Source organism: Coregonus clupeaformis, chromosome 3 (assembly GCF_020615455.1).
Source record: "Coregonus clupeaformis isolate EN_2021a chromosome 3, ASM2061545v1, whole genome shotgun sequence".
NCBI classification, from domain to species: Eukaryota; Metazoa; Chordata; class Actinopteri; order Salmoniformes; family Salmonidae; genus Coregonus; species Coregonus clupeaformis.
Genome location: NC_059194.1, coordinates 3,230,774 through 3,374,952, shown reverse-complemented (window position 1 = coordinate 3,374,952; position 144,179 = coordinate 3,230,774). Strand labels below are relative to the sequence as shown.

Below are 144,179 nucleotides of genomic sequence, written 5' to 3'. Positions count from 1 at the left end.
GCCAGATGTATACAAAATGGTGTTGTCCGCATAGAGGTGGATCCGAGCTTCACCAGCAGCAAGAGCAACATCATTGATATACAAAGAGAATAGAGTTGGCCCGAGAATTGAACCCTGTGGCACCCCCATAGAGACTGCCAGAGGTCCAGACAACAGGCCCTCCGATTTGACACATTGAACTCTATCTGAGAAGTAGTTGGTGAACCAGGTGAGGCAGTCATTAGAGAAACCAAGGCTATTTAGTCTGCCAATAAGAATGCGGTGGTTGACAGAGTCGAAAGCCTTGGCCAGGTCGATGAAGACGGCTGCGCAGTACTGTCTTTTATCGATCGCAGTTATAATATCGTTTAGGACCTTGAGCGTGGCTGAGGTGCACCCATGACCAGCTCGGAAACCGGATTGGATAGCGGAGAAGGTACGGTGGGATTCGAAATGGTCGGTGTTCTGTTTGTTAACTTGGCTTCCAAAAACTTTTGAAAGGCAGGGCAGGATGGATATAGGTCTGTAACAGTTTGGATCTAGAGTGTCACCCCCTTTGAAGAGGGGGATGACTGCGGCAGCTTTCCAATCTCTGGGGATCTCAGACATTACGAAAGAGAGGTTGAACAGGCTAGTAATAGGGGTTGCGACAATTTCGGCGGCTAATTTTAGAAAGAAAGGGTCCAGATTGCCTAGCCCAGCAGATTTGTAGGGGTCCAGATTTAACAGCTCTTTCAGAACATCAGCTGTCTGAATTTGTGTGAAGTAGAAGCGGGGGGCATGGGCAAGTTGCAGCGGAGGGTGCAGAGCTGGTGGCCGGGGTAGTGGTAGCCAGGTGGAAAGCATGGCCAGCCGTAGCAAAATGCTTGTTGAAATTCTCGATTATTGTAGATTTATCGGTGGTGACAGTGTTTCCTAGCCTCAGTGCAGTGGGCATTTGGGAGGAGGTGCTCTTATTTTCCATGGACTTTACAGTGTCCCAAAACTTTTTGGAGTTAGTGCTACAGGATGCAAATTTCTGTTTGAAAAAGCTAGCCTTTGCTTTCCTAACTGATTGTGTATATTGGTTCCTGACTTCCCTGAAAAGTTGCATATCGCGGGGGCTGTTCGATGCTAATACAGTACGCCACAGGATGTTTTTGTACTGGTCAAGGGCAGTCAAGTCTGAGGAGAACCAGGGGCTATATCTGTTCTTAGTTCTGAATTTTTTCAATGGGGCATGCTTATTTAAGATTGAGAGGAAAGCACTTTTAAAGAACAACCAGGCATCCTCTACTGACGGAATGAGGTCAATATCCATCCAGGATACCCGGGCCAGGTCAATTAGAAAGGCCTGCTCGCTAAAGTGTTTTAGGGAGCGTTTGACAGTGATGAGGGGTGGTCGTTTGACCGCAGACCCATTACGGACGCAGGCAATAAGGCAGTGATTGCTGAGATCCTGGTTGAAGACAGCGGAGGTGTATTTAGAGGGTACATTTGTCAGGATGAAATCTATGAGGGTGCCCATGTTTACAGATTTAGGGTTGTACCTGGTAGGTTCGTTGATAATTTGTGTGAGATTGAGGGCATCTAGTTTAGATTGTAGGTTGGCCGGAGTGTTAAGCATATCCCAGTTCAGGTCACCAAGCAGTACGAACTCTGAGGATAGATGGGGGGCAATAAGTTCACATATGGTGTCCAGGGCACAGCTCGGGGCTGAGGGGGGTCTGTAGCAAGCGGCAACAGTGAGAGACTTATTTCTGGAAAGGTGGATTTTTAGAAGTAGAAGCTCAAACTGTTTGGGCACAGACCTGGATAGTACGATAGAGCTCTGTAGGCTATCTCTACAGTAGATTGCAACCCCACCCCCTTTGGCAGTTCTATCGAGACGGAAAATGTTGTAGTTGGGGAAGGACATTTCTGAATTTCTGGTGGCCTTCCTAAGCCAGGATTCAGACACTGCTAGGACATCAGGGTTGGCGGAGTGTGCTAACGCAGTGAATAACTCAAACTTAGGGAGGAGGCTTCGGATGTTAATGTGCAAGAAACCAATGCTTTTACGGTTGACTTTGTTTTGGTTTGTTTGTTTGTCAATTGGGGTGTGCAGGGTGAATACGTGGTCTGTCGTATGGTAATTTGGTAAAAAGCCAATTTGACATTTGCTCAGTACATTGTTTTCACTGAGGAAATGAACTAGTCTGCTGTTAATGATTATACAGAGGATTTTCCCAAGGTTGCTGTTGACGCATATCCCACGGTAGTTATTGGGGTCAGATTTGTCTCCACTTTTGTGGAATGGGGTGATCAGTCCTTGGTTCCAAATATTGGGGAAGATGCCAGAGCTAAGGATGATGTTAAAGAGTTTAAGTATAGCCAATTGGTATTTGTGGTCTGTATATTTTATCATTTAATTGAGGATACCATCAACACCACAGGACTTTTTGGGTTGGAGGGTTTGTATTTTGTCCTGTAGTTCATTCAATGTAATTGGAGAATCCAGTGGGTTCTGGTAGTCTTTAATAGTTGATTCTAAGATTTGCATTTGATCATGTATGTTTTTTGCTGTTTGTTCTTTGTTATAGGGTCAAAAAGATTGGAGAAGTGGTTTACCCATACATCTCCATTTTGGATAGATAGCTCTTCGTGTTGTTGTTTGTTTAGTGTTTTCCAATTTTCCCAGAAGTGGTTAGAGTCTATGGATTCTTCAATTACATTGAGCTGATTTCTGACATGCTGTTCCTTCTTTTTCCGTAGTGTATTTCTGTATTGTTTTAGTGATTCACCATAGTGAAGGCGTAGGCTCAGGTTTTCTGGGTCTCTATGTTTTTGGTTGGATAGGTTTCTTAATTTCAAGTTTTTGCATTCTTCATCAAACCATTTGTCACTGTTGTTACTTTTCAGTTAGAGATTTTTAGATTTGATCGGGAAGCTGAGAGGTCAAATATACTGTTTAGGTTTTCTACTGCCAAGTTTACACCTTCACTATTACAGTGGAACGTTTTGTCCAGGAAGTTGTCGAAAAGGGATTGAATTTGTTGTTGCCTAATTGTTTTTTGGTAGGTTTTGACACTACTTTCCTTCTATCTATAGCATTTCTTAATATTATTCAGTTCCTTTGGCTTTGATGCCTCATGATTGAGTATTGCTCTGTGGGCTGACTGTGAACGCTCTGAGAGACTCTGGGTTGAGGTCAGTGATAAAGTAGTCTACAGTACTACTGCCAAGAGATGAGCTATAGGTGTACCTACCATAGGAGTCCCCTCGAAGCCTATCATTGACTATATACATACCCAGTGTGCGACAGAGCTGCAGGAGTTGTGACCCGTTTTTGTTGGTTATGTTGTCGTAGTTGTGCCTAGGGGGGCATATTGGGGAGGGAATGCTGTCACCTCCAGGTAGATTGTCCCCCTGTGTGCTGAGGGTGTCAGGTTCTTGTCCAGTTTTGGCATTTAGGTTGCCACACACTAGTACATGTCCCTGGGTCTGGAAATGATTGATTTCCCCCTCCAGGATGGAGAAGCTGTCTTCATTAAAGTATGGAGATTCTAGTGGGGGGATATAGGTAGCACACAGGAGGACATTCTTCTCTGTTGAGATAATTTCCTTTTGAATTTCTAGCCAAATATAAAATGTTCCTGTTTTGATTAATTGAATAGAGTGAGTTAGGTCTCTCTCTCTCTATATATATATATACACTTGAAGTCGGAAGTTTACATACACCTTAGCCAAATACATTTAATTCCTGACATTTAATCCTATAAAAAATTCCCTGTCTTAGGTTAATTAGGATCACCACTTTATTTTAAGAATGTGAAACGTCAGAATAATAGTAGAGAGAATTATTTATTTCAGCTTTTATTTCTTTCATCACATTCCCAGTGGGTCAGAAGTTTACATACACTCAATTAGTATTTGGTAGCATTGCCTTTAAATTGTTTAACTTCGGTCAAACGTTTCAGGTAGCCTTCCACAAGCTTCCCACAATAAGTTGGGTGAATTTTGGCCCATTCCTCCTGACAGAGCTGGTGTAACTGAGTCAGGTTTGTAGGCCTCCTTGCTCGCACATGCTTTTTCAGTTCTGCCCACAAATGTTCTATAGGATTGAGGTCAGGGCTTTGTGATGGCCACTCCAATCCCTTGACTTGGTTGTCCTTAAGCCATTTTGCCACAACTTTGGAATTATGCTTGGGGTCATTGTCCATTTGGAAGACCCATTTGCTTAACTTCCTGACTGATGTCTTGAGATGATCTTCAATATATCCTCATAATTTTCCTTCCTCATGATGCCATCTATTTTGTGAAGTGCACCAGTCCCTCCTGCAGCAAAGCACCCCCAGAGCATGATGCTGCCACCCCCATGCTTCACGGTTGGGATGGTGTTCTTCGGCTTTGCAGTTGCAAACCGTAGTCTGGCTTTTTTATGGCGGTTTTGGAGCAGTGGCTTCTTCCTTGCTGAGTGGCCTTTCAGGTTATGTCGATATAGGACTCGTTTTACTGTGGATATAGATACTTTTGTACCTGTTTCCTCCAGCATCTTCACAAGGTCCTTTGCTGTTGTTCTGGGATTGATTTGCACTTTTCGCACCAAAGTACGTTTATCTCTAGGAGACAGAACGTTTCTCCTTCCTGAGTGGTATGACGGCTGCGTGGTCCCATGGTGTTTATACTTGCATACTATTGTTTGTACAGATGAATAAGGTACCTTCAGGCGTTTGGAAATTGCTCCCAAGGATGAACCAGAATTGTGGAGGTCTACAACTTTTTTTCTGAGGTGTTGGCTGATTTCTTTAGATTTTCCCATGATGTCAAGCAAAGAGGCACTGAGTTTGAAGGAAGGCCTTGAAATACATCCACAGGTACACCTCCAATTGACTCAAATTATGTCAGTTAGCCTATCAGAAGCTTCTAAATCCATGACATCATTTTCTGGAATTTTCCAAGCTGTTTAAAGGCACAGTCAACTTAGTGTATGTAAACTTCTGACCCACTGGAATTGTGATACAGTGAAATATAAGTGAAATAAACTGTCTGTAAACAATTGTTGGAAAAATTACTTGTGTCATGCACAAAGTAGATGTCCTAACCGATTTGCCAAAACTATAGTTTGTTAACAAGAAATTTGTGGAGTGGTTGAAAAACATATTTTAATGACTCCAACCTAAGTGTATGTAAACTTCCGACTTCAACTGCATATTTCTTTCTCTCTCTCTCTCTCTCTCTCTCTCTCTCTCTCTCTCTCTCTCTCTCTCTCTCTCTCTCTCTCTCTCTCTCTCTCTCTCTCTCTCTCTCTCTCTCTCTCTCTCTCTCTCTCTCTCTCTCTCTCTCTCTCTCTCTCTCTCTCTCTCTCTCTCTCTCTCTCTCTCTCTCTCTCTCTCTCTCTCTCTCTCTCTCTCTCTCTCTCTCTCTCTCTCTCTCTCTCTCTCTCTCTCTCTCTCTCTCTCTCTCTCTCTCTCTCGGACTTGAACCCGATCGAACATCTCTGGAGAGACCTGAAAATAAATGTGCAGCAACGCTCCCCATCTAACCTGACAGAGCTTGAGAGGATCTGCAGAGAAGAATGGGAGAAACTCATTGTTATATTTCAGTTTTTTATTTTTTCTAAATTTGCCAAAATTTCTAAAAACCAGTTTTTGCTTTATCATTATGGGGTGTTGTGTGTAGATTGAGGATGGAAAAAAACAATGTAATACATTTTAGAATAAGGCTGTAACGTCAAGGGGTCTGAATACTTTCCGAAGGCACTGTAGATGATGGATGGACGGGCAGACTGGATGGCATGGACGGATGGCTGGACTGGACGAATGGATGGATGGACGACATGGATGGATGAATGAATAGATGGATGGATGGATGGATGGATGGACCGGACGGACGATGGATGGATGGAGCATATTTTATTGGTCATGATAGCTTAGCTAGTTTACATTTCTTTTCACACAACAGATGCTTCATATCTGAACTGAATTATGGGTAATTAAAAACACTGTGTTGTTGTGGAAGCTATGTAGCATGTGCTAGCGTGTAGCGTGATCTCCCTTTTGAATGTGCAGGATGTGACCATATGCACCAATACACCCCCAGGACAAAAAACACTACTCAATCTAAAGAGCCACAAGTTATTATGCAACGTCTTTCCCCATAACACAGTGTTACCATGGAAACAAAATACTTCCTGTGTTTTGCAGTATCCCCATCCTTGGGCCAGTTCACCATTACAGAATGACAGCAGATGAAACAACCACAGTCACATTACTCAAATTCACCATCATCTGAATATATTCATTTAATTCACCAAACTCAGGATCTATAGATCCATGGACTGTGTAGACTGTTGGCAAAGTATGCACTCTTTCTATAGATGACTAGTCTGTAGCTAAATAAATGTAATGTACAGTTGGAGTAGAAGAGGAGAGATGATGGAGGATTAATATGAAATATGTGCTGGGTGCATAGATATTAGTTGACATGAGGTGCTAAGCCCTGCCAATGCTGACACATTAGAGCTGCTAATGGCTCCGATGGTGGAAACACAGAGAGGTGTCACAATGAGCAGAAGAGAGAGGGAGGGAGGGAGGGAGGGAGGGAGGGAGGGAGAGAGAGAGAGAGAGAGAAAGAGCCGAGAGAAACAGAAACAGAGAAACAGAGAGAAACAGAGAAAAACAGAGAAAAACAGAGAAAAACAAAGAAACACAGAGAACCACAGAGAAACAGCGAGAAACAGAAACAGAGAATCAGAGAAACAGAGAGAAACAGAGAAACAGAAAAACTGGGAGAAACAGAGAGAAACAGGGATAAACAGAAAGAGAGAAACAGTGAGAAACAGAGAAACAGAGAGAAACAGGGAGAAACAGATAAACTGAAAGAAACTGAGAGAGACAGGGAGAAACAGAGAAACAAAGAGAAACAGAAACAGAGAAATAGAGAGAAACAGAAACAGAGATGAACAGAAACAGAGAGAAACAGGGAGAAACAGATAAACTGAGAGAAACAGGGAAACATGGAGAAACAAAGAGAAACAGATAAACTGAGAGAAACAGAGAGACAGAGAAAAACAGAAACTGAGAAACAGAGAAACAGAGAGAAACAAAGAGAAACAGAGAGAAAAAGAGAGAAACAGAGAGAGGTAAATGACTTTCAGCATTCTAACATCTGGTGTTAACTGACCGCAAAGACATATATATATATATTTTTTATCAGTCTCTCTTTCTTTCAAAACCCCTGACCTTGCATGTCATTATCCCCTGTGCGGTATGAGGCCAATATGCTCTGTGACAGCTCAGAAACCTCCACCCTGCCACTAGAGATGTGAGTCTGTGTGAGGAAACAGCAGAGATGTGAGTCTGTGTCCGTGCCAAGTCTACAGCAACACAATAAGGTGCACATCTGGCCCTGCGCCTGCCTCCATATAAATAACTCAACATACAATGTGACAAGGAAGCCCCGAGCCAGAGCTACTGTACTGTACTGTAGAGGAGGTGGATCAGACTACAGAACTACTGTACTGTAAAGGAGGTAGATCAGACTACAGAGCTACTGTACTGTAGAGCAGAGGAGGTAGATCAGACTACAGAGCTACTGTACTGTAGAGGAGGTAGATCAGACTACAGAACTACTGTACTGTAGAGGGGGTAGATCAGACTACAGAGCTACTGTACTGTAGAGGAGGTAGATCAGACTACAGAACTACTGTACTGTACTGTAGAGGAGGTAGATCAGACTACAGAGCTACTGTACTGTAGAGGAGGTAGATCAGACTACAGAACTACTGTAATGTATTGTAGAGGAGGTAGATCAGACTACAGAGCTACTGTACTGTAGAGGAGGTAGATCAGACTACATAACTACTGTACTGTAGAGGGGTAGATCAGACTACAGAGCTACTGTACTGTAGAGGAGGTAGATCAGACTACAGAACTACTGTACTGTATTGTAGAGGAGGTAGATCAGACTACAGAGCTACTGTACTGTAGAGGAGGTAGATCAGACTACATAACTACTGTACTGTATTGTAGAGGAGGTAGATCAGACTACAGAGCTACTGTACTGTAGAGGAGGTAGATCAGACTACAGAACTACTGTACTGTATTGTAGAGGAGGTAGATCAGATTACAGAGCTACTGTACTGTAGAGGAGGTAGATCAGACTACAGAGCTACTGTACTGTAGAGGAGGTAGATCAGACTACAGAGCTACTGTACTGTAGAGCAGAGGAGGTAGATCAGTCTACAGAGCTACTGACTCCACTCAGACTCCTGAGTGGCGCAGTGGTCTAAGGCACTGCATCGCAGTGCTAACTGTGCCACTAGAGATCCTGGTTCGAATCCAGGCTCTTTCGCAGCCGGCCGCGACCGGGAGACTCATGGGCGGCGCACAATTGGCCCAGCGTCGTCCAGGGTAGGGAGGGAATGGCCGGCAGGGATGTAGCTCAGTTGATAGAGCATGGCGTTTGCAACGCCAGGGTTGTGGGTTCAATTCCCACGGGGGCCAGTATAAAAAATAAAATAAAAAAATGTATTCACTAACTGTAAGTCGCTCTGGATAAGAGCGTCTGCTAAATGACTAAAATGTAAAATGTAAATGTACTGTAGAGGAGGTAGATCAGACTACAGAACTACTGTACTGTAGAGCAGAGGAGGTAGATCAGACTACAGAACTACTGTACTGTACTGTAGAGGAGGTAGATCAGACTACAGAACTACTGTACTGTAGAGGAGGTAGATCAGACTACAGAGCTACTGTACTGTAGAGGAGGTAGATTAGACTACAGAACTACTGTACTGTAGAGGGGGTAGATCAGACTACAGAACTACTGTACTGTACTGTAGAGGAGGTAGATCAGACTACAGAGCTACTGTACTGTAGATGAGGTAGATCAGACTACAGAACTACTGTACTGTACTGTAGAGGAGGTAGATCAGACTACAGGGCTACTGTACTGTAGAGGAGGTAGATCAGACTACAGAACTACTGTACTGTACTGTAGAGAAGGTAGATCAGACTACAGAACTACTGTACTGTACTGTAGAGGAGGTAGATCAGACTACAGAGCTACTGTACTGTAGAGGAGGTAGATTAGACTACAGAACTACTGTACTGTATTGTAGAGGAGGTAGATCAGACTACAGAGCTACTGTACTGTATTGTAGAGGAGGTAGATCAGACTACAGAGCTACTGTACTGTAGAGGAGGTAGATCAGACTACAGAACTACTGTACTGTATTGTAGAGGAGGTAGATCAGACTACAGAGCTACTGTACTGTAGAGGAGGTAGATCAGACTACAGAACTACTGTACTGTATTGTAGAGGAGGTAGATCAGACTACAGAGCTACTGTACTGTAGAGGGGGTAGATCAGACTACAGAACTACTGTACTGTATTGTAGAGGAGGTAGATCAGACTACAGAGCTACTGTACTGTAGAGGAGGTAGATCAGACTACAGAACTACTGTACTGTATTGTAGAGGAGGTAGATCAGACTACAGAGCTACTGTACTGTAGAGGAGGTAGATCAGACTACAGAGCTACTGTACTGTAGAGGGGGTAGATCAGACTACAGAACTACTGTACTGTATTGTAGAGGAGGTAGATTAGACTACAGAGCTACTGTACTGTACTGTACTGTAGATGAGGTAGATCAGACTACAGAACTACTGTACTGTACTGTATTGTAGAGGAGGTAGATTAGACTACAGAGCTACTGTACTGTAGAGGAGGTAGATCAGACTACATAACTACTGTACTGTAGAGGAGGTAGATCAGACTACAGAGCTACTGTACTGTAGAGGAGGTAGATCAGACTACAGAACTACTGTACTGTAGAGGAGGTAGATCAGACTACAGAGCTACTGTACTGTATTGTATTGTAGAGGAGGTAGATTAGACTACAGAACTACTGTACTATAGAGGAGGTAGATCAGACTACAGAACTACTGTACCGTACTGTAGAGGAGGTAGATCAGACTACAGAACTACTGTACTGTACTGTAGAGGAGGTAGATCAGACTACAGAACTACTGTACTGTACTGTAGAGGAGGTAGATTAGACTACAGAGTTACTGTACTGTAGAGGAGGTATATCAGACTACAGAGCTACTGTAGTGTAGAGGAGGTATATCAGACTACAGAACTACTGTACTGTAGAGGAGGTAGATTAGACTACAGAGTTACTGTACTGTAGAGGAGGTATATCAGACTACAGAGCTACTGTAGTGTAGAGGAGGTATATCAGACTACATAACTACTGTACTGTAGAGGAGGTAGATCAGACTACAGAGCTACTGTACTGTAGAGGAGGTAGATCAGACTACAGAGCTACTGTACTGTAGAGCAGAGGAGGTAGATCAGACTACAGAGCTACTGTACTGTAGAGGAGGTAGATCAGACTACAGAACTACTGTACTGTAGAGGGGGTAGATCAGACTACAGAGCTACTGTACTGTAGAGGAGGTAGATCAGACTACAGAACTACTGTACTGTACTGTAGAGGAGGTAGATCAGACTACAGAGCTACTGTACTGTAGAGGAGGTAGATCAGACTACAGAACTACTGTAATGTATTGTAGAGGAGGTAGATCAGACTACAGAGCTACTGTACTGTAGAGGAGGTAGATCAGACTACATAACTACTGTACTGTAGAGGGGGTAGATCAGACTACAGAGCTACTGTACTGTAGAGGAGGTAGATCAGACTACAGAACTACTGTACTGTATTGTAGAGGAGGTAGATCAGACTACAGAGCTACTGTACTGTAGAGGAGGTAGATCAGACTACATAACTACTGTACTGTATTGTAGAGGAGGTAGATCAGACTACAGAGCTACTGTACTGTAGAGGAGGTAGATCAGACTACAGAACTACTGTACTGTATTGTAGAGGAGGTAGATCAGATTACAGAGCTACTGTACTGAAGAGGAGGTAGATCAGACTACAGAGCTACTGTACTGTAGAGGAGGTAGATCAGACTACAGAGCTACTGTACTGTAGAGCAGAGGAGGTAGATCAGTCTACAGAGCTACTGACTCCACTCAGACTCCTGAGTGGCGCAGTGGTCTAAGGCACTGCATCGCAGTGCTAACTGTGCCACTAGAGATCCTGGTTCGAATCCAGGCTCTTTCGCAGCCGGCCGCGACCGGGAGACTCATGGGCGGCGCACAATTGGCCCAGCGTCGTCCAGGGTAGGGGAGGGAATGGCCGGCAGGGATGTAGCTCAGTTGATAGAGCATGGCGTTTGCAACGCCAGGGTTGTGGGTTCAATTCCCACGGGGGGCCAGTATAAAAAATAAAATAAAAAAATGTATTCACTAACTGTAAGTCGCTCTGGATAAGAGCGTCTGCTAAATGACTAAAATGTAAAATGTAAATGTACTGTAGAGGAGGTAGATCAGACTACAGAACTACTGTACTGTAGAGCAGAGGAGGTAGATCAGACTACAGAACTACTGTACTGTACTGTAGAGGAGGTAGATCAGACTACAGAACTACTGTACTGTAGAGGAGGTAGATCAGACTACAGAGCTACTGTACTGTAGAGGAGGTAGATTAGACTACAGAACTACTGTACTGTAGAGGGGGTAGATCAGACTACAGAACTACTGTACTGTACTGTAGAGGAGGTAGATCAGACTACAGAGCTACTGTACTGTAGATGAGGTAGATCAGACTACAGAACTACTGTACTGTACTGTAGAGGAGGTAGATCAGACTACAGGGCTACTGTACTGTAGAGGAGGTAGATCAGACTACAGAACTACTGTACTGTACTGTAGAGAAGGTAGATCAGACTACAGAACTACTGTACTGTACTGTAGAGGAGGTAGATCAGACTACAGAGCTACTGTACTGTAGAGGAGGTAGATTAGACTACAGAACTACTGTACTGTATTGTAGAGGAGGTAGATCAGACTACAGAGCTACTGTACTGTAGAGGAGGTAGATCAGACTACATAACTACTGTACTGTATTGTAGAGGAGGTAGATCAGACTACAGAGCTACTGTACTGTAGAGGAGGTAGATCAGACTACAGAGCTACTGTACTGTAGAGGGGGTAGATCAGACTACAGAACTACTGTACTGTATTGTAGAGGAGGTAGATCAGACTACAGAGCTACTGTACTGTAGAGGAGGTAGATCAGACTACAGAACTACTGTACTGTACTGTAGAGAAGGTAGATCAGACTACAGAACTACTGTACTGTACTGTAGAGGAGGTAGATCAGACTACAGAGCTACTGTACTGTAGAGGAGGTAGATTAGACTACAGAACTACTGTACTGTATTGTAGAGGAGGTAGATCAGACTACAGAGCTACTGTACTGTAGAGGAGGTAGATCAGACTACATAACTACTGTACTGTATTGTAGAGGAGGTAGATCAGACTACAGAGCTACTGTACTGTAGAGGAGGTAGATCAGACTACAGAGCTACTGTACTGTAGAGGAGGTAGATCAGACTACAGAGCTACTGTACTGTAGAGGGGTAGATCAGACTACAGAACTACTGTACTGTATTGTAGAGGAGGTAGATCAGACTACAGAGCTACTGTACTGTAGAGGAGGTAGATCAGACTACAGAACTACTGTACTGTATTGTAGAGGAGGTAGATCAGACTACAGAGCTACTGTACTGTAGAGGGGGTAGATCAGACTACAGAACTACTGTACTGTATTGTAGAGGAGGTAGATCAGACTACAGAGCTACTGTACTGTAGAGGAGGTAGATCAGACTACAGAACTACTGTACTGTATTGTAGAGGAGGTAGATCAGACTACAGAGCTACTGTACTGTAGAGGAGGTAGATCAGACTACAGAGCTACTGTACTGTAGAGGGGGTAGATCAGACTACAGAACTACTGTACTGTATTGTAGAGGAGGTAGATTAGACTACAGAGCTACTGTACTGTACTGTACTGTAGATGAGGTAGATCAGACTACAGAACTACTGTACTGTACTGTATTGTAGAGGAGGTAGATTAGACTACAGAGCTACTGTACTGTAGAGGAGGTAGATCAGACTACATAACTACTGTACTGTAGAGGAGGTAGATCAGACTACAGAGCTACTGTACTGTAGAGGAGGTAGATCAGACTACAGAACTACTGTACTGTAGAGGAGGTAGATCAGACTACAGAGCTACTGTACTGTATTGTATTGTAGAGGAGGTAGATTAGACTACAGAACTACTGTACTATAGAGGAGGTAGATCAGACTACAGAACTACTGTACCGTACTGTAGAGGAGGTAGATCAGACTACAGAACTACTGTACTGTACTGTAGAGGAGGTAGATCAGACTACAGAACTACTGTACTGTACTGTAGAGGAGGTAGATTAGACTACAGAGTTACTGTACTGTAGAGGAGGTATATCAGACTACAGAGCTACTGTAGTGTAGAGGAGGTATATCAGACTACAGAACTACTGTACTGTAGAGGAGGTAGATTAGACTACAGAGTTACTGTACTGTAGAGGAGGTATATCAGACTACAGAGCTACTGTAGTGTAGAGGAGGTATATCAGACTACATAACTACTGTACTGTAGAGGAGGTAGATCAGACTACAGAGCTACTGTACTGTAGAGGAGGTAGATCAGACTACAGAGCTACTGTACTGTAGAGCAGAGGAGGTAGATCAGACTACAGAGCTACTGTACTGTAGAGGAGGTAGATCAGACTACAGAACTACTGTACTGTAGAGGGGGTAGATCAGACTACAGAGCTACTGTACTGTAGAGGAGGTAGATCAGACTACAGAACTACTGTACTGTACTGTAGAGGAGGTAGATCAGACTACAGAGCTACTGTACTGTAGAGGAGGTAGATCAGACTACAGAACTACTGTAATGTATTGTAGAGGAGGCAGATCAGACTACAGAGCTACTGTACTGTAGAGGAGGTAGATCAGACTACATAACTACTGTACTGTAGAGGGGGTAGATCAGACTACAGAGCTACTGTACTGTAGAGGAGGTAGATCAGACTACAGAACTACTGTACTGTATTGTAGAGGAGGTAGATCAGACTACAGAGCTACTGTACTGTAGAGGAGGTAGATCAGACTACATAACTACTGTACTGTATTGTAGAGGAGGTAGATCAGACTACAGAGCTACTGTACTGTAGAGGAGGTAGATCAGACTACAGAACTACTGTACTGTATTGTAGAGGAGGTAGATCAGATTACAGAGCTACTGTACTGTAGAGGAGGTAGATCAGACTACAGAGCTACTGTACTGTAGAGGAGGTAGATCAGACTACAGAGCTACTGTACTGTAGAGCAGAGGAGGTAGATCAGTCTACAGAGCTACTGACTCCACTCAGACTCCTGAGTGGCGCAGTGGTCTAAGGCACTGCATCGCAGTGCTAACTGTGCCACTAGAGATCCTGGTTCGAATCCAGGCTCTTTTCGCAGCCGGCGCGACCGGGAGACTCATGGGCGGCGCACAGTGGCCCAGCGTCGTCCAGGGTAGGGGAGGAATGGCCGGCAGGGATGTAGCTCAGTTGATAGAGCATGGCGTTTGCAACGCCAGGGTTGTGGGTTCAATTCCACGGGGGGCCAGTATAAAAATAAAATAAAAAAATGTATTCACTAACTGTAAGTCGCTCTGGATAAGAGCGTCTGCTAAATGACTAAAATGTAAAATGTAAATGTACTGTAGAGGAGGTAGATCAGACTACAGAACTACTGTACTGTAGAGCAGAGGAGGTAGATCAGACTACAGAACTACTGTACTGTACTGTAGAGGAGGTAGATCAGACTACAGAACTACTGTACTGTAGAGGAGGTAGATCAGACTACAGAGCTACTGTACTGTAGAGGAGGTAGATTAGACTACAGAACTACTGTACTGTAGAGGGGTAGATCAGACTACAGAACTACTGTACTGTACTGTAGAGGAGGTAGATCAGACTACAGAGCTACTGTACTGTAGATGAGGTAGATCAGACTACAGAACTACTGTACTGTACTGTAGAGGAGGTAGATCAGACTACAGGGCTACTGTACTGTAGAGGAGGTAGATCAGACTACAGAACTACTGTACTGTACTGTAGAGAAGGTAGATCAGACTACAGAACTACTGTACTGTACTGTAGAGGAGGTAGATCAGACTACAGAGCTACTGTACTGTAGAGGAGGTAGATTAGACTACAGAACTACTGTACTGTATTGTAGAGGAGGTAGATCAGACTACAGAGCTACTGTACTGTAGAGGAGGTAGATCAGACTACATAACTACTGTACTGTATTGTAGAGGAGGTAGATCAGACTACAGAGCTACTGTACTGTAGAGGAGGTAGATCAGACTACAGAGCTACTGTACTGTAGAGGAGGTAGATCAGACTACAGAGCTACTGTACTGTAGAGGGGGTAGATCAGACTACAGAACTACTGTACTGTATTGTAGAGGAGGTAGATCAGACTACAGAGCTACTGTACTGTAGAGGAGGTAGATCAGACTACAGAACTACTGTACTGTATTGTAGAGGAGGTAGATCAGACTACAGAGCTACTGTACTGTAGAGGAGGTAGATCAGACTACAGAGCTACTGTACTGTAGAGGGGGTAGATCAGACTACAGAACTACTGTACTGTATTGTAGAGGAGGTAGATCAGACTACAGAGCTACTGTACTGTAGAGGAGGTAGATCAGACTACAGAACTACTGTACTGTATTGTAGAGGAGGTAGATCAGACTACAGAGCTACTGTACTGTAGAGGAGGTAGATCAGACTACAGAGCTACTGTACTGTAGAGGGGGTAGATCAGACTACAGAACTACTGTACTGTATTGTAGAGGAGGTAGATTAGACTACAGAGCTACTGTACTGTACTGTACTGTAGATGAGGTAGATCAGACTACAGAACTACTGTACTGTACTGTACTGTAGATGAGGTAGATCAGACTACAGAACTACTGTACTGTACTGTATTGTAGAGGAGGTAGATTAGACTACAGAGCTACTGTACTGTAGAGGAGGTAGATCAGACTACATAACTACTGTACTGTAGAGGAGGTAGATCAGACTACAGAGCTACTGTACTGTATCGGAGGTAGATCAGACTACAGAACTACTGTACTGTAGAGGAGGTAGATCAGACTACAGAGCTACTGTACTGTATTGTATTGTAGAGGAGGTAGATTAGACTACAGAGCTACTGTACTGTAGAGGAGGTAGATCAGACTACAGAACTACTGTACTGTACTGTAGAGGAGGTAGATCAGACTACAGAACTACTGTACTGTACTGTAGAGGAGGTAGATTAGACTACAGAGTTACTGTACTGTAGAGGAGGTATATCAGACTACAGAGCTACTGTAGTGTAGAGGAGGTATATCAGACTACAGAACTACTGTACTGTAGAGGAGGTAGATTAGACTACAGAGTTACTGTACTGTAGAGGAGGTATATCAGACTACAGAGCTACTGTAGTGTAGAGGAGGTATATCAGACTACATAACTACTGTACTGTAGAGGAGGTAGATCAGACTACAGAGCTACTGTACTGTAGAGGAGGTAGATCAGACTACAGAGCTACTGTACTGTAGAGGAGGTAGATCAGACTACAGAGCTACTGTACTGTAGAGCAGAGGAGGTAGATCAGACTACAGAACTACTGTACTGTACTGTAGAGGAGGTAGATTAGACTACAGAGCTACTGTACTGTAGAGGAGGTAGATCAGACTACAGAGCTACTGTACTGTAGAGCAGAGGAGGTAGATCAGTCTACAGAACTACTGTACTGTACTGTAGAGGAGGTAGATCAGACTACAGAACTACTGTACTGTACTGTACTGTAGAGGAGGTAGATCAGACTACAGAGCTACTGTACTGTAGAGCAGAGGAGGTAGATCAGACTACAGAGCTACTGTACTGTAGAGGAGGTAGATCAGACTACAGAGCTACTGTACTGTAGAGCAGAGGAGGTAGATCAGACTACAGAACTACTGTACTGTACTGTAGAGGAGGTAGATTAGACTATAGAGCTACTGTACTGTAGAGGAGGTAGATCAGACTACAGAGCTACTGTACTGTAGAGCAGAGGAGGTAGATCAGTCTACAGAACTACTGTACTGTACTGTAGAGGAGGTAGATCAGACTACAGAACTACTGTACTGTACTGTACTGTAGAGGAGGTAGATCAGACTACAGAGCTACTGTACTGTAGAGCAGAGGAGGTAGATCAGACTACAGAGCTACTGTACTGTATTGTAGAGGAGGTAGATCAGACTACAGAGCTACTGTACTGTAGAGGAGGTAGATCAGACTACAGAGCTACTGTACTGTAGAGCAGAGGAGGTAGATCAGACTACAGAGCTTCTGTACTGTATTGTAGAGGAGGTAAATCAGACTACAGAACTACTGTACTGTAGAGGGGGTAGATCAGTCTACAGAACTACTGTACTGTACTGTAGAGGAGGTAGATCAGACTACAGAACTACTGTACTGTAGAGGAGGTAGATCAGACTACAGAGCTACTGTACTGTAGAGGAGGTAGATCAGACTACAGAGCTACTGTACTGTAGAGGAGGTAGATCAGACTACAGAACTACTGTACTGTACTGTAGAGGAGGTAGATCAGACTACAGAACTACTGTACTGTAGAGGAGATAGATCAGACTACAGAACTACTGTACTGTACTGTACTGTAGAGGAGGTAGATCAGACTACAGAGCTACTGTACTGTAGAGCAGAGGAGGTAGATCAGACTACAGAGCTACTGTACTGTAGAGGAGGTAGATCAGACTACAGAGCTACTGTACTGTAGAGCAGAGGAGGTAGATCAGACTACAGAACTACTGTACTGTACTGTAGAGGAGGTAGATTAGACTATAGAGCTACTGTACTGTAGAGGAGGTAGATCAGACTACAGAGCTACTGTACTGTAGAGCAGAGGAGGTAGATCAGTCTACAGAACTACTGTACTGTACTGTAGAGGAGGTAGATCAGACTACAGAACTACTGTACTGTACTGTACTGTAGAGGAGGTAGATCAGACTACAGAGCTACTGTACTGTAGAGCAGAGGAGGTAGATCAGACTACAGAGCTACTGTACTGTATTGTAGAGGAGGTAGATCAGACTACAGAGCTACTGTACTGTAGAGGAGGTAGATCAGACTACAGAGCTACTGTACTGTAGAGCAGAGGAGGTAGATCAGACTACAGAGCTTCTGTACTGTATTGTAGAGGAGGTAAATCAGACTACAGAACTACTGTACTGTAGAGGGGGTAGATCAGTCTACAGAACTACTGTACTGTACTGTAGAGGAGGTAGATCAGACTACAGAACTACTGTACTGTAGAGGAGGTAGATCAGACTACAGAGCTACTGTACTGTAGAGGAGGTAGATCAGACTACAGAGCTACTGTACTGTAGAGGAGGTAGATCAGACTACAGAACTACTGTACTGTACTGTAGAGGAGGTAGATCAGACTACAGAACTACTGTAGTGTAGAGGAGGTAGATCAGACTACAGAACTACTGTACTGTACTGTACTGTAGAGGAGGTAGATCAGACTACAGAGCTACTGTACTGTAGAGCAGAGGAGGTAGATCAGACTACAGAGCTACTGTACTGTAGAGGAGGTAGATCAGACTACAGAGCTACTGTACTGTAGAGCAGAGGAGGTAGATCAGACTACAGAACTACTGTACTGTACTGTAGAGGAGGTAGATTAGACTACAGAGCTACTGTACTGTAGAGGAGGTAGATCAGACTACAGAGCTACTGTACTGTAGAGCAGAGGAGGTAGATCAGTCTACAGAACTACTGTACTGTACTGTAGAGGAGGTAGAGTTTAGACTACAGAACTACTGTACTGTACTGTACTGTAGAGGAGGTAGATCAGACTACAGAGCTACTGTACTGTAGAGCAGAGGAGGTAGATCAGTCTACAGAACTACTGTACTGTACTGTAGAGGAGGTAGATCAGACTACAGAACTACTGTACTGTACTGTACTGTAGAGGAGGTAGATCAGACTACAGAGCTACTGTACTGTAGAGCAGAGGAGGTAGATCAGACTACAGAGCTTCTGTACTGTATTGTAGAGGAGGTAAATCAGACTACAGAACTACTGTATTGTAGAGGGGGTAGATCAGACTACAGAACTACTGTACTGTACTGTAGAGGAGGTAGATCAGACTACAGAACTACTGTACTGTAGAGGAGGTAGATCAGACTACAGAGCTACTGTACTGTATAGGAGGTAGATGACTACAGAGCTACTGGACTGTAGAGGAGGTAGATCAGACTACAGAACTACTGTACTGTACTGTAGAGGAGGTAGATCAGACTACAGAACTACTGTACTGTAGAGGAGGTAGATCAGACTACAGAGCTACTGTAGAGCAGAGGAGGTAGATCAGACTTCACACATTACTCAAATAGACACACACACATAGGAACGCACACACACACACACACACACAAACACACACACACACACTGCGGGCTGAAGCAGCTTTCTGGTAGTTAGCCACCACAAAGCTTCTCTTTATTAGCTGTTTTCAACTTGTTTCTCTGTTTACTGCCATCAAAGAGAGAGCGAGAGAGAGAGAGAGGGAGAGAGAGAGAGAGAGAGAGAGAGAGAGAGAGAGAGAGAGAGAGAGAGAGAGAGAGAGAGAGAGAGAGAGAGAGAGATGGAGGAAGTGAGGGAGGAGGCAAATAACTTGTTTGTTTGCTAATGCATTTACAACTGGTCTGGTCTTAAAAGATGAAATAAAATAGAAAATACAAGAAGAAAGGAGAGAAGAGAGAGAGAAGGAGAGAAGAGAGAGAGAGAAGGAGAGAAGAGAGAGAGAGAAGGAGAGAAGGAGAGAAGAGAGAGAGAGGAGGGAAGAGAGAGAGAAGGAGAGAAGAGAGAGAGTGAAGGAGAGAAGAGAGAGAAGGAGAGAAGAGAGAGAGGAGAGAGAGAGAGAGAGAGAGAGAGAGAGAGAGAGAGAAGGAGAGAAGAGAGAGAGAGAGAGAGAAGGAGAGAAGAGAGAGGAGAGAAGAGAGAAGAGAGAGAGAGAGCGAAGGAGAGAAAAAAGAGACAGAAAATATGCGTCCAATTAGATCACATTAGCCTTAGGGCTTGAAGCTTCACTAACCTTACATGCCCTCCTCAGTTGTTGTCCACTGAGGCTATTCCTGATTACTGGTGTACGTGTCTGTTCACTGAGGTGTGTTCACTGAGGTGTGTGTGTGTGTGTGTGTGTGTGTGTGTGTGTGTGTGTGTGTGTGTGTGTGTGTGTGTGTGTGTGTGTGTGTGTGTGTGTGTGTGTGTGTGTGTGTGCATGCATGCACATGTAATTGCAACTGTGCTTCTTTCCTTGTGTGTGTGCTGGGCATGCATGTGTAGAGTGTGTGGGCAGGTCTGCAGTAGGCTTCTCTGCTGCAGTAATATAAACCTAGAACCAGACGTTGACTGAGCCACCTCATTGACATGCTTCACCAAGCAGCCATACCTCTCTGGTCTATGGCCTGGCTGGCTTCAAATGGACCACAACAAATCCATAAACACCTTCCTAATATTGATTTGGACCATTCTTGATACACACAAAAAACTGTTGAGCATGAAAAACCCAGCAGCGTTGCAGTTCTTGACACAAACCGGTGCGCCTGGCATCTACTACCATACACCGTTCCAAGGCATTCACCCTCTGAATGACACACGTACACAATCCACGTCTCAATTGTCTCAAGGCTTCAGAATCCTTCTTTAACCTCTATCCTCCCCTTCATCTACACAGAAGAGGATTTAACAAGTGACATCAATAAGGGATCATAGCTTTCACCTGGATTCATCTGGTCAGTCTATGTCATGGAAAGAGCAGCTGTCCTTAATGTTTTGTATATTCAGTGTAATATTACCCTGGACAGAGATAGAGAGTAGATATAATATTACCCTGGACAGAGATAGAGAGTAGATATAATATTACCCTGGACGGAGATAGAGAGTAGATATAATATTACCCTGGACGGAGATAGAGAGTAGATATAATATTACCCTGGACAGAGATAGAGGGTAGATATAATATTACCCTGGACAGAGATAGAGAGTAGATATAATATTACCCTGGACGGAGATAGAGAGTAGATATAATATTACCCTGGACAGAGATAGAGAGTAGATATAATATTACCCTGGACAGAGATAGAGAGTAGATATAATATTACCCTGGACGGGGATAGAGAGTAGATATAATATTACCCTGGACGGGGATAGAGGGTAGATATAATATTACCCTGGACAGAGATAGAGGGTAGATATAATATTACCCTGGACAGAGATAGAGAGTAGATACAATATTACCCTGGACAAAGATAGAGAGTAGATATAATATTACCCTGGACGGAGATAGAGAGTAGATATAATATTACCCTGGACGGAGATAGAGAGTAGATATAATATTACCCTGGAAGGGGATAGAGAGTAGATATAATATTACCCTGGACGGAGATAGAGAGTAGATATAATATTACCCTGGAAGGGGATAGAGAGTAGATATAATATTACCCTGGACGGGGATAGAGGGTAGATATAATATTACCCTGGACAGAGATAGAGAGTAGATATAATATTACCCTGGACAGAGATAGAGGGTAGATATAATATTACCCTGGACGGGGATAGAGGGTAGATATAATATTAACCTGGACAGAGATAGAGGGTAGATATAATATTACCCTGGACAGAGATAGAGAGTAGATATAATATTACCCTGGACAGAGATAGAGAGTAGATATAATATTACCCTGGACGGAGATAGAGAGTAGATATAATATTACCCTGGAAGGGGATAGAGAGTAGATATAATATTACCCTGGAAGGGGATAGAGAGTAGATATAATATTACCCTGGAAGGGGATAGAGAGTAGATATAATATTACCCTGGACGGAGATAGAGAGTAGATATAATATTACCCTGGAAGGGGATAGAGAGTAGATATAATATTACCCTGGACGGAGATAGAGAGTAGATATAATATTACCCTGGAAGGGGATAGAGAGTAGATATAATATTACCCTGGACGGGGATAGAGAGTAGATATAATATTACTCTGGAAGGGGATAGAGAGTAGATATTATATTACCCTGGACAGAGATAGAGGGTAGATATAATATTACCCTGGACGGAGATAGAGGGTAGATATAATATTACCCTGGACGGAGATAGAGAGTAGATATAATTTTACCCTGGAAGGGGATAGAGAGTAGATATAATATTACCCTGGACGGATATAGAGGGTAGATATAATATTACCCTGGACAGAGATAGAGGGTAGATATAATATTACCCTGGACGGGGATAGAGAGTAGATATAATATTACCCTGGACGGTGATAGAGAGTAGATATAATATTACCCTGGACAGAGATAGAGGGTAGATATAATATTACCCTGGACGGGGATAGAGAGTAGATATAATATTACCCTGGACGGAGATAGAGAGTAGATATAATATTACCCTGGAAGGGGATAGAGAGTAGATATAATATTACCCTGGACGGGGATAGAGAGTAGATATAATATTACTCTGGAAGGGGATAGAGAGTAGATATAATATTACCCTGGACAGAGATAGAGGGTAGATATAATATTACCCTGGACGGAGATAGAGGGTAGATATAATATTACCCTGGACGGAGATAGAGAGTAGATATAATATTACCCTGGACGGATATAGAGGGTAGATATAATATTACCCTGGACAGAGATAGAGGGTAGATATAATATTACCCTGGACGGGGATAGAGAGTAGATATAATATTACCCTGGACGGTGATAGAGAGTAGATATAATATTACCCTGGACAGAGATAGAGGGTAGATATAATATTACCCTGGACGGGGATAGAGAGTAGATATAATATTACTCTGGAAGGGGATAGAGAGTAGATATAATATTACCCTGGACAGAGATAGAGGGTAGATATAATATTACCCTGGACGGAGATAGAGGGTAGATATAATATTACCCTGGACGGAGATAGAGAGTAGATTAAATATTACCCTGGACAGAGATAGAGGGTAGATATAATATTACCCTGGACAGAGATAGAGGGTAGATATAATATTACCCTGGAAGGGGATAGAGGGTAGATATAATATTACCCTAGACGGAGATAGAGAGTAGATATAATATTACCCTGGACGGAGATAGAGAGTAGATATAATATTACCCTGGACGGGGATAGAGGGTAGATATAATATTACTCTGGAAGGGGATAGAGAGTATATATAATATTACCCTGGACATAGATAGAGGGTAGATATAATATTACCCTGGACGGAGATAGAGGGTAGATATAATATTACCCTGGACGGAGATAGAGAGTAGATATAATATTACCCTGGAAGGGGATAGAGAGTAGATATAATATTACCCTGGACGGAGATAGAGAGTAGATTAAATATTACCCTGGACAGAGATAGAGGGTAGATATAATATTACCCTGGACAGAGATAGAGGGTAGATATAATATTACCCTGGAAGGGGATAGAGGGTAGATATAATATTACCCTGGACGGAGATAGAGAGTAGATATAATATTACCCTGGACGGAGATAGAGAGTAGATATAATATTACCCTGGACGGAGATAGAGAGTAGATATAATATTACCCTGGACGGAGATAGAGAGTAGATATAATATTACCCTGGACGGAGATAGAGAGTAGATATAATATTACCCTGGACGGAGATAGAGAGTAGATATAATATTACCCTGGACGGAGATAGAGAGTAGATATAATATTACCCTGGAAGGGGATAGAGAGTCGATATAATATTACCCTGGACGGAGATAGAGAGTAGATATAATATTACCCTGGAAGGGGATAGAGAGTAGATATAATATTACCCTGGACGGAGATAGAAGGTAGATATAATATTACCATGGAAGGGGATAGAGAGTAGATATAATATTACCCTGGACGGGGATAGAGAGTAGATATAATATTACCCTGGAAGGAGATAGAGAGTAGATATAATATTACCCTGGACGGGGATAGAGGGTAGATATAATATTACTCTGGAAGGGGATAGAGAGTAGATATAATATTACCCTGGACAGAGATAGAGGGTAGATATAATATTACCCTGGACGGAGATAGAGGGTAGATATAATATTACCCTGGACGGAGATAGAGAGTAGATATAATATTACCCTGGAAGGGGATAGAGAGTAGATATAATATTACCCTGGACGGAGATAGAGGGTAGATATAATATTACCCTGGACGGAGATAGAGGGTAGATATAATATTACCCTGGATGGGGATAGAGAGTAGATATAATATTACCCTGGACGGTGATAGAGAGTAGATATAATATTACCCTGGAAGGGGATAGAGAGTAGATATAATATTACCCTGGACAGAGATAGAGGGTAGATATAATATTACCCTGGACGGAGATAGAGGGTAGATATAATATTACCCTGGACGGAGATAGAGAGTAGATATAATATTACCCCTGGAAGGGGATAGAGAGTAGATATAATATTACCCTGGACGGAGATAGAGGGTAGATATAATATTACCCTGGACGGAGATAGAGGGTAGATATAATATTACCCTGGATGGGGATAGAGAGTAGATATAATATTACCCTGGAAGGGGATAGAGAGTAGATATAATATTACCCTGGACGGAGATAGAGGGTAGATATAATATTACCCTGGACGGAGATAGAGGGTAGATATAATATTACCCTGGATGGGGATAGAGAGTAGATATAATATTACCCTGGACGGTGATAGAGAGTAGATATAATATTACCCTGGACAGAGATAGAGGGTAGATATAATATTACCCTGGACGGGGATAGAGAGTAGATATAATATTACTCTGGAAGGGGATAGAGAGTAGATATAATATTACCCTGGACAGAGATAGAGGGTAGATATAATATTACCCTGGACGCAGATAGAGGGTAGATATAATATTACCCTGGACGAAGATAGAGAGTAGATTAAATATCACCCTGGACAGAGATAGAGGGTAGATATAATATTACCCTGGACAGAGATAGAGGTAGATATAATATTACCCTGAAAGGGATAGAGGGTAGATATAATATTACCCCTGGACGGAGATAGAGAGTAGATATAATATTACCCTGGACGGAGATAGAGAGTAGATATAATATTACCCTGGACGGAGATAGAGAGTAGATATAATATTACCCTGGACGGAGATAGAGAGTAGATATAATATTACCCTGGACGGAGATAGAGAGTAGATATAATATTACCCTGGACGGAGATAGAGAGTAGATATAATATTACCCTGGACGGAGATAGAGAGTAGATATAATATTACCCTGGAAGGGGATAGAGAGTAGATATAATATTACCCTGGACGGGGATAGAGAGTAGATATAATATTACCCTGGACAGAGATAGAGAGTAGATATAATATTACCCTGGACAGAGATAGAGAGTGGATATAATATTACCCTGGACGGAGATAGAGAGTAGATATAATATTACCCTGGACGGGGATAGAGAGTAGATATAATATTACCCTGGACAGAGATAGAGAGTAGATATAATATTACCCTGGAAGGGGATAGAGAGTAGATATAATATTACCCTGGACAGAGATAGAGAGTAGATATAATATTTCCCTGGACGGGGATAGAGGGTAGATATAATATTACCCTGGACGGGGATAGAGGGTAGATATAATATTACCCTGGACAGAGATAGAGGGTAGATATAATATTACCCTGGACAGAGATAGAGGGTAGATATAATATTACCCTGGACAGAGATAGAGGGTAGATATAATATTACCCTGGAAGGGGTTAGAGGGTAGATATAATATTACCCTGGACGGAGATAGAGAGTAGATATAATATTACCCTGGACGGAGATAGAGAGTAGATATAATATTACCCTGGACGGAGATAGAGAGTAGATATAATATTACCCTGGACGGAGATAGAGAGTAGATATAATATTACCCTGGACGGAGATAGAGAGTAGATATAATATTACCCTGGACGGAGATAGAGAGTAGATATAATATTACCCTGGACGGAGATAGAGAGTAGATATAATATTACCCTGGAAGGGGATAGAGAGTAGATATAATATTACCCTGGACAGAGATAGAGAGTAGATATAATATTACCCTGGACGGGGATAGAGAGTAGATATAATATTACCCTGGACAGAGATAGAGAGTAGATATAATATTACCCTGGAAGGGGATAGAGAGTAGATATAATATTACCCTGGACAGAGATAGAGAGTAGATATAATATTACCCTGGACGGGGATAGAGGGTAGATATAATATTACCCTGGACGGGGATAGAGGGTAGATATAATATTACCCTGGACAGAGATAGAGAGTAGATATAATATTACCCTGGACAGAGATAGAGGGTAGATATAATATTACCCTGGACAGAGATAGAGGGTAGATATAATATTACCCTGGAAGGGGATAGAGAGTATATATCATATTACCCTGGACAGAGATAGAGGGTAGATATAATATTACCCTGGACGGAGATAGAGGGTAGATATAATATTACCCTGGACGGGGATAGAGGGTAGATATATAATATTACCCTGGACAGAGATAGAGAGTAGATATAATATTACCCTGGACAGAGATAGAGGGTAGATATAATATTACCCTGGACGGGGATAGAGAGTAGATATAATGTTACTGTCTTCATGAATAAACATCTACCCTATCAGAGTGGTCTTACAGAAGAACGCACAAACACGTACGTACAAACATATACACATCGTTGAATAAACATATGGCCTTGCAGTGCAGGGGACAGGGTTCCATTTGGGTTGCATCCATTATAATGTCAACATGGCTCAGTCCTCTATTGAGGTGTAATAAATAGCTACATCTCTACATTTACGGGAGAATATGAGATTACACTGCTATATGTAGAAACATATTTTAACTTTCAAATAAACTGTATGTTAGTGTAATTCAGTGTAATCATGAGAGCATGTATCAATATTTGCCTTTTGTAATGGAATATTTGTGTGCGTGTGTTGACTGGGATGGAAAGTTACAGTGCTATGAAAAAGTATTTGCCCCCTTTCTAATTTTCTCTACTTTTGCATATTTGTGATACTGAATGTTATCAGATCTTCAACCAAAACCTAATATTAGATAAAGGGAACATAAGTGAACAAATAACACAACAATTACATATTTATTTCATAAACAAAGTTATGCAACACCCAATTCCCCTGTGTGAAAAAGTAATTGCCCCCTTACACTCAATAACTGGTTGTGCCATATGTCCCATATGGCACCTTATTCACTATTTAGTGAACAAATTTTGATCAGAGCCCTATGGGCACTACATAGGGAATAGGGCGCCATTTGTTACGCAAACAGTGAGCTCTCTCTCTCTCTTTCTCCCTCCCTCTGTATTTCCCTTCTCTCTCTCTCTCTCTCTCTCTCTCTCTCTCTCTCTATCTCTCTCTCTTTCAATGCCTCTCTCTCCCTCTCTATCTCTCCCTCCCTCTGTATTTCCCTGCCTCTTTCTCTTTCTCTCCCTCCCTCTGTATTTCCCTGCCTCTCTCTGTATTTCTCTGCATCTCTCTCTCCCCCCTCTCTCTCTCTCTCTCTATCTCCCTCTCTTTCCTTCCATATCTCTGTATTTCTCTGCCTCTCTCTCTTTCTCTCCCTCCCTTTGTATTTCCCTGCCTCTCTCTCTCTCTCTCTCCCTCTGTATTTCCCTGCTTCTCTCTCTCTCTCTCTCCCTCTCTCTGTATTTCCCTGCATCTCTCCCTCCCTCTGTATTTCCCTGCATCTCTCCCTCCCTCTGTATTTCCCTGCCTCTCTCTCTCTCTCTCTCTCTCTCTCTCTCTCGCTCCCTCTGTATTTCCCTGCCTCTCTCTCTCTCTCTCTCTCTCTCTCTCTCTCTCTCTCTCTCTCTCTCTCTCTCTCTCGCTGTTTCCTGCACCAACTATGGCCGCAGAGGACACACTGCTGGTCGGTGCTGGAAAGGGTCCTCAGGGAGTCGAGGCAGCAGGCAGGGCACTGGTGGACCACCCCAGGTGAGTAGGCACCCGACTCACCCAGAGCTCCCTGTTGCGCACATGTGGGTTCATGTAGAATTTCCTGAGTTTTCCCCGCATTCCCAGGCGCTCGTAGATTCAGGCGCAGCTGGGAATTTTATGGACCGTCTATTTGCTCATAAATTAGGGATCCCTATTGTGCCTGTTGATGTGCCCTTCCCTGTACATGCCTTAGATGGTCGCCCTTTAGGGTCAGGCCTGATTAGGGAGGTCACAGCTCCACTCTGGATGAAAACACAGGAGGGTCATGAGGAGTGAATTAGTCTCTTCCTGATCGATTCTCCTGCGTTTCCAGTGGTGTTGGGGCTTCCCTGGTTAGCCTCTCATGACCCCAATATTTCATGGCAACAGAGGGCTCTCAAGGGATGGTCTCTCTCTCTCTCTCTCTCTCTCTCCCTCCCTCTGTATTTCCCTGCCTCTCTCTCTCTCTCTCTCTCTCTCTCTCTCTCTCTCTCTCTTCTCTCTCTCTCTCTCTCTCTCTCTCTCTCTCTCTCTCCTCCCTCCCTCTGTATTTCCCTGCCTCTCTCTCTCTCTCTCTCTCTCTCTCTCTCTCTCTCTCTCTCTCTCTCTCTCTCTCTCTCTCTCTCTCTCTCTCTCTCTCTCTCTCTCTCTCTCTCTCTCTCTCTCTCTCTCTCTCTCTCTCTCTCTCTCTCTCTCTCTCTCTCTCTCTCTCTCTCTCTCTCCCTCCCTCCCTCCCCTCCCTCCCTCCCTCTGTATTTCCCTGCCTCTCTCTCTCTCCCTCTCTCTCTCTTTATTTCTGTGTATTCCTCTATCCTTCTCTCGTTCCTTCTCTCTCTTCAACTCCTAACAGTGGAAACCATGGCTTATCTGGCTGGGGAAATGAGGAGGGTGCCACTGGGTATGTCCCATATGGCACCCTATTCACTATTTAGTGCACTAATTTTGATCAGAGCCTTATGGGCACTACATAGGGAATAGGGCGCCATTTGTTACACAAACAGTGAGAGATTGAAGCTGACTGCTGAAGGCATGTTGTCCTGAAGATGCATTGGGCCTTATCTCTCTCTGGCTCAGGGACTTTCAAGGCTAAGCTACAGCATAAGGCCTGCTGTGTCCCTGGCTCTCTCTACTCTGCTCTCCACTCCACACATAAAGCACCAGTCATAGCGTTGCCTGGAGGTAGACCAATCTAGTAAGAACACTCTAGATTCTAGAACACTCCAGAGCACTCTATAACTACATTCCAGTAGATTCCGGGACACTTTCCAATACTCCCTCTCTCGCATGTTGTGTACTGGAGGACATGTTGTGTACTGGAGGACATGTTGTGTACTGGAGGACATGTGAAGACCCAGAAGGTGAGAAATACATTAACATCAAGAGGAGGTAGATGACACAGTGCCGCAAAATAATCAGAAACCATCTGTTTATAATAGCAATGTCAGAGATACATTTCAATGTGCTGTGAATGCTTGCTTAGTGTAACTATCTTGCAGTACAAATAAATATGGTGTATTCTCAACAGCATATTAAAAAAGGCAGACAAGAACCATTCATGATAAAATGTCTTTATTGTAAACACGTCCCTGGTACGATCAGAAATAGTACTCTGGTGACAGTTTACACCTGCTCACTGTATGGCTCACAACCAAACACGCTAAACTTTTCACAACAGCTTTAGATGATCATCCTGGATAGCTTCAGTGTATCTAAGTGACCCTCTTACATCAACAGTGTTGAATGTTGAGCCTCTTAGTTAACCAGAGAGGTATAGACCTGTAGCATGGACGCTACCTACTGGAATTCCCTCAATGTGCTTCTAGACCTCCCAGCTAATGGCTTGCTGTCACGAATTCAGCCGAGGCTGCTCCTCGTCCTTGCTCGGGCAGGCTTCGGCGTTCGTCGTCACCGGAGTACTAGCTGCCACCGATCTATGTTTCTGTGTTCTACTTGTTTTGTCTTTATTGCACACACCTGGTTCCAATGTACGTTAATTTGTTTCCCTATTTTACCCTCTGGTTCTCTCATGGTGTTGTGCGTGATTGTTCATTGTCTTGTTGTCATTTGCTTTGTGAGTCGGTATTTTCTTCCCTGCTTGGAGGATATGTTTATTTACTTGTGATAAGTAAAGTACGTCGTTGACCAAGTTCTGTGTCCTGCGCCTGACTCCGTCCTACCGCTACATACTGACGCTTGACAGAATCACGCACCCGTTATGGAGTCAGCAAGTACATCCAGTCCTCCAGGATCGGTGGAGGAACGCATCCAGCAGCACTCGACCATGCTACAGACTCTTGGCACAGCCATGGATCGAGTGGTCCAGACTATGGAGCGATGGGAGAAGGGGGGGTTTCTACACCTCCTTCCACTACTATTCACTCCACACCGCTGTCCACCCCTTCACCACCTGGATCCAGTGGGATTCGGCTCTCGCTCCCGAGGGCATATGACGGAACAGCGGCCGGGTGCCAGGGGTTTCTGCTCCAGGTGGAGCTCTACCTGTCAACCATCCACCTGGCTCCCTCGGGATACGAGAGCGTGTCCGCCCTCATCTCCTGTCTGTCGGGGAAAGCGCTCGAGTGGGCCAACGCTGAGTGGGGAAGTATAGATGCGGCATCGGTGCGCTATGAGGATTTCACCCGCCGTTTCCGGGCAGTATTTGATCATCCACCGGAGGGGAGAGCGGCGGGGGAACGGTTGTTCCACCTCAGACAGGGGAAGAAGAGCGCACAGGACTTCAGGACCTTGGCAGCCAGCGCGGGATGGAATGAGAGGGCCCTGATCGACCATTACCGATGCAGCCTACGGCAGGACGTTCGTCGGGAGCTGGCCTGCAGGGACACCACCCTTAACCTGGACCAACTGGTGGGTTTATCGATAAAACTGGATAACCTGTTGGCCACCCGCGGACGTCCGGATCAGGGTCCATCCAGTCCATTCCCCAGCACTTCCGACCCTACACCGATGGAGCTCGGAGGTGCTGATCTAAGGGTGACCGGATGGGGGGCTGTTTCCTGCACCAACTATGGCCGCAGAGGACACACTGCTGGTCGGTGCTGGAAAGGGTCCTCAGGGAGTCGAGGCAGCAGGCAGGGCACTGGTGGACCACCCCAGGTGAGTAGGCACCCGACTCACCCAGAGCTCCCTGTTGCGCACATGTGGGTTCATGTAGAATTTCCTGAGTTTTCCCCGCATTCCCAGGCGCTCGTAGATTCAGGCGCAGCTGGGAATTTTATGGACCGTCTATTTGCTCATAAATTAGGGATCCCTATTGTGCCTGTTGATGTGCCCTTCCCTGTACATGCCTTAGATGGTCGCCCTTTAGGGTCAGGCCTGATTAGGGAGGTCACAGCTCCACTCTGGATGAAAACACAGGAGGGTCATGAGGAGTGAATTAGTCTCTTCCTGATCGATTCTCCTGCGTTTCCAGTGGTGTTGGGGCTTCCCTGGTTAGCCTCTCATGACCCCAATATTTCATGGCAACAGAGGGCTCTCAAGGGATGGTCTCGTCAGTGCTCGGGGAGGTGTGTAGGTGTTTCCGTAGGTGCAACTACGGTGGAGAGTCCAAACCAGGTCTCCACTATGCACATTCCTCCCGAATATGCTGATTTGGCTCTCGCCTTCTGTAAAAGGAAGGCGACTCAATTACCAGCCCATCGACAGGGGGATTGTGCGATAAATCTCCGGGAGGGTGCTGCACTTCCTCGGAGTCACATGTATCCTCTGTCACAGGAAGAGACGGCGGCTATGGAAACATATGTCTCCGAATCGCCGGGACAGGGATACATTCGGCCTTCCACTTCCCCTGCCTCCTCGAGTTTCTTTTTTGTGAAGAAGAAGGATGGAGGTTTACGCCCGTGCATTGACTATCGAGGTCTCAATCAGATAATGGTGAAGTACAGTTATCCACTACCTCTCATTGCTAGTATGACGGAGTCATTGCACGGGGCGCACTTCTTCACCAAATTGGATCTCAGGAGCACGTACAACCTGGTGCGTATCCGGGAAGGGGATGAGTGGAAGACGGCATTCAGTACCACCTCTGGGCACTATGAGTACCTCGTCATGCCGTACGGGTTGATGAATGCTCCCTCAGTCTTCCAATCCTTTGTCGATTAGATTTTCAGGGACCTGCACGGACAGGGTGTAGTGGTGTATATAGATGATATTCTCATATACTCCGCTACACGAGCCGAGTATGTGTCCCTGGTGCGCAAGGTGCTTGGTCGACTGTTGGAACATGACCTGTACGTCAAGGCTGAGAAATGTCTGTTCTTTCAACAGTCCGTCTCCTTCTTAGGCTACCGCATGTCCGCGTCAGGGGTGGAGATGGAAAATGACCACATTTCAGCCGTGCGTAATTGGCCGACTCCAACCACGGTTAAGGAAGTGCAGCGATTCTTAGGGTTTGCCAACTACTACCGGAGGTTTATCCGGGGCTTTGGTCAGATAGCGGCTCCCATTACCTCCTTGCTGAAGGGGGGACCGGTGCGCCTGCAGTGGTCAGCTGAGGCAGACAGGGCTTTTGGTCACCTGAAGGCTCTGTTCACCTCGGCTCCCGTACTGGCTCATCCTGATCCCTCCTTGGCATTCATAGTCAAGGTGGACGCGTCCGAGGCTGGGATAGGAGCTGTACTGTCTCAGCGCTCGGGTACGCCACCAAAGCTCCGCCTGTGCTTTCTTTTCGAAGAGGCTCAGTCCGGTGGAGCGTAACAATGATGTGGGGGACCGGGAGCTGTTAGCTGTTGTTAAGGCTCTGAAGGCGTGGAGACATTGGCTTCATTTGGACTGACCACCGCAATCTGGAGTACATCCAGGCAGCAAGGAGACTGAACCCTCGCCAGGCAAGGTGGGCCATGTTTTTCACATGTTTTGTTTTCACCCTCTCGTACAGACCAGGTTCCCAGAATGCTAAGGCAGACCCTCTGTCCCGGCTGTATGACACAGAGGAGCGGTCCAGTGAGCCCACTCCCATACTTCCGGCTTCTTGTCTGGTGGCACCGGTGGTATGGGAGGTTGACGCGGACATCGAGTGGGCGTTACGCACAGAGCCCACTCCCCCCCAGTGTCCAGTGGGTCGTGTGTACGTTCCGTCTGATGTTCGCGATCGATTTATCTATTGGGCTCATACGTCACCTTCTTCTGGTCATCCTGGCATCGGTCAGACAGTGCGCTGTCTTAGTGGGAAGTACTGGTGGCCTACTTTAGCAAAGGATGTGAGGGTATATGTTTCCTCCTGCTCAGTGTGCGCCCAGTGCAAGGCACCTAGACACCTGCCCAGAGGGAAATTACAACCCCTACCCGTTCCACAATGGCCGTGTTCACATCTATCGGTGGATTTTGTTACGGACCTCCCCCCGTCACAAGGGAATACTAAGATCTTAGTCGTTGTGGATCGGTTTTCTAAGTCAGCCGTCTCAGTCTCCCGAGTGGCGCAGTGGTCTAAGGCACTGCATCGCAGTGCTAGCTGTGCCACTAGAGATCCTGGTTCGAATCCAGGCTCTGTCGTAGCCGGCCGCGACCGGGAGACCCATGGGGCGGCGCACAATTGGCCCAGCGTCGTCCAGGGTAGGGGAGGGAATGGCCGGCAGGGGATGTAGCTCAGTTGGTAGAGCATGGCGTTTGCAACGCCAGGGTTGTGGGTTCGATAAAATAATGTATGTGCTAACTGTAAGTCGCTCTGGATAAGAGCGTCTGCTAAATGACTAAAAATGTAAATGTAAAAATTCCTTTGCCCGGTCTCCCTACGGCCCTACAGACTGCGGAGGCCCTGTTTACTCACGTCTTCCGGCAATAGAGGGGTACCTGAGGATATAGTGTCTGATCGGGTCCCCAGTTCACATCAAGGGTCTGGAGGGCGTTCATGGACCATCTGGGGGTCGATCAGCCTGACCTCAGGGTTTCACCCCGAGAGTAACGGGCAGGTGGAGAGAGTAAACCAGGATGTGGGTAGGTTTCTGAGGTCCTATTGCCAGGACCGGCCGGGGGATTGGTCGGTGTACATCCCCTGGGCAGAGATGGCCCAAAACTCCCTCCGCCACTCCTCCACTAACCTGTCTCCATTTCAGTGTGTACTAGTTATCAGCCGGTCCTGGCACCATGGCATCAGAGCCAGATCGAGGCACCTGCGGTGGGATGAATGGTTTCGGCGCTCGGAGGAAACCTGGAACGCTGCCCATGTATGCCTGCAACGGGCTATCAGGCGACAGAAGGCGAGTGCCGACCGCCACCGCAGTGAGGCCCCGGTGAATGGGGTACCCTCGACCCGAAACCTGCCCCTTTGCCTGCCTTGCCGGAAGCTGGGTCGGCGGTTTGTGGGGCCATTTAAAGTCCTGAGGAGATTGAACGAGATTTGTTATAGGTTACAGCTCCCTCCTGATTACCGTATTAACCCCTCGTTCCATGTGTCTCTCCTCAGGCCGGTGGTAGCTGGTCCGCTCCAGGAGTCTGAGGTGTGGGAGGTCCCTCCGCCCCCACTGGACATCGAGGGGGCACCGGCGTCCGTTCCAACCTGGATTCGAGGCGTCGGGCGGGGGGCCTGCAGTATCTCGTGGAGTGGGAGGTGTACGGTCAGGAGGAACGGTGCTGGGTTCCTTGGAGGGACATCCTCAATCCCTCCCTGTTGGGGGATTTCCACCGTCGTCATCCGACTCGCCCTGCTCCGCGTCCTCCTCCGCGGCTGGAGCCGCGCGTCAAGGGGGGGGTGCTGTTACTAATTCAGTCGAGGCTGCTCCTCCTGCTTGCTCGGGCAGGCTTCAGTGTTCGTCATCACCGGAGTACTAGCTGCCACCGATCTATGTTTCTGTGTTCTACTTGTTTTGTCTTTATTGCACACACCTGGTTCCAATGTACGTTAATTTGTTTCCCTATTTTACCCTCTGGTTCCCTCATGGTGTTGTGCGTGATTGTTCATTGTCTTGTTGTCATTTGCTTTGTGAGTTGGTATATTCTTCCTTGCGTGGAGGATATGTTTATTTACTTGTGATAAGTAAAGTACGTTGATGACCAAGTTCTGTGTCCTGCGCCTGACTCCTACCGCTACACACTGACGCTTGACACTTGCTATGGCGTTTTACACTATGATGTCGATGCGCACAGTCACTCACCGATGTGACAAAACGTCCATTAATTAATTAATTAATTATTAACAAAACCCCACACTCATGCCACCGCCTCAATAACTTCAGACTCAGTTTGGATTGGTTGGAAAAACATTCCAGGCACTGTGACAACACACTCTGGAGGATTCCACCGCCATCATGCATTCCGAAACAACGACCCAAAAATAGACGGATCTAGAAGAGGAAGAGGCGGCACACAAAGATTTTAACGTGTGTGTTGGTGTGTGTGTGGGTGTGTGTGTGTGTTTGTGCCAGATGGAGTACATTTTGAGAGCCTCCGACATCTAAGTAATTTCAAACATTTATGACTTGACTCACTCACTTTACAAAAGGTCATGATGCATTGACTTGATTCCTACTTAATAGACTCACGTCACTTTAAATAACAAGGTCATGATGCATTGACTTGATTCATACTTAATTGTGAAAAAAACGTCTACATCTTTTTTCTCATCACAGACGAGTCAACACCATCCAACTAGCTCTCACAGTCTCAGTGCAGAATTAGACGTTCATCCACGTTCTCCAAACGAAGTGTTCTTGTTTCTCCTGCTGCTCTGTATCCTTCCATTTCTCCAAACGTCAACTTTCGAAGTTAAGGTTTAAGTTTAGGCGCTCATTCCGAATATAATAATATATAATATGCCATTTAGCAGACGTTTTTATTCAAAGCGACTTACAGTCATGTGTGCATACATTTTTACGTATGGGTGGTCCCGGGGATCGAACCCACTACCCTGGCATTACAAGCGCCATGCTCTACCAATTGAGCTACAGAGGACCACAGTTTAGTTAAGGTAAGGGTTAAGGTTTGGGTTAGGGTTAAAACCAGGAATAATAAAACAGTGTCCACTACTGGGATCAAACACCTAACCTTCTGATCCAGAGTTAAGGGATTACCCAGGCCTACTTGATGGTAATAGAGCTCACTGTTTCCCCTAGTGGCCGGTTTTGAAGGCATTTTCCGATGTCCTCAGGACAAGGATAGACGTCCAATTTCAACGTCAATCTTGAACGACCTGGCTGCACCATCACCCTATCTCACCACGGAGGAGACACAAATGGTACATTTGCATCAGAGAGAGCAATGAGAGAGAAAAAACACCTTTGCCTAAAAACTGAGACTACATTTACTACCTTTCTCTGATTCTATGGCAAAGATCAGAGACTTAGTTTTCTCTGTTTTGATGGCAAAGATCAGATACTTAGTTTTCTCTGTTTTGATGGCAAAGATCAGAGACTTAGTTTTTCACTGTTTTGATGGAAACCAGTGTTCCCTGTTTGGCTAAAAACAGAGACTACATTGAATACTTTTCTCTGATTCTATGGCAAAGATCAGAGACTTAGTTTTCTCTGTTTCAATGGCAAAGATCAAAGACTTCGTTTTCTCTGTTTTGATGGCAAAGATCAGACTTAGTTTTTTCTGTTTCAATGGCAAAGATCAGAGACTTAGTTTTCTCTGTTTCAATGGCAAAGATCAGACTTAGTTCTCTGTTTTGATGGAACCCAGTGTTCCCTGTTTGGCTAAAAACAGAGACTACATTGACTACTTTTCTCTGATCCTATGGCAAAGATCAGAGACTTTGTTTTCTCTGTTTCAATGACAAAGATCAAATACTTAGTTTTCTCTGTTTCAATGGCAAAGATCAGACTTAGTTTTCTCTGTTTTGATGGAAACCAGTGTTCCCTGTTTGTGGTCTACCTGACCTGGCTGTCACTCAACAACAACTATGTTTATTAATGTCTTGTGTCTGACTGATACTAGGTTGCTACAGTATACTCAGGTCTAATTAATGGATTAGAGGCAGAGACACACAGAGGTTCTGTAATCTGCTTTGACAGAGCCACTTACCTACCGTTGCTATTCCAGATCCGCTCTGTCACTGACTCTGGCATGCCTTTCACTACGAGAGAGTGAGTGAGAACGATAGATAGAGAGAGAGAGAGAGGGTAGAGAGAGAGGCCAGCCTTTCATTACAAGAGTGAGAGTGAGAACGATACATAGAGAGAGAGAGGGTAGAGAGAGAGGCCAGCCTTTCATTACGAGAGAGAGAGTGAGAACGATAGATAGAGAGAGGGGGGGAGAGGAAGGCCTGCCTTTCACTACGAGAGAGTGAGAACGATAGATGGAGAGAGAGAGGGTGGAGAGAGGCCAGCCTTTCACTACGAGAGAGTGAGAACGATAGATGGAGAGAGAGAGGGTGGAGAGAGGCCTGCCTTTCACTACGAGAGAGTGAGAACGATAGATGGAGAGAGAGAGGGTGGAGAGAGGCCAGCCTTTCACTACGAGAGAGTGAGTGACAACGATAGATAGAGAGAGAGGGTAGAGAGAGAGAGGCCAGCCTTTCATTATGAGAGAGAGTGAGAACGATACATAGAGAGAGAGAGGGTAGAGAGAGAGGCCAGCCTTTCACTACGAGAGAGAGAGTGAAAACGATAGATAGAGAGAGGGTAGAGAGGGAGGCCAGCCTTTCACTACGAGAGAGAGAGAGTGAAAACGATAGAGAGAGAGAGAGGGTAGAGAGAGAGAGGCCAGCCTTTCATTACGAGAGAGAGAGTGAAAATGATAGATAGAGAGAGAGGGTAAAGAGTGAGTCCAGCCTTTCATTATGAGAGAGAGAGTGAAAACGATAGATAGAGAGAGAGGGTAGAGAGAGAGGCCAGCCTTTCACTACGAGATCCCAGTGAGAACCCACTGAAGAAAAAGAGAGAGATTGAGGTGGAGAGAGAGACACAGAGACACAGAGACACAGAGAGAGACTGAGAGAGGTGGAAAGCCTAGGAAGTATACAGTTACATTTATTGGCTTGTGGTGTCTTCAGTAAAAACATTTGAAAGGGTTTACTTGTGAAATATTTGTATGTTCTTTTAACACTTTTAGGTTACAATAATAATATCAATGAGAGCGTACACAACTCTCCTGAAGCATGTCACCCTACTTTACCAGGTTAGTTAATAAATAATTCATAATGAACGTACAATGCAACTGTAGTAGAAGATAAATAACACATTTGAATTGACAGATTACATGTTCCTTTTCCCTGCTGTATAACAAAAGGCATCAACTGACACACACCCAAAACTGTTTTGTAGAGGCGCTGACTAACGGAGAGTAAACTAGAAAAAGAAAGAAAGTCTCACACTAATTATGTTCCCAAACATTTAATAGGTATAGCAACCAATGTCTTTCGGAACGCGGTGCCTTCTTCAGGGTGTACTGTATACCTTACTGTATGACAAAGATGTTTTCTCCCTTGCTGTTTGGTCTATGTTTGACTTGTGACATCGACACTGAAGCTGACATTGACATTGACGACTCAGTGGTCCTGTCAACACTGTGCTATCATACTCAAAGTATGTGCTATCATACTCTAGCGATATCTATATATATATATATATGGTCTAAGGCACTGCATCGCAGTGCTAACTGTGCCACTAGAGATCCTGGTTCGAATCCAGGCTCTGTCGCAGCCGGCCGCGACCGGGAGACTCATGGGCGGCGCACAATTGGCCCAGCGTCGTCCAGGGTAGGGGAGGGAATGGCCGGCAGGGATGTAGCTCAGTTGATAGAGCTGTGGGGTTGTGGGATGCAATGCCAGGGTTGTGGGTTCGATTCCCACGGGGGGCCAGTATAAAAAAATTAAAAAATATGTATTCACTAACTGTAAGTCGCTCTGGATAAGAGCGTCTGCTAAATGACTAAAATGTAATGTAAAATGATATCCAAGAAAACATTTATCATCCGTCAGGCTTTCAGAATGTCTTCTTCTCACCTTCACTCAAATTAAAATCACTCTGTCTACCGAACCGTCAAGAAAGTTTCTTGAACAAGAGTTTCACTTTATTAGGGAGAATATTCTGTACTTTACTAGTCATATTACTAGTTGATCCCATTGATTATTACTGGAACAAGATAATTTGTGTTCCTTGGTATTTGGAGATGATTCCAAGCTTTATTTTACCTACTGAGGTACTGTATGTTCAAATTGTGATGCTGTTGTTGATATGCAGACTTGCCCTGAGGGTTTCCCTGAAAATGACCCCTACCACTTAGCCCCTCTTAAACCCTCTTAACCTTTAACCCTTCTTAACCCCTCTTAACCTTTAACCCCTCTGAACATGTAACCCCTCTTAACCTTTAACCCGTCTTAACCCCTCTTAACCTTTAACCCCTCTGAACATGTAACCCCTCTTAACCTTTAACCCCTCTGAACATGTAACCCCTCTTAACCTTTTAACCATTAACACACTTTCTCCTGTTACTCTGGTTACAGTTGCTGTGGTTATAATTACTGTTCAGTCCAACTACAGTCAACTCCTGATATACAACTGTTGTGTCTGTAATGACAACGTCGCATAATCAGTGATTTTGCACTTATAAAGAGGTGTACTTATCAGGAATCGACTGTACTACAACATTCCCTCAAAAATATCCACAATATCCATGTCCTATCCAAAGTCCTGTCCTGTACTGTTGTTTAGCTGCTACAGTTTTGAGGGAATGTCGTTCTTTGGTTGGCTATGGCGTAATCCTTTCTCCTTCTCATGGGTATACACATTACAGTCAATGAGAGCCATCATCAAATATGAAAGAGCTTAAAACTGTAATACTGAACTGAATAGAAGAGCTTGGGATAGATGGCTGAATAAAAACACATTCCAATGAGAAAAAGGTTTGTCCTTCATAAATGTAAACCACAGTTTCAGAAGAGGGCTGAGAGCCAAAAGCTGTGGGCATTCACTAACTATCTTATCCCTGTAAAATGTTCTTGTTTGAAGAAAGTAAAAACAGAGAGGCGGTATAAAAACCAAGATGAAAGGAGGAAGAAGAGGAGGAGGAAGAGGAGGACGAGGAGGAGTATTCTCTATGTAGTGCACTACTTTTGACCATGGCCTGCATAGGGCTTTGGTCAAAAGTAGTGCACTACATAGAGGATAGGGTGCCATTTCAGACAAACCCTCACACTTTATCAGGCATTCTGTACTAAAACCCCTCTGTTTTTTCTCCTCTAATACACAACTTGATATTTTTGTATTTTCTCGTCCTTTTTTCCTTGTTTGTTAGTTTTGACTCTCGGACAAGACTAGTGTTGTTTTTCCGGCATTAGGAATCCTCTCTAGAATGCAAAGAACTGGGTTGCCCTGAAGAAGACGTACATAAACAGCATGAGAGGATGTTGTTGGTCCATATAGGCTCTCTTTTCCCTTATAAGGAGTTCAATGTGCTTTTTGCTTTTTGTGTTAGCTAGTTGTCTTTACAAGCAGAGACCTAAAAGCTGATACATTATTATCTTTCCAAGAAATTGGGAGAAAAATATGATAATTCATTTGAATAGTAAAACTGAACGGCCCCTTTTCCAACAGTCTGGTCTCACAGACATATCACAATGGAAATAAGAAGGGGTGAAGGAGGAATGAACGGCCCCTTTCCCAAAAGTCTGCTCTCACGGACATATCACAATGGAAATAAGAAGGGGTGAAGGAGGAATGGAAATGAAAGACTTTCATTTTGTGTAACACTTTGCTCTTGCTTGTGCCGGGCTGGCCACGCTCTCTCATTCCTCTAGGCTTCTTAGATGTCCAATTATTTGGCCATTTTACGTTCAGAGGAGTAGGAGGGAGAAGAGAAGAGTCTGATCTGCTGGAGTAAGATTCAGAACAAAATAGTACCGACCAGGGGCTACTTCAATCTAAGCCCTTTTTCCAACAGGCACCTACAGCCTGCTCTCTGAGTTCTACAATTAGTTAAATACAGACCAGGCAGGGCCTGAACTGGACTAAATAAGCTATTTTACACAGCATTGTGCTTCACCAAGGCAGATACTATATACAGGAGGAGGGGACAGTACATGGAGGGTGGAGGGGGAGGCAGTCTCTGTAGGATGGTTGGGGGGGGGGCTGTGGTTGGGTCTCTGGGGCTTGGAGCGGGGGCTTGAGGGGGCGATGGTCGGGTTATAGCTGGATCAGGAGAGGACAGCAGAGGCGGTAAGGAGAGAAGCTGATGGGTCAGAACGAAATATGGAGAGGGGGGCGGCTGGTTGGAAGCAGGAGGGCTTGAGGCAGGGGGCCGGGGTTGACGGGGCCTGGGGACCATGGGGCTGGGGGCCAGGGGGGCTTGAGGCAGGGGGCTCATGGGACTGGGGGCCAGGGGGGCTTGAGGCAGGAATCCAAGTGCTGGAGGCTGGGAGAGTGGGGGGGCACATGGAGGTTGGAGGTTGGGGGCCAAGGGCTGGAGGCTAGGGAGCACTAGGGGGTTCAAAGAGCCAGAGGGGCAGGGGCTGGAGGCTGGGGTCCAGGAGACAAGGGGACCCAGGGCTGGATCCAGGGAGGCAAGGGGACCCAGGGCTGGATCCAGGTGGGCAAGGGTAGAGGAGGCTGGAGGCTGGGGAGCACTAGGGGGCCCGGGGACCAGGTGCTGATGATGGTCTCACTCACGGTAGAACACGTATTCAGTGTAGCTGGTCCAGATCTTGTCGTCCGTCAGCTCGTGAGCGAAGGCGCAGGTCCCCGTGGAGTTACAGGCCACCATGTGAAACCCGGCGTCCGCCAGCTTGTCAAAGGCCTGCTCCAGGAAGGTGAATTTTAGGTAGTAGCGTGACGTGTAGCGCTCCGGGGGTCGGTCCGGGTCCCGGCTCTCGTTCAGCGTCTCCCCAAACACCTCTTTAGCCAGCAACGTCTTGCCACAGACCATAATGCGAGCAACACGTCTGAACTTGGCATCGGTCTGGCTGTCGCGCCCCAAAGTATAGGAGCCGCGATAACCGATGGTGATGAATCCTGAGCGTTTACCGTCTCCGCTGGGGATCAGACTGGCGCAGGCGGCAGTGCCCAGCGAGGCCAGGTTGCGCCCGGTGTCGATGCCCGGCGAGGAGTCCTCCGGGTCGCTCTGACACCCCTCGTCGCCCATTGAGTTCTGCTTGCTGAGTTTGGGCGCCAGGATCTTTACAAGCTCAGGGAGGTTGAAGAACTCAGCCTCCCGCTGCAGGCGACCCCGCTCTGGGAAGTGGTCTGGGAGCACCAGCTGCTGGTCTCTCATATAGTCCAGAATATACCGGAACAGGAAACCATCACGGTCCACAAAGAAACGGCCCTTGGTGTCCCTCGCCAGCCCTTTGGTGGTTTTCCTGCTAAACATCTCCCACAGGAGAGAGTCTGGTACGCTGATGAGGGTTGAGTAGCGGGTGATGTACACCTGGCCACCCACGTTCAGCTCTACTATCTCAGGGAAGATGACTTCCTCCCCTATGGGAATGCCGGGGGTGTTATCTGGCAGAGCCATGGCTGTTGTCCTTCTGTCGTTTTGTCACACAGAGAACTCTGCTCACACTGCAACCCTACTCCTACTGTCACCTTGCTAGTGAGTAGTGAGGTGGGGAGATGTTTCCACTTTACAGCCTACAACTGTACACAGCAGCTCAGAATAGGGTTACTTGCGTTCATATGAATTACATTTGAATTTTTAAAAAAATATTGAGGTTTCTGTTGTCAAAATTAACAAAAGGGTATTTCTGAAACCCTATACAGGTGATCAGCGTAGGGTCTATCCCAACAGGCCTTTATCTGTTAAACGGGGCTTAACTACAGCAGCGCAAAGCAATCAACTAAACTGCAGTTATATCATCCCAGGCCGTTAATTGCGAAATAGAGAGCACGAAGACATCTATTCTAACTAAAGGGATAGTTTCTGGTAGCTAAAACATAGCACATAACTTGCGCAGACAGTGGGTAATAAACATTGTGTCCATGTCCTTTACACGTAAACCAATGGAATATCCTGAATATTGCAGCCGAGGATTGAAACAAAATAGCCTACCAAAATCTATTTCGGGTAAAAATCCGTTCACTTATGCATTTCTCAATGACCCGCTCTATAGATGGAGAACAGTCCGGAATGGATAATAGCTCACAGCCGTCCGTGATGGTTTCCTCTTATTTATCTCGATTATCTTGACGCAAAAACACACAAGGTGGAACTTCAGTACAATCCATAGTTGGAGGTGTCGGTTGGTGTGCCGATCAGGAATAGCCAATAAAGGAAGCAGATTTCCCAGACGAAATGCGAGCTAGAGCCGTGAACAAAAACACCTCTACTCGTGCCATCGCCGATGGGACGATTCCACGACGCTGTCTGTCTTCGTTCGGTCGGTAGGTTTTCTCCTCCCGTAGTAATAGCCACTCTCTTATGCCATCCCGGTGAGCTCTGCTGCTACAAAAAGTACCGTAAATAATCAGCCCCGTTAAACCCCACCTACCTGCCCGAGTGTTTATATTATGCAAAACTAACAGTTTCACTTACAGCTATAAACACAGAGGCAGGGCTTTGATTGGTTAGATTATTCACCAAAGGGAATTATGGAGATGTTTCATAATTTGGTGTCATGTCATTGCTGTCATGAGCCATATAGCAAAGCAATTGAGATGTCAATTTGATTTGCAATGTCAATTTCAATTCATGCGTCCTTGTTTTGAACATTAACTGTGAATATAGTAAACAGGGGTGTAAATGACCAAATATAATTATAATTAACATTTTAACGGTCCTTATAATAAAACTCAGGTCCCTATAATAAAACAGATAACAACAGCGACACCTAGCGGAGAGAACTTCAACTACAATAATGGCAAATACCCAAGATTAAACACAAAACACTTAGCACTCATTAAAAACGTTACATATAATTTCAATTCCAAATAAAAAAAGAATAATTTCTAAATTGCATTGTAATCAACATCACTTTATTGGTCAGTTGCACACAAAGTCCAACCGGCGCAGGGGGCTGCCACATTGGGTGCCCGGGGAGCAGTTGTTGTGGGGGGTTAAGTGCCTTGCTCAAGGGCACAACGGCAGGCAATGGCATCTAGGATTTGATACCAGCAACCCTCTGGTTGCCAGCTCACTTCCCGCCAGACTTTTCCCGTCAGACCCAGGATTAGAACAGGCAACCCTCCTATTGTTGGCTCGCCTCTCTAACCACTGGGCTACCTGCCACCCTAGCGGTTAGAGCAACACAAACTTTGAGCCACATCCAGATGCCTTGTGTATAAGATATTTGATTTGCAATGCATATTGCACCTTAGAATAAACTGCTGGTCAATAAGATGTTGTCTGGTTGATGATTAATGCACTCTGTTAGAGCAGGGAGTATTCCAATCACTTCTACAGAGGTTCCTCCTGACACACCAGTGTTCCAGCTCCTACAGGAGTCCTCCTGACACACCAGTGTTCCAGCTCCTACAGAGGTCCCTCCTGACACACCAGTGTTCCAGCTCCTACAGAGGTCCCTCCTGACACACCAGTGTTCCAGCTCCTACAGAGGTCCCTCCTGACACACCAGTGTTCCAGCTCCTACAGAGGTCCCTCCTGACACACCAGTGTTCCAGCTCCTACAGAGGTCCCTCCTGACACACCAGTGTTCCAGCTCCTACAGAGGTCCCTCCTGACACACCAGTGTTCCAGCTCCTACAGAGGTCCCCTCCTGACACACCAGTGTTCCAGCTCCTACAGAGGTCCCTCCTGACACACCAGTGTTCCAGCTCCTACAGAGGTCCCTCCTGACACACCAGTGTTCCAGCTCCTACAGAGGTCCCTCCTGACACACCAGTGTTCCAACTCCTACAGAGGTCCCTCCTGACACACCAGTGTTCCAGCTCCTACAGAGGTCCCTCCTGACACACCAGTGTTCCAGCTCCTACAGGAGTCCGGATAAAGCAAAGCAGTGCAATAAAAACAACAACAACACAGAGTTACATATGGAATAAACAAAACGTACAGTCAACAACACAATAGTAAATCTATATACAGTGGGGGGAAAAAAGTATTTAGTCAGCCACCAATTGTGCAAGTTCTCCCACTTAAAAAGCTGAGAGAGGCCTGTAATTTTCATCATAGGTACACGTCAACTATGACAGACAAATTGAGAATTTTTTTTCCTGAAAATCACATTGTAGGATTTTTTATGAATTTATTTGCAAATTATGGTGGAAAATAAGTATTTGGTCACCTATAAACAAGCAAGATTTCTGGCTCTCACAGACCTGTAACTTCTTCTTTAAGAGGCTCCTCTGTCCTCCACTCGTTACCTGTATTAATGGCATCTGTTAGAACTTGTTATCAGTATAAAAGACACCTGTCCACAACCTCAAACAGTCACACTCCAAACTCCACTATGGCCAAGACCAAAGAGCTGTCAAAGGACACCAGAAACAAAATTGTAGACCTGCACCAGGCTGGGAAGACTGAATCTGCAATAGGTAAGCAGCTTGGTTTGAAGAAATCAACTGTGGGAGCAATTATTAGGAAATGGAAGACATACAAGACCACTGATAATCTCCCTCGATCTGGGGCTCCACGCAAGATCTCACCCCGTGGGGTCAAAATGATCACAAGAACAGTGAGCAAAAATCCCAGAACCACACGGGGGGACCTAGTGAATGACCTGCAGAGAGCTGGGACCAAAGTAACAAAGCCTACCATCAGTAACACACTACGCCGCCAGGGACTCAAATCCTGCAGTGCAAGACGTGTCCCCTTGCTTTTGCCAGTAAATGTCCAGGCCCGTCTGAAGTTTGCTAGAGTGCATTTGGATGATCCAGAAGAGGATTGGGAGAATGTCATATGGTCAGATGAAACCAAAATATAACTTTTTGGTAAAAACTCAACTCGTCGTGTTTGGAGGACAAAGAATGCTGAGTTGCATCCAAAGAACACCATACCTACTGTGAAGCATGGGGGTGGAAACATCATGCTTTGGGGCTGTTTTTCTGCAAAGGGACCAGGACGACTGATCCGTGTAAAGGAAAGAATGAATGGGGCCATGTATTGTGAGATTTTGAGTGAAAACCTCCTTCCATCAGCAAGGGCATTGAAGATGAAACGTGGCTGGGTCTTTCAGCATGACAATGATCCCAAACACACCGCCCGGGCAACGAAGGAGTGGCTTCGTAAGAAGCATTTCAAGGTCCTGGAGTGGCCTAGCCAGTCTCCTGATCTCAACCCCATAGAAAATCTTTGGAGGGAGATGAAAGTCCTTGTTGCCCAGCGACAGCCCCAAAACATCACTGCTCTAGAGGAGATCTGCATTGAGGAATGGGCCAAAATACCAGCAACAGTGTGTGAAAACCTTGTGAAGACTTACAGAAAACGTTTGACCTGTGTCATTTCCAACAAAGGGTATATAACAAAGTATTGAGAAACTTTTGTTATTGACCAAATACTTATTTTCCACCATAATTTGCATATAAATTCATTAAAATCCTACAATGTGATTTCCTAGATGTTTTTTTCTCATTTTGTCTGTCATAGTTGACGTGTACCTATGATGAAAATTACAGGCCTCTCTCATCTTTTTAAGTGGGAGAACTTACACAATTGGTGGCTGACTAAATACTTTTTTTCCCCACTGTACAGTGTGTGCAAATGTAGTAAGTTATGGAGGTAAGGCAATAAATAGGCCATAGTGCAAAGTAATTACAATTTAGTATTAACACTGGAGTGATAGATGTGCAGAAGATGATGTGCAAATAGAGATATTGGGGTGCAAATCAGCAAAATAAATAACAATATGGGGATGAGGTAGTTGGGTGGGCTAATTTCAGAATGGCTGTGTACAGGTGCAGTGATCGGTAAGCTGCTCTGACAACTGACGCTTAAAGTTAGTGAGGGAGATAAGAGTCTCCAGCTTCAGAGATCTTTGCAGTTCGTTCCAGTCATTGGCAGCAGAGAACTGGAAGGAATGGCGGCCAAAGGAGGTGTTGGCTTTGGGGATGACCAGTGAGATATACCTGCTGGAGCGCAGACTACGGGTGGGTGTTGCTATGGTGACCAGTGAGCTAAGATAAGATGGGGATTTGCCTAGCAGTGATTTATAGATGACCTGGAGCCAGTGGGTTTGGCGACGAATATGTAGTGAGGGCCAGCCAACAAGAGCGTACAGGTCACAATGGTGGGTAGTATATGGGGCTTTGGTGACAAAACGGATGGCACTGTGATAGACTGCATCCAATTAGTGATAGACTGCATCCAATTAGCTGAGTAGAGTGTTGGAAGCTATTTTGTAAATTACATCACCTAAGTCAAGGATCGGTAGGATAGTCAGTTTTACGAGGGCATGTTTAGCAGCATGAGTGAAGGAGACTTTGTTGCGAAATAGGAAGCCAATTCTAGATTTCACTTTGGATTGGACATGCTTACTGTGAGTCTGGAAGGAGAGTTTACAGTCTAACCAGACACTTAGGTATTTGAAGTTGTCCACATATTCTAAGTCAGACCCGCCGAGAGTAGTGATTCTGGTCGGGTGGGCGGGTGCCAGCAGCGTTCGATTGAAGAGCATGCATTTAGTTTTACTAGCGTTTAAGAGCAGTTGGAGGCTACGGAAGGAGTGTTGTATGGCATTGAAGTTCGTTTGGAGGTTTGTTAACACAGTATCCAATGAAGGGCCAGATGTATACAAAATGGTGTCGTCTGCGTAGAGGTGGATCTGAGAGTCACCAGCAGCAAGAGCAACATCATTGATATACACAGAGAATAGAGACGGCCCGAGAATTGAACCCTGTGGCACCCCCATAGAGACTGCCATAGGTCCAGACAACAGGCCCTCCAATTTGACACATTGAACTATCTGAGAAGTAGTTGGTGAACCAGGCGAGGCAGTCATTTGAGAAACCAAGGCTATTTAGTCTGCCAATAAGAATGCGGTGATTGACAGAGTCAAAAGCCTTGGCCAGGTCGATGAAGACGGCTGCACAGTACTGTCTTTTATCGAACGCGATTATTATATCATTTAGGACCTTGAGCGTGGCTGAGGTGGACCCATGACCAGCTCAGAAACAAGATTGCATAGCGGAGAAGGTACGGTGGGATTCGAAATGGTCGGTGATCTGTTTGATAACTTGGCTTTCAAATACTTTCAAAAGGCAGGGCAGGATGGATATAGGTCTGTAACAGTTTGGATCTAGAGTGTCACCCCCTTTGAAGAGGGGGATGACTGCGGCAGCTTTCCAATCTCTGGGGATCTCAGACGATACGAAAGAGAGGTTGAACAGGCTAGTAATAGGGGTTGCGACAATTTCGGCGGCTAATTTTAGAAAGAAAGGGTCCAGATTGTCTAGCCCAGCTGATTAACTGCTTTCCTAACTGATTGTGTATATTTGTTCCTGACTTCCCTGAAAAGTTGCATATCGCGGGGGCTGTTCGATGCTAATGCAGTACGCCACAGGATGTTTTTGTGCTGGTCAAGGGCAGTCAAGTCTTTGGTGAACCAGGGGCTATATCTGTTCTTAGTTCTGAATTTTTTTAATGAGGCATGCTTATTTAAGATGGAGAGGAAAGCACTTTTGAAGAACATCCAGGCATCCTCTACTGACGGAATGAGGTCAATATCCATCCAGGATACCCGGGCCAGGTCAATTAGAAAGGCCTGCTCGCTGAAGTGTTTTAGGGAGCATTTGACAATGATGAGGGGTGGTCGTTTGACCGCAGATCCATTACGGACGCAGGCAATGAGAGAGTGATCACTGAGATCCTGGTTGAAGACAGCGGAGGTGTATTTAGAGGGTAAATTAGTCAGGATGATATCTATGAGGGTGCCCATGTTTACGGATTTAGGGTTGTACCTGGTAGGTTCCTTGATCATTTGTGTGAGATTGAGGGCATCTAGTTTAGATTGTAGGACGGCCAGGGTGTTAAGCATATCCCAGTTTAGGTCACCAAGCAGTACGAATTCTGAGGATAGATGGAGGGCAATCAATTCACATATGGTGTTTAGGGCACAACTGGGGGCATTGGCTCTCTCTCTCTCTCTCTCTCTCTCTCTCTCTCTCTCTCTCTCTCTCTCTCTCTCTCTCTCTCTCTCTCTCTCTCTCTCTCTCTCTCTCTCTCTCTCTCTCTCTCTCTCTCTCTCTCTCTCTCTCTCTCTCTCTCTCTCTCTCTCTCTCTCTCTCTCTCTCTCTCTCTCTCTCTCTCTCTTCTCTCTCTCTCTCTCTCTCTCTCTCTCTCTCTCTCTCTCTCTCCTCTCTCTCTCTCTCTCTCTCTCTCTCTCTCTCTCTCTCTCTCTCTCTCTCTCTCTCTCTCTCTCTCTCTCTCTCTCTCTCTCTCTCTCTCTCTCTCTCTCTCACACACACACACACACAGTCCCTGTCTGACTCATTGGTTCTCTCACCAATCTGTTCCCTGATTTCCCTGAGGACCTCTCTCATTGGTTCCAATACGGTCCCTGTCCCTCAACACCTAGATCTGCCCATTGTTAAAGTGTGTGCGTGTCAGTGGGTATAGTCTAATGTAGCCTGCTATCTATATATAGTCTAATGTAGCCTGCTATCTATATACAGTTGAAGTCGGAAGTTTACATACACTTAGGTTCGAGTCATTAAAACTGTTTTTCAACCACTCCACAAATCTCATTTTCAGCTTAATATTGCAGATAGATTGTAACTTCCATCAATGTCATTGTCTGCATCACTTCCAATCCCCCATGTTTTTTTATATATATACTCCCCTTTATTACTTTTCAACCCCGCCATCGTTTCCCTACTTGGGGTAAATTAGTGAACAACAATGCCCAGGCCTCTACTTCCAGCCTATACTTACTATCTACACCTTATGGACACAGTCAATTTTACAATAATTCTATTTTATTTGTTTTTGCTCCTGAACTTCTTCTACTCTCAATCTCTCCGATCATTTTCATGATGTCCATCCGGTTTGCTTCTATATGCCATATCTTTCTAACTGTGCTCTTTCCCAAAAGCTCCCAACATGCAACCTATATACTTATTATGGACACAATATGCTTACATTATTAGTTATCTTGATATTATTTGTTGTTATTTGTTATTAGTCCCATCCTTCAACTCCATTCAATACCTCCCATCTATCTCTTAACACCACCATTTAGGATTTCTATTTGCCATATATATTTCAACCGTACTGTGATGTTTTACAAAAGTTCTGAATCTTTCTATTCTCATTGCTTCTACAGATTGTGAATTAAAAATAAACATTTTTGCTAAAAGTATTATTATATTATTGATCGATTGACTATGACTTTTCAGATCACCCAGTAATGCTATCTGCAAGGTTCACAAATGTCTTGTTAACAAACGATAGTTTTGGCAAGTCGGTTAGGACATCTACTTTGTGCATGACACAAGTAATTTTTCCAACAATTGTTTACAGACAGATTATTTCACTTATAATTCACTGTATCACAATTCCAGTGGGTCAGAAGTTTACATACACTAAGTTGACTGTGCCTTTAAACAGCTTGGAAAATTCCAGAAAATGATGTCATGGCTTTAGAAGCTTCTGATAAGCTAATTGACATCATTTGAGTCAATTGGAGGTGTACCCGTGGATGTATTTCAAGGCCTACCTTCAAACTCAGTGCCTCTTTGCTTGACATCATGGGAAAATCAAAAGAAATCAGCCAAGACCTCAGAAAAAAATTTGTAGACCTCCACAAGTCTGGTTCATCCTTGGGAGTAATGAAGGTACCACGTTCATCTGTACAAACAATAGTATGCAAGTATAAACACCATGGGACGATGCAGCCGTCATACCGCTCAGGAAGGAGACGCGTTCTGTCTTATAGTATGCAAGTATAAACACCATGGGACGATGCAGCCGTCATACCGCTCAGGAAGGAGACGCGTTCACGTACTTTGGTGCGAAAAGTGCAAATCAATCCCAGAACAACAGCAAAGCCTGCCCTGCCGGAAGCTGAGTCCCCGGTTTGTGGGGCCCTTCAAGGTCCTCCGGAAGGTCAACGAGGTAACATACCGTTTACAACCCCCCACCAACTACAAGATCTCACCCTCTGTTCATGTTTCCCTCCTCAGGCCGGTGGTTCCTGGTCCCCTGGTTGATGCCGTCCCCCGCGACACCCCTCCACCTCCCCTGGACATCGATGGGATCCCTGCCTATGCAGTCAGGTCCCTACTGGACTCCCACCGTCATGGGGGTTGGCTTCAGTACCTGGTGGACAGGGAGGGGTATGGTCCAGAGGAGCGGTGTTGGGTCCCGGCAGCCGACATTCTGGACCCCAACATCATCCGGGATTTCCATCTCCACCATCCGGACCAGCCCGCTCCTCACCTTTTGCACCTGCTTCCTGACTCCCGGCATATACGTGACAGAGAGTGGTACTCAGTAATGTGTTGTATTGGATTTGCCCCAAACATAACACTTTGTATTGAGGACAAAAAGTAAATGTTTTGCAGTATTACTTTAGTGCCTTGTTGCAAACAGGATGCATGTTTTGGAATAGTTTTATTCTGTACAAGCTTCCTACTTTTCAATGAGTTTAGTATTGTGGAGTAACTACAATGTTGATCCATTCTGTTTTCTCCTATAACAGCTATTAAACTCTGTAAGTGTTTTAAAGTCACCATCGGCCTCATGGTGAAATCCCTGAGCGGTTTCATTCTTCTCCGGCAACTGAGTTAGGAAGGACGCCTGTATCTTTGTAGTGACTGGGTGTATTGATACACCATCAAAGTGTAACTAATGACTTCACCATGCTCAAAGGGATATTCAATGACTGCTTCGTATATTTTAACCAATCTACTAATAGGTGCCCTTCTTTGCGAGGCATTGGAAAACCTCCCTGGTCTTTGTAGTTGAACACTGCTCGACTGACGGACTTTACAGATAATTGTATGTGTGGGCTACAGAGATGAAGTGGTCATTCAAAAATCATGTTAAACACTATTATTGCACACAGAGTGAGTCCATGCAACTTATTATGTGACTTGTTAAGAACTTCTTTACTCCTGAATTTATTTAGGCTTGCCATGACAAAGGGGTTGAACGCTTATTGACTCAAGACATTTCAGCTTTTCATTTTTTATTAATTAGTACAAATTAATAATTCCACTTTGTAGTGTGTGTGTGTGTGTGTGTGTGTGTAGGCCGGTGACCAAAAAATCTAAATTTAATACATTTTAAATTCAGGCTGTAACACAACAAAATGTGGAAAAGTCAAGCCTTCAGAAAGTATTCACACCCCTTGACTTTCCCACATTTTGTTGGTTACAACTAAACCAGAAATCTGACATTTGTTTGTGCTTTTAGATTGTTGAAAGCATAGTGATAACTCATTGGGAAGTCAACAAACTTTTGGGTGTCTTTTTGTGTGGGTGAATGTAGGTTGTAATCTCATTGATCAACATCTCAACCAAATAATAGCCAATTGTCCACGTTGAAATGACACGGTGTGCACAGTGGGTTAGTCTAGCCAGCTATCTACACCTTGTAGTAATCATGGCTGAATTACGTGCTCAGGGGTCCTGTCTTCCAGGGGGGCCCCCATTGGTTTTGTTAGCCACTCTCACTCAGACATATGAACATGGCATAAGTCATGCCAACATGAAAAAAAACATCTCCATCCCATGGGTAGAATTGCAGGAAATTAGCCATAAAACTGCACATTTTGCATCTCACAGGAGGGAAATTGAACAGTACAGGTGGAATCACATGAGGGAAATTGAATGACATTCTCTCCGTCACATGGCAACATTTGTAGAATTACATGAAATGTGTTATAAACCTGCAACATTTTCTCTACGCCCAATGGCAACATGTGTAGAATTTCAGGAAATTAACTTTACATTTCTAGGAAGGCCAAATTCTAAGAGTAAGTTTCAGGCATTCAGTCAAAATGGAAGAGCAAATATGCAAACATGGTGAAAAAGGGCAGTCGTGTCTATTGACTACTGTAGAGAGAGGGGTCATGTCTATTGACTACTGTAGAGAGAGGGGTCATGTCTATTGACTACTGTAGAGAGAGGGGTCATGTCTATTGACTACTGTAGAGAGAGGGGTCATGTCTATTGACTACTGTAGAGAGAGGGGTCATGTCTATTGACTACTGTAGAGAGAGGGGGTCATGTCTATTGACTACTGTAGAGAGAGGGGTCATGTCTATTGACTACTGTAGAGAGAGGGGTCATGTCTATTGACTACTGTAGAGAGAGGGGTCATGTCTATTGACTACTGTAGAGAGAGGGGTCATGTCTACTGACTACTGTAGAGAGAGGGGTCATGTCTATTGACTACTGTAGAGAGAGGGGTCATGTCTATTGACTACTGTAGAGAGAGGGGTCATGTCTATTGACTACTGTAGAGAGAGGGGTCATGTCTATTGACTACTGTAGAGAGAGGGGGTCATGTCTATTGACTACTGTAGAGAGAGGGGTCATGTCTATTGACTACTGTAGAGAGAGGGGTCATGTCTATTGACTACTGTAGAGAGAGGGGTCATGTCTATTGACTACTGTAGAGAGAGGGGTCATGTCTATTGACTACTGTAGAGAGAGGGGTCATGTCTATTGACTACTGTAGAGAGAGGGGGTCATGTCTATTGACTACTGTAGAGAGAGGGGTCATGTCTATTGACTACTGTAGAGAGAGGGGTCATGTCTACTGACTACTGTAGAGAGAGGGGTCATGTCTACTGACTACTGTAGAGAGAGGGGTCATGTCTATTGACTACTGTAGAGAGAGGGGTCATGTCTATTGACTACTGTAGAGAGAGGGGTCATGTCTATTGACTACTGTAGAGAGAGGGGGTCATGTCTATTGACTACTGTAGAGAGAGGGGTCATGTCTATTGACTACTGTAGAGAGAGGGGTCATGTCTATTGACTACTGTAGAGAGAGGGGTCATGTCTATTGACTACTGTAGAGAGAGGGGTCATGTCTATTGACTACTGTAGAGAGAGGGGTCATGTCTACTGACTACTGTAGAGAGAGGGGTCATGTCTATTGACTACTGTAGAGAGAGGGGTCATGTCTATTGACTACTGCAGTAAGAGAGAGAGAAATAATAGTCATGTCTATAGACTACTGCAGTGAGAGAGAGAGAGAGAGAGAGAGAGAGAGAGAGAGAGAGAGAGAGAGAGAGAGAGAGAGAGAGAGAGAGAGAGAGAGAGAGAGAGAGAGAGAGAGAGAGCGAGTGAGAGTGAGAGAGCGAGAGAGAGAGAGAGAGAGAGAGAGAGAGAGAGAGAGAGAGAGAGAGAGAGAGCGAGAGAGAGAGAGAGAGCGAGTGAGAGTGAGAGTGAGAGAGCGAGAGAGAGAGAGAGAGAGAGAGAGACAAAATGTCAAAGTCATATCTATTCACTACTGCAGTGAGAGAGAGAGAGGAGTCATGTCTATTGACTACAGCAGTAAGAGGGAGAGAGAGAGCCCTGGATGGTTTTCACGGAAGAATACTGTACCGCGTTAGCTAGCTGAATAAACTAAGTTAGAGTATATTCCTAGAAAACATTGAACCGCTGTAGTTTACAACAATTATAATTTCTAAAGTGGAAGTTGGGAGAGTTATATTGGAGTGTTTCAGTGAAACGTAAGTGAGGGAGGCCCCGCTCTCTCGCTTTCCCAGATGCTTAGTTCATTTCATTCCGATCTCCTTTGCATTATTGTAGCCTTTTTCTGTAGCCTGTCAACTATGTGTCTGTTTATCCCTGTTCTCTCCTCTCCGCACAGGCCATACAAACGCTTCACACCACGTGGCTGTTGCCACTCTAATCTGGTGGTCCCTGCGCACACGACCCATGTGGAGTTCCAGGTCTCTGGCAGCCTCTGGAACTGCCGTTCTGTGGCCAACAAGGCAGAGTTCATCTCAGCCTATGCTACCCTCCAGTCCCTCGACTTCTTGGCGCTGACGGAAACATGGATTACCACAGAAAACACTGCTACTCCTACTGCTCTTTCCTCCTCTAACCATGTGTTCTCGCATACCCCAAGAGCATCTGGTCAGCGCGGCGGTGGCACAGGAATCCTCATCTCTCCCAAGTGGACATTCTCTCTTTTTCCCCTGACCCATCTGTCTATCTCCTCATTTGAATTCCATGCTGTCACAGTCACTAGCCCATTCAAGCTTAACATCCTTGTCATTTATTGCCCTCCAGGTTCCCTTGGAGAGTTCATCAATGAGCTTGACAAGTTCCTTTCCTGAGGATGGCTCACCCCTCACAGTTCTGGGTGACTTTAACCTCCCTACGTCTGCCTTTGACTCATTTCTCTCTGCCTCCATCTTTACTAGATGCTGTTCTTCTACTAATCTCACTACAACTCCCCTCCAAGTCTCCGACCACTACTTTGTATCCTTTTCTCTCTCGCTCTCCTCCAACACTACTCACTCTGCCCCTACTCAGATGGTAATGTGCCGTCGCAACCTTCGCTCTCTCTCTCCCGCTACTCTCTCCTGTTCCATCCTATCATCTCTTCCCTCTGCTAAATCCTTCTCCCTCTGATCTCCTGATTCTGCCTCCTCAACCCTCCTCTCCTCCCTTTCTGCATCTTTTGACTCTCTATGTCCCCTATCCTCCCAGCCGGCTCGGTCCTCCCCTCCTGCTCCGTGGCTTGACGGCTCGCAGCTCACAGAAGAGGGCTCCGGGCAGCCGAGCGGAAATGGAGGAAAACTAGACTCCCTGCGGACCTGTCATCTTTTCACTCCCTCCTCTCTACATTCTCTTCCTCTGTTTCCGCTGCTAAAGCCACTTTCTACCACTCTAAATTTCAAGCCTCTGCCTCTAACCCTAGGAAGCTCTTTGCCACCTTCTCCTCCCTGCTGAATCCTCCTCCTCCTCCCTCTCCCTCCTCCCTCTCTGTGGATGACTTCGTCAACCATTTTGAAAAGAAGGTTGACAACATCAGATCCTCATTTATTAAGTCAAATGACACCACTGGTCCTGCTCACACTGCCCTGCCCTACCCTATGCTTTGACTTCTTTCTCCCCTCTCTCTCCAGATGAAATCTTGCGATTTGTGACAGCCGGCCGCCCAACAACCTGCCCGCTTGACCCTATCCCCTCCTCTCTTCTCCAGACCATTTCCGGAGTCCTTCTCCCTTACCTCATCTCGTTCATCAACTCATCCTTGACCGCTGGCCATGTCCCTTCTGTCTTCAAGAGAGCGAGAGTTGCACCCCTCCTCAAAAAACCTACACTCGATCCCTCCGATGTCAACAACTACAGACCAGTATCCCTTCTTTCTTTTCTCTCCAAAACTCTTGAGCGTGCCGTCTCTAGCCAACTCTCCTTCTATCTCGCTCAGAATGACCTTCTTGATCCAAACCAGTCAGGCTTCAAGACTGGTCATACAACTGAGACTGCTCTTCTCTGTGTCACGGAGGCTCTCCGCACTGCTAAAGCTAACTCTCTCTCCTCTGCTATTATCCTTCTAGACCTATCCGCTGCCTTTGATAATGTGAACCATCAGATCCTCCTCTCCACCCTCTCCGAGTTGGGCATCTCCGGCGCTGCTGACTCTTGGATTGCGTCCTACCTGACAGGTCGCTCCTACCAGGTGGCGTGGCAAGAATCTGTCTCCGCACCACTGCTCTCACCACTGGTGTCCCCCAGGGCTCAGTTCTAGGCCCTCTTCTATTCTCTCTATACACCAAGTCATTTGGCTCTGTCATATCCTCACATGGTCTCTCCTATCATTGCTACGCAGACGACACACAATTAATTTTCTCCTTTCTCCTTCTGATAACCAGGTGGCGAATTGCATCTCTGCATGTCTGGCAGACATGTCAGTGTGGATGTCGGATCACCACCTCAAGCTGAACCTCGGCAAGACGGAGCTGCTCTTCCTCCTGGGGAAGGACTGCCCGCTCCATGATCTCGTCATCACGGTTGACAACTCCACTGTGTCCTCCTCCCAGAGTGCAAAGACCCTTGGCGTGACCCTGGACAACACCCTGTCATTCTCCGCTAACATCAAAGCGGTGACCCGATCCTGCAGGTTCATGCTTTACAACATTCGCAGAGTACGACCCTACCTTACACAGAAAGCGGCACAGGTCCTAATCCAGGCACTTGTCATCTCCTGTCTGGATTACTGCAACTCGCTGTTGGCTGGGCTCCCTGCCTGTGCCATTAAATCCCTACAACTTATCCAGAACGCTGCAGCCCGTCTGGTGTTCGACCTTCCCAAGTTCTCTCATGTCACCCGCTCCTCCGCACACTCCACTGGCTTCCAGTTGAGGCTCGCATCTATTACAAGACCATGGTGCTTGCCTACGGAGCTGTGAGGGGAACGGCACCTCCTTACCTTCAGGCTCTGATCCGACTCTACACCCAAACGAGGGCACTACGTTCATCCACCTCTGGCCTGCTAGCTCCCCTACCTCTACGGAAGCACAGTTCCCGCTCAGCCCAGTCAAAGCTATTTGCTGCTCTGGCACCCCAATGGTGGAACAAGCTCCCCCACGACGCCAGGACAGCGGAGTCACTGACCACCTTCCGGAGACACTTGAAACCCTACCTCTTTAAGGAATACCTGGAATAGTATAAAGTAATCCTTCTACCCCACCACCCCATAAAAAAAAGGTGGTTGTCCCACTGGCTATCATAAGTTGAATGCACCAATTTGTGAGTCGCTCTGGATAAGAGCGTCTGCTAAATGATGTAAATGTAAATGTAATGGTGTTCCTATCACCTGTAAATGATTACCCATCACTAAATCTCACACAGCGTGATTACACACATGGGACACAGAGTGGGCCTTCCCCAGCCAGCCAGCTGCACCGCGCAGCTCAACCTCTACTGTACATCTAGGACCATCAGTGGGAAGAGGAGAAGGAGATGGGGCCATGGTGGGGGTTGTGCTACAGGGGGTAGGCAGGGCCGCCATTAGGCCCCCTGGATCAGGCCTGTGCTAGCCTCTCGATGACTCTCCTGTACTCGGCCAGCACCTCCTGGTAGCTTTTCTCCAGCTCCTCCTGCTGCAGCGCCGTGTCCATCTGACTGATGTGGGACGCCAGCTCCTCTGGCCGCAGACACTTCATCATCTTGGTCAGCTCCCGCTGGTTCTTCTAAGCACACAATAAACACATACACTGGTTAATGCACTGCGTTTGTGTAAAATCCCCTGGCTAGTTTCCCCAAGACTTTGCATTATTAGCTTGTGTTAGCCATGTTTTTTTATTGGAGGAAAACAGAAAATGCTGTATGGTATTTTGCAAATGCATCTGTTAAGTTTTGATTGCAATTAGCAGCAGGGAATCTTACATAATGCACGTTTAACTGACAAGACCAAGTTAATATTGTTCCTCCTCTAGGTCCTCAGATTGCAGACCTGACTGCATCTCATTAATGTCTTAAAACCAAATAGTCAGAGGGGAGGCAAAGGATTCTGTAATTGAGTCCGCAGGAGTGCTGAAAGCTTCTGGACATGGACCAAGAGTCCTCACTCATGTATTTTGTGGCCAGTGCAAAAAAAGTTTGTTGAGTACACACTTTCTCTCACGGTCTTGGGAATCGGGGAAGAGAAGTTGAGCAGAGACGTGAAATCATCCACACATTCACGGAGAGGAGGACTCTGCCATTCAGCTAACTACAAACCAAACCTCCCCAAAAACAAATCAGCCTGCTGCATCTGGCCGCCAGATCTCTCCACTCCACAGCCAGTCTCCCAAGGAATTCCTACTTCCTTTTTCACCACAGACTTTTAAAGACATGTGGTTACACTGCTGACAGCAGTCCTCTAACGCAGGGATCATGAAGGAGTATTATTTTGTATTTTATTTTTTGTATGAAAATGTATGCACTCACTACTGTAAGTTGCTCTGGATAAGAGCGTCTGCTAAATGACTCAAATGTAAATGTCATATCTATTGAATACTGCAGTAAGAGGGAGAGAGAGAGGAGTCATGTCTATTGACTACTGCAGTAAGAGAGAGAGAGAGAGGAGTCATGTCTATTGACTACTGCAGTAAGAGAGAGAGAGAGAGAGAGAGAGAGAGAGAGAGAGAGGAGTCATATCTATTGACTACTGCAGTAAGAGAGAGAGAGAGGAGTCATAATTATTGACTACTGCAGTAAGAGAGAGAGAGAGAGAGAGAGAGAGAGGAGTCATGTCTATTGACTACCGCAGTAAGAAGGAGAGAGAGAGGAGTCATGTCTATTGACTACTGCAGTAAGAGAGAGAGAAAAGGAGTCATATATATTGACTACTGCAGTAAGAGAGAGAGAGAGAGAGAGAGAGAGAGAGAGAGAGAGAGAGAGAGAGAGAGAGAGAGAGAGAGAGAGAGAGAGAGAGCGAGCGAGCGAGAGAGGAGTCATGTCTATTGACTACTGCAGTAAGAGAAGGGAGAGGAGTCATGTCTATTGACTACTGCAGTAAGAGAGAGAGAGGAGTCATGTCTATTGACTACTGCAGTAAGAGAGCGAGAGAGAGAGAGAGAGAGAGAGAGAGAGAGAGAGAGAGGAGTCATATCTATTGACTACTGCAGTAAGAAGGAGAGAGAGCGGAGTCATGTCTATTGACTACTGCAGTAAGAGAGAGAGAGAGAGGAGTCATATTTATTGACTACTTCAGTAAGAGAAAGAGAGAGAGGAGTCATGTCTATTGACTACTGCAGTAAGAAGGAGAGAGAGAGGAGTAATGTCTATTGACTACTGCAGTAAGAGAGAGAGAGGAGTCATATATATTGACTACTGCAGTAAGAGAGAGAGAGAGAGAGAGAGAGAGAGAGAGAGAGAGAGAGAGCGAGAGAGAGAGAGAGCGAGCGAGGAGTCATGTCTATTGACTACTGCAGTAAGAGCAGGGAGAGGAGTCATGTCTATTGACTACTGCAGTAAGAGAGAGAGAGAGAGGAGTCATGTCTATTGAATACTACAGTAAGAGAGCGAGAGAGAGGAGTCATATCTATTGACTACTGCAGTAAGAGAGAGAGAGATTAGTCATAATTATTGACTACTGCAGTAAGAAAGAGAGAGAGAGAGGAGTCATATTTATTGACTACTGCAGTAAGAGCGAGAGAGAGAGAGAGAGGAGTAATGTCTATTGACTACTGCAGTAAGAGAGAGAGAGAGGAGTCATGTATATTGACTACTGCAGTAAGAGAAGGGAGAGGAGTCATGTCGATTGACTACTGCAGTAAGAGAGAGAGAGGAGACTCATGTATATTGACTACTGCAGTAAGAAAGAGAGCGAGAGGAGTCATATATATTGACTACTGCAGTAAGAGAGAGAGAGAGAGAGAGAGAGAGAGAGAGAGAGAGAGAGAGCGAGCGAGGAGTCATGTCTATTGACTACTGCAGTAAAAGAGAAAGAGAGGAGTTATGTCTATTGACTACTGCTGTAAGAGAAGGGAGAGGAGTCATGTCTATTGATTACTGCAGTAAGAGAGAGAGAGAGAGGAGTCATAATTATTGACTACTGCAGTAAGAAAGAGAGAGAGATATTAGTCATAATTATTGACTACTGCAGTAAGAGAGAGAGAGAGAGGGGTCATGTCTATTGACTACTGCAGTAAGAGAGAGAGAGAGGAGTCATGTATATTGACTACCGCAGTAAGAGGGAGAGAGAGAAGTCATGTCTATTGACTACTGCAGTAAGAGAGAGAGAGAGAGAGCGAGCGAGCGAGCGAGGAGACATGTCTATTGACTACTGCAGTAAGAGAGAGAGAGATTAGTCATAATTATAGACTACTGCAGCAAGACAGAGAGAGAGAGAGAGAGAGGAGTCATATCTATTAACTACTTCAGTAAGAGAGAGAGAGGAGTCATATCTATTGACTACTTCAGTAAGAGAGAGAGAGAGAGGGGTCATGTCTATTGACTACTGCAGTAAGAGAAAGAGAGAGAGAGAGAGAGAGAGAGAGAGAGGAGTCATGTCTATTGACTGCTGCAGTAAGAGTGAGAGAGAGAGGAGTCATGTCTATTGACTGCTGCAGTAAGAGAGAGAGAGAGGAGTCATGTCTATTGACTGCTGCAGTAAGAGAGAGAGAGAGGAGTAATGTCTATTGACTACTTCAGTAAGAGAGAGAGAGAGGAGTCATATCTATTGACTACTTCAGTAAGAGAGAGAGAGAGGAGTCATGTCTATTGACTACTGCAGTAAGAGTGAGAGAGGGAGGAGTCATGTCTATTGACTACTGCAGTAAGAGAGAGAGAGAGGAGTCATGTCTATTGACTACTGCAGTAAGAGAGAGAGAGGAGTCATGTCTATTGACTACTGCAGTAAGAGAGAGAGAGGAGTCATGTCTATTGACTACTTCAGTAAGAGAGAGAGAGGAGTCATATCTATTGACTACTTCAGTAAGAGAGAGAGAGAGGAGTCATGTCTATTGACTACTGCAGTAAGAGAGAGAGAGAGATGAGTCATGTCTATTGATTACTGCAGTAAGAGAGAGAGAGAGGAGTCATGTCTATTGACTACTGCAGTATAAGAGAGCGAGAGAGAGGAGTCATGTCTATTGACTACTGCAGTAAGAGAGAGAGAGAGGAGTCATGTCTATTGACTGCTGCAGTAAGAGTGAGAGAGAGAGGAGTCATGTCTATTGACTACTACAGTAAGAAAGAGAGAGGAGTCAAATATATGTACTACTGCAGTAAGAGGGAGAGAGAGAGAGGAGTAATATCTATTGACTACTGCAGTAAGAGAGAGAGAGATAATTTATGTCTTGACTACTTCAGTAAGAGAGAGAGAGAGAGGAGTCAAATCTATTGACTACTGCAGTGAGAGAGAGAGAGATATTAGTCATAATTATTGACTACTGCAGTAAGAGAGAGAGAGAGAGGGGTCATGTCTATTGACTACTGCAGTAAGAGAGAGAGAGAGGAGTCATGTATATTGACTACCGCAGTTAGAGGGAGAGAGAGGAGTCATGTCTATTGACTACTGCAGTAAGAGAGAGAGAGGAGTCATGTCTATTGACTACTTCAGTAAGAGAGAGAGAGGAGTCATATCTATTGACTACTTCAGTAAGAGAGAGAGAGAGAGGAGTCATGTCTATTGACTACTGCAGTAAGAGAGAGAGAGAGATGAGTCATGTCTATTGATTACTGCAGTAAGAGAGAGAGAGAGGAGTCATGTCTATTGACTACTGCAGTAAAAGAGAGCGAGAGAGAGGAGTCATGTCTATTGACTACTGCAGTAAGAGAGAGAGAGAGAGGAGTCATGTCTATTGACTGCTGCAGTAAGAGTGAGAGAGAGAGGAGTCATGTCTATTGACTACTACAGTAAGAAAGAGAGAGGAGTCAAATATATGTACTACTGCAGTAAGAGGGAGAGAGAGAGAGGAGTAATATCTATTGACTACTGCAGTAAGAGAGAGAGAGATAATTTATGTCTTGACTACTTCAGTAAGAGAGAGAGAGAGAGGAGTCAAATCTATTGACTACTGCAGTGAGAGAGAGAGAGAGATATTAGTCATAATTATTGACTACTGCAGTAAGAGAGAGAGAGAGAGGGGTCATGTCTATTGACTACTGCAGTAAGAGAGAGAGAGAGAGCGAGCGAGCGAGCGAGGAGAGACATGTCTATTGACTACTGCAGTAAAAGAGAAAGAGAGAGGAGTCATATCTATTGACTACTGCAGTAAGAGGAAGAGTGAGAGGAGTCATATCTATTGACTACTGCAGTAAGAAAGAGAGAGAGAGAGAGAGAGAGAGAGAGAGGGGGTCATGTCTATTGACTACTGCAGTAAGAGAGAGAGAGAGAGAGAGGAGTCATGTCTATTGACTACTGCAGTAAGAAAGAGAGAGAGAGAGAGAGAGAGAGAGGAGTCATGTCTATTGACTACTGCAGTAAGAGAGAGAGAGAGAGAGAGAGGAGTCATGTCTATTGACTACTGCAGTAAGAGAGAGAGAGAGGAGTCATGTATATTGACTACTGCAGTAAGAGAGAGAGAGAGAGGAGTCATGTCTATTGACTACTGCAGTAAGAGCGAGAGAGAGAGGAGTCATGTCTATTGACTACTGCAGTAAGAGAGAGAGAGAGGAGTCATGTCTATTGACTACTGCAGTAAGAGCGAGAGAGAGAGGAGTCATGTCTATTGACTACAGTAAGAAAGAGAGAGAGAGGAGTCATGTCTATTGACTACTGCAGTAAAAGAGAAAGAGAGAGGAGTCATGTCTATTGACTACTTCAGTAAGAGAGAGAGGAGTCATATCTATTGACTACTTTAGTAAGAGAGAGAGAGAGGAGTCATGTCTATTGACTACTGCAGTAAGAGTCAGAGAGGGAGGAGTCATGTCTATTGACTACTGCAGTAAGAGAGAGAGAGAGAGAGAGAGAGAGAGAGGAGTCATGTCTATTGACTACTGCAGTAAGAGAGAGAGAGAGAGAGAGGACTCATGTCTATTGACTACTTCAGTAAGAGAGAGAGGAGTCATATCTATTGACTACTTCAGTAAGAGAGAGAGAGAGGAGTCATGTCTATTGACTACTGCAGTAAGAGTCAGAGAGGGAGGAGTCATGTCTATTGACTACTGCAGTAAGAGAGAGAGAGAGAGAGAGAGAGAGAGGAGTCATCTCTATTGACTACTGCAGTAAGAGAGAGAGAGAGAGAGGAGTCATGTCTATTGACTACTGCAGTAAGAGAGAGAGAGGAGTCATGTCTATTGACTACTGCAGTAAGAGAGAGAGAGGAGTCATATCTATTGACTACTTCAGTAAGAGAGAGAGAGAGAGGAGTCATGTCTATTGACTACTGCAGTAAGAGAGAGAGAGAGATGAGTCATGTCTATTGATTACTGCAGTAAGAGAGAGAGAGAGAGAGAGAGGAGTCATGTCTATTGATTACTGCAGTAAAAGAGAGAGAGAGAGAGGAGTCATGTCTATTGACTACTACAGTAAGAAAGAGAGAGGAGTCAAATCTATGTACTACTGCAGTAAGAGGGAGAGAGAGAGAGGAGTAATATCTATTGACTACTGCAGTAAGAGAGAGAGAGAGAGGAGTCAAATCTATTGACTACTGCAGTGAGAGAGAGAGAGAGATAGAGAGAGAGAGAGAGAAAGGAGTCATATCTATTGACTACTGCAGTAAGAGGAAGAGTGAGAGGAGTCATATCTATTGACTACTGCAGTAAGAAAGAGAGAGAGAGAGAGAGAGAGAGAGAGAGAGAGAGGGGTCATGTCTATTGACTACTGCAGTAAGAGAGAGAGAGAGAGAGAGAGAGAGAGAGAGAGAGAGAGAGAGAGAGAGAGAGAGAGGAGTCATGTCTATTGACTACTGCAGTAAGAGAGAGAGAGGAGTCATGTCTATTGACTACTGCAGTAAGAGCGATAGAGAGGAGTCATGTCTATTGACTACAGCAGTAAGAGAGAGAGAGAGAGGAGTCATGTCTATTGACTATTGCAGTAAGAAGGAGAGAGAGGAGTCATGTCTATTGACTACTGCAGTAAGAGCGAGAGAGAGGAGTCATGTCTATTGACTATTGCAGTAAGAAGGAGAGAGAGAGGAGTCATGTCTATTGACTACTGCAGTAAGAGAGAGAGAGGAGTCATGTCTATTGACTATTGCAGTAAGAAGGAGAGAGGAGTCATGTCTATTGACTACTGCAGTAAGAGAGAGAGAGGAGTCATGTCTATTGACTATTGCAGTAAGAAGGAAAGAGAGAGGAGTCATATCTATTGACTACTGCAGTAAGAACGAGAGAGAGGGAGGAGTCATGTCTATTGACTACTGCAGTAAGAGAGAGAGAGGAGTCATGTCTATTGACTATTGCAGTAAGAAGGAAAGAGAGAGGAGTCATGTCTATTGACTACTGCAGTAAGAGAGAGAGAGAGAGGTCATGTCTATTGACTACTGCATTAAGTGAGAGGAGAGGGATCATTTAAAGCAGAAAGTAGGAAGACATAAAGGTATTTTCTTATTGATCTCACTGTTTTACCTTGCTGACAGCAGCATTCAGTAAGTGATGTATGTGATATATTCAGTGCATCAACCAGGGGAATATGACGTTGCATACCTCTTCCACTCCCCGGTGCCCATAGCAACCATGTGAACCCACCTGTTCTATTCCATGTCCCTCCTGTGAGAGGCATGGTCCATCAGCAACGTCGAGAGAGACAGAGACAGAGAGACAGAGACAGAGACAGAGACAGAGACAGAGACAGAGACAGAGACAGAGACAGAGAGAGAAAGAGATTACAAAATGCAGGGGAAGAGCTTTCTTTCTGCGTCCGCATCAAATCACTTCAATTATTACTGTTACTACTGTCTCTAAAGCATTATTAACATATTACTGTTATTACTGTCTCTAAAGCATTATTAACATATTCCATTATTATTACTGCCACACATTACAAATTTTTTCTCTCAAATCTGCCTTTCCTGGTTTGCACCAGTATGTTGATTTAGACTACTGCTGGGTCTACAGTATGTTGATTTAGACTACTGCTGGGTCTACAGTATGTTTCTCTTCTCATACAGGGGTCATTTATTTTTTATCAGGGGATGCTGCAGCACCATCAGTACCCCTACTTTCCACGGCTATGCTGATGTGCTAATATATGCCTTAAATATTTGTAACATATGGCCTCCCGAGTGGCGTATTGTTCTAAGGCACTGCATTGCAGTGCTTGAGGCGTCACTATAGACCCGGGTTTGATCCCAGGACGTGTCGCAGCCGGTCGCGACTGGGAGACCCATGAGGCGGCGCCCAATTGGCCGAGCGTTGTCCGGGTTAGGGGAGGGTTTGGCCAGCCGGGATGTCCTTGTCCCATCGCGTCTAGTGACTCCTTGTGGCGGGCCGGGTGCATGCACGCTGACTTCGGTTGTCAGCTGTACGGTGTTTCCTCTGACACATTGGTGTGGCTGGCTTCCGGGTTAAGCGAGCAGTGTGTCAAGAAGCAGTGTGGCTTGGCAGTTTCGGAGGACGCATGGCTCTCGACCTTCGCCTCTCCAGAGTCCGTACGGGAGTTGCAGTGATGGGACATAAATAAAAATAAATAAAACAGGTTGTAAAATAAACGATATTCTATATCTTTATCAGTAGGCCCAATGGATCAAACTGAGGGTCATGTACCACATCAATTCCAATGGGGATGATGACACACCCCTCAAAAAAGGGAGGGAATGTTGTCTTTCCGAAATCCTTCAGCAGGATTCTAGACAGAGCATCCCTTCTACAGAATATGAATTAGGCTGATCTACTTGATGCAGCCCAGAGCATCCCTTCTACTGAATATTAATTAGGCTGGCCTACTTGATGAAGCCCAGGCTGCATCTTCTCAACTACAGGACTAATGCCCCCCGGCGTCCACCCTCTCCATCTGGGTTCAACTACAGGACTAATGCCCCCCAGCGTCCACCCTCTCCATCTGGGTTCAACTACAGGACTAATGCCCCCCAGCGTCCACCCTCTCCATCTGGGTTCAACTACAGGACTAATGCCCCCAGCCGTCCACCCTCTCCATCTGGGTTCAACTACAGGACTAATGCCCCCCAGCGTCCACCCTCTCTCTGGGTTCAACTACAGGACTAATGCCCCCCAGCGTCCACCCTCTCCATCTGGGTTCAACTACAGGACTAATGCCCCCCAGCGTCCACCCTCTCCATCTGGGTTCAACTACAGGACTAATGCCCCCCAGCGTCCACCCTCTCCATCTGGGTTCAACTACAGGACTAATGCCCCCGTCCACCCTCTCATCTGGGTTCAACTACAGGACTAATGCCCCCAGGTCACCCTCTCATCTGGGTTCAACTCCAGGACTAATGCCCCCAGCGATCCACCCTCTCCATCTGGGTTCAACTACAGGACTAACGCCCCCAGGTCCCACCCTCTCCATCTGGGTTCAACTACAGGACTAATGCCCCGGTCCACCTCTCCATCTGGGTTCAACTACAGGACTAATGCCCCCCCAGCGTCCACCCTCTCCTTCTGGGTTCAACTACAGGACTAATGCCCCCCAGCGTCCACCCTCTCCTTCTACCCCAGTGGACGTACAGACAGTCAGTGTGAGCATCCCAAATAGCACTGTGTGCCCTATATAGCCCATAGGGCTCTGGTCAAACGTAGAGCACTATGTAGAGAATATGGTGCCTTTTGGGATACAGGCAGGGTGAGCGCTCTGTCTCAGGTGCATTTGAACAGTCTTGCCTGGAGTATCAATCCTGATGTATGGAAGGAGAGGGGCACAGAAGTGCTGACACCACTTAATCACAGTTAGATACATTCCGTCTCTTAGAGGGAGCTGCAGGGTAGCATCACATATAGGGTGAGTCCCAAATGGAAACATATTTCCTATGTAGTGCACTACTTTTGACCAGTCCCCAAAAGGAGCGCACTATATAACAAATAGGGTGCCATTTGGAACACAATAGAAAAGCACTCCTTCCCCATTTTCAATATGGTAACCCACTCTAGACCTAAGTTAATTACTAGGTATTTAATCTCATCTGGTAATTTACATGAGTTGTCATACTCTTCAACTGAGTAATTATTTTTCGGTGAAGCTTGAAGGAACGTTTGAATTTTCCAAAATGTCCATGGAGTTAGACTGCCATCTTGTGGTGATGACTGAGCAAGACCAGACAAATTCTATTCCCTAGTCGTGCACTACTTTTCACTAGAGCCTTTTGAGGCCGTTAGGGAATAGGGTGCAATTTGGAAAGAACCCCCCCACCCAAAAGGACAGCAAAAACTAAAAATAATTGTTTATTTTGGTTCCTCCTCACCAATAGTTTCTGAACAATCAGACAACAAAAAATTGACAACAAAAAAAAAGTACAAGAAAAGTCATGAATTTTTAACCACAATTCATTTCATGGACAGCATATTACGTGCATACTTGAAGACTCCAATGCCAATCTCTCAACCATTGTACTCAAGGTGTGTGTGTAGCCCAGTCACTGTGGGGTTGCTGGATACCAGTGAGCGGAAATCTCAACAGAAAGATCAACCAATTACCTATCAGATATCAAAACAGAAGAGTTCATCAGACATCTTTCTATTGATAATACATTTTGATGAATACCGGTCGCTACCGTCCCACCTCTTGAAGGTCCTGAAATACCCCAAACTCTCTCTCCACCACTCATATTGTCTCATTCAGGGAATATAAATTATACACCCTTTGCGTACATGTAAAATTTACAAAATAATAGTTAAAGTGCTTTCTACCGACTCAAACATACATAATCTCTTAGAGAATGGTACTTTACACGGCATACGTTTGAGACTTAAAATCACTTTACTTTTCAGATTTCTGTTTTAGCAGAGCTCAGTGCACGAGGAGAAACAGAACAGAACATGTAAGACATCATTACCATCGGATGGTTGGCCTGTGTGTGACCACATCTGTGTTCTATGTGATGACACATACACATCATATACACAACTTACAGTGGCATTCACAACAAGGTCAAAAAACTGTGGTGACAACTGCTGGAGTTTTTACCAAACCAATCATACAGAAAGGAACCATCTGTCCACCTAACATGACACCAAAACATTAAACGAGTTTAATTAATAATACATCGGCACTGTTAAGAAACGAAACAAAGTTCTGTTTGTTTTAAAAAATGAGTTGGTTTCGTAGCTCGTAGGTTAAGGTGCTTGTGTAAACATTGTTCCACTCTGACCTCTGACCTCACAGGTGGACCACCCAAACAGGAACCTCGTAATAACGACATGATTGGGATTCAGATTGCCTTTAAAACAAAACGGTATTAGGGTACAAAGCAGGTTATTGGGAGCATACTTAGGCCTGGGATCAAAAACTATCTGTAATCATTTCAAATACATACCTTAGCTGGGCTTGCCTGGCACAACGGAACCAACCGACTTGCAAAAGTCCACTCTAGGCAGGATAAAGCAAACGCTAAACGTATAAGAAATATTTCAAAAACGATTTGAACCCAGGTTTGAAGATACTAGTTGGTAGTTGGTACAGTGGAGAGCAGAGCATTTTAGCTCTCCTGTATGCAGTAGTTTGATACAGTCTAGTAAGACAGACAGAAGAACAGGTCTGAATGACGTTCTCAAATAACCACTTCCTATATTAGAGGACACCGTCTGTCCGACCGTCTCTTTCTCCCAGAGTTTCAACTGCAACAGGTATACAAATATAATGCATTTGAGACCCTGAATAAAATGTTCATCATATGGTGAATCCTCTCTCTGCAGCTAAATAAATACATACAGAGTTACAGCCGTCCCATTGACTACATATACATTGGTTTTAAACTTCACCCAACTTCCACAATATGCTTAGTTTGATTACATCTGGGGGAGAGGGAATGTGGGGTTCTGGTGAGAACTATTCCTATTCTATACAACCAGTGGAGAACGAGAACAAGCATTAAGTCAGAATGTTATCATCACTAGCAGTCTAAATGTACCATTCCATCCTTATCAACTGCCTAAACGTGTTCCCCCTTTGTCGTGTGAAACGGGTCTACGTAGACTAAGGAGGGAGGAGTGTGGGTGCCAGTCTGTGTCTGTCCGGGTAACGTTGTGTCAACATTGTATTAACAACGTTCCATCAGCATGTCTTTGTGATGTCTGGCTATGTGCTGGCTCTTCTCCGAGGGCCTTCTGAATCCTTTAGAACAGTAGCCACAGCAGTGGGGGTATTCCTTGGTGTGGATCGAGATCACGTGGCGTTTGAATCCGAAGCGTCCGGCTGTTGTACTCGCAGTACCGACACTGGTACACCTTCCTCCCGCTGTGGGTCTTCATGTGTTTCTTCAGCTCCGTGGACTGGCGGAACCCTCGCCGGCAGCGTTTACACTTAAAGGGGAGGTCCTTGGTGTGAACGGACAGGATGTGTCTGCTGAGGGTGAAAGGGTCAGAGGTTGTGAAGTTACAGTGCCTGCACTGGTGCACCTTGTTGCCCTTGTGCGTCTCCGAGTGTTTCTTCAGCTCAGAGGGCCGGTGGAAGCCCTTCTCACACACGTCACACTGGTGTGGGAAGTCTTTAGTGTGAACAGATATGATGTGGCGTTTTAGATCAGAGGAGTTGGTACTCTTGTGTTCACAGTGGGGGCACTGGTGGGTCCTGTGGCCCTGCACCATCTCTGTGTGCAGCTGCAGCTCCCGCTCGTCTGCGTAGGCCTGGGGGCAGTGGCCACACTTAAAAGGCAGGTCAGCACCGTGCTTGCTCTTGATGTGAGTCTTTAGGTTGGACTGGTCTGCACAGCGAAAGTTACAGTGCGGGCAGCAGTACGGCTTCTCACCCGTGTGGGTCCGCATGTGCTTCTTGAGCTCTGACGGGTGACGGAAGCCTTTAGCGCACTCCACGCACAGGTGGGCGAAGTTCCTACTGTGAACGGCCAGTAGGTGGCGGTTGAGGAGCCCCTGCTCTGCAGTCTCATAGTCACAGTACTTACAGTGGTGCAGTTTGGACTCCTTGTCCCTCAGGATCAGCTTGTTAGACCCTAGCTGGCTGTCTTCGTGGTAACGCCGGGTGTACTCTGTGTAGGTCCTGTTGTATTCTGGGTATTCTGGGGTGGTCCTGTTGTATTCTGGGTACTCTGGGGTGGCCCCGTTGTATTCTGGGTAGTCTGTGGTGGTCCTGCTGTATTCTGGGTACTCTGGGGAAGAGGTTATGTCTCTGTCACTGCGACGGACCAGTAGCTTGTGGGACTCCAGGTGGTTGTGGAAGTTGACCTTGAAAAACAAAACATAATTTATTTATAGTGCATTTCACAGACATGTCACAAGAGCAACACACTTAACAGGGAGGAATAGGGAGGGAAACAATCACAACAATAAATGTCAACAACAATAACAATGTAATATTATAAAACGGGTTGTTTGGATCCTGGATACTGATTGGTTGATATGCGGGAGTTGTGGGACAACAACTTGTGCAAAATACCATGCCGTATTAATCTCATAATTCCACTGTCCCGCAGCCCAGGCAGGAAATTCAGAAAAACGTCATTTCCCTCGGGAAAAAAGCATCTACACAATTTATTCCGTGCTACCATTTGGTTTGCAACCGTTGGGGTGGTTGTATAAACCTACCTGTAGGCTAGCTAGCCCAAGAATTCATGTGAAACTAATAATTCACTATGGAAATTGTAAACATTCAGAAATTAACCAGCGCAGTGCGGCCTATGTAGGCCTATTGGATATTTAGCTAGCTAGCTACATGCCAATTATTTGTTTACCATAGCAATGTCGAATGAATAGAATTACCGACTGGGTCAAAACATGAGAAAATAACTAGCGACCAGCCCACTTGGGACTTGGGTAGCAACTTCAGAATGCAAAAACAAAATGTACTCGTAAAAAAAACGTTTTTAATTATAAAATGTCATTAAAATTGTAATAAATAAATATTTTTATAAATATGTTTGCCACTGTTTTATGAAAGCAATAATGCCATCGAAACCGGGAATTATCGTGGGACAACTCTCTCCAACTGCTGTATTCCGGCCCTTGGCTTCGCCTCGGTCTTTAGAACTGCCCTTGTCCGATAATTCCCGGGTTCTCAGGAAACGAGTAATAACAGAAACAGAAGAGAGTAATAACAGAAACAGAAGAGAGTAATAACAGAAACAGAATAGTAATAACAGAAAAATAGTAATAACAGAAAAAGAAGAGTAATAACAGAAACAGAAGGGAGTAATAACAGAAAAGAGTAATAACAAAAAAATATTAGTGTAATAACAGAAAAGAGTAATAACCGAAAAGGAAAGTAATAACAGAAAAGTGTAATAACAGAAAAAGAGTAATAACAGAAACAGAAGAGTAATAACAGAAAAAGAGTAATAACAGAAAAAGGAGAGTAATAACAGAAAAATATTAATCACAGAAAAATAGTAATAACAGAAAAATAGTAATAACAGAAAAAATTTAATAACAGAAAAAGAAGAGTAATAACAAAAAGAAGAGTAATAACAGAAAAGAGTAATAACAGAAAATAAGAGAGTAATAACAGAAAAAGAGTATTAACAGAAAAAGAGTAATAACAGAAAAAGGAGTAATAACAGAAAAAGAAGAGTAATAACAGAAAAAGAAGAGAGTAATAACAGAAAAAGAAGAGAGTAATAACAGAAAAAGGAGAGAGTAATAACAGAAAAAGAAGAGAGTAATAACAGAAAAGAGTGATAACAAAAAAAGAGGAGCGTAACAGAAACAGAAGAGAGTAATAACAGAAAAGAGTAATAACAGAAACAGAAGAGAGTAATAACAGAAAAGAGTAATAACAGAAAAGAAGAGTAATAACAGAAAAAGAGTAATAACAGAAAAAGAGCAACAGAAAAAGAAGAGTAATAACAGAAAAAGAAGAGTAATAACAGAAAAAGAGTAATAACAGAAAAAGAAGAGTAATAACAGAAAAAGAGTAATAACAGAAAAAGAAGAGAGTAATAACAGAAAAAGAGTAATAACAGAAAAACAGTAATAACAGAAACAGAGGAGAGTAATAACAGATAAAGGAGAGAGTAATAACAGAAAAGGAGTAATAACAGAAAAAGAAGAGTAATAACAGAAACAGAAGGGAGTAATAACAGAAACAGAAGAGAGTAATAACAGAAACAGAAGAGAGTAATAACAGAAACAGAAGAGAGTAATAACAGAAAAGAGTAATAACAAAAAAAGATTAGTGTAATAACAGAAAAGAGTAATAACAGAAAAGGAAAGTAATAACAGAAAAGTGTAATAGAAAAAGAGTAATAACAGAAAAAGGGTAATAACAGAAACAGAAGAGTAATAACAGAAAAAGAGTAATAACAGAAAAAGGAGAGTAATAACAGAAAAATAGTAATAACAGAAAAATAGTAATAACAGAAAAATAGTAATAACAGAAAAATAGTAATAACAGAAAAATTGTAATAACAGAAAAAGAAGAGTAATAACAAAAAGAAGAGTAATAACAGAAAAGAGTAATAACAGAAAAGAGTAATAACAGAAAAAGAGTAATAACAGAAAAAGAGTAATAACAGAAAAAGAAGAGTAATAACATAAACAGAGGAGAGTAAACAGAAAACAGAAAATAGTAATAACAGAAAAGGAGAGTAATAACAGAAAAGGAGAGTAATAACAGAAAAAGAGAGTAATAACAGAAAAGTGTAATAACAGAAAAGAGTAATAACAGAAAAGAAGAGTAATAACAGTAACAGAGGAGAGTAATAACAGAAAAAGAGTAATAACAGAAAAGAAGAGTAATAGCAGTAACAGAGGAGAGTAATAACAGAAAAAGAAGAGAGTAATAACAGAAAAAGGAGAGAGTAATAACAGAAAAGAGTAATAACAAAAAAAGAGGAGCGTAACAGAAACAGAAGAGAGTAATAACAGAAACAGAAGAGAGGAATAACAGAAACAGAAGAGAGTAATAACAGAAAAGAGTAATAACAGAAAAGAAGAGTAATAACAGAAAAAGAGTAATAACAGAAAAAGAAGAGAGTAATAACAGAAAAAGAGTAATAACAGAAACAGAGGAGAGTAATAACAGATAAAGGAGAGAGTAATAACAGAAAAGGAGTAATAACAGAAAAAGAAGAGTAATAACAGAAACAGAAGGGAGTAATAACAGAAACAGAAGAGAGTAATAACAGAAACAGAAGAGAGTAATAACAGAAACAGAAGAGAGTAATAACAGAAAAGAGTAATAACAAAAAATATTAGTGTAATAACAGAAAAGAGTAATAACCTGAAAAGGAAAGTAATAACAGAAAAGTGTAATAACAGAAAAAGAGTAATAACAGAAACAGAAGAGTAATAACAGAAAAAGGAGAGTAATAACAGAAAAATAGTAATAACTGAAAAGGAAAGTAATAACAGAAAAGTGTAATAACAGAAAAGAGTAATAACAGAAAAGAAGAGTAATAACAGTAACAGAGGAGAGTAATAACAGAAAAAGAGTAATAACAGAAAAAGAGTAATAAGAGAAAAATAAGAGAGTAATAACAGAAAAAGAAGAGAGTAATAACAGAAAAAGGAGAGAGTAATAACAGAAAAAGGAGAGAGTAATAACAGAAAAAGAAGAGAGTAATAACAGAAAATAGTAATAACAGAAAATAGTAATAACATAAAATAGTAATAACAGAAAAGAAGAGTAATAACAGAAACAGAGGAGAGTAATAACAGAAACAGAAGAGTAAACAGAAAAGGAGAGTAATAACAGAAAAGGAGTAATAACAGAAAAAGAAGAGTAATAACAGAAAAGAGTAATAACCGAAAAGGAAAGTAATAACAGAAAAGTGTAATAACAGAAAAAGAGTAATAACAGAAACAGAAGAGTAATAACAGAAAAAGGAGAGTAATAACAGAAAAATAGTAATAACTGAAAAGGAAAGTAATAACAGAAAAGTGTAATAACAGAAAAGAGTAATAACAGAAAAGAAGAGTAATAACAGTAACAGAGGAGAGTAATAACAGAAAAAGAGTAATAACAGAAAAAGAAGAGAGTAATAACAGAAAAAGAAGAGAGTAATAACAGAAAAAGGAGAGAGTAATAACAGAAAAAGGAGAGAGTAATAACAGAAAAAGAAGAGAGTAATAACAGAAAATAGTAATAACAGAAAATAGTAATAACAGAAAAGAAGAGTAATAACAGAAACAGAGGAGAGTAATAACAGAAACAGAAGAGTAAACAGAAAAGGAGTAATAACAGAAAAAGAAGAGTAATAACAGAAAAGAGTAATAACAAAAAAAGAGGAGCTTAACAACAGAAACAGAAGAGAGTAATAACAGAAAGAGAAGAGTAATAACAGAAACAGAAGAGAGTAATAACAGAAACAGACGAGTAAACAGAAAAGGAGAGTAATAACAGAAACAGAAGAGAGTAATAACAGAAAAGAGTAATAACAGAAACAGAAGAGTAATAACAGAAGAGTAATAACAGAAACAGAAGAGAGTAATAACAGAAACAGAAACGAGTAATAACAGAAACAGAAGAGAGTAATAACAGAAAAGAGTAATAACAGAAAAGAGTAATAACAGAAAAGAGTAATAACAGAAAAGAGTAATAACAGAAAAGAAGAGTAATAACAGAAAAGAGTAATAACAGAAAATAAGAGAGTAATAACAGAAAAAGAGTATTAACAGAAAAAGAGTAATAACAGAAAAAGGAGTAATAACAGAAAAAGAAGAGTAATAACAGAAAAAGAAGAGAGTAATAACAGAAAAAGAAGAGAGTAATAACAGAAAAAGGAGAGAGTAATAACAGAAAAAGAAGAGAGTAATAACAGAAAAGAGTGATAACAAAAAGAGGAGTGAACAGAAACAGAAGAGAGTAATAACAGAAATAGTAATAACAGAAACAGAAGAGAGTAATAACAGAAAAGAGTAATAACAGAAAAGAAGAGTAATAACAGAAAAAGAGTAATAACAGAAAAAGAGCAACAGAAAAAGAAGAGTAATAACAGAAAAAGAAGAGTAATAACAGAAAAAGAGTAATAACAGAAAAAGAAGAGTAATAACAGAAAAAGAGTAATAACAGAAAAAGAAGAGAGTAATAACAGAAAAAGAGTAATAACAGAAAAACAGTAATAACAGAAACAGAGGAGAGTAATAACAGATAAAGGAGAGAGTAATAACAGAAAAGGAGTAATAACAGAAAAAGAAGAGTAATAACAGAAACAGAAGGGAGTAATAACAGAAACAGAAGAGAGTAATAACAGAAACAGAAGAGAGTAATAACAGAAACAGAAGAGAGTAATAACAGAAAAGAGTAATAACAAAAAAAGATTAGTGTAATAACAGAAAAGAGTAATAACAGAAAAGGAAAGTAATAACAGAAAAGTGTAATAGAAAAAGAGTAATAACAGAAAAAGGGTAATAACAGAAACAGAAGAGTAATAACAGAAAAAGAGTAATAACAGAAAAAGGAGAGTAATAACAGAAAAATAGTAATAACAGAAAAATAGTAATAACAGAAAAATAGTAATAACAGAAAAATAGTAATAACAGAAAAATTGTAATAACAGAAAAAGAAGAGTAATAACAAAAAGAAGAGTAATAACAGAAAAGAGTAATAACAGAAAAGAGTAATAACAGAAAAAGAGTAATAACAGAAAAAGAGTAATAACAGAAAAAGAAGAGTAATAACATAAACAGAGGAGAGTAAACAGAAAACAGAAAATAGTAATAACAGAAAAGGAGAGTAATAACAGAAAAGGAGAGTAATAACAGAAAAAGAGAGTAATAACAGAAAAGTGTAATAACAGAAAAGAGTAATAACAGAAAAGAAGAGTAATAACAGTAACAGAGGAGAGTAATAACATAAAAAGAGTAATAACAGAAAAGAAGAGTAATAGCAGTAACAGAGGAGAGTAATAACAGAAAAAGAAGAGAGTAATAACAGAAAAAGGAGAGAGTAATAACAGAAAAGAGTAATAACAAAAAAGAGGATGTCGAACAGAAACAGAAGAGAGTAATAACAGAAACAGAAGAGAGGAATAACAGAAACAGAAGAGAGTAATAACAGAAAAGAGTAATAACAGAAAAAGAGTAATAACAGAAAAAGAAGAGAGTAATAACAGAAAAAGAGTAATAACAGAAACAGAGGAGAGTAATAACAGATAAAGGAGAGAGTAATAACAGAAAAGGAGTAATAACAGAAAAAGAAGAGTAATAACAGAAACAGAAGGGAGTAATAACAGAAACAGAAGAGAGTAATAACAGAAACAGAAGAGAGTAATAACAGAAACAGAAGAGAGTAATAACAGAAAAGAGTAATAACAAAAAAATATTAGTGTAATAACAGAAAAGAGTAATAACCGAAAAGGAAAGTAATAACAGAAAAGTGTAATAACAGAAAAAGAGTAATAACAGAAACAGAAGAGTAATAACAGAAAAAGGAGAGTAATAACAGAAAAATAGTAATAACTGAAAAGGAAAGTAATAACAGAAAAGTGTAATAACAGAAAAGAGTAATAACAGAAAAGAAGAGTAATAACAGTAACAGAGGAGAGTAATAACAGAAAAAGAGTAATAACAGAAAAAGAGTAATAAGAGAAAAATAAGAGAGTAATAACAGAAAAAGAAGAGAGTAATAACAGAAAAAGGAGAGAGTAATAACAGAAAAAGGAGAGAGTAATAACAGAAAAGAAGAGAGTAATAACAGAAAATAGTAATAACAGAAAATAGTAATAACATAAAATAGTAATAACAGAAAAGAAGAGTAATAACAGAAACAGAGGAGAGTAATAACAGAAACAGAAGAGTAAACAGAAAAGGAGAGTAATAACAGAAAAGGAGTAATAACAGAAAAAGAAGAGTAATAACAGAAAAGAGTAATAACCGAAAAGGAAAGTAATAACAGAAAAGTGTAATAACAGAAAAAGAGTAATAACAGAAACAGAAGAGTAATAACAGAAAAAGGAGAGTAATAACAGAAAAATCGTAATAACTGAAAAGGAAAGTAATAACAGAAAAGTGTAATAACAGAAAAGAGTAATAACAGAAAAGAAGAGTAATAACAGTAACAGAGGAGAGTAATAACAGAAAAAGAGTAATAACAGAAAAAGAAGAGAGTAATAACAGAAAAAGAAGAGAGTAATAACAGAAAAAGGAGAGAGTAATAACAGAAAAAGGAGAGAGTAATAACAGAAAAAGAAGAGAGTAATAACAGAAAATAGTAATAACAGAAAATAGTAATAACAGAAAAGAAGAGTAATAACAGAAACAGAGGAGAGTAATAACAGAAACAGAAGAGTAAACAGAAAAGGAGTAATAACAGAAAAAGAAGAGTAATAACAGAAAAGAGTAATAACAAAAAAAGAGGAGCTTTAACAACAGAAACAGAAGAGAGTAATAACAGAAAGAGAAGAGTAATAACAGAAACAGAAGAGAGTAATAACAGAAACAGACGAGTAAACAGAAAAGGAGAGTAATAACAGAAACAGAAGAGAGTAATAACAGAAAAGAGTAATAACAGAAACAGAAGAGTAATAACAGAAGAGTAATAACAGAAACAGAAGAGAGAAGTAAATAGAAACAGAAACGAGTAATAACAGAAACAGAAGAGAGTAATAACAGAAAAGAGTAATAACAGAAAAGAGTAATAACAGAAAAGAGTAATAACAGAAAAGAGTAATAACAGAAAAGAAGAGTAATAACAGAAAAAGAGTAATAACAGAAAAAGAGTATTAACAGAAAAAGAAGAGTAATAACAGAAAAAGAAGAGTATATCAGAAAAATTGTAATAACAGAAACAGAGGAGAGTAATAACAGATAAAGGAGAGAGTAATAACAGAAAAGGAGTAATAACAGAAAAAGAAGAGTAATAACAGAAACAGAAGAGAGTAATAACAGAAACAGAAGAGAGAAATAACAGAAACAGAAGAGAGTAATAACAGAAAAGAGTAATAACAAAAAAGATTAGTGTAATAACAGAAAAGAGTAATAACCTACGGGGTCAGTATGAAAAAATAAAAAATATAATGTATGCACTCACTAACTGTAAGTCGCTCTGGATAAGAGCGTCTACAAATGACTAAAAGGTAAAAAGGTATAACAGAAAAGGAAAGTAATAACAGAAAAGTGTAATAACAGAAAAAGAGTAATAACAGAAACAGAAGAGTAATAACAGAAAAAGGAGAGTAATAACAGAAAAATATTAATCACAGATAAAGAAGAGTAATAACAGAAAAAGAAGAGTAATAACAGAAAAGAGTAATAACAGAAAAGAAGAGTAATAACAGAAAAATGAGAGACTAATAACAGAAAAAGAAGAGAGTAAAAACAGAAAAGAGTAATAACAGAAAAAAAAGTAATGACAGAAAAAGAGTAATAACAAAAAAAGAAGAGAGTAATAACAGAAAAAGAGTATTAACAGAAAAAGAGTAATAACAGAAAAAGGAGTAATAACAGAAAAATGAGAGACTAATAACAGAAAAAGAAAAGAGTAAAAACAGAAAAGAGTAATAACAGAAAAAAAGTAATAACAGAAAAAGAGTAATAACAGAAAAGAAGAGAGTAATAACAGAAAAAGAGTATTAACAGAAAAAGAGTAATAACAGAAAAATGAGTAATAACAGAAAAATGAGAGACTAATAACAGAAAAAGAGAGTAAAAACAGAAAAGAGTAATAACAGAAAAAAAGTAATAACAGAAAAAGAGTAATAACAGAAAAAGAAGAGAGTAATAACAGAAAAATAGTAATAACAAAAATAGTAATAACAGAAAAAGAAGAGTAATAACAGAAAATAGTAATAACAGAAAAGAGTAATAACAGAAAAGAAGAGTAATAACAGTAACAGAGGAGAGTAATAACAGAAAAAGAGTAACAGAAAAAGAAGAGTAATAACAGAAAAAAAGAGTATTAACAGAAAAAGAGTTATAACAGAAAAAGGAGTAATAACAAAAAAATAGTAATAACAGAAAAAGAAGAGTAATAACAGAAAAAGAAGAGTAATAACAGAAAAATAGTAATAACAGAAACAGAGGAGAGTAATAACAGAAAAAGGAGAGAGTAATAACAGAAAAATAGTAATAACAGAAAAAGAAGAGAGTAATAACAGAAACAGAAGAGTAATAACAGAAAAAGAGTAATAACTGAAAAGAAGAGAGTAATAACAGAAAAGAGTAATAACAGAAAAGTGTAATAACAGAAAAGAGTAATAACAGAAAAAGAAGAGAGTAATATCAGAAAAAAAGAGTATTAACAGAAAAAGAGTAATAACAGAAAAAGGAGTAATAACAGAAAAATGAGAGACTAATAACAGAAAAAGAAGAGAGTAAAACAGAAAAGAGTAATAACAGAAAAAAGTAACAGAAAAAGAGTAATAACAGAAAAAGAAGAGTAATAACAGAAAAATAGTAATAACAGAAAAATAGTAATAACAGAAAAAGAAGAGTAATAACAGAAAATTGTAATAACAGAAACAGAGGAGAGTAATAACAGAAAAAGGAGAGAGTAATAACAGAAAAATAGTAATAACAGAAAAAGAAGAGAGTAATAACAGAAACAGAAGAGTAATAACAGAAAAAGAGTAATAACTGAAAAAGAAGAGAGTAATAACAGAAAAGAGTAATAACAGAAAAGTGTAATAACAGAAAAAGAGTAATAACAGAAAAATAAGAGAGTAATAACAGAAAAAGAGTATTAACAGAAAAAGAGTAATAACAGAAAAATGAGTAATAACAGAAAAATGAGAGACTAATAACAGAAAAAGAAGAGAGTAAAAACAGAAAAGAGTAATAACAGAAAAAAAGTAATAACAGAAAAAGAGTAATAACAGAAAAAGAAGAGAGTAATAACAGAAAAATAGTAATAACAAAAATAGTAATAACAGAAAAAGAAGAGTAATAACAGAAAATAGTAATAACAGAAAAGAGTAATAACAGAAAAGAGTAATAACAGAAAAGAGTAATAACAGAAAAAGAGTAAGAAAAAGAAGAGTAATAACAGAAAAAAGAGTATTAACAGAAAAAGAGTAATAACAGAAAAAGGAGTAATAACAAAAAAATAGTAATAACAGAAAAAGAAGAGTAATAACAGAAAAATAGTAATAACAGAAAAATAGTAATAACAGAAACAGAGGAGAGTAATAACAGAAAAAAGGGAGAGTAATAACAGAAAAATAGTAATAACAGAAAAAGAAGAGAGTAATAACAGAAACAGAAGAGTAATAACAGAAAAAGAGTAATAACTGAAAAAGAAGAGAGTAATAACAGAAAAGAGTAATAACAGAAAAGTGTAATAACAGAAAAAGAGTAATAACAGAAAAAGAAGAGAGTAATAACAGAAAAAAGAGTATTAACAGAAAAAGAGTAATAACAGAAAAAGGAGTAATAACAGAAAAATGAGAGAGACTAATAACAGAAAAAGAAGAGAGTAAAACAGAAAAGAGTAATAACAGAAAAAAGTAATAACAGAAAAGAGTAATAACAGAAAAAAGAAGAGAGTAATAACAGAAAAATAGTAATAACAGAAAAATAGTAATGATAGAAAAGAAGAGTATTAACAGAAAATAGTAATAACAGAAACAGAGGAGAGTATAACAGAAAAATAGTAATAACAGAAACAGAGGAGAGTAATAATAGAAAAAGAGAGAGTAATAACAGAAAAAATAGTAATAACAGAAAAAGAAGAGAGTAATAACAGAAACAGAAGAGTAATAACAGAAAAAGAGTAATAACAGAAAAAGAAGAGAGTAATAACAGAAAAGAGTAATAACAGAAAAGTGTAATAACAGAAAAGAGTAATAACAAAAAAATAGTAATAACAGAAAAAGAAGAGTAATAACAGAAAAATTGTAATAACAGAAAAATAGTAATAACAGAAACAGAGGAGAGTAATAACAGAAAAAGGAGAGAGTAATAACAGAAAAGAGTAATAACAGAAAAGAAGAGAGTAATAACAGAAACAGAAGATAATAACAGAAAAGAGTAATAACAGAAAAAGAAGAGAGTAATAACAGAAAAGAGTAATAACAGAAACAGAAGAGTAATATAGAAGAGTAATAACTAGAAACAGAAGAGAGTAATAACAGAAACAGAAACGAGTAATAACAGAAACAGAAGAGAGTAATAACAGAAAATAGTAATAACAGAAAAGAAGAGTAATAACAGAAAAGAGTAATAACAGAAAAGAGTAATAACAGAAAAGAAGAGTAATAACAGAAAAAGAGTAATAACAGAAAAAGGAGTAATAACAGAAAAAGAGTATTAACAGAAAAGAAGAGTAATAACAGAAAAAGAAGAGTAATATCAGAAAAATTGTAATAACAGAAACAGAGGAGAGTAATAACAGATAAAGGAGAGAGTAATAACAGAAAAGGAGTAATAACAGAAAAAGAAGAGTAATAACAGAAACAGAAGAGAGTAATAACAGAAACAGAAGAGAGAAATAACAGAAACAGAAGAGAGTAATAACAGAAAATAGTAATAACAAAAAAAGATTAGTGTAATAACAGAAAAGAGTAATAACCCACGTAGGGGCCAGTATGAAAAAATAAAAAATATAATGTATGCACTCACTAACTGTAAGTCGCTCTGGATAAGAGCGTCTGCTAAATGACTAAAAGGTAAAAGGTATAACAGAAAAGGAAAGTAATAACAGAAAAGTGTAATAACAGAAAAATAGTAATAACAGAAACAGAAGAGTAATAACAGAAAAAGAGTAGAGTAATAACAGAAAAATATTAATCACAGATAAAGAAGAGTAATAACAGAAAAAGAAGAGTAATAACAGAAAAGAGTAATAACAGAAAAGAAGAGTAATAACAGAAAAATGAGAGACTAATAACAGAAAAAGAAGAGAGTAAAAACAGAAAAGAGTAATAACAGAAAAAAAGTAATAACAGAAAAAGAGTAATAACAGAAAAAGAAGAGAGTAATAACAGAAAAATATTAATAACAGAAAAAGAAGAGAGTAATAACAGAAAAAGAGTAATAACTGAAAAAGAAGAGAGTAATAACAGAAAAGAGTAATAACAGAAAAAGAGTAATAACAGAAAAAGAAGAGAGTAATAACAGAAAAATAGTAATAACAGAAAAAGAAGAGAGTAATAACAGAAAAAGAGTAATAACTGAAAAAGAAGAGAGTAATAACAGAAAAGAGTAATAACAGAAAAGTGTAATAACAGAAAAAGAGTAATAACAGAAAAAGAAGAGAGTAATAACAGAAAAAAGAGTATTAACAGAAAAAAGTAATAACAGAAAAAGGAGTAATAACAGAAAAATGAGAGACTAATAACAGAAAAAGAAGAGAGTAAAAACAGAAAAGAGTAATAACAGAAAAAAGTAATAACAGAAAAAGAGTAATAACAGAAAAAGAAGAGAGTAATAACAGAAAAATAGTAATAACAGAAAAATAGTAATAACAGAAAAAGAAGAGTAATAACAGAAAATTGTAATAACAGAAACAGAGGAGAGTAATAACAGAAAAATAGTAATAACAGAAACAGAGGAGAGTAATAACAGAAAAAGGAGAGAGTAATAACAGAAAAATAGTAATAACAGAAAAAGAAGAGAGTAATAACAGAAACAGAAGAGTAATAACAGAAAAAGAGTAATAACTGAAAAAGAAGAGAGTAATAACAGAAAAGAGTAATAACAGAAAAGTGTAATAACAGAAAAAGAGTAATAACAGAAAAATAAGAGAGTAATAACAGAAAAAGAGTATTAACAGAAAAAGAGTAATAACAGAAAAATGAGTAATAACAGAAAAATGAGAGACTAATAACAGAAAAAGAAGAGAGTAAAAAAAGAAAAGAGTAATAACAGAAAAAAAGTAATAACAGAAAAAGAGTAAAAACAGAAAAAGAAGAGAGTAATAACAGAAAAATAGTAATAACAAAAATAGTAATAACAGAAAAAGAAGAGTAATAACAGAAAATAGTAATAACAGAAAAGAGTAATAACAGAAAAGAAGAGTAATAACAGTAACAGAGGAGAGTAATAACAGAAAAAGAGTAACAGAAAAAGAAGAGTATTAACAGAAAAAGAGTAATAACAGAAAAAGGAGTAATAACAAAAAAAATAGTAATAACAGAAAAAGAAGAGTAATAACAGAAAAAGAAGAGTAATAACAGAAAAATAGTAATAACAGAAACAGAGGAGAGTAATAACAGAAAAAGGAGAGTAATAACAGAAAAATAGTAATAACAGAAAAAGAAGAGAGTAATAACAGAAACACAAGAGTAATAACAGAAAAAGAGTAATAACTGAAAAAGAAGAGAGTAATAACAGAAAAGAGTAATAACAGAAAAGTGTAATAACAGAAAAAGAGTAATAACAGAAAAAAGAAGAGTAATAACAGAAAAAAGAGTATTAACAGAAAAAGAGTAATAACAGAAAAAGGAGTAATAACAGAAAAATGAGAGACTAATAACAGAAAAAGAAGAGAGTAAAAACAGAAAAGAGTAATAACAGAAAAAAGTAATAACAGAAAAAGAGTAATAACAGAAAAAGAAGAGAGTAATAACAGAAAAATAGTAATAACAGAAAAATAGTAATAACAGAAAAAGAAGAGTAATAACAGAAAATTGTAATAACAGAAACAGAGGAGAGTAATAACAGAAAAAGGAGAGAGTAATAACAGAAAAAGAGTAATAACTGAAAAAGAAGAGAGTAATAACAGAAAAGAGTAATAACAGAAAAGTGTAATAACAGAAAAAGAGTAATAACAGAAAAATAAGAGAGTAATAACAGAAAAAAGAGTATTAACAGAAAAAGAGTAATAACAGAAAAATGAGTAATAACAGAAAAATGAGAGACTAATAACAGAAAAAGAAGAGAGTAAAAACAGAAAAGAGTAATAACAGAAAAAAAGTAATAACAGAAAAGAGTAATAACAGAAAAGAGAGAAAGTAATAACAGAAAAATAGTAATAACAAAAATAGTAATAACAGAAAAAGAAGAGTAATAACAGAAAATAGTAATAACAGAAAAGAGTAATAACAGAAAAGAAGAGTAATAACAGTAACAGAGGAGAGTAATAACAGAAAAAGAGTAACAGAAAAAGAAGAGTAATAACAGAAAAAAAGAGTATTAACAGAAAAAGAGTAATAACAGAAAAAGGAGTAATAACAAAAAAATAGTAATAACAGAAAAAGAAGAGTAATAACAGAAAAAGAAGAGTATAACAGAAAAATAGTAATAACAGAAACAGAGGAGAGTAATAACAGAAAAAGGAGAGAGTAATAACAGAAAAATAGTAATAACAGAAAAAGAAGAGAGTAATAACAGAAACAGAAGAGTAATAACAGAAAAAGAGTAATAACTGAAAAAGAAGAGAGTAATAACAGAAAAGAGTAATAACAGAAAAGTGTAATAACAGAAAAAGAGTAATAACAGAAAAAGAAGAGAGTAATAACAGAAAAAAGAGTATTAACAGAAAAAGAGTAATAACAGAAAAAGGAGTAATAACAGAAAAATGAGAGACTAATAACAGAAAAAGAAGAGAGTAAAAACAGAAAAGAGTAATAACAGAAAAAAGTAATAACAGAAAAAGAGTAATAACAGAAAAAGAAGAGAGTAATAACAGAAAAATAGTAATAACAGAAAAATAGTAATGACAGAAAAAGAAGAGTAATAACAGAAAATAGTAATAACAGAAACAGAGGAGAGTAATAACAGAAAAATAGTAATAACAGAAACAGAGGAGAGTAATAACAGAAAAAGGAGAGAGTAATAACAGAAAAATAGTAATAACAGAAAAAGAAGAGAGTAATAACAGAAACAGAAGAGTAATAACAGAAAAAGAGTAATAACAGAAAAAGAAGAGAGTAATAACAGAAAAGAGTAATAACAGAAAAGTGTAATAACAGAAAAAGAGTAATAACAGAAAAAGAAGAGAGTAATAACAGAAAAAAGAGTATTAACAGAAAAACAGTAATAACAGAAAAAGGAGTAATAACAGAAAAATGAGAGACTAATAACAGAAAAAGAAGAGAGTAAAAACAGAAAAGAGTAATAACAGAAAAATAGTAATAACAGAAAAATAGTAATAACAGAAAAAGAAGAGTAATAACAGAAAATAGTAATAACAGAAAAGAGTAATAACAGAAAAGAAGAGTAATAACAGTAACAGAGGAGAGTAATAACAGAAAAATAGTAACAGAAAAAGAAGAGTAATAACAGAAAAAAAGAGTATTAACAGAAAAAGAGTAATAACAGAAAAAGGAGTAATAACAAAAAAATAGTAATAACAGAAAAAGAAGAGTAATAACAGAAAAATAGTAATAACAGAAAAATAGTAATAGCAGAAACAGAGGAGAGTAATAACAGAAAAAGGAGAGAGTAATAACAGAAAAAGAGTAATAACAGAAAAAGAAGAGAGTAATAACAGAAACAGAAGAGTAATAACAGAAAAAGAGTAATAACAGAAAAAGAAGAGAGTAATAACAGAAAAGAGTAATAACAGAAACAGAAGAGTAATAACAGAAGAGTAATAACAGAAACAGAAGAGAGTAATAACAGAAACAGAAACGAGTAATAACAGAAACAGAAGATAGTAATAACAGAAAATAGTAATAACAGAAAAGAAGAGTAATAACAGAAAAGAGTAATAACAGAAAAGAGTAATAACAGAAAAGAAGAGTAATAACAGAAAAAGAGTAATAACAGAAAAAGGAGTAATAACAGAAAAAGAGTATTAACAGAAAAAGAAGAGTAATAACAGAAAAAGAAGAGTAATATCAGAAAAATTGTAATAACAGAAACAGAGGAGAGTAATAACAGATAAAGGAGAGAGTAATAACAGAAAAGGAGTAATAACAGAAAAAGAAGAGTAATAACAGAAACAGAAGAGAGTAATAACAGAAACAGAAGAGAGAAATAACAGAAACAGAAGAGAGTAATAACAGAAAAGAGTAATAACAAAAAAAGATTAGTGTAATAACAGAAAAGAGTAATAACCCACGGGGGGGGGCCAGTATGAAAAAATAAAAAAATATAATGTATGCACTCACTAACTGTAAGTCGCTCTGGATAAGAGCGTCTGCTAAATGACTAAAAGGTAAAAGGTATAACAGAAAAGGAAAGTAATAACAGAAAAGTGTAATAACAGAAAAATAGTAATAACAGAAACAGAAGAGTAATAACAGAAAAAGAGTAGAGTAATAACAGAAAAATATTAATCACAGATAAAGAAGAGTAATAACAGAAAAAGAAGAGTAATAACAGAAAAGAGTAATAACAGAAAAGAAGAGTAATAACAGAAAAATGAGAGACTAATAACAGAAAAAGAAGAGAGTAAAAACAGAAAAGAGTAATAACAGAAAAAAAGCAATAACAGAAAAAGAGTAATAACAGAAAAAGAAGAGAGTAATAACAGAAAAAGAGTATTAACAGAAAAAGAGTAATAACAGAAAAAGGAGTAATAACAGAAAAAGAAGAGTAATAACAGAAAAAGGAGTAATAACAGAAAAAGAGTAATAACAGAAAAAGAAGAGAGTAATAACAGAAAAAGAAGAGAGTAATAACAGAAAAAGGAGAGAGTAATAACAGAAAAAGAAGAGAGTAATAACAGAAAAGAGTAATAACAAAAAAAGAGGAGCGTAACAGAAACAGAAGAGAGAAATAACAGAAACAGAAGAGAGTAATAACAGAAAAGAGTAATAACAAAAAAAGATTAGTGTAATAACAGAAAATAGTAATAACCCACAGGGGGGGCCAGTATGAAAAAATAAAAAATATAATGTATGCACTCACTAACTGTAAGTCGCTCTGGATAAGAGCGTCTGCTAAATGACTAAAAGGTAAAAGGTATAACAGAAAAGGAAAGTAATAACAGAAAAGTGTAATAACAGAAAAAGAGTAATAACAGAAACAGAAGAGTAATAACAGAAAAAGAGTAATAACAGAAAAAGGAGAGTAATAACAGAAAAATATTAATCACAGAAAAATAGTAATAACAGAAAAATTGTAATAACAGAAAAAGAAGAGTAATAACAGAAAAGAGTAATAACAGAAAAGAGTAATAACAGAAAAGAAGAGTAATAACAGTAACAGAGGAGAGTAATAACAGAAAAATAGTAATAACAGAAAAAGAAGAGTAATAACAGAAAAAAAGAGTAATAACAGAAAAAGGAGTAATAACAAAAAAATAGTAATAACAGAAAAAGAAGAGTAATAACAGAAAAAGAAGAGTAATAACAGAAAAATAGTAATAACAGAAAAATAGTAATAACAGAAACAGAGGAGAGTAATAACAGAAAAAGGAGAGAGTAATAACAGAAAAAGAGTAATAACAGAAAAAGAAGAGAGTAATAACAGAAACAGAAGAGTAATAACAGAAAAAGAGTAATAACAGAAAAAGAAGAGAGTAATAACAGAAAAGAGTAATAACAGAAAAGAGTAATAACAAAAAAAGATTAGTGTAATAACAGAAAAGAGTAATAACAGAAAAGTGTAATAACAGAAAAAGAGTAATAACAGAAACAGAAGAGTAATAACAGAAAAAGAGTAATAACAGAAACAGAAGAGTAATAACAGAAAAAGAGTAATAACAGAAAAGAGTAATAACAGAAAATAGTAATAACAGAAAAGAGTAATAACAAAAAAAGATTAGTGTAATAACAGAAAAGAGTAATAACAGAAAAGGAAAGTAATAACAGAAAAAGAAGAGGGTAAAAAAAGAAGAGTAATAACAAAAAAGACGATTAATAACAGAAGAGAGTAATAACAGAAAAGAAGAAAGTAATAACAGAAAGAGGAGAGTAATAACAGAAAATAGTAATAACAGAAAAGAGTAAAAACAGAAAAAGAAAAGAGTAATAACAGAAAAAGAAGAGTAATAACAGAAAAAGAAGAGAGCAATAACAGAAAAAGAAGAGAGCAATAACAGAAAAAGAAGAGAGCAATAACAGAAAAAGAGTAATAACAGAAAAAGAAGAGAGCAATAACAGAAAAATAAGAGAGTAATAACAGAAAAAGAAGAGAGCAATAACAGAAAAAGAAGAGAGTAATAACAGAAAAAGAGTAATAACAGAAAAAGAAGAGAGCAATAACAGAAAAAGAAGAGAGTAATAACAGAAAAAGAAGAGAGCAATAACAGAAAAAGAAGAGAGTAATAACAGAAAAAGAAGAGAGCAATAACAGAAAAAGAAGAGAGTAATAACAGAAAAGGAAAGTAATAACAGAAAAAGAAGAGGGTAAAAAAAGAAGAGTAATAACAAAAAAGACGATTAATAACAGAAGAGAGTAATAACAGAAAAGAAGAAAGTAATAACAGAAAGAGGAGAGTAATAACAGAAAATAGTAATAACAGAAAAGAGTAAAAACAGAAAAAGAAAAGAGTAATAACAGAAAAAGAAGAGTAATAACAGAAAAAGAAGAGAGCAATAACAGAAAAAGAAGAGAGCAATAACAGAAAAAGAAGAGAGCAATAACAGAAAAAGAGTAATAACAGAAAAAGAAGAGAGCAATAACAGAAAAATAAGAGAGTAATAACAGAAAAAGAAGAGAGCAATAACAGAAAAAGAAGAGAGTAATAACAGAAAAAGAGTAATAACAGAAAAAGAAGAGAGCAATAACAGAAAAAGAAGAGAGTAATAACAGAAAAAGAAGAGAGCAATAACAGAAAAAGAAGAGAGTAATAACAGAAAAAGAAGAGAGCAATAACAGAAAAAGAAGAGAGTAATAACAGAAAAAGAAGAGAGCAATAACAGAAAAAGAAGAGAGTAATAACAGAAAAACAGTAATAACAGAAAAAGAAGAGAGTAATAACAGAAAAAGAAGAGAGTAATAACAGAAAAAGAAGAGAGCAATAACAGAAAAAGAAGAGAGTAATAACAGAAAAAGAGTAATAACAGAAAAAGAAGAGAGTAATAACAGAAAAAGAGTAATAACAGAAAAATAAGAGAGTAATAACAGAAAAAGAAGAGAGTAATAACAGAAAAAGAAGAGAGTAATAACAGAAAAAGAAGAGAGTAATAACAGAAACAGTCCAATGACGGGAACATCAGAGATATGAGAGACGACAGACACCTTCTTATTGGTGGTGAAGTCACAGTCGGTACACTGGTACTTCTTCTTGAGGTGGTGGTCAGGATGGTTCTTCATGTGGCACTTGAGGAAGCCTTGTGACCTGAACTTCTTACCACAGATGTGACAGGGGTAGACGGTCAGGGGCATGCCGTCTGGACCGATGATCACAGCTGAGAGGGGACAGAGGGGAAATGGATTTAGCCTTTATTTATCCAGGCAAGCCAATTAAGAAGGAATGACCACAGGAGACTAAGAGAAGAGAGATGTCAAATTAGTGGATTCGGCTATTTCGGCCACATCCGTTGCTGACAGGTGTATTAAATCGAGCACACAGCCATGCAATCTCCATAGACAAACGTCGGCAGTAGAATGGCCTTACTGAAGAGCTCAGTGACTTTCATCGTGGCACCGTCATAGGATGCCACCTTTCCAACAAGTCAGTTTGTCAAATTTCTGTCCTGCTAGAGCTTCCCCGCTCAACTCTAAGTGCTGTTATTATGAAATGGAAACATCTAGGAGCAACAACTGCTCAGCCGCAAAGTGGTAGGCCACACAAGCTCACAGAACGAGTGCTGAAGCGCATAAAAATCATCTATCCTCGGTTGCAACACTCGCTACCGAGTTCCAAACTGCCTCTGGAAGCAACGTCAGCACAAGAACTGTTCGTCGGGAGCTTCATGAAATGGGATTCCATGACCGAGCAGCCACACACAAGCCTAAGATCACCATGCGCAATGCCAAGCGTCGGCTGGAGTGGTGTAAAGCTTGCTGCCATTGGACTCTGGAGCAGTGGAAACACATTCTCTGGAGTGATTAATCACGCTTCACCATCTGGCAGTCCAACGGACGAATCTGGGTTTGGCGGATGCCAGGAGAACGCTACCTACCCGAATGCATAGTGCCAACTGTAAAGTTTGGTGGAGGAGGATTAATGGTCTGGGGCTGTTTTTCATGGTTCGGGCTAGGCCCCTTAGTTCCAGTGAAGGGAAATCTTAACGCTACAGCATACAATGACATTCTAGATGATTCTGTGCTTCCAACTTTGTGGCTGCAGTTTGGGGAAGGCCCTTTCCTGTTTCAGCATGACAATGCACCCGTGCACAAAGCGAGGTCCATACAGAAATGGTTTGTCGAGATCGGTGTCGAAGAACTTGTCTGGCCTGCACAGAAGAGCCCTGACCTCAACCCCATCGAACACCTTTGGGATGAATTGGAACGCCGACTGCGAGCCAGGCCTAATCGCCCAACATCAGTGCCCAACCTCACTAATGCTCAAAATCTAGTGGAAAGCCTTTCCAGAAGAGTGGAGGCTGTTATGGCAGCAAAGGGGGGACCAACTCTATATTAATGCCCATGATTTTGTAATGAGATGTTCGACGAGGAGGTGTCCACATACTTTTGGCCAAACTAACAGCAGAATTTCAAGCCACAAAAAGGAAGCAACAAGGAAATCTCCGCCACGTTTTCTTCAATTTTTATATATTTAGGAGATAAAACTAGTTGTATCTTCTTTGGGTTCATGTCAGCCGAAGGGATACTGTAGTCTGTGTTTACCTGTCTGGCACTGCCGTGCATCTCCCTTCCTCTTCTTCTTGATCTTCTGTTTGAGGGCTCTGCTGGTACCCTGACCATCTCTGATCTGAAGGTATGGCCTGGTCCCTTCATTCTTCACTGTGTCCACACTGTTATCTACATATAAACAGCAGGAGAAACAGACTGTTATCTACATATAAACAGCAGGAGAAACAGACTTATCTACATATAAACAGCAGGAGAAACAGACTGTTATCTACATATAAACAGCAGGAGAAACAGACTGTTATCTACATATAAACAGCAGGAGAAACAGACTTATCTACATATAAACAGCAGGAGAAACAGACTGTTATCTACATATAAACAGCAGGAGAAACAGACTGTTATCTACATATAAACAGCAGGAGAAACAGACTGTTATCTACATATAAACAGCAGGGCAGGTGAAACAGACTGTTATCTACATATAAACAGCAGGAGAAACAGACTGTTATCTACATATAAACAGCAGGAGAAACAGACTGTTATCTACATATAAACAGCAGGAGAAACAGACTGTTATCTACATATAAACAGCAGGAGAAACAGACTGTTATCTACATATAAACAGCAGGAGAAACAGACTGTTATCTACATATAAACAGCAGGGCAGGAGAAACAGACTGTTATCTACATATAAACAGCAGGGCAGGAGAAACAGACTGTTATCTACATATAAACAGCAGGAGAAACAGACTGTTATCTACATATAAACAGCAGGGCAGGTGAAACAGACTGTTATCTACATATAAACAGCAGGAGAAACAGACTGTTATCTACATATAAACAGCAGGAGAAACAGACTGTTATCTACATATAAACAGCAGGAGAAACAGACTGTTATCTACATATAAACAGCAGGGCAGGAGAAACAGACTGTTATCTACATATAAACAGCAGAGCAGGTGAAACAGACTGTTATCTACATATAAACAGCAGGAGAAACAGACTGTTATCTACATATAAACAGCAGGAGAAACAGACTGTTATCTACATATAAACAGCAGGAGAAACAGACTGTTATCTACATATAAACAGCAGGGCAGGTGAAACAGACTGTTATCTACATATAAACAGCAGGAGAAACAGACTGTTATCTATATATAAACAGCAGGAGAAACAGACTGTTATCTACATATAAACAGCAGGAGAAACAGACTGTTATCTACATATAAACAGCAGGAGAAACAGACTGTTATCTACATATAAACAGCAGGAGAAACAGACTGTTATCTACATATAAACAGCAGGGCAGGTGAAACAGACTGTTATCTACATATAAACAGCAGGAGAAACAGACTGTTATCTACATATAAACAGCAGGAGAAACAGACTGTTATCTACATATAAACAGCAGGAGAAACAGACTGTTATCTACATATAAACAGCAGGGCAGGAGAAACAGACTGTTATCTACATATAAACAGCAGGGCAGGTGAAACAGACTGTTATCTACATATAAACAGCAGGGCAGGAGAAACAGACTGTTATCTACATATAAACAGCAGGAGAAACAGACTGTTATCTAAATATAAACAGCAGGAGAAACAGACTTATCTACATATAAACAGCAGGAGAAACAGACTGTTATCTACATATAAACAGCAGGAGAAACAGACTGTTATCTACATATAAACAGCAGGAGAAACAGACTGTTATCTACATATAAACAGCAGGAGAAACAGACTGTTATCTACATATAAACAGCAGGAGAAACAGACTGTTATCTACATATAAACAGCAGGAGAAACAGACTGTTATCTACATATAAACAGCAGGAGAAACAGACTGTTATCTACATATAAACAGCAGGGCAGGTGAAACAGACTTATCTACAGTGAGGGAAAAAAGTATTTGATCCCCTGCTGATTTTATACGTTTGCCCACTGACATGATCAGTCTATGATTTTAATGGTAGGTTTATTTGAACAATGAGAGACAGAATAACAACAACAAAATCCAGAAAAACGCATGTCAAAAATGTTATAAATTGATATGCATTTTAATGAGGGAAATAAGTATTTGACCCCTCTGCAAAACATGACTTAGTACTTGGTGGCAAAACCCTTGTTGGCAATCGCAGAGGTCAGACGTTTCTTGTAGTTGGCCACCAGGTTTGCACACATCTCAGGAGGGATTTTGTCCCACTCCTCTTTGCAGATCTTCTCCAAGTCATTAAGGTTTCGAGGCTGACGTTTGGCAACTCTAACCTTCAGCTCCCTCCACAGATTTTCTATGGGATTAAGGTCTGGAGACTGGCTAGGCCACTCCAGGACCTTAATGTGCTTCTTCTTGAGCCACTCCTTTGTTGCCTTGGCCGTGTGTTTTGGGTCATTGTCATGCTGGAATACCTATCCACATCCCATTTCAATGCCCTGGCTGAGGGAAGGAGGTTCTCACCCAAGATTTGACGGTACATGGCCCCGTCCATCGTCCCTTTGATGCGGTGAAGTTGTCCTGTCCCCTTAGCAGAAAAACACCCCCAAAGCATAATGTTTCCACCTCCATGTTTGACGGTGGGGATGGTGTTCTTGGGGTCATAGGCAGCATTCCTCCTCCTCCAAACACGGCGAGTTGAGTTGATGCCAAAGAGCTCGATTTTGGTCTCATCTGACCCCAACACTTCCACCCAGTTCTCCTCTGAATCATTCAGATGATCATTGGCAAACTTCAGACAGGCCTGTATATGTGCTTTCTTGAGCAGGGGGACCTTGCGGGCGCTGCAGGATTTCAGTCCTTCACGGCGTAGTGTGTTACCAATTGTTTTCTTGGTGACTATGGTCCCAGCTGCCTTGAGATCATTGACAAGATCCTCCCGTGTAGTTCTGGGCTGATTCCTCACTGTTCTCATGATCATTGCAACTCCACGAGGTGAGATCTTGCATGGAGCCCCAGGACGAAGGGAGATTGACAGTTATTTTGTGTTTCTTCCATTTGCGAATAATCGCACCAACTGTTGTCACCTTCTCACCAAGCTGCTTGGCGATGGTCTTGTAGCCCATTCCAGCCTTGTGTAGGTCTACAATCTTGTCCCTGACATCCTTGGAGAGCTCTTTGGTCTTGGCCATGGTGGAGAGTTTGGAATCTGATTGATTGCTTCTGTGGACAGGTGTCTTTTATACAGGTAACAAGCTGAGATTAGGAGCACTCCCTTTTTTGTACAGATCCTTGCGACATGGGGCTGTGCATTATCATGCCGAAACATGAGGTGATGGCGGCGGACGACGTAGGTGAACTTCCCTGAGACTGTTTCTGACAGTTTGTGCAGACATTCTTCGGTTGTGCAAACCCACAGTTTCATCAGCTGTCCGAGTGGCTCGTCTCAGACCATCCCGCAGGTGAAGAAGCCAGATGTAGAGGTCCTGGGCTGGCGTGGTTACACGTGGGCTGCGGTTGTGAGGCCGGTTGGACGTACTGTCAAATTCTCAGAAACAACGTTGGAGGCGGCTTATGGTAGAGAAATTAACATTCAATTCTCTGGCAAAAGCTCTGGTGGCATTCCTGTAGTCAGCATGCCAATTGCACGCTCCCTCAAACTTGAGACATCTGTGGTATTGTGTTTGTGACAAAACTGCACATTTTAGAGTGGCCTTTTATTGTCCACAGCACAAGGTGCACCTATGTAATGATCATGCTGTTTAATCAGCTTCTTGATATGCCACACCTATCAGGTGGATGGATTATCTTGGCAAAGGAGAAATGCTCACTAACAGGGATGTAAACATGTGAGAGAAATACGCTTTATGTGCACATGGAAAATTTCGGGGATCTTTTATTTCAGCTCATGAAACATAGGACCAACACTTTACATGTTGCGTTTATGTTTTTGTTCAGTATAGATATAAACAGCAGTGGAGGAGAAATAGGGTTTAGCAAATACTAAAACAAGCACTACTCTTGAAAGGTCTGTGTGTGCGCCTGTACACGTTTTACTATACTGAACCAGAAGTCCTCACAAGAATAGCAAACCAACTAAAATTCAGAGAAGTGAGGACATTTTGCCAGTCCTCACTTGTAAAAAGGCTATTTTAGGCTTAGGCGTTAGGTTTAGGGAAAATCAGATTTTGGGAATCAACTGTTGGTCCTCAAAAAGTCCACACAAGTATAGTAAGACTCAGGGCTCTACATGTGTCCATGTCCATAGTGAAACGAGAGATGAGAACCTCTGTGAATACCGGTTAACCTCGTATTTAGAAGTTATTTTCCTGTAACAATTGTATTCCGTTTCATATTTTTAAAACACAAGCCCTCTGCTTCAGGTCTTTATTATCGTGCCGATTTTAATGACATCATTACATTTATTTATTGTTGTGGAAAAAACAATTGCTTGTTTTCATTCCATTTGATTAAAATGTATTAGAATGATTCAGTGTCCTGGTTTTATGGTGAGAACGTCCGTGGCCAATGCAATGCAACCTCTGGAGATGTGTGAATGCCATCTGTAAGATGGTTCCAACATACATGAAATTAGTTTGAATAGGAAATATAGCAAAATGAATAGGAAATGTAGTCACTGACAGACAAGGTTAGAAATAATTATTTTTAATTGAAATAATAATTTTGTCCTTCAAACTTTGCTTTTATCAAAGAATCCTCAATTTGCAGCAATTACAGCCTTGCAGACCTTTGGCATTCTAGTTGTCAATTTGTTGAGGTATTTAAAAACAAGTTGTTTCGTTTTGTTTAGAATTTTATTACAATTATTCGCTCTCTTTTTAGGACTTAATAATAATTAATTTAATGCTTATTGCCCTAATGCAATTTACAGTAGGCCTAGCCCCTATATCATTGTGAATGTTATGTATATATTTCCACATTAAAGCCATGCAATTACTTAGAACAATGTGGACTGCAAACAGGTTCAAGTCAACATATTTAGCAAAGACTACATTTTGTTATTTTGTTTCTGTAAACTGTTTAACAAACTATAAACATACTAACATTGGAATTGGAGTCCAAGGCAATACATAAAAGCCTGTAAATATACAACTTGAAGCAAACACATATTTAGCCATGGAGCATGTTATGATTGGCCAGTGAGGGGCCAAGCCTCGACAGACTCACAATTTGTTTATTCATCAAATTCCAGCCCTTTCACACCATCACTGCAACGTACATTTTTGGTTGTGAAAATAGCTAAAGTACTTCTGATACATCCCCGAACCGATAGCGCTACCACCAGCGCTTGGATTTACCATTGCGTTAGGTTTGTTAAAATAGAGCCCATTGTCGTGTGTGTTATATCCAGCTGAAGGAATACTGTTATTACTGAATATAAAACCAGTTGATCACACAACAGGAGTGATCCTTATCCTTACCATAGGCTGCAGCCCAGGAGATTGGGACAAACATCTTGCTGTTCGGAGAGTCCTCTATCTGGTTCTCCTGGACTGCAGAGGCCTCCTCCTCTCCTACAATCACCTCCATGTACACCTGCTCTGCCATGTCTGACACATCTGTAAAACACACAGACAGATTCAGTAACAACCCTAACCCTCCTCACCTACAACCCTACACCTACTCAGCCATGTCAGCCAGGTTTGGAAAACAGAGTGACACAGAGACATGTACAGAGACATGTACAAACACATTCTTGATTTGCCTGAAGCCCTGTTCAAATCCTTTTGAACAGCACCAGTGAAAAATACAATAAAATTAACCTATCAAGTCGTGTTTGATCACATGATTGGACAGGTGAAATGAAGGGTTCCACTAAAAAGCATTTCATAGATGGGAGTTATTTAATAGAAGAAGAGTGTATACTCACTGATCTCTTCCTCTGACTGGGACTGGTCCTTCACAGCCATGTAGACCATCTTCTCCCCCCGGCCATGCCTGCCTCCTCCCCCAGACTCCAACATAGCATGGTGGCCGTTATGGAAGCCACTCTCAGACACCACCTCTGTCCCACCTACAGACACAAACAGTAACCACGCTTCAATCCACAGTTTGTAATGCTAGTAAAGTTTCAGATTGTTTAATAGTCACATGTGCAGGGTTGCAGGTGTGATTGCAGGGCACATTGAACATCTTAGGCTTCGAGCTTCAACATGCAGGACTAGTAAAATAAAATAAATAAATAATAAAAAAAGTTAATAAAAACATTAGATATATACATAATAACAACTGATGAATAAATAAAGTCATACCGTATATTTAAATAAAAATCACGACAGCTGTGATGGAAACAGGAAGTTTCGGTACAATTTCATAAATGCCGACAGATCATTAGTTCGTTCGACATGTTGGGATCTTTTTGTGTCGGTAAAATGTATTATGCGAGAAATGGCGGTAGAAACCCTATTATGCGCAAATATTGATATAATAACCATCATATCGAAGTAAACTTTGGAGTCACGCGATGATATGTTGTGTGGTCCTCCCACTACGACTCGGGAAACCGTGCAGTTTATTAGGCTACAAATTAAATAAATTATGATGAACTTCACAGGGTGGTGGAAGTGCACGGTGATGTTGATGCTCTTTTCCAATAAATATCGAGGGTCTTATTCTGGTGACATGATGATCAACGCTTGAGAAATAAATATCCATAATAATCTCATCATGTAGACTAGCCTGCCCACACAGCCTATCTGTACTGTATCTGCGCGCTGTTGTGCCAAGACCAGAGTAGGCACATTTGCTAATTAACGCAACAGTTTGTGACAAAACTATCGGTTGAGTTGAAAATGTGATGAAAACACATTGAACTTTACCTTTTTATTTAGTACATGAAAACGTAAAACGAAACAGTACATTGTGTGCACTACACCATCACACACTGATATTTATCTGCAACAAGTCCATTTGTTGGAAATAGCACTGGTGGGAAAATGCGCACATTTATTTATGCAGATTTTAGAATACCTGCATGAAAATCTGTTGTCACACACATTTTATGCGATCTCTCTACTCCTCTAGGGAACACTTACCATCTAAAGTATAATTTCCATATATGTAGCTGACACTTCACATTAGAAGATAATAGTTTGATGCCATTCACAATATGCAAATGATGCTTCACGGTTCAATTGACGTGGCTCTTGAAATGTCGGCCTCGTCGATGAGAGAATGGCGTTTTCAAGACAACTGGGAACTCTGAAATAACCGAGGTCAAATCATGACGTCGGAAAGTCAGGTCGGAAAGTCGGAGCTCTAGAAAGATGCCAGAGTTTCCGAGTTGGAATTCCGAGTTGGATGACCATTCAAACCGATTTTTCCCCAGTCTGAGCTAATTTTTTTCTGCGTTCCCAGTGGCCTCCTGTAGCTCAGTTGGTAGAGCATGGCGCTTGCAACGCCAGGGTTGTGGGTTCGATTCCCACAGGGGGCCAGTATGAAAAATGTATGCACTCACTAACTGTAAGTCGCTCTGGATAAGAGCGTCTGCTAAATTACTCAAATGTAAAATGTCTTGAACGCACTGATGTCGGAGAGTTCCGAGTTCCTTCGAATGCGGAAGTAGTACCACTCACCTATCTCCACATCGTCATCGGCCTCGGCTTTGAAGATGTAGACCTTGATGACCTCAGACCCGTCCTTGTTGGAGCCTTCGTCCTGCATCACCTCAGTAGTGATCTCCAGAGGAGTGTCTCCTATGTCCAGCTTCTCACCAACGTCATCCACTGGATGGACGGACGGACAGACGGACACACACACACACACACAGTAAGAATACAGCAGTGATCTCCAGAGGAGTGTCTCCTCTGTCCAGCATCTCAACAACGTCATCCACTGGATGGACACAAAATAACACATCACAGCTTTTACCCAGCAGCAGGGTAGCGGTCAATAACAAGGACTTGGAAGGCAAAAATGCCCAGAAGAGTTCATGAAATATACTCTCAAAATTGACTTCAGAAACTGGCTACAAACTAACCTTCAGCTATATTCTAGCCTATTCATTTGCAGTGGATGTAAACAATTATTCAAATTAGGGCTGACCCCAATTAGTCGACTGGTCGATTGTTGGTCGACTGAGATTGTTTTAGGTCGAGCAGTAACAAATAAATAAATAAATAAATAAACAAACACACAGCCACAGTACCAGTCAACAGTTTGGACACACCTCCTCATTCCAGGGTTTTTCTTTAATTTTACTATTTTCTACACTGTAGAATAATATTGAAAACATCAAAACTATGAAATAAGACATATGGAATCATGTAGTAAAAATTTTTTTTTTTAAACAAATCAAAATATATTAAAATAGCCACCCTTTGCCTTGATGACAGCTTTGCACACTCTTGGCATTCTCTCAACCAGTTTCACCTGGAATGCTTTTCCAACAGTCTTGAAGGAGTTCCCACATATGCTGAGCACTTGTTGGCTGCTTTTCCTTCACTCTGCCGTCCGACTCATCCCAAACCATCTCAATTTGGTTGAGGTTGGGGGATTGTGGAGGCCAGGTCATCTGATGCAGCACTCCATCACTCTCCTTCTTGGTAAAATAGCCCTTACACAGCCTGGAGGTGTGTTGGGTCATTGTCCTGTTGAAAAACAAATGATAGTCCCACTAAGCCCAAACCAGATGGGATGGCATATTGCTGTAGAATGCTGTGGTAGCCATGCTGGTTAAGTGTGCCTTGATTTCGAAATAAATCAGACAGTGACACCAGCAAAGCACCCCCACACCATAACACCTCCTCCTCCATGCTTTACGGTGGGTAATACACATGCAGAGATCATCCGTTCACCCACACCACGTCTCACAAAGACACGGCGGGTGGAACCAAAAATCTCTAATTTGGACTCCAGACCAAAGGACACATTTCCACCGGTCTAATGTCCATTGCTCGTGTTTCTTGGCCCAAGCAGGTCTCTTCTTATTATTGGTGTCCTTTAGTAGTGGTTTCGTTGCAGCAATTCGACCATGAAGGCCTGATTCACACAGTCTCCTCTGAACAGTTGATGTTGAGATGTGTCTGTTACTTGAACTCTGTGAAGCATTTATTTGGGCTGCAATTTCTGAGGCTGGTAACTAATGAACGTACCCTCTACAGCAGAGGTAACTCTGGGTCTTCCATTCCTGTGGTGGTCCTCATGAGAGCCAGTTTCATCATAGCGTTTGATGGTTTTTGCGACTGCACTTGAAGAAATTTTCCATATTAACTGGCCTTCATATCTTAAATTCATGATGGACTGTCGTTTCTCTTTGCTTATTTGAGTGGTTCTTGCCATAATATGGACTTGGTCTTTTACCAAATAGGGCTATCTTCTGTATACCTATCTACCTTGTCACAACACAACTGATTGGCTCAAACGCATTAATTCCACAAATTAACTTTTAAGAAGGTACACCTGTTAATTGAAATGCATTCCAGGTGAGTACCTAATGAAGCTGGTTGAGAGAATGCCAAGAGTGTGCAAAGCTGTCATCAAGGCAAAGGGTGGCTATTTGAAGAATCTCAAATTTAAAATATATTTTGATTTGTTTAACACTTTTTTGGTTACTACATGATTCCATCCGTGTTATTTCATAGTTTTGATGTCTTCACTATTATTCTACAATGTAAAATAAATGTAAAAATCAAGAAATACCCTTGAATGAGTAGGTGTGTTCAAACTTTTGACTGGTAGTGTATTTGCGGAGCCTCCAGAGGCATGCAGAGGCCAAATCGAGCTCTGTACCACATCGCCATGCGCCTCCAAAATGTTGTAACAATGAGGAGGGCTCTGTATAGCTCCGCATTGACATGATTGGTTGACGGTAGGTACATCCTGTATAAACACAAACTAACTTCCTTGACAACAGCTCTGCACTGCTCCTCGAAGCGCAAGAAGTATGAATGCCCTGACTTCTGCTGAGGCCAAATCACTGTAAATGCTGCATGGCCAATGCTGACTTTGGATTGACCATGCACCCAGTAGCACAATTCACGTCTCTCTCCAGAATGCGTTCTCTCCCGCCAATTTGTGCACATTGTTTCAGAACTTCAACTTGTGTGAATTGTTTGCTTTTAATTGTTAGTGTCTTATCAATTCCCCATTACATATATCACCAGTAGTACATTTACCGTTAATGCCTATAATTTTTAATCTACAATGTTTGTTACTTTGGTTACGGTCATTTCTTTTAATCTAGGCAATATTATTCCAGTCTTCCTGTTCTCATTGTCAGAGTGGACACATTATTTGCAGAGTGCACAACCTATGCTACACTTGTGAGAAACAACTTTTGGTTTATTTAAATCAATTTACGAGTTCTGTCAATTTAGTCATTGTCTTTTGTTTGGAGCGCTCGTGTCAATGTTGAGTAAGGACGCGCACGCATAGAAGTAGGCCTATAGGCTACCTGGCATGAGTGCAAATGTAGACATATAAAAAGTGCCCATTTGGGGATCTGATAGTATTTCTGATTGGCTTAACGCACCACCACTAATGACCTGTGGAGCTTCTCAAAGTAATGTTTTCTTCACCTCAAACAGCAAGCAAACAAAGTCTTTTTTTTTTTTTTTTTTTACATCCAATGAGAATTACAATAGTTCCTCAATGTATTTGAAAAATCTTTCCAGCTCTCTCCCTTTCGATAACCAACTCAGCGTGAAAAATGTCATGCTCTGATCCAGTGAAAACGTCATAAAATAGGCTTGACTTGGACTGAAATAGGTTCCAGTACTCATTTTGGGTGCTGGTACTGTTTATATTTACAGTTGAAGTCGGAAGTTTACATACACTTAGGTTGGAGTCATTAAAACTAGTTTTTCAACAACTCCACAAATGTCTTGTTAACAAACTATAGTTTTGGCAAGTCTGTTAGGACATCTACTCTGTGCATGACACAAGTAATTTTCCCAACAATTGTTTACAGACAGATTATTTCACTTATTCACTGTATCACAATTCCAGTGGGTCAGAAGTTTAAATACACGAAGTTGACTGTGCCTTTAAACAGCTTGGAAAATTCCAGAAAATAATGTCATGGCTTTAGAAGCTTCTTATAGGCTAATTGACATCATTTGAGTGTACCTGTGGATGTATTTCAAGGCCTACCTTCAAACACAGTGCCTCTTTGCTTGACATCATGGGAAAATCAAAAGAAATCAGCCAAGACCACAGGAAAAAAAATGGTAGACCTCCACAAGTCTGGTTCATCCTTGGGAGCAATTTCCAAACGCCTGAAGGTACCACGTTCATCTGTACAAACAATAGTACGCAAGTATAAACACCATGGGACCATGCAGTTGTCATACCGCTCAGGAAGTAGACGCGTTCTGTCTCCTAGAGATAAACGTACTTTGGTGCAAAAAGTGCAAATCAATCCCAGAACAACAGCAAAGGACCTTGTGAATGCTGGAGGAAACAGGTACAAAAGTATCAACATAACCTGAAAGGCCGCTCAGCAAGGATAAAGCCACTGCTCCAAAACCGCCATAAAAAAGCCAGACTACGGTTTGCAACTGCACATGAGGACAAATATCGTACTTTTTGGAGAAATGTCCTCTGGTCTGATGAAACAAAAATAGAACTTTTGGGCCATAATGACCATCGATATGTTTGGAGGAAAAAGGGGATGCTTGCAAGCCGAAGAACACCATCCCAACCGTGAAGCACAGGGGTGGCAGCATCATGCTGTAGGGGTGCTTTGCTGCAGGAGGGACTGGTGCACTTCACAAAATAGATGGCATCATGAGGAAGGAAAATTGTGGATATATTGAAGAACATCTCAAGACATCAGTCAGGAAGTTAAAGCTTGGTCGCAAATGGGTCTTCCAAATGGACAATGACCCCAAGCATACTTCCAAAGTTGTGGCAAAATGGCTTAAGGACATCAATGTCAAGGTTTTGGAGTGGCTATCACAAAGCCCTGACCTCAATCCTATAGAAAATTTGTGGGCAGAACTAAAAAAGCGTGTGCGAGCAAGGAGGCCTACAAACCTGACTCAGTTACACCATCTCTGTCAGGAGGAATGGGCCAAAATTCACCCAACTTATTGTTAGAAGCTACCTGAAACGATTGACCCAAGTTAAACAATTTAAAGGCAATGCTACCAAATACTAACTGAGTGTATGTAAACTTCTGACCCACTGGGAATGTGATGAAAGAAATAAAAGCTGAAATAAATCAATTCTCTCTACTATTATTCTGACATTTCACATTCTTAAAATAAAGTGGTGATCCTAACTGACCTAAGACAGGGAATTTTTACTAGGATTAAATGTCAGGAATTGTGAAAAACTGAGTTTAAATGTATTTGGCTATGGTGTATGTAAACTTCTGATTTCAACTGTAGGTGCAGGAGCTCCACAATACGTTTGAGCTAATATTCTATAAGAGGAACAGGAGCTCAAGCAGTAGAACATTTGAGGTGCCGGTACTCAGCTCCGGTGAGCTCCTGCCCAAGTCAAGCACTGCTTCTTATCCCTTGCGCAAATAGCCTACAGCTGTGTCTGTCCCGAGCTCACTGGCAGAAACTGAGGGCCCAGAATATTTTATACAATGTTGCAAGTTCGTTAGTGCAAGCTTTGGGCAGGACACAAGTTAATAGTTGATACAATGTTTCAAGTTTGTTGCAGACAAGCCATGTGTAGCCAATGTGATTTAAAGGATTACTTTTTTTTAAATCAGGATTTTTCTACCTGCAGGCTGCAATGTTTTTATTTGTTGGCTTTGTGTAGGCTATTTTTACATAGTTGGCGATGGAAATATAAGTTACTTTTTAGGTTTGTATAATTTTCATTTAGATTTGGATAGAATTCTGATTAACCACATGACAATGATTTTGAGATATGAAGACGTTATTATTAATTTAATTAAACTGTTTCAAGAAAATGTGCAAATGAAAATGATAACTTGCACGCAGATCAGTAGAAATCGTAAGATAAATTGGCATTTCACATGAGAAAGGTTGCCGACTCCTCGTGTAGCCTATTACCGGCAACTTGAGGAGAGTAATGGCAGAATCTGTGAAAGCCAGCAGGAGCGGGAGGAGAATAGTTGGGTCAGGTTAAGGTTTTTTCCTTCTGGTTATTTAGATCTCTGGCGCACTTTTGAGGCATCGAACCGTAAGCTTTTTTATTTATTTTATTTTATTTAACCTTTATTTAACCAGGTAAGCCAGTTGAGAACAAGTTCTCATTTACAACTGCGACCTGGCCAAGATAAAGCAAAGCAGTGCGGAAAAAACAACAACAACAACACAGAGTTACATATGGAATAAACAAAACGTACAGTCAATAACACAATAGAAAATCTATATACAGTGTGTGCAAATGTAGTAAGTTATGGAGGTAAGGCAATAAATAGGCCATAGTGCAAAATAATTACAATTATAATTTAGTGTTAACACTGGAGTGATAGATGTGCAGAAGAAGATGTGCAAATAGAGATACTGGGGTGCAAATGACCAAAATAAATTACAATGTAAATAACAATATGGGGATGAGGTAGTTGGGTGGGCTAATTACAGATGGGCTGTGTACAGGTGCAGTGATCGGTAAGCTGCTCTGACAACTGACGCTTAAAGACAGTGAGGGAGATAAGTGTCTCCAGCTTCAGAGATTTTAGCAGTTCGTTCCAGTCACTTGCAGCAGAGAACTGGAAGGAATGGCGACCAAAGGAGGTGTTGGCTTTGGGGATGACCAGTGAGATATACCTGCTGGAACGCATACTACGGGTGGGTGTTGCTATGGTGACCAATGAGCTAAGATATGGCGGGGATTTGCCTAGAAGGGCTTTATAGATGACCTGGAGCCAGTGGGTTTGGCGACGAATATGTAGTGAGGGCCAGCCAACGAGAGCGTACAGGTCACAATGGTGGGTAGTATATGGGGCTTTGGTGACAAAACGGATGGCACTGTGATAGACTACATCCAATTTGCTGAGTAGAGTGTTGGAAGCTATTTTGTAAATGATATCACCGAAGTCAAGGATCCCACTCCCGAGTGGCGCAGTGGTCTAAGGCACTGCATTGCAGTGCTAGCTGTGCCACTAGAGATCCTGGTTCGAATCCAGGCTCTGTCGTAGCCGGCTGTGACCGGGAGACCCATTGGGCGGCGCACAATTGGCCCAGCGTCGTCCAGGGTAGGGGAGGGAATGGCCGGCAGGGATGTAGCTCAGTTGGTACAGCATGGCGTTTGCAACGCCAGGGTTGTGGGTTCGATTCCCACGGGGGCCAGTATGAAAAATAAAAAAATAATGTATGCACTCACTAACTAAGTCGCTCTGGATAATATAATATAATATGCCATTTAGCAGATGCTTTTATCCAAAGCGACTTACAGTCATGTGTGCATACATTTTTACGTATGGGTGGTCCCGGGGATCGAACCCACTAAGAGCTGGATAAGAGCGTCTGCTAAATGACGTAAATTAAAAAAAATTTAATGGTAGGATAGTCAGTTTTACGAGGGCATGTTTAGCAGCATGAGTGAAGGAGGCTTTGTGGCGAAATAGGAAGCCGATTCTAGATTTAACTTTGGATTGGAGATGCTTAATGTGAGTCTGGAAGGAGAGTTTACAGTCTAACCAGACACCTAGGTATTTGTAGTTGTCCACATATTCTAAGTCAGAGCCGCCGAGAGTAGTGATTCTAGTCAGGCAGGCGGGTGCAAGCAGCGTTCGATTGAAGAGCATGCATTTAGTTTTACTAGCGTTTAGGAGCAGTTGGAGGCCACGGAAGGAGTGTTGTATGGCATTGAAGCTCATTTGGAGGTTTGTTAACACAGTGTCCAATGAAGGGCCAGATGTATACAAAATGGTGTCGTCTGCGTAGAGGTGGATCTGAGAGTCACCAGCAGCAAGAGAGACATCATTAATATATACACAGAGAATAGAGTCGGCCCGAGATTTGAACCCTGTGGCACCCCCATAGAGACTGCCAGAGGCCCAGACAACAGGCCCTCCGATTTGACACATTGAACTCTATCTGAGAAGTAGTTGGTGAACAAGGCGAGGCAGTCATTTGAGAAACCAAGGCTATTAAGTCTGCCAATAAGAATGCAGTGATTGACAGAGTCAAAAGCTTTGGCCAGGTCGATGAAGACGGCTGCACAGTACTGTCTTTTATCGATCACGGTTATTATATCGTTTAGGACCTTGAGCGTGGCTGAGGTACACCCATGACCAGCTCTGAAACCAGATTGCATAGCGGAGAAGGTACGGTGGGATTCTAAATGGTCGGTGATCTGTTTGTTAACTTGGCTTTCAAATACTTTCGAAAGGCAGGGCATGATGGATATAGGTCTGTAACAGTTTGGATCTAGAGTGTCACCCCCTTTGAAGAGGGGGATGACCACGGCAGCTTTCCAATCTCTGGGGATCTCAGACGATACGAAAGAGACGTTGAACTGGCTGGTGATAGGGGTTGCGACAATTTCGGCGGCTAATTTTAGAAAGAAAGGGTTGTTGAAATGTTCGATTATCGTAGATTTATCGGTAGTGACAGTGTTTCCTAGCCTCAGTGCAGTGGACAGCTGGGAGGAGGTGCTCTTATTCTCCATGGACTTTACAGTGTCGCAAAACTTTTTGGTGTTAGTGCTACAGGATGCAAATTTCTGTTTGAAAAAGTTAGCCTTTGCTTTCCTAACTGATTGTGTATATTGGTTCCTGACTTCCCTGAAAAGTTGCATATCGCGGGGGCTGTTCGATGCTAATGCCGTACGCCACAGGATGTTTTTGTGCTGGTCAAGGGCAGTCAAGTCTGGGGTGAACTAGGGGCTATATCTGTTCTTAGTTCGGAAATTATTGAATGGGGCATGCTTATTTAAGATGGAGAGGAAAGCACTTTTAAAGAACAACCAGGCATCCTCTACTGACGGAATGAGGTCAATATCCATCCAGGATACACGGGCCACGTCAATTAGAAAGGCCTGCTCGCTGAAGTGTTTCAGGGAGCGTTTGACAGTGATGAGGGGTGGTGGCTTGACCGCGGACCCATTACGGACGCAGGCAATGAGGCAGTGATCGCTGAGATCCTGGTTGAAGACAGCGGAGGTGTATTTAGAGGGTAAATTAGTCAGGATGATATCTAAGAGGGTGCCCATGTTTACGGATTTAGGGTTGTACCTGGTAGGTTCCTTGATCATTTGTGTGAGATTGAGGGCATCTAGTTTAGATTGTAGGATGGCCAGGGTGTTAAGCATATCCCAGTTTAGGTCACCAAGCAATACGAACTCTGAGGATAGATGGGGGGCAATCAATTCACATATGGTGTTCAGGGCACAGCTGGGGGCTGAGGGGGGTCTGTAGCAAGCGGCAACAGTGAGAGACTTATTTCTGGAAAGGTGGATTTTTAGAAGTAGAAGCTCAAACTGTTTGGGCACAGACCTGTATAGTATCAGACAAGCTCAATGCACATAGTTGATTTTATGAAAACACATAGGGTGTGTCTAAAAATTTTGAGCAATCGATTGGTCGAAAGAACAGATTACTTTTGGTCGACCAAGATTTTTTTTTAGTCGGGGAAAGCCCTAATTCAAATACAGAACCCCACACTTTATATAATTGATCATAGAAAATCATTAAATGAAATCAAGCCTTATTAGTCTGTTTGTAGGGCTAGTTGACTCACAGGAGATCATGAGGTAGTCCTCCGAGGTACTCTTCTCATCGTCCTCATCCTCGTCAGTCTGCAGAGAGACAGCCTCCACCTCCACCGGCAGCTCCTTGTGGGCCTGGATCACAGTCTCCTCCTCCCCCACCTCCTCCCCAACCATCACCCCCTGGTCCAAGCCCTCCACCCCGTCCTCCTCCTGGTGCTCCACAAAAAGCTGGTCTGGCATGTGGTGGTGGTGGTGGTGGACTGAGCCCTGGATGAGGTCTGAGGTTAGAACATGGTGGTGGTGGTGAGAGTCCAGAGCCTCCTCGATGGCCACTTCGGCCCCCAGCAAGTGCTCGTGGCTGATATCAGGGCCTTCAATCACCTCAGTCTCTAGATACTCCTCTAGGACCTCTACCTCTTCCTCAAGGCCCTCGACTTCCACCTCCGCCTCCAGGCCCTCAACCTCCAGGCCTTCAACCACATCCGTCTCGAGGCTCTCGACCATATGTCTCTCCAGCTCCACCACCCCCGCTCCAAAGCCTTCCACCTCCACCTCCACCTCCGACTCGAGGCCCTGCACCTCCAGGCCGTGCTCCAGCAGGATGCCTTCGTCTGTCATGATGTCAGACAGGAGCATGCCCTCAGGCACAGACACCACAATGTGATCCCCGTCGATGTGGGCCAGGCCCCTCATTCCTGCCACTGTACAGGGAAACAGTACGAGGGGGAATATTATTACAGGAATGTTTTTCCACTGCAGCCCTGGTTTGTCCTGAGGCTTTTCCAGGCTTTCCTCTTAGTGGAAAAGCACAAAGAAAAAGTACTAAGATACAGCTACACAAGACATTGCTGTAGAGTGGTCAGCATCTACAGTGGTGTGAAAAAGTGTTTGCCCCCTTCCTGATTTCTTATTTGTTTGCATGTTTGTCACACTTAAATGTTTCAGATCATCAAACAAATTTAAATATTAGTCAAAGATAACACAAGTAAACACAAAATGCAGTTTTGAAATGAAGGTTGTTATTATTAAGGGAAAACAAAATCCAAACCCACATGGCCCTTTGTGAAAAAGTGATTGCCCCCTACAACCTAATAACTGGTTGGGCCACCCTTAGCAGCAACAACTGCAATCAAGCGTTTGCATAGCCCAATGCCTCATGCAAAGTTACAGTGGTGTGAAAAAGTGTTTGCCCCCTTCCTGATTTCTTATTTGTTTGCATGTTTGTCACACTTAAATGTTTCAGATCATCAAACAAATGTAAATATTAGTCAAAGATAACATAAGTAAACACAAAATGCAGTTTTGAAATGAAGGTTGTTATTATTAAGGGAAAACAAAATCCAAACCTACATGGCCCTGTGTGAAAAAGTGTTTGCCCCCCTGTTATAACAACTCAACTGTGGTTTATCACACCTGAGTTCAATTCCTCTAGCCACACCCAGGCCTGATTACTGCCACACCTGTTCTCAATCAAGGAATCACTTAAATACGACCTGCCTGACAAAGTGAAGTAGACCAAAAGATCCTCAAAAGCTAGACATCATGCCGAGATCCAAAGAAATTCAGGAACAAATGAGAAAGAAAGTAATTGAAATCCATCAGTCTGGAAAATGTTATAAAGCCATTTCTAAAGCTTTGGGACTCCAGCGAACCACAGTGAGAGCCATTATCCACAAATGGTGAAAACATGGAACAGTGGTGAACCTTCCCAGGAGTGGCCGGCCGACCAAAATTACCCAAAGAGCGCAGCGACGACTCATCCAAGAGGTCACAAAAGACCCCACAACAACATCCAAAGAGCTGCAGGCCTCACTTGCCTCAGTTAAGGTCAGTGTTCATGACTCCACCATAAGAAAGAGAAGAAAACCACTGCTGAGCAAAAAGAACATTAAGGCTCGTCTCATTTTTGCCAGAAAACATATGATGATCCCCAAGACCTTTGGGAAAATACTCTGTGGACTGACGAGACAAAAGTGTAACTTTTTGGAAGGTGTGTGTCCCATTACATCTGGCGTAAAAGTAACACTGCATTTCAGAAAAATAACATCATACCAACAGTAAAATACAGTGGGGGAAAAAAGTATTTAGTCAGCCACCAATTGTGCAAGTTCTCCCACTTAAAAAGATGAGAGGCCTGTAATTTTCATCATAGGTACACGTCAACTATGACAGACAAAATGAGAATTTTTTTTCCAGAAAATGGAAGGAGGTTTTCACTCAAAATCTCACAATACATGGCCCCATTCATTCTTTCCTTTACACGGATCAGTCGTCCTGGTCCCTTTGCAGAAAAACAGCCCCAAAGCATGATGTTTCCACCCCCATGCTTCACAGTAGGTATGGTGTTCTTTGGATGCAACTCAGCATTCTTTGTCCTCCAAACACGACGAGTTGAGTTTTTACCAAAAAGTTATATTTTGGTTTCATCTGACCATATGACATTCTCCCAATCCTCTTCTGGATCATCCAAATGCACTCTAGCAAACTTCAGACGGGCCTGGACATGTACTGGCTTAAGCAGGGGGACACGTCTGGCACTGCAGGATTTGAGTCCCTGGCGGCGTAGTGTGTTACTGATGGTAGGCTTTGTTACTTTGGTCCCAGCTCTCTGCAGGTCATTCACTAGGTCCCCCTGTGTGGTTCTGGGATTTTTGCTCACCGTTCTTGTGATCATTTTGACCACACGGGGTGAGATCTTGCGTGGAGCCCCAGATCGAGGGAGATTATCAGTGGTCTTGTATGTCTTCCATTTCCTAATAATTGCTCTCACAGTTGATTTCTTCAAACCAAGCTGCTTACCTATTGCAGATTCAGTCTTCCCAGCCTGGTGCAGGTCTACAATTTTGTTTCTGGTGTCCTTTGACAGCTCTTTGGTCTTGGCCATAGTGGATTTTGGAGTGTGACTGTTTGAGGTTGTGGACAGGTGTCTTTTATACTGATAACAAGTTCAAACAGGTGCCATTAATACAGGTAACGAGTGGAGGACAGAGGAGCCTCTTAAAGAAGTTACAGGTCTGTGAGAGCCAGAAATCTTGCTTGTTTGTAGGTGACCAAATACTTATTTTCCACCATAATTTGCAAATAAATTCGTTAAAAATCCTACAATGTGATTTTCTGGGGGGAAAAAATTCTCAATTTGTCTGTCATAGTTGATGTGTACCTATGATGAAAATTACAGGCCTCTCTCATATTTTTAAGTGGGAGAACTTGCACAATTGGTGGCTGACTAAATACTTTTTTCCCCCACTGTATGGTGGTGGTAGTGTGATGGTCTGGGCCTGTTTTGCTGCTTCAGGACCTGTAAGACTTGCTGTGATAAATGGAACCATGAATTCTGCTGTCTACCAAAAAATCCTGAAGGAGAATGTCCGGCCATCCGTTCGTGACCTCAAGCTGAAGCGAACTTGGGTTCTGCAGCAGGACAATGATCCAAAACACACCAGCAAGTCCACCTCTGAATGGCTGAAGAAAAACAAAATGAAGACTTTGGAGTGGCCTAGTCAAAGTCCTGACCTGAATCCTATTGAGATGCTGTGGCATGACTTTAAGGCAGTTCATGCTCGAAAACCCTCCAATGTGGCTGAATTACAACAATTCTGCAAAGATGAGTGGGCCAAAATTCCTCCACAGCGCTGTAAAAGACTCATTGCAAGTTATCGCAAATGCTTGATTGCAGTTGGGCCACCCTTAGCAGCAACAACCAGTTATTAGGTTGTAGGGGGCAATCACTTTTTCACACACGGCCATGTGGGTTTGGATTTTGTTTTCCCTTAATAACAACCTTCATTTCAAAACTGCATTTTGTGTTATCTTTGACTAATATTTACATTTGTTTGATGATCTGAAACATTTAAGTGTGACAAACATGCAAACAAATAAGAAATCAGGAAGGGGGCAAACACTTTTTCACACCACTGTAACTTTGCATGAGGCATTGGGCGATCAAGTGAAGACAAATGAACACAAAGTATACATTATCACAAGGCCATATTGACCTACCAAAGTCTTGCATGATCATGGTGTGAGGCATCTTTAACTCCTGTGTGTGTAGCTCCAAGACCCCTCCGCCGTGGTCCATCTCTTTTGATCTTAAAAAGGCTTAAATAAAATTATTTATTGTTAGGCCTCCACATAATTTCAAGAGGTTCGATATTCGTTACACACTGTGTGTGAATTCATGAATGTCAGAGGATCAGGGCCGGTATCCACCAAGCATCTCAGAGTAGGAGGGCTGAACTGGGATCAGTTTGGCCTTTAGATCATAATGAATTATATTGTATGGACCTGATCCTAGATCAGCACTCCTACTCTGACACTATGTGGATACAGGCCCTGGATATTGACTAGTGTCTGTGTGTATTACCTTCACATTTGATGCCAATGCTCTCTAAAATAAGAACAGTGTGTTGATGGCGTTTCTTCCTTCCATCACGGGAGAGAACCCTTCGAAGAAGGGACAACATAAACTGTGAAATAGATGCCACTGAAAACATTGATCTTTCATCCAGGGATCACAAGAGGAAGTGTGTGAAAGACTGATGACATCACATATCCAGTAGATATCTGATCCCTCACAAACATCTTCTGTGTAAGCTATTTTATGATGATAAGGATGCTGAAACTGAGGTATTCTTGCTACTGTCATAGCTGTGTCTGTCTTGACATAATTAATGGCTGGAAAAATATGACCACATACTTAATTGGTGCTGCAGTGGAAACTGTTGATGAGTTAACACTTGTTGATGCCATTTGACTCAGTCCTAGCTCATTTGGAATATGAATGAATAATGAGATATTGGGACATATTTCTATTATGCGACGGTTTCAGCTTTCAATGTCGAAAAGGACCTAGAAGGAATATAACGGTTGTTTTTCCTGCTTCATAATTGCAATGATTTGAGCTGTCCCACACACGCCCACATTCATTGCCCAATTTCATGGTTGCCTGGATTATGCAACTGTAGGGCATGCTAGCGAGCACTCGCTATTTAAAACAAATCAAGAGAACCAACTAGTTAGTGTTACTACTTCCACCTGATTGCTAAATGTTCGTGGTAACACTTGCAAACATGTTAGTCAATCCACATTCATTGGGTGGCGGTGGGGTAGAGGGCTATGTCTATTGGGCTAGCCAACTAGCTAATAACTAAGCAAGCTTGTTCGGCGTTGTGCAGACGTTTTGCGGCAATGTCGACATCTGGGGGGAAATTCCACAAACGCAACGTTGTGCAATACTGCAAAGAAAGGGATGTATATAACATTAATAAGTAGTTGAACCGTTTGTATAGTGTTTGGTGGCTGTTATTTACGGTGTATTTATATCTGAAACGTTGCGCCCACAACAACCTTAGCTAGTTAGCCTCGATTCCGCCATTTTGGTTAGCTAGTTTGTTAGCTAGCGTGTTTTAAAACTCCATAAACCGCCATAAATCAACGATTGGTGCTAAATCAACACAATGATACCCCCAAATAAATACAATCAACGTGTGCATTCACAACATTACTCGTAGCTAAACATTTATCGATGCATTTGTAAATGCGAAAGGACATTAGCTAGCTAGCCTAGCATGTTAGCTAGCGCATGCGGCATTATCAACCATGTTGTTTTCCGACGGGCTGAAGAAGGCCCGCAACGGCCGACTGGGCCTTAGTCTCATAATCGATATGCAATTTCAATCGTTTCGAAATGTTTTACCTGATTATGGACTCCTTCAAATGTATCGTCGATATTTCTCCTTTCTCGGTTTTGTCTGTTATTGTTTGTGTTTATTTTTCGACACTAAGCTAAATGCGGCCTGTACATTTGGATCCCCGGGCACTCTTTCCGAGGCCTGGGCCAATCACGTTGCTCGCTCGCAACCAAGGGAGGGCGGGGGGGCCAGACAATGCGTGGCCTCGTTTAGCGCTGATCTCTGTCTATATGCGTCACGCAAGAGAGCTTTGAGTCCAAATCGATGTTGACACAAAGAGAACTTGCCATTTACCTACTGATCAGGATTGTTACAGCAGTTGATGAAATAAGAATATACATTTGTGTTTATATGCGTGTGCTTATCAGGCAGGGTTCAACATTGGATAGAGGACAGCAGTGCATTGAAGTTACAATGAATCATGTGCATACACATCATTCATGTTCCCTAATAAAGTTGTCCCCTACTATGACAGTTACACATTTTGGAACAGACACATTGCCTGGTGGGATTATTCTTAGGTTCTGAGTTTCAATCACAGAACAGATTTTTTTATATATACCAGAATTTGTTCCAGCTTTCAGCACGTCGACCTCTGGTCCATGCATGCAGAGCAAAGGAAGAGCATCTACATGAGAAACAAAGTAAACATTCAAGTTCTGGGTAGGTTTTATTGTCATTACAGTTCCTGATTTTCAGAGAAACTCTGCATGAGGGTGCATAGCTGGTTGTCTTAGAAAAGGCATGACGCAAGTATGAAAATGTATGTACTCACTAACTGTAAGTCGCTCTGGATAAGAGCATCTGCTAAATGACTAAAAAGTCAAATAAACCGTTAATTTTATTAGTACAGTGGTATTCAAAAACCAAAACTCAGATCCACCTACCGATATGCAGTAAAAACAACTGTGGTAAATTAATGCACAGTATTTCAACTACAAGTAGTACTTTATTGGATTTTAGAAACAGTGCTGCAGCAACAGAAATGCACCTTGGCACAAATAATTTAACCCAACAATAACGTTTTTTTCTTAAGGGGGTCTTGATGGAAGGGCAGTGTGGTCCAGAGATGTTGTGTCAGACTCAGCAAAACACATATACAACACTTATCATTATAAAGGAATCACAACCAATCACTCACAAACATTCAAAAAACCTTCCCACACGCATCAACATGGGGTTTGTTCCTTGGAAGAACAGACTTACTATTGATAAGGCTATATATAACCAAAAAAAACTAACTTCTTTGTCCTTGGAGGAAAGAAAACTAAACAGAAACATCATGCAACACCCAAGTTGCAGATGAGATCACCTTCATATCAGTCAGAGTTCAACTTCACACACACACAATAGAACAAACATTCCACCCAAAGTCTTCAATAACTTGTACATCTACAGAACGTAAACAAATCAAATAACAACCCTTAGTCTTCTCTCAACAACTATCATCATAAAATATAGACTGGAATTGGAATCGACTTGTTAAAAACATCTTCTGTACTCTGGAAGCTCTGTCTAGGTCCATACAGCGAAAGAACGGTGTGTGTGTGTGCGCTCAGTCACTCTCCAGTGTATCCGTGGTGTGAGAGGATTCTTCATGCCAGGGAAGGTCTGTTCAGAGTCAGTACGTAATGTTGGATTTGTTTATACTAAAACGTGAGGTAAAGGAGAGAGCTGGAGGAAGTTTCCTTGTTGCCTCAGTAGCAGCCGTCTCTCCATGACTCATTTGAGATTGGGCCATTCGTTCTAGTCATCCCCATAGACCTAACAAATAAAGAAAACAATGACATGAGTCTTGATACCTGTAAAAGTGCCTTTCAAACGGTTTGTGGCCGCCACTGATAAGGAGTAATCACGTTTAACCAACGGAATGACTGTCTGAAAATCACACTCCTATCAACTCACTTTATGAGAAGTAATCATCCTAAGTCATAATGCTGAATGTGTATTTCTAAATGATCAATCAATCACCTTCTGGGTGTCTGGGCCAGTCTTCCCCTGGAGGATGGGGCTGCTGCTTGCCTCCCACTCCCAGTAGAGGCTCTCCCAGCTGGGTAGGTTCCCCCGTTGGGAGGCCCTGGGGACTGGACCCTCCGTAACCCTCCATTGGGTCTACTCTGGACTACAGGCAGGCCCCTGGAAGGCTGGCGGGTCCCCGGCATGGAGCCCATGGCTTTGACAGGGACCCGCATGGACAGAGGGGACTGGCCACTGCCTCGCATCCGACTGGATGACATACCTGGGGGGATGGGCATAATGAGATGGGTTTAGGAGAGTGCTATCCACACTCTCACACTGCAAAGTAGTACACTCAAAAAGTATACATGTGTTCTTCTCCCTTATTTAATGTTCATATGCCAATGCTCTGATGACAGTACAATACAGGAAATGAGGGAGAAGGGCACATATTCTCTGTACACTTGAGATCAGGAATTGTGGCAGCAAAGAGTTGTAGGCTAGATGCCTGTACCCAGAGGAATATTAGTGGAACTGAGGAGTATAACCAGGGAGGGAGGAAGGTCTGATTTAGCTGGTGACAATGGTTACTTGAGGAACAGGTAAGGGTTACCTGAGGGGAGTAGGGTAGGTGTGAGACGGGTAAGGGTTACCTGAGGGGAGTAGGGTAGGTGTGAGACAGGTAAGGGTTACCTGAGGGGAGTAGGGTAGGTGTGAGACAGGTAAGGGTTACCTGAGGGGAGTAGGGTAGGTGTGAGACGGGTAAGGGTTACCTGAGGGGAGTAGGGTAGGTGTGAGACAGGTAAGGGTTACCTGAGGGGAGTAGGGTAGGTGTGAGACAGGTAAGGGTTACCTGAGGGGAGTAGGGTAGGTGTGAGACAGGTAAGGGTTACCTGAGGGGAGTAGGGTAGTGTGAACGGTAAGGGTTACCTGAGGGGAGTAGGGTAGGTGTGAGACGGGTAAGGGTTACCTGAGGGGAGTAGGGTAGGTGTGAGACGGGTAAGGGTTACCTGAGGGAGTAGGGTAGGTGTGAGACAGGTAAGGGGTTACCTGAGGGGAGTAGGGTAGGTGTGAGACAGGTAAGGGTTACCTGAGGGGAGTAGGGTAGGTGTGAGACGGGTAAGGGTTACCTGAGGGGAGTAGGGTAGGTGTGAGACGGGTAAGGGTTACCTGAGGGAGTAGGGTAGGTGTGAGACAGGTAAGGGTTACCTGAGGGGAGTAGGGTAGGTGGAGACAGGTAAGGGTTACCTGAGGGAGTAGGGTAGGTGTGAGACAGGTAAGGGTTACCTGAGGGGAGTAGGGTAGGTGTGAGACAGGTAAGGGTTACCTGAGGGGAGTAGGGTAGGTGTGAGACGGGTAAGGGTTACCTGAGGGGAGTAGGGTAGGTGTGAGACGGGTAAGGGTTACCTGAGGGGAGTAGGGTAGGTGTGAGAGGCTCCCTCTGAACCACTCAGGATAGGGTAGGCAGTATCAGGTTCCATTTGAGAGAGTGGGGAAGGTATAGGCCAGGTTTAGGTGAGGGTTACCTGAGGGGGCAGGTGTACATGCCAGGTTTAGGTGAGGGTTACCTGAGGAGGGGGCAGGTGTACAGGCCAGGTGAGAGTTAACTCAGCTGGTAGAGCACGGCGCTTGTAACGCCAAGGTAGTGGGTTCGATCCCCGGGACCACCCATACACAAAAAATTTATGCACGCATGACTAAGTCGCTTTGGATAAAAGCGTCTGCTAAATGGCATATTATTATTATTATTATTACCTGAGGAGGGGGCAGGTGTACAGGCCAGGTGTATGAGGGTTACCTGAGGAGGGGGCAGGTGTAGGAGGGTTACCTGAGGAGGGGGCAGGTGTACAGGCCAGGTGAGAGTTACCTGAGGAGTGGGCAGGTGTACAGGCCAGGTGAGAGTTACCTGAGGAGGGGGGCAGGTGTACAGGCCAGGTGTAGGAGGGTTACCTGAGGAGGGGGCAGGTGTACAGGCCAGGTGTAGGAGGGTTACCTGAGGAGGGGGCAGGTGTACAGGCCAGGTGTAGGAGGGTTACCTGAGGAGGGGCAGGTGTACAGGCCAGGTGTAGGAGGGTTACCTGAGGAGGGGGCAGGTGTACAGGCCAGGTGTAGGAGGGTTACCTGAGGAGGGGGCAGGTGTACAGGCCAGGTGAGAGTTACCTGAGGGGCCAGGTGTACAGGCCAGGTGAGGGTTACCTGAGGAGGGGGAGTGGGGCAGGTGGGATATGCGGTTGCCAGAGCTCTGGAGGTTAGCCTCCATGCTGCGGCTGTTCCTGACCGCCTCCAGGGAACGCAGGCTGGTGCGGGGGGCCAGGTTAGGCATGCTGTGCCTCAACTCTTCTGGAACCACACACACACACGGTTTGAGTTGGAGAAAGACTGAACTGAAACTACGTTCTATAGAACTAATCAATTTATAAGTCATGTCTTCAAACAATACAGAGTACATCTAACTGACAATTCCATGTAGTTCTGATTGTGTACAGACACTGCTATATGTTCGGTTTGTGTGTGATGCATGAACACTCCTCTCCAGTCTCCACCTACCCTCGGTCTTGGCGAACTTTAGCAGCTCGGGCCCGGGCCCCTGTAGCGATCGGCGTGGAGCGCGTTGTCGGGGGGCCCCCAGCCTGCTGTACTCCGCCTGGCCCTGGGAGGCCGTGGAGGGGGAGAGGCAGCGGGGCGAGCCCAGGGGAGAGGGGGAGTAGCGGAGGCGTCGCTGGGGCAGAGAGCAACACTCATCCTCCTCATCCTCCAGGCTGTAGGTATCAAACTCCTGGTCGCTGTAGGTCCCACCCCGACGTAGAGACTGGAGGGAGGCAGAGGAACTACGACGAGACACTGAGGCAGAGCTGGAGGCATAGTCCTGTCTCAGACCTGAGAGAGAGGAGACAGAGAGTTACAGGGCCTGGACGCTGCCACAGGTGAGGACGTACACATGAAAGAACAAGCGTCTACTGGCTTGTTTGTGTATTTAGTATCTACATGCAATTGGACAATAACTCAAAGACATGGACACACCCACCCACACATTACAAACACAGTCCTGCCCTAAGTACACACTAAGACAGAGTCAGCATATTGACAGTCTTCTTCTTGATCAGCTACCGGTGGCATATTGACAAGCACAATGATGTAACCCTTTAGACTTTGGTAACACAGTATTCTACACAACACCACTCACTCTCTTCCTGAAACACATTATCACGGCAGTCATTATCCTTCACAACACCACTCACTCTCTTCCTGAAACACATTATCACGGCAGTCATTATCCTTCACAACACCACTCACTCTCTTCCTGAAACACATTATCACGGCAGTCATTATCCTTCACAACACCACTCACTCTCTTCCTGAAACACATTATCACGGCAGTCATTATCCTTCACAACACCACTCACTCTCTTCCTGAAACACATTATCACGGCAGTCATTATTCTACACAACACAACACAACTCACTCTCTTCCTGTAGGCGGGCCATGATCTGGACGTCAGTGAGGTCCTGTAGCTTGTAACCCATGGAGATGGAGTCGTCTGAGGTACTCAGTTCACTGTCTATAGAAGACTGGGAACTCAGAGCAGAGTGTACACTCATGTAGCCTGGAGATACAAGAACACAACCATGATTTAGATCACACACTCCTTCAGAATCCATCCACAGGTTTGTCCCACACAACTGCCCCTTCAAAACAAGGACTATAATACAGCCTGAAAACCAAGGACATGCAACTATACATTATCCATCCACAGCTATACAGTAGACAATTCTCTTCATTAGTCTAATCAGAGACTGAGGGCTGGTCCAGTAACAATCTGTGTGTGGAGACCTGAGAACACTATGGAGCTAGGGGTTGTTTCTGGACCAGGCCTGCATTATGACAGGAGATATCTAGTCCTGACTTCCCTGTCTGTCCTGCTGTATTAGTCTAGACACAGTGCTGAGGACAGCTGGAAGCATGAGGCGTCTACTAGGCCATCGTCTGACACACACACACACACACACACACACGTCATTCAAACTGAAACAGAAGCAACAACAGCATCCAGGGTGTTTGGTTATATAACAGATCTGGGATTAGGAGGGGTCACCAGCAAGCAAAGCATTTACATCCTTCATGCAAAGAGTGTTATTTACAGTCTGCGTTCATCATAACATAAGCATTGTGTTGGTTTACATAGCGCCACCCACGTATTGAGAAGTTAAAACGTTTGTTTTCCCAGTATCGCTAAGGGCCGAAGTATTTGATATCCACACCACTCTGCAAAGCAAGCCTGTAAATGCCATTAGTTTTGGAGAAATTATTATCAATGCATAACATAAGATACCATTCAGCATCTTAGCTGTAGTAGGCCAATATACACAAGAGATCCAACCTTTGACCCTTTACGTTGTTGAGTTGAGGAGAACAACCCTTTGAAAACATGAAACACTTGTTACAAACCTGTTATTTTAAAGTCCTACTCCAGTCTCCCTTTCAGCTCATTCATCACCTGATTTACTTAACAAAAAGCACATCTCAAAAGGTGGTCCAGGTGTCCAAATTACTGTATTTATACATGTGATATTGTTTTTCTACAGGAAAAGTTCTTTAAGAACATTTGTATATATAAAATATTTTTTTACCCCTTTTTCTCCCCAATTTCGTGATATCCAATTGGTAGTTACAGTCTTGTCCCATCACTGCAACTCCCGTACGGACTCTGGAGAGGCGAAGGTCGAGAGCCATGCGTCCTCCGAAACACGACCCTGCCAAGCCGCACTGCTTCTTGACACACTGCTCGCTTAACCCGGAAGCCAGCCGCACCAATGTGTCAGAGGAAACACTGTACAACTTGCGACCTAGTCAGCGTGCATGTGCCTGGCCCGCCACAGGAGTCGCTAGAGCGCAATGGGACAAAGACATCCCGGCCGGCCAAACCCTCCCCTAACCCGGACGACGCTGGGCCAATTGTGCATCGCCTCATGGGTCTCCCGGTTAAGGCCGGCTGCAACACAGCCCGGGATCGAACCCGGATCTATAGTGATGCCTCGAGCACTGCAGTGCCTTACACCGCTGCGCCACTCGGGAGGTCCATCTTTAAGGATTTATGGAGTTTAAAAAAATCTGATAGTACTTTATCTTGAGTTCCACCAACACTGTTAAAACACTGTGGAGAGAGAGAGAGCAGCTGAAAGTAAAGAAGCGTGGTGGTGTGTATTAATATCATGCGTACCTGAGCCACCACTGGTTAGTAGGGTTTTGTTAGTGGATTTGTTGTGGTACCCAGGAGAGAGGAGGCCAGAGCCAGAGGAACCAGCGTCCCCCGTCTGACCAGAGCTGCTGTAGATGTTCCTCCAGCGAGACGCTAAAGGCACACAGGAGAGGAGACAGGAGAGGAGACAGGAGAGGAGACACAGTTACATAAACAGAGTCAAGGCACAGTTTAAAGGCAGCCTGTATCGTGCAAAAATAGTGTTTACTTCACTAGAGTGTTAGGACTTTTTTTTGGACAAAATCTGTGACCTTGTAGACAAATAAAACACCTTCGGTGGAAGTGAGTATGTGTGCTCAGGATTCCTTTACCGGTTCTTTAGGTACCGAGTCTGAAGTGAACAAGATCTTTAAAAGTAATTCCTGAGCAAAAGAGAAATGACAACTTTCATCATCGTTTCTCAAATGGTCGGCCGTGGCTGGTTCATTTTAAAACTGTTGCAAAAGACAGAGTCGAGACTAGAGGCATTGGTTTGGTGTATTTAGTAGGACAGGTAGGACCCTGTCTGTGCCTGCACAAAAAGAGCTTTAGGTGGGACCCTGTCTGTGCCTGTACAAAAAGAGCTTTAGGTAGGACCCTGTCTGTGCCTGCACAAAAAGAGCTTTAGGTGGGACCCTGTCTGTGCCTGCACAAAAAGAGCTTTAGGTGGGACCCTGTCTGTGCCTGCACAAAAAGAGCTTTAGGTGGGACCCTGTCTGTGCCTGTACAAAAAGAGCTTTAGGTGGGACCCTGTCTGTGCCTGTACAAAAAGAGCTTTAGGTGGGACCCTGTCTGTGCCTGCACAAAAAGAGCTTTAGGTGGGACCCTGTCTGTGCCTGTACAAAAAGAGCTTTAGGTAGGACCCTGTCTGTGCCTGCACAAAAAGAGCTTTAGGTGGGACCCTGTCTGTGCCTGCACAAAAAGAGCTTTAGGTGGGACCCTGTCTGTGCCTGCACAAAAAGAGCTTTAGGTGGGACCCTGTCTGTGCCTGTACAAAAAGAGCTTTAGGTGGGACCCTGTCTGTGCCTGCACAAAAAGAGCTTTAGGTGGGACCCTGTCTGTGCCTGCACAAAAAGAGCTTTAGGTGGGACCCTGTCTGTGCCTGCACAAAAAGAGCTTTAGGTGAGACCCTGTCTGTGCCTGCACAAAAAGAGTTTTAGGTGGGACCCTGTCTGTGCCTGCACAAAAAGAGCTTTAGAACTTCCTGTCCTATAGCAATACTTATATAAGAGCTAACAATGGAGGCTATGACACAACATTAATTCCTAGGGCAATGGGTTCTATATGGTTACTTCATCAAGTGTCATTGTTTACTGATATACACTGTTTGCCACTACCTTCATTCTATTAAGCGCCATTGGTGTCTATATTTTGACTGACTTCACACAGCGTCACTGTCGGCCACTACCTTCATTCAGACTCATTGCCGGAGCCAATGGGCCACAACAACACAAGTTTGGCAGGGTGTAACTGTTCTAGATCACCCTTATAGGCTATGAGAGGTAGCAATGAGGCTATGGCAGGTCATTATTCCTAAGGCACTGGTTCCTATATCTTTTATTTACTTCATCCAGGAAGCAATATTGCTTGCTATTCACGGTTTGCCATTGGCTCATTGTGCAATTTGCCACAACAAGTTTGGGAGGGTGAAACTGTCCAATATCACACTTATATAACATGACTCATAACTATGGGGTAGGTTATAACCTAGTGAATGATTTCCTATATTTGCCTGCTGCCTGTGCCAGTGGGTAGTTTATGTAATCTAGCACGTTATCTTTCATCTTTTCTACAATCAAGTCAACTCTGGGACTGTAATCTCCTGTGCATGTTAACCTTTCACTTCTAAAGTGGGTAGTTTCATGCCCCGACAGACAGCTGTGTTCTGGTGCTATAAGACTATCCAACCCAGGACAAGGTAATCCAACCAAACACCCCGCCTCTACACCGTGACATCATGTGGTCATTGAGCCAGGCCCTGGTCGGGTGTGAATGGCTTGGTTGTTGAAGTTCGGTAGCTGCAGACGCACACCGGATAAATAATGAATGGGAGTGTGCTGCTGGATCTAACACTGGTAAACTACTGGTGATTGCTGAGCTGCTGGGAATCTCTCTCTCTAAGTTAGGAGCACCAGATAAGATTTTTTTAATTGATTGAGATGCAGCCTATATTGGGACTATATGAATTCTAGCTACTTTTTAAGCACGTGCCCTAGAAACTAATATGTAACACTGTAAAGACAGTTTATTATAAAAGCAGCTATAACGTTAATACGAATACCTGTCATTGAAATTACTAAATAATTTGTGGAATATTAAGTTTCTACATTGTGTAAAAGCACCATTTTCCTATCGAGATGCATTACAATGACAATTGTACACTATTGCTTTAAAATGTCAGGTTTGTGATGACATGCAAGAGATTCATTGCTGTGATTGTTAATCTCCTGAAGAAACTATTCCTTTTCCTTGCTTTCTTTGCCCCCAAATGTTTGGATTTACTAGTAAAGTTACCAGGTTGTTAGCTAGCTAATGAGGTAACATGACTGAACAAATTGTAAACAAATAGTTAACGGCGCGCGAGTAGTCTTAGAACGGCCCAGGACATTTTAGTCATTTAGCAGACGCTCTTATCCAGAGCCACTTACAGTTAGTGAGTGCATAAATTTTTCATACTGGCCCCCCGTGGGAATCGAACCCACAACCCTGGCGTTGCAAGCGCCATGCTCTACCAACTGAGCTACAGGAGGCTCAGGACATGGTTTATGAACGTAAAATGCGGTCCCGTAGATCCTAAAGGATGCATACTTTCACAGAAAATTCCTGAGATTCCATTAGGAGGTGATAACCTACGAGTTTTTGGTACTCCCGTTCGGCTTGTCCCTCTCGCCTCGCGTATTTTCAAAAGGTGGTGGAGGCCAGGGGCAGGGTATTGGCCTATCTGGACGATTGACTGATAGCAGGGGAGTCAAGGAAACAAGTGGTGTTACACACATCCAGGCTGGTGTCCCATGTTCAGTCTCTAGGTTTTATTGTAAACCAGAAAAATAGCTATGTAACCCCATTGCAGCTCATTCTATTCCCGGGGCTCGAGTCAGACTCACGCTTTTCTATCCTGAAAAGGGGGTCCGGGTTCCAGCTCTGCTTGGCCAAATTTCAATTGGGGCGCACAGTACATTTTTGCAAGTTCCTGCGCCTACTGGGGATAATGGCTTCTATGATAGCGGTCATTCCCCTAGCACCATTATCCTCACCCTGGCTCGCTCCCTGTTGCTGCGGAGCAGTGCGCATTTTCTCTCATGTCGACCGACGCATGTTCCTGGTTGCCTCAACTCGGGTGCCGATCTGCTATCTAGGGGGGGCCTCTTCCTCAGGAGTGGAGACTACTCCCCTGGGTGGTTGCCCAGATACAGGGGAGGTTCGGCAGAGCCAATGTAGATCTTTATGCATCGTGAGGCCGGGGATTTGGCACGAGAGGCCGGGGATTTGGTTCCTATGGTCCCAGAGAGGGCCAATCTGATGGCTAGGGGATTACCTCCGAATGTCATTGCTACCATTCAGTCTGCAAGGGCGCCCTCCACAAGAGGGCTGTTTGCGTATTAGTGGCAAGCGTTTGAGCCCTGGTGCCAAGATAAAGGGCTGGTTCCTTTTCAGTGCTCTGTGAGGGACATCCTGATGTTCCTACAGGAGCTTTTCGAGCAGTGTACATGGCCGCTATCGCAGCGCGTCATGTGAGAATTGACGGAGCCTCACCGGGGGGGGGGGGGCTCACCCCATGGTGGTGCGGTTCCTGAAAAGGTGTACGTCGTCTTAGACCGGTATCTAAACCTATTGCGCCTACATGGGACTTGGTGCTGGTTTTGGGGGCGCTGTGTGCGGCCCCCTTTGAGCTTCTGGAATTGGTGGATCCTCTCCTACAAAACCCCCCTGCTCAATGCTTTGGCCTCGGCTAAATGTGTTGGGGACCTCCACCCGTACACCCTTCCTGTACTCAGTTCGCCCCGGGCAACTCTGGAGTGACGTTGCGTCAAAATGAGGCCGTCGCCCCAAAAGTCATGGCTATGTCCTACAGGTCCTTAGCTTTTGATCCATTTCCCTTTTCGCCTCCTGCTTTTGCTTCTGAAGAGCAACAGAGGTTGAATGCCCTGTGTCCAGTGCGAGCTTTACACATGTACATTGAATGGACCCAGAATATCCAGTTATGTGACCAGCTTTTTGTCTGTTTTGCTAATCCAGCTCGCGGCAGTGCGCTCTCTAAGCAGCGACTCTCCCACTGGATTGTATCTCCCAGGCATATAGCGGCAAGGGTTACCTAGCGGTGTATGTGCCCACTCCACCAGGGGTCTGGTAGCGTCTTGGGCGTTGTTTAAAGGATTGACTATAGGAGATATTTGTGCTGCGGGGAGTTGGCCATCACCACACACTTTTGTGAGGTTTGGGGTGTGATTATATTTTTTATTTTTATATTTTCCCCATAGTATGTTGTATCGAAGTTGACTGACAAAGGGAATGTAACGTTATGACTATAACTACTGTTCCCTGAAGGAGGGAAACGAGGTACAACACCGGTTTGGCCCCGCACCGCCTGTTCCTGGGCTCGGTGAAGAGCGCTATTAAATTGAAGGAATGAATCCAAGCCTCACGCTTATCACCTGTGGAACACGGGGCTTCCAGCGAGGCACAGATTTCATTGGCCATGTCAGGCGTGATTGTAGATCATCTCAACTGAAGGCGCTAGAGTGAGACTCCCTATAGTATGATGTACCTCATTTCCCTCCTTCAGGGAACAACAGTTATAGTCATAACGTTACGTTATTGAATAGGAGGCCGTACTGGTTATTGCCTCAGGTAATGTGTTATGACTGCATTCACTGGTGGACAGTGGCAAACTCATATTTAAAAAATTTTTTTAGTTTATTGCTTGTGATGAGGTTATTGTGTGTCGGACAGGAGCGTTGCTTTGTGCTGGTACTGTTGCGTTGTTATTAGGTTGTTGGTATAGGGTTACTGAGAACTGGCAGGAAGCAAGGTTATTGTAGAAGGGTTCCTACAGGGTTGTTATAATGTTATTGTATGGTTATTATGGTTATCAAAAGGTTGTATATGGGCGGCAGGTAGCTTAGTGGTTAAGAGCGTTGTGCCAGTAACCGAAAGGTCGCTGGTGCTAATCCCCGAGCCGACTAGGTGAAAAATCTGTCGATGTGCCCTTGAGCAAGGCACTTAACCCGAATTGCTCCTGTAAGTCGCTCTGGATAGGAGTGTCTGCTAAATGACTAAAATGTAAGTGTATATGGTTATTATTCTAGGATTACTATAAGGTTATTGTACATGTTATTACATGGTTAGTATAAGGTCATTATAAAGGTGACTATGTGGTTACTATAGTATAGTTACTTTAGAGTTGTTATATGGTCATTATAAAAGGTTACTAGGTAGGTGCGTACCCTGGTCGAGACGGTTGAGCAGGGTACGACAGGCCACCTCTGTCTCTGGGCTGGGGTGGTCCAGAACCTTCCGACACCACTTCAGAGGAGACTCAGGTCTGGGCTCAGCAACTACCTGCTTCTTAGGGGAGACATACAACCTGCAGAGAGACGAGGCAGGGAGAGAGGGAAGGGACGAGGCAGGGAGACGAGGCAGGGAGAGGGAAGAGACGAGGCAGAGAGAGGGAAGAGACGAGGCAGAGAGACGAGGCAGAGAGAGGGAAGAGACGAGGCAGAGAGAGAGGGACGAGGCAGGGAGAGAGACGAGGCAGAGAGAGGGAAGAGACGAGGCAGAGAGAGGGAAGAGACGAGGCAGAGAGAGGAGGAGAGGGAAGAGACGAGGCAGAGAGAGGGGGAGAGGGAAGAGACGAGGCAGAGAGAGGGGGAGAGGGAAGAGATGAGGCAGAGAGATGGGGGAGAGGGAAGAGACGAGGCAGAGAGAGGGGGAGAGGGAAGAGACAATGCAGGGAGAGGGAAGAGACGAGGCAGGGAGAAGAGACGGGGCAGGGAGAGGGAAGAGATGGGGCAGGGAGAGAGGGAAGAGACGAGGCAGGGAGAGGGGGAGAGGGAAGAGACGAGGCAGGGAGAGAAAGCAGAGAGATGTGGTGGATAAAAGAGGCGCGCAGCGATGAAAGGAAGAGGAGTATGAGAAAGGAGGTGGTGGATGGAAAGAGGGAGAGGGAGAGCAAGAGAGAGGTGATTTACATTTTGCAAAGCCTTAAAGCCTGTTCATGGGGATAAGAACACAGCATTAATGGTTCTCTGGCCTGCGAGTTTTGCATTTAATAACTTTTATTACGTGGGAATGTCTGCAGGAGGCATGTCTTCTACGTGGGAATGTCTGCAGGAGGCATGTCTTCTACGTGGGAATGTCTGCAGGAGGCATGTCTTCTACGTGGGAATGTCTGCAGGAGGCATGTCTTCTAGTCTTCTGGTCTAATGCATGGTGGAACACAACCACACTAATCACCTACTACTAGAAATAGGCTAGCCATAGAAGATAGACTCCACTTGTTCCAACACAACACACATAAGGCATAGCCATAGGCTAAACCATCCAATTATCCAATCCTAGACGGTCACCACTCCACACACAGCTCATCTCAACCCATTTAGGTCTGCCCATTCTAGCCTATCCCATATTCCCAGGCAATAACCACAGTCCACAGCAGTAGCAGTGCTGTGTGTGCGCTCACCCATCCCTGGCAGTGGCCTCTTCCCTCTACAGTAGCAGTATCATGGCCCCATCTCCTAATGAGGGCTCTACTGTACAGTCGTGGTCAAAAGTTCAGAATGACACAAATACTAATTTTCAAAGTCTGCTGCCTCAGTTTTGATGATGGCAATTTGCATATACTCCAGAATGTCATGAAGAGTGATCAGATGAATTGCAAAGTCCCTCTTTGCCATGAAAATTTACTTAATCCCCAAAAAACATTTCCACTGCATTTCAGCCCTGCCACAAAAGGACCAGCTGCAATCATGTCAGTGATTCTCTCGTTAACACAGGTGAGTGTTGACGGGGACAAAGCTGGAGATCACTCTGTCATGCTGATTGAGTTAGAATAACAGACTGGAAGCTTTAAAAAGAGGGTGGTGCTTGAAATCATTGTTCTTCCTCTGTTAACCATGGTTACCTGCAAGGAAACACACGCTGTCATCATTGCTTTGCACAAAAAGGGCTTCACAGGCAAGGATATTGCACCTAAATCAACCATTTATCGTATTATCAAGAACTTCAAGGAGAGAGGTTCAATTGCTGTGAAGAAGGCGTCAGGGCGCCCAAGAAAGTCCAGCAGCGCCAAGACCATCTCCTAAAGTTGATTCAGCTGCGGGATCAGGAATGGCAGCAGGCAGATGCGAGTGCATCTGCACGCACAGTAAGGCGAAGACTTTTGGAGGATGGCCTGGTGACAAGAAGGGCAGCAAAGAAGCCACTTCTCTCCAGGAAAAACATCAGGGACAGACTGATATTCTGCAAAAGGTATAGGGATTGGACTGCTGAGGACTGGGGTAAAGTCATTTTCTCTGATGAATCCCCTTTCCGATTGTTTGGGGCATCCGGAAAACACCTTGTCCAGAGAAGACAAGGTGAGCACTACCATCAGTCCTGTGTCATGCCAACGGTAAAGCATCCTGAGACCATTCATGTGTGGGGTTGCTTCTCAGCCAAGGGAGTGGGCTCACTCACAATTTTGCCTAAGAACACAGTCATGAATAAAGAATGGAACCAACACATCCTCCGAGAGCAACTTCTCCCAACCATCCAAGAACAGTTTGGTGATGACCAATGCCTTTTCCAGCATGATGGAGCATCTTGCCATAAGGCAAAAGTGATAACTAAGTGGCTCGGGGAACAAAATATTGACATTTTGGGTCCATGGCCAGGAAACTCCCCAGACCTTAATCCCATTGAGAACTTGTGGTCGATCCTCAAGAGGCAGGTGGACAAACAAAAACCCACAAATTCTGACAAACTCCAAGCATTGATTATGCAAGAATGGGCTGCCATCCGTCAGGATGTGGCCCAAAAGTTAATTGACAGCATGCCAGGGCGGAATACAGAGGTCTTGAAAAAGAAGGGTCAACACTGCAAATATTGACTCTTTGCATAAACTCAATGTAATTGTCAATAAAAGCCTTTGACACTTATGGAATGCTTGTAATTATACTTCAGTATTCCATAGTAACATCTGACAAAAATATCTCATAACACTGAAGCAGCGAACTTTGTGAAGACTAATACTTGTGTCATTCTCAAAACTTTTGACCACAACTGTACTGTCCTCTCCCAGCCATCACTGTGCATTAGCTTCTACTGCATGAGTTGTCTGAAATAGGCACTACATGCTGTAGGTGTGCCCACTGTAGACAACGTGCCTAGTCGACTACACAACCACCTCTTGACAAGGTGATGATCTCAACTGATATCAATACGTGTGACTTGAACATCCGTGATCGGCCTGATAGTCCTGAACATCCGTGATCGGCCTGATAGTCCTGCATTCTTTTTGTATTGCTTTGACCGTTTCTAGAGTACATCAAATCAAATTGTATTTGTCACATACAGTGGGGAGAACAAGTATTTGATACACTGCCGATTTTGCAGGTTTTCCTACTTACAAAGCATGTAGAGGTCTGTAATTTTTTATCATAGGTACACTTCAACTGTGAGAGACGGAATCTAAAACAAAAATCCAGAAAATCACATTGTATGATTTTTTAGTAATTAATTTGCATTTTATTGCATGACATAAGTATTTGATCACCTACCAACCAGTAAGAATTCCGGCTCTCACAGACCTGTTAGTTTTTCTTTAAGAAGCCCTCCTGTTCTCCACTCATTACTTGTATTAACTGCACCTGTTTGAACTCGTTACCTGTATAAAAAGACACCTGTCCACACACTCAGACTCCAACCTCTCCACAATGGCCAAGACCAGAGAGCTGTGTAAGGACATCAGGGATAAAATTGTAGACCTGCACAAGGCTGGGATGGGCTACAGGACAATAGGCAAGCAGCTTGGTGAGAAGGCAACAACTGTTGGCGCAATTATTAGAAAATGGAAGAACTTCAAGATGACGGTCAATCAACCTTGGTCTGGGGCTCCATGCAAGATCTTACCTCGTGGGGCATCAATGATCATGAGGAAGGTGAGGGATCAGCCCAGAACTACACGGCAGGACCTGGTCAATGACCTGAAGAGAGCTGGGACCACAGTCTCAAAGAAAACCATTAGTAACACACTACGCCGTCATGGATTAAAATCCTGCAGCGCACGCAAGGTCCCCCTGCTCAAGCCAGCGCATGTCCAGGCCCGTCTGAAGTTTGCCAATGACCATCTGGATGATCCAGAGGAGGAATGGGAGAAGGTCATGTGGTCTGATGAGACAAAAATAGAGCTTTTTGGTCTAAACTCCACTCGCCGTGTTTGGAGGAAGAAGAAGGATGAGTACAACCCCAAGAACACCATCCCAACCGTGAAGCATGAAGGTGGAAACATCATTCTTTGGGGATGCTTTTCTGCAAAGGGGACAGGACGACTGCACCGTATTGAGGGGAGGATGGATGGGGCCATGTATCGCGAGATTTTGGCCAACAACCTTCTTCCCTCAGTAAGAGCATTGAAGATGGGTCGTGGCTGGGTCTTCCAGCATGACAACGACCCGAAACACACAGCCAGGGCAACTAAGGAGTGGCTCCGTAGAAGCATCTCAAGGTCCTGGAGTGGCCTAGCCAGTCTCCAGACCTGAACCCAATAGAAAATCTTTGGAGTGAGCTGAAAGTCCGTATTGCCCAGCGACAGCCCCCGAAACCTGAAGGATCTGGAGAAGGTCTGTATGGAGGAGTGGGACAAAATCCCTGCTGCAGTGTGTGCAAACCTGGTCAAGACCTACAGGAAACGTATGATCTCTGTAATTGCAAACAAAGGTTTCTGTACCAAATATTAAGTTCTGCTTTTCTGATGTATCAAATACTTATGTCATGCAATAAAATGCAAATTAATTACTTAAAAATCATACAATGTGATTTTCTGGATTTTTGTTTTAGATTCCGTCTCTCACAGTTGAAGGGTACCTATGATAGAAATTACAGACCTCTACATGTTTTGTAAGTAGGAAAACCTGCAAAATCGGCAGTGTATCAAATACTTGTTCTCCCCACTGTACATGTGTTTAGCAGATGTTATTGTGGGTGTAGCGAAATGCTTGTGCTTCTAGCTCCGACAGTGCAGTAATATCTAACAAGTAATATCTAACCATTTCAAAACATATACCCAATACACACAAATCTAAGGCAGGAATGGAATTAAGAATATATACATATATGGACAAGCAATGGCGGTGGGTGTTTTAGTCCCTCTCCTTGAAAAAAAGTGCAGAGCAAACTGCCAGGTTCGTTAGGACGTTTGATTCGGGTCACATAGGGGAATTTCTTTGAGCAGCGAAACACACACACACACACAAAGAGGCCTGGCAGTGCTAACTGGTTTTTGAGTAATCAACTTGGGCTCATCTTCCCATTAGACAAACACAAAGACAAGCTCTCTATCCCACTGGGACCAGCAACAATACAGACATCAGTTATCCAGGTCTTCTCTCACACACACGACAGATGGTAGAGTAGTCAGTCAGGGCTCTAAAGTCAGAGAACTTGATCCCAGAACAGTTTCTTTCTAGCAATTGGCGAGCTGACCGGCAGTGGCCGATGCTAAAGAGTAGGCCTAGTTAGCTAGGCTAGTTGTTTAACGGTCAGATCATTTGATACTCAGAGCTACAGTTGAAGAGGCTCTAAGGGCAGATCATTTGTTAAAATGGACCATTTGGGGGTTTTACATAGAGATAGATAGAAATACCAGTAGGCACACCATCATCTGGGCACAAAATAAAGCTCTCATGCATGGACATTGGACACTTTTGTTCACCTTAGCTTGTGTGCCGTTTCTTGGTTTGTTCCTTGCACAGCGGGGTTACTTCTAGCTTCAACCCCCACAGATTACTAGATTTCTCCATACCTCCCAGTAAATGTTTTAAGTACCAGAAGGTCCATGATGGATCACATGCAGCCTATGTCCCCCCAAAGCAGTTTAGGCCCCGGCAGCATCCATCCAGCCTCCAGCCCAAATGGCACCCCATTCCCTATATAGTCCACTACACCCACAGGACTCTGGTCAAAAGTAATGCACTATAAAAGGGAATAGGGTGGCATTTGGGACTCAACCCTGAGCCCTAGCCTCCAGCCCAAAGCAGCTTAGGGGTCCACGCCTGGGCGGATTATTCATGTAATGTTGTGGTAGTGGACTGGCTAATGATGTGAAACTGAGAACAAGGCCTAGCTGCTTTGGACTGTTAATCCACAGATCAGCTGCTAAAGTAGCTACCAGGAATACAATACGGTACCTGTTTGTGTCGGACAATACTGTACAAAATGGGACAGGAAAACAAACGCATAATTATTTTTTTTTTTAAACACCCTGAACTTGGCAAACACACACAAGCCACATGCCTAGATGAACCTTGTGGCGTACAGACAATTAAATGAAGACGGATTATTTTGGAATTAGCAGTCTGCCATTACAAACCTTTGGAGGTAATCCAATCCTGTTAATTCAATTCTGGTAAACAAGCCAGGCTCCTCCACAACAGAAGAACCCCGACTAGACAGTAACAGCAGTACAGGGTCGACATTCATTTGAAGAGTGAAATGATCATTTGAATGATGCAAATACTGACTTTTCCAGCAGTAGTAGAAGCCCCGAGTAGTGACTGAACCTCTACATGTGGCATAAACAGAGGACAACAACACATTGTTTCCACTTCTCTGGCTGTGGAAAATGCTGCAGCCTTGGTTTGTCACAGTTTAACAGGGGCACATAACAAGTCACTGTGTGTGTATATACACACACAAACTACCAGTGAAAAGTTCTAGAACACCTACTCATTCCAGGGTCTTTCATTATTTTTTACATTGTATAATAATAGTGAAGACATCAAAACTATGAAATAACACATATGGAATCATGTAGTAACAAATCAAAATATATTTTTTATTTGAGATCCTTCAAAGTAGCCACCCTTTACCTTGATGACAGGTTTGCACACTCTTGGCATTCTCTCAACCAGCTTCATGAGGTAGTCACCTGGAATGCATTTAAATTAACAGGTGTGCCTTGTTGAAAGTTAATGCTTTTGAGCCAGTTGTGTTGTGACAAGGTAGGAGGGGGTATACAGAAGATAGCCCTATTTGGTAAAAGACCATGTCCATATTATGGCTAGAACAGCTCAAATAAGCAAAGAGAAACGACAGTCCATCATTACATTAACACATGAAGGTCAGTCAATCCAGAAAATGTCAAGAACTTTGAAAGTTTCTTCAAGTGCAGTCGCAAAAACTATCAAGCGCTGTGATGAAACTGGCTCTCATGAGGACCGCCACAGGAATGGAAGATCCAGAGTTACCTCTGCTGCAGAGGATAAGTTAATTAGAGTTACCAGCCTCAGAAATTGCAGCCCAAATAAATGCTTCAGAGTTCAAGTAACAGACACATCTCAACATCAACTGTGGCTGCGTGAATCAGGCCTTCATGGTCGAATTGCTGCAAAGAAACCACTACTAAAGGACACCAATAATAAGAAGAGACTTGCTTGGGCCAAGAAACGGACATTAGACCAGTTGAAATCTGTCCTTTGGTCTGATGAGTCCAAATTGGAGATTTTTGGTTCCAACCACTGTGTCTTTGTGAGAAGCAGAGTAGGTGAACAGATGATCTCCGCATGTGTGGTTCCCACCGTGAAGCATGGAGGAGATGGTGTGGGGGTGCTTTGCTGGTGACACCGTCTGTGATTTATTTAGAATTCAAGGCACACTTAACCAGCATGGCTCCCACAGCATTCTGCAGCGATACACCATCCCATCTGGTTTGCGCTTAGTTGGACTATCATTTGTTTTTCAACAGGACATTGACCCAACACACCTCCAGGCTGTGTAAGGGCTATTTGACCAAGGAGGAGAGTGATGGAGTGCTGCATCAGATGACCTGGCCTCCACAATCCCCCGACCTCAACCAAATTGAGATGGTTTGGGATGAGTTGGACCGCAGAGTGAAGGAAAAGCAGCCAGCAAGTGCTCAGCATATGTGGGAACTCCTTCAAGACTGTTGGAAAAGCATTCCAGGTGAAGCTGGTTGAGAGAATGCCAAGAATGTGCAAAAAAATGTCATCAAGGCAAAGGGTGGCTACTTTGAAGAATCTCAAATATAAAATATTTTTTGATTTGCTTAACACTGTTTTGGTTACTACATGATTCCATATGTGTTATTTCATAGTTTTGATGTCTTCACTATTATTCTACAATGCAGAAAATAGTCCAAATAAAGAAAAACCCTTGAATGAGTAGGTGTGTCCAAACTTTTGACTGTATTTATTAGGGCCCACCGTAGGAAAATGCTTTAAAAATGGAAAACTAACACGTGCCCTTCTTATTGGACAAGTTTCAGTCCATTTTATTCGGTTTGGTGCCTAGTGAATAGGACCCATGTCTCCTCGGCCGTTGAGAGGCCCAGCGGTGCTGCGCTAGTTCTGGCTCTGAGCTCAAGCCTCCTCCTCCCTCTCTGGGTATTCATGTCAGACGAGGACAGCGCTACTGCTGCTGAGCACACACAATGCCCAGAGTAAATCACGTTGGCTGGCTGCCACTCGCCTAGCGACAAGTGGCCTCTCTCCCTCTGTGCCCCTCTGCCTCTAGAGCAAGGCTCTCTTTCTCTGTCCATGTCGGTCTCCCTCTCAGTCACCACCCATCCTCTCTTCACACTACCCCCTCTTTTCTCTCTCTCCCAGTCACATAGATTCATGGTGATCAGAGGCACTGCTAGTCAGAGCCTATTTAGTAAAGCCCACAAAGCCGAGCATTTCCAAGGCAGAAGCAGCACTCAGATATTTCCATCTAAAGACTGCTGTAGCCTACTAGCCCAGCTGCATCAAATCTGCATTTTTTTCCTCTGGTTTTTGCGTATCACGGAAACCAGGCCAACTGCCACAGCAGAGACCCACCTCCAACCTAGGGCGGTGTCCCAAATAGTGCCTTATTCCCTACATAGTGCACTAAGGCCCATAAGGCACTATACAGGGAATAGGGTGCCATTTGGGACACAGCCCAGGTCAAATTCAAATTTTTGTATGACTAAAGGTTGCAGTCATAGTCCCTCTACTTTTGGAGTGAAAGGTTGAACAGAACAGAACCATAATGACTCATCTGGCTATAGGACCTTTCATCATCCTGAGTGTGAACACAAACACACAGTAGTACATCACGCTGACCCCTGGAGACAATGGTAAACAGATGTCTCCACTCCAACATGTGGGGTGCAGACTAGTGAATATTAGTCGACGTGTGTTCCTCTCCATCTGCAGTGATCAGAATGCATGTCTAGTGTCTACTGGGAATAAATTTAATCTGAACAGTTGTTTCATGACAGACAGCAGAATCTGCAGATACAGCAGCAGATGAAGAAAGGAAGGGACCTTAGAGTAAAATACTGACATGTGCACGCGTCTAAGGCTGACTAAGACCCTTTATGATCAGAGCATAGCAATTCAAGTTACGGGACCTTCCAAACAGAGGACATTTGGCTGAATCTGAAATAGCACTCTATTCCCTATATTGTGCACTACTTTAGACCAGAGCCCTATGCAGTCCCCAGTCAAAAGTACTGCTTTAGCTATATAGGAAAGAGGGTGCAATTTTAGATGCTTACTTTCTCCCTCTCCTATCCCCATGGTACCTACCAGCTGTCCTCTCCCTCTCCTATCCCCATGGTACCTACCAGCTGTCCTCTCCCTCTCCTATCCCCATGGGACCGGGAGACCCATGGGGCGGCGCGCACAATTGGCCCAGCGTCGTCCAGGGTAGGGGAGGGATTTGGCCGGCAGGGGATGTAGCTCAGTTGGTAGAGCATGGCGTTTGCAACGCCAGGGTTGTGGGTTCGATAAAATAATGTATGCACTAACTGTAAGTCGCTCTGGATAAGAGCGTCTGCTAAATGACTAAAATGTAAATGTACCTACCAGCTGTCCTCTCCCTCTCCTATCCCCATGGTACCTACCAGCTGTCCTCTCCCTCTCCTATCCCCATGGTACCTACCAGCTGTCCTCTCCCTCTCCTATCCCCATGGTACCTACCAGCTGTCCTCTCCCTCTCCTATCCCCATGGTACCTACCAGCTGTCCTCTCCCTCTCCTATCCCCATGGTACTACCAGCTGTCCTCTCCCATCCCCATGGTACCTACCAGCTGTCCTCTCCCTCTCCTATCCCCATGGTACCTACCAGCGGTCCTCTCCCTCTCCTATCCCCATGGTACCTACCAGCTGTCCTCACCATCCACCTCTGCAAGGTCCTCCTCTAGGTCCAGAACATCCACCTCATCCAGAGCCAACTGGTCCACCCCCGAGTCGCTCTCCGCCAGGGTCTCAGACTCATAGCTGTCCAGAGAGGGACTCTCTGGGGTTGGGCTTAGCCCCTGGGTCTGCGCCGGTCCTGGTCCATTCCCGCAAGGCAGGTTCAGAAAGCCTGCACACAGTCCACCATCCTCCTCTTCCTCTATCCGGTTATTTACAGGGAGCGGGGACATATCCTCACTGCTACTACGGTCCTGAGGAGGGGACAGCTCCAAGTCACTGCTACTGCCTAGATCCCTTCCACAACTTCCACTGCTCCCCAACTTGAGAGGGGAGTTGGTGTTGGTCACCCCTTGGCTGGAAGAGATTCTCTCATTGATGTTGGTACCAGTTGTGAGGTTACTGTTGTTTGTGGTGGTCGCTCCTCCGAGATGTAGATTCTTACTGCCTCCCCTGTTGCGGAGTGTTTGATTCTGGACCTCAAGTCTTCGAATGAGCTGCTGGAGCTTACGTACCTCCTCCAGCTCCTCCCCTGCAAGCTCCTGCTCCTCCTCGTAGCTCGGCTGGGACGTCGTCATGAGACTCCCGGTACCGTCATTGCTTGCCGGTTGGACCTCACCGGCGCTGTCCGGAACTACCATGTTGCTCCCGTTCTGCTAGGGGAAGATAATCGAATGTTTCGATCAGCAGCTCGCGCAAGGAACAGCAAACCATGCAGATCTTAGGTACAGACACTCAGAGAGGTACAGATCATGGTTGAAAACATTTTTGTCACAATTACAACCTTATGACAGCGTTGCGTAAAATAGCTCATTATTAGCTGGACTACGATTTTGAGACAAGCAGTTGAGCTAGGAATCAATCATCCGAACAAACACCCAAACTGCTAGCTAATCGTGGGGGGATAGCTAATCAATTTGATCATAGCTAGCTACTTCGCTACGTTTACATGCCAATAAAAGCAATATAGAAGGTAGTGAATATAATTTCTGGTTAGATCAACTAATTAGCAAGCTCCCATGTTTATCATTAATAACACTGCCATGATGAATAAAGAAATGTCCAAAATAACGGTCGAAGCCTCGAAGGCTGACAAATTGTAGGCTAGCAACAGCCGGAACAAACCGCATCTTCGTCCAGTTTCATTGAATGCCGCCAACATTTGCAGCTAAAGATAAGTGCAGCTTCTAATTCGATCAAATGAACGTTGAAACACACATCCATTTATATAATTTATCATGTAAGCCAATAGATCATTTTTGTTATCGATGCATTTCCAAGAGCTGTTGATTAGCCAGCCACCAAGCTAAAGCACTAGCTAAACATAACAAACCTACCTGCACCGGTTGAGATGAGCCGTGTTGATATCAAGAGATGCTCGAATTAGCCTGCTAAATCAAACGCACGAGTTTGCATGAATCAAGTACGTTTACAAGGGATACAACATTTTAAAAAGTTAATGAGATGTATGTAATAAAAATATAGCTTATTGATTATCGATGTAACGGGTCGAACCACGCTAAGCCATGCCCCCGTTAGCCTGTAACTGGCTAGTTAGCAAAGCTAGCTAACTAGCAGCTATGTTTCGTAAGCTTTTGAGGGACTCGAGTTGACCCAATCAGAGCATTGGCCCCGCCCCCTACTAGACATTACCACGATATTTGATGCCACCTACAGGATACTTCAGGTATTGCCTGCTGTTCTCGTCCCATGCGCTAGAGGTCACAAAATACAAGGGGAAAGCAAAAATACATAAGTAACACTATGTCACACCTGGGGTGCGTTCAGTTCGCTTCAACGTTTGCTACGTTGTAATGAAACGACACGTTTCCCCAAAACGATGAGCACCGTTCTTCAACCGTATTTGAGGTACGTTTGCTCCCGTTTGGTGGGTGTTTCGAGGTGTGGCCTGATCAATATGGGCGTGACCAGAGCCATGTATTTAGAATAAATAAAAAAACATTGCTCTGGGTGTGACTATCTGAAATTGCAAAACACTTGCAGCACACTGTACAGGAATCACCTTCTGGGCCACCATTATCACAGCGTTTTTCAATCGGTACAGTACCGTTTCCGTTCTGGTGTACTAAATGCAACCCTGTCATCAGTACTCTTTGGCCACAAAATTGTCACTCAACATGAGAGTAAATTAGATGTATTGTTATGTTTGGTGTTGTAGTAGGCATGTAATCTACCACAATACTTATAATTATTCAAATGACCTGTCTTCAACATAACAAACTCTTTATCTGTGCCAAGGTAGCCACACCACACGGACCATCGTTGCTCAAGTTCTGCAGAACACTAGCTCTGTTGCTAAGGTTATTCTCACGGCAATAAACATGCTTCACTTATTGAATTGTACCGGTAGATATAAGAGCTATGAGTCAGTAGTAGCCTACGACCAGAAACAAGCTCAGGGCAAGGACTAGACCTGATGTTGACCTAGTGGAAGAATACTGGGTTGGGTTCCCAAAGTGAAGGCAGAGAGAGAGGGTGAAACCTGTGAGCGTGTCAGTTTGATTCGGGAACATGTACTAACAAGAAGGCTTTTGCACATGTTACTGTATGTGTACACCACCCTATTCTTCACTATATGAGCTGGCAAGCGGTACAAGAGGCTTCTATACAGCTTCTACCCCCAAGCCATAAGACTCCTGACCATCTAATCAAATAGCTACCCAGACTATTTGCATTGCCCCTCCCCCCTCTTTTACGCTGCTGCTACTCTCTGTTTATTATCACTTTAATAACTCTACCTACATGTACCTATTACCTCAATTACCTTGACTAACCGCTGCCCCGCACATTGACTCGGTACCGGTATCCCCTGTATATAGCCTCGCTATTGTTATTTTTACTGCTGCTCTTTAATTATTTGTTACATTTATTTCTTATTATTTTATATATATATATATATTCTATTCTTTCTTAAAACTGCATTGTTGGTTAAGGGCTTGTAAGTAAGCATTTCACTGTAAGGTCTACACCTGTTGTATTCAGCGCATGTGACAAATAAAATTTGATTTGATTTGATTTTGTTATGGTCTGGATTCAAAGTAAAGATGAGAGGGGGGACTTTTGAACAGCTGTTCAAAAGTAAAGAAAAATATATTATTGTGGCTAGATAACCACAATGAATATGGGATCATGAAATACAGAAGTATCTAATTTACATAAGTATTCACACCCCTGAGTAAATACATGTTAGAATCACCTTTGGCAATGATTACAGCTGTGAGTGTTTCTGGGCAAGTCTCTAAGAGCTTTGCACACCTGGATTGTACACTATTTGCAAATAATTTTTTAAAAAATTATTCAAGCTCTGTCAAGCTCTGTCTCCCAGGGTCTATTGGAAAGCAGACTGAACCAGGTTTTTCTCTAAGATTTTGCCTGAGCTTAACTCTATTCCGTTTCTTTTTATCCTAAACAACTCCCTAGTCCTTGCCGATGACAAGCATACCCATAACATGATGCAGCCACCACCATGCTTGAAAATATGAAGAGTGGTTCTCAGTGATGTGTTGTGTTGGATTTGCCCCAAACATAATGCTTTGTATTCAGGACACTAAGTTAATTTCTTTGCCACATTTTTTGCAGTTTAACTTTAGTGCCTTATTGCATGATTTGGAATATTTTTATTCTGTACAGGCTTCCTTCTTTTCACTCTTTCAATTAAGTTAGTATTGTGGAGTAACTACAACTTTCCAGTTACTCATCAGTTTTCTCCTGTCACAGCCATTAAACTCTGTAACTGTTTTAAAGTCACTATTGGCCTCATGGTGAAATCCCTGAGCGGTTTCCTTCCTCTCCGGCAACCGTTAGAAAGGACGTCTGTATCTTTGTAATGACTGGGTGTATTGATACACCATCCTAAGTGTAATTAATAACTTCACCACGCTCAAAGGGGTATTCAATGTCTGCTTTTTTTTTAAACCCATTTACCAATAGGTGCCCTTCTTTGCGAGGCATTGGAAAACCTCCCTGGTCTTTGTAGTTGAACACTGCTCGACTGAGGGACCTTATAGATAATTGTATGTGGGGTACAGAGATGAGGTAGTCATTCAAAAATCTTGTTAAACACTATTATTGCACACAGAGTGAGTCCATGCAACTTATTATCTGACTCGTTAAGCAAATTATTACTCCTGAAATTATTTAGGCTTGTCATAAAAAAGGGGTTGAATACTTATTGACTCAAGACATTTCAGCTTTTCATTTTTTATTAATTTGTACAAATGTAATTCCACTTTGACATTATGGGGTATTGTGTGTAGGCCAGTGACACATCTCAATTTAATCTATTTTAAATTCAGGCTGTAACACAACAAAATGTGGAAAAGGTCAAGGGGTGTGAATACTTTTTGAAGGCACGTTCACGATAGAACACACATCCCTGAGGGCAACACCACTGTGTGTCTGGGAGATCTGGCAAGTGGAGGCATGATCCAAGATCAATTGTGGAGGTTTTAAAAAATGCATCCTTCTTGGCACGCAGTTGTTTTAAATCTCCTCTGCTAAATTCATAGACGTGATTCCTCTCTTTCTCAACTACAAGAACAGGCAGACCTGTTAGTAACACAATCTTGACTTCCCTTTTTTTTTGCAGTGCCATAAATTGTCAAAAGTGTTGTGTAATTGTGCAGAAGAAGACCCCAGAAAATTCAACTGAGCTAATGTACTAATACAGGACTCATAACTCATACAGGACTGATTGTACATTCGTCTTGAATATCTGTGCTCTCCAACATGATATTGTTTTATGAAGCTAAACCACACCTTTCTGTTGGCATGCTGGGGCCTGCTGCAGAGGTAGAGGGAGGAGAGGAGTACGGTTCTGTCCCAAATGGCACGCTATTCCTTTTGTAGTGCACTACTTTTGATCAGGGCTCATAGTGCTCTGGTCAAAAGTAGTGCACAATATAGGGAATAGTGTGCCATTTGGGACGGAGACTGGCACTTACCTGGCTGGCTATCGTAAAACCATCAAAGTGAAACACAACACAAGCAATACAGAACGTGTGGGGAGAAACCTTGGTAGTGCCTGCATTTCAATATCCAAGGAAACGCCCAACTAAATGTAGTACAGTTCTGATTATACAACAGGCCTGTGTTGTGCTACAGTGCTGTTCCTATGGAAACATCTCCTGGTAACATGTGTTGCATCATTGTAATAGTTTGATCATAATGAAGGGTGTTTCACGTTTGACTCCTCAGATTTGCTTGAGTTTGGAGTTGGAGTTAGAGGTATCAGTTGGCATCAACAGCTGATTAGCTTCGTGTTGTGCAACACCAGCACCTTGCAGTAGCATTCACAGCTATGTTACACTTGGTTGAGACTCTGAGAAGAAACAGTATTGCAATACCTGTGTAGCACACAATGAAATGTAAATATTTTCATTTTAGGACTGACAAGAGCACTGTATCAGAGGAGAACTACTGCCCCCTCATTGAAGCCACGGAAGTTCAAGGCCGACCGTGGTACTGCAGGCATTGTTTGCAGAACACAGGATCCCCCATTATAGTGAACGGAAAAATGTCAATCTTCGTGGTCAATCTTTGTGTAAATAAAATAATGTTTCGAAGACAATCATGGTACAAATAATTGCTTCTAATACACCAGATGTATGTCCTTGAACTGATTAAATAAAAATCGCACACAGAAGAAGCTATTAGGATAATTTTGTTGCTAATGGCGGTCTGCAGTACCCCGGTCGGCCTTCAACTTGAGTTACTCAATAAGAGGGGGCAGCACTGAGCTGGCCTGCAACGTCACTTCCTGGAGTAGCTCAAACTGCGCATCTTATGTCTCCATGAGACGCCATCTTAACCGACTTCATTTGGCTTCAATGTGCTATTGATTCTTCACATAGGAATGAAAGGTGTCACGTGATCAATGGCTTTGTCCATTCATATATGCAGTCATTGGTTGGTATGTGCCTCAGATTACACTTCAACCTGTCCTGATTTAGCCCTGCCAGTAAATACAATTAGCTAATAATCACTCATACATACACTACCATCAGTAGGAATTTAAAGAATGTTATGATTAATTGGGACTGTCTCTTACATATATACAGTACCAGTCAAAAGTTTGGACACACCTACTTATTCAATGGTTTTTCTTTATTTTTACTATTTTCTACATTGTAGAATAATAGTGAAGACATCAAAACTATGAAATAACACATATGGAATCATGTAGTAACCAAAAAAGTGTTAAACAAATCAAAATATATTTTATATTTGAGATTCTTCAAATAGTCACCCTTTGCACAGGAAAATAACCTCTCACTCAACATCAACAAAACAAAGGAGATGATCGTGGACTTCAGGAAACAGCAGAGGGTGCATCCCCCTATCCACATCGACGGGACCGCAGTGGAGAAGGTGGAAAGCTTCAAGTTCCTTGGCGTACACATCACCGACAAACTGAAATGGTCCACCCACGCAGACAGTGTGGTGAAGAAGGCGCAACAGAGCCTCTTCAACCTCAGGAGGCTGAAGAAATGTGGCTTAGTACCTAAAACACTCACAAACTTTTACAGATGCACAATTGAGAGCATCCTGTCGGGCTGTATCACAGCCTGGTACGGCTCTCCCGCTCAGCCCAGTCAAAACTGTTCGCTGCTCTGGCACCCCAATGGTGGAACAAGCTCCCTCACGACGCCAGGACAGCGGAGTCACTCACCACCTTCCGGAGACATTTGAAACCCCACCTCTTTAAGGAATACCTGGGATAGGATAAAGTAATCCTTCTAACCCCCCAAATTGTAAAGTGGTTATCCCACTGGCTATAGGGTGAACGCACCAATTTGTGAGTCGCTTCTGGCTAAGAGCGTCTGCTAAATGACGTTAATGTGCCCTTGAGCAAGGCACTTAACCCTAATTGCTCCTGTAAGTCGCTCTGGATAAGAGCGTCTGCTAAATGACTAAAATGTAAATGTAAATGTACGGCAACTGCACCACCCACAACCGCAGGGCTCTCCAGAGGGTGGTGCGGTCTGCCAAACGCATTACCGGGGGCAAACTACCCGCCCTCCAAGACACATACAGCACCCGATGTCACAGGAAGGCCAAAAAGATAATCAAGGACAGCATCCACCCGAGCCACTGCCTGTTCACCCCGCTATCATCCAGAAGGCGAGGTCAGTACAGGTGCGTCAAAGCTGGGACCAAGAGAATGAAAAACAGCTTCTATCTCAAGGCCATCAGACTGTTAAATAGCCATCACTAGCACATTAGAGGCTGCTGCTGCCTATTGAAATAACTGGCCACTTTAAGAAATGGAACACTAGTCACTTTAATAATGTTTACATATCTTGCACTACTCATCTCATATGTATATACTGCATTATATTCTATTATATTCTACTGTATCTTAGTCCATGCCACTCTGTCATTGCTTGTCAATAAATGTATATATTCTTAAATCCCATTCCTTACTAGCTTTGTGTGTTTTGGGTATATGTTGTGAAATTGTTAGATATTACTTGTTAGATATTACTGCACTGTCGGAGCTAGAAGCACAAGCATTTCGCTACATCCGCTATAACATCTGCTAAACACGTGTATGTGACAAATACAATTTGATTTGATTTGAACACTCTTGACATTCTCTCAACCAGCTTCACCTGGAATGCTTTTCCAACAGTTTTGAAGGAGTTCCCACATATGCTGAGCACTTGTTGGCTGCTTTCTCTTCACTCTGCGGTCCAACTCATCCCAAACCATCTCAATTGGGTTGAGGTCGGGGGATTGTGGAGGCCAGGTCATCTGATGCAGCACTCCATCACTCTCCTTCTTGGTAAAATAGCCCTTACACAGCCTGGAGGTGTGTTGGGTCATTGTCCTGTTGAAAAACAAATGATAGTCCCACTATGCCCAAACCAGATGGGATGGCATATCGCTGCAGAATGCTGTGGTAGTCATGCTGGTTAAGTGTGCCTTGAATTCTAAATAAATCACAGACAGTGTCACCAGCAAAGCACCCCCACACCATAACACCACCTCCTCCATGCTTTACGGTGGGAAATACACATGCGGAGATCATCCATTCAACCACACCGCGTCTCACAAAGACACGGCGGTTGGAACCAAAGATCTCCAATTTGGACTCCAGACCAAAGGACAGATTTCAACCGGTCTAATGTCCATTGCTTGTGTTTCTTGGCCCAAGCAAGTCTCTTCTTATTATTGGTGTCCTTTAGTAGTGCTTTCTTTGCAGCAATTCGACCATGAAGGCCTGATTCACAGTCTCTCTGAACAGTTGATGTTGAGATGTGTCTGTTACTTGAACTCTGTGAAGCATTTATTTGGGCTACAATTTGAGGCTGGTAACTCTAATGAACTTATCCTCTGCAGCAGAGGTAACTCTGGGTCTTCCATTCCTGTGGCGGTCCTCATGAGAGCCAGTTTCATCATAGCGCTTGATGGTTTTTGCAACTGCACTTGAAGAAATGTTCTCTGTATTGACTGTCTTAAAATAATGATGGACTGTCGTTTTCTTTGCTTATTTGAGCTGTTCTTGTCATAATATGGACTTGGTCTTTTACCAAATAGGGCTATCTTCTGTATACCTACCTTGTCACAACACAACTGATTGGCTCAAACGCATTAACAAGGAAATACATTCCACAACTTAACTTTTAAGAAGGCACACCTGTTAATTGAAATTCATTCCAGGTGACTACATCATG

The 144,179-nt window shown here is 42.6% G+C and overlaps 2 protein-coding genes and 1 pseudogene across 5 annotated transcripts; all 3 read right to left on the bottom strand.

Annotated features, from left to right (window-relative positions):
* Nucleotides 1–40,105: 40,105 nt before the first annotated feature.
* Nucleotides 40,106–43,296, bottom strand: kctd12b (potassium channel tetramerisation domain containing 12b). Its single transcript, XM_041848420.2, has one exon. It carries the CDS (start codon nt 42,371–42,373, stop codon nt 41,522–41,524), a length of 852 nt encoding a protein of 283 aa, XP_041704354.1. The 5' UTR covers nt 42,374–43,296; the 3' UTR covers nt 40,106–41,521.
* Nucleotides 43,297–67,475: 24,179 nt separating this feature from the next.
* On the bottom strand, nt 67,476–113,066 carry LOC121539622 (annotated as a pseudogene).
* Nucleotides 113,067–113,839: 773 nt separating this feature from the next.
* zgc:66447 (SLAIN motif-containing protein-like) lies at nt 113,840–137,104 on the bottom strand. Of its 4 annotated transcripts, none has more exons than XM_041848311.2 (9): nt 136,818–137,104; nt 135,448–136,136; nt 125,548–125,687; nt 120,086–120,217; nt 118,331–118,471; nt 117,414–117,743; nt 117,063–117,203; nt 114,882–115,149; nt 113,840–114,674 (listed from the first exon to the last, which is right to left on the bottom strand). In XM_041848311.2, exons 2-9 carry the CDS (start codon nt 136,119–136,121, stop codon nt 114,608–114,610), a joined length of 1,893 nt encoding a protein of 630 aa, XP_041704245.1. In that variant the 5' UTR covers nt 136,122–136,136; nt 136,818–137,104; the 3' UTR covers nt 113,840–114,607. The 4 variants fall into 4 exon arrangements, with proteins under 4 accessions (XP_041704245.1, XP_041704229.1, XP_041704237.1 ...); XM_041848295.2 differs by having other exon boundaries at nt 117,063–117,206; nt 136,818–137,103; XM_041848303.2 differs by having other exon boundaries at nt 117,063–117,206; nt 135,448–136,133; nt 136,818–137,103.
* Between the last annotated feature and the right edge of the window lie 7,075 nt (nt 137,105–144,179).

Excerpts from the sequence above, each read along its gene's own strand:
- kctd12b (XM_041848420.2), bottom strand. The coding sequence starts at position 42,373 with ATGGCTCTGCCAGATAACACCCCCGGCATTCCCATAGGGGAGGAAGTC.
- zgc:66447 (XM_041848295.2), bottom strand. The coding sequence starts at position 136,121 with ATGGTAGTTCCGGACAGCGCCGGTGAGGTCCAACCGGCAAGCAATGAC. Across the intron at positions 120,218-125,547 it reads GCTCAACCGTCTCGACCAGG|CGTCTCGCTGGAGGAACATC; the intron begins GTACGCACCTAC and ends GTGTGCCTTTAG. Across the intron at positions 117,207-117,413 it reads AAAGTTCGCCAAGACCGAGG|AAGAGTTGAGGCACAGCATG; the intron begins GTAGGTGGAGAC and ends GTGTGGTTCCAG.